The 144,179-nt window shown below is 43.5% G+C and overlaps 2 protein-coding genes across 5 annotated transcripts; both read right to left on the minus strand.

The window, feature by feature from the left end:
• Positions 1 to 7,354: 7,354 nt before the first annotated feature.
• Positions 7,355 to 44,690, minus strand: LOC138736343 (transmembrane protein 150A). Its single transcript, XM_069885697.1, has 7 exons — positions 44,335 to 44,690; positions 33,176 to 33,223; positions 30,034 to 30,105; positions 20,830 to 20,897; positions 19,326 to 19,456; positions 18,029 to 18,206; positions 7,355 to 8,826 (listed from the first exon to the last, which is right to left on the minus strand). The coding sequence occupies exons 1-7, from the start codon at positions 44,397 to 44,399 to the stop codon at positions 8,603 to 8,605; spliced, it is 786 nt and encodes a 261-aa protein (XP_069741798.1). The 5' UTR covers positions 44,400 to 44,690; the 3' UTR covers positions 7,355 to 8,602.
• A 9,284-nt stretch (positions 44,691 to 53,974) lies between these two features.
• On the minus strand, positions 53,975 to 103,126 carry LOC138736344 (transmembrane protein 150A). 4 transcript variants are annotated; one of them, XM_069885699.1, is made up of 8 exons: positions 102,983 to 103,126; positions 102,560 to 102,683; positions 92,202 to 92,249; positions 81,843 to 81,926; positions 80,621 to 80,721; positions 77,454 to 77,581; positions 56,594 to 56,771; positions 53,975 to 54,467 (listed from the first exon to the last, which is right to left on the minus strand). In XM_069885699.1, exons 2-8 carry the CDS (start codon positions 102,622 to 102,624, stop codon positions 54,223 to 54,225), a joined length of 849 nt encoding a protein of 282 aa, XP_069741800.1. In that variant the 5' UTR covers positions 102,625 to 102,683; positions 102,983 to 103,126; the 3' UTR covers positions 53,975 to 54,222. The 4 variants fall into 4 exon arrangements, with proteins under 4 accessions (XP_069741800.1, XP_069741801.1, XP_069741799.1 ...); XM_069885700.1 differs by having other exon boundaries at positions 80,654 to 80,721; positions 102,917 to 103,013; XM_069885698.1 differs by having other exon boundaries at positions 102,917 to 103,013.
• Between the last annotated feature and the right edge of the window lie 41,053 nt (positions 103,127 to 144,179).

The following is a 144,179-nucleotide window of genomic DNA, read 5'->3' on the forward strand; positions in this document are numbered from 1 at the left end:
TAAAGTCTACCATCTTTCAGCCCACTTTTCTAACTGGTCTATATTCCACTGCAAGCTTCGATAACCTTCACTGACCACAACACCGCTAATCTTCATATCATCTGCATACTTACTAATCCAATTTACCACACAGACATACATGTCAAAGGCCTTACTAAAATCCATATAGACAACATCCACAGCCTTCCCTTTGTCAACCTTCTTAGTAATTCCTCAAAAAACTCAGATTTGTCAGACATAATCTACCACGTACAAAACCATGCTGACTACTCCGAATCAATCCCCGTCTTTCCAAATAGTTGTATATACCATCTCGAAGACCACTTTCCATTAATTTACCCACCACTGATTACACAATTACCAGGTTTACTTTTGGATCCTTTTTTGAACAGCAGAACAAAATGAGCCACCCTCCAGTCCTCCGGCACTTTCCCTGTGACCAGTGACATTTTAAATATTTCTGTCACCATTTGTTCACTAACCTCCCACAGGGTCCTAGGGAATATTTTGCCAGGACCTGAAGATTTATCCACCTTGATTTTTTTTTAAATAAATAGCCAATACTACCTCCTCATTATTTTTTATATAATCCATGATCTCCCTACCATATTTTTTCACTTCATCTGGGTCAATATTCTTTTCCTGAGCTGCACATTTATCCTCCACAACTTCCTATTTCTACCCTCACTAGCACATGGCACAGGGAGAAATCCCAAGATGGCCACCCTTGAGGTCCTGCTTTTCAACTTCTTCTCTAACTCTATGTAATTCCTCTTCCCCACGTGGACTGCAACTTCTGGCTGCTCCCCCTCCAGAATACTGTGGACTCCGAGACATCCCTGACCCTGGCACCTGGGAGGCAATATACTAACCTGGAGCCAAGATCTCATCCAGCAAACATCCTATCTGCTCCCCTAACCAGTGAGTCCCCAACTACAAGAGCACCTCTCTCCCACACCCCCCCTTCCCTTCTGAGCCAAGGGTCCAGCCCCTGTGCCAGAGAACCATGACTTGTCCCCTGTCATCATCCACCCAAAAGTATCCAAAGTGGTGTACTTTCTGTTGAGGGAACAGCCACAGGGGGTACTCTGCACAGTCTGTCTTGTCCCTTTCCTCAATCACCCAGTGCCCTGACTGTTCAGAGTTTATAGGGGAGGCAGTCAATAATCCAGCTGAAACTCCCGCTGCTTAACCCAGTCTTCCATAAGTTGCAACTGATTTTTGCAGGTGTAGTCATCAGAAACATCTGTACTGTTCCTGACCTCCCACATCCTGCAATCAGAGCTCTCAACTGCCTCCATTACACAAAAAAAACTTGCCAAACCTTACTTCACTGGTTCACTACTTACTTCCTCTGCTTTGCCGGGCCCCTCTGCTTTGCCGGGCCCCTCTGCTTTGCCGGGCCCCTCTGCTTTGCCGGGCCCCTCTGCTTTGCCGGGCCCCTCTGCTTTGCCGGGCCCCTCTGCTTTGCCGGGCCCCTCTGCTTTGCCGGGCCCCTCTGCTTTGCCGGGCCCCTCTGCTTTGCCGGGCCCCTCTGCTTTGCCGGGCCCCTCTGCTTTGCCGGACCCCTCTGCTTTGCCGGGCCCCACTCCTTCCCTGATCTACTCATTGGGCTGTGCTTTTACCTCACCCTCCTTATATTGTCCCCCTAACCAATTAACCTAATTACTGTCTCCCACAAATCAACTCCCAGTTGGCTCTCTCTTTTTCCCATTATAGGGATAAGACCTCAATTGAAATTAAGTAGATAGCAGATAGAATTTGTTAAAATTGCATATACAGTGTCCAGAGAGAGTATTGCAGTAGCTTGGAAATCTGATTCGCACCTAAGTTTGGAACGAAGGAATGGGGAAATGTTCCCCTTGAGAAAATTACATGTGATTTAAGGGAAAAAAAATTATATATGTTTACAAATTTGCCGCCGGTGTCTACAAAAAAAATAGGATTATTATTTTTTTAATTTTTTTAGATTTCTTGCTTGCCTCTAAGACCTGTGTGGATCCCATTAATGATTCATATTTTCTTGGAACTGTAGGGGGTGGGGGGAGGAGCTGTTGGGGTATTTTCATCATAAATTTGATATATCTGTTTTTTGAAATATATTTGAATGCACGCATGGTTAAGAAACATAAATAAAATATTCAAAAAACATTGTCTGAATCATCATTTGTGGCAGGAATTTATTGATCGTTACTGGAGCCAGGACCGGCCTTTCATGTGAAGCAACACTTCGCTTGTCTATCAGCAGGACTTCATCAGGTACTCCCTTTACATTGGAGAGACTGGGCGTAAATTGGGAGATTGCTTCGCTGACCACCTTCGCTCCATCCGCACCAGTGACAGGCACCTCCCAGTAGCCGAGCATTTCAGCTCTGTGTCACACTCCCACACTCACTCGCTTGCCTGTCCCTAGCCTTATGTCCCAAGGTCACCCGCAAAGTGGAGGAGTAACACCTGATTTTCCATCTAGGCGCTCTCCAGCCAAGTGGCATTAACATCAACTTTTCCGGTTTCTGCTAACCTGCCCTCCTCTTCTCCCTCCACAATTCTCCTCCCTCCCTTCCCCCTCCTTTCAGCCATCCTCCCTGCTCCTCTTGATCACTGCTGTCTCCTCCCTCCCTCCCTTCTCCACCTATCATCTCCTGCCTTGTGACCACCCCCCAATCTTTCGTTCGGACACCTGCTGACATTTTTCCATTCCTCAATGAAGGGCTCAAGCCAGAAATGTGGGCTATGTATTTTTACCTTTGCTGTAAAAGAACACTGTTTGACCTGCTGAGTTTCTCCAGCATTGTGTTTTTACTTCAACTGCAGATTTTTGTGTTTTACTAGGTTCAGGTTCTTGTTCTTCATTGTCACCAAGTGATGGATGGGAAAGCATTGTGTGAGGGGAGAATGGCAAGCCAGTGCCACAGACAAGCACGATGGGTGGCACGGGCACGGTCAGAATAGGGGTTAGCGCAATGGTTAGCATAGGGGTTACAGCACCAGCAACTTGGGTTCGAATCCGCCATTCTCTGTGAGGAGTTCTCCCCGTGTCTGCCTGGGTTTTCCCCAGGTTCTCCAGCTTCCTCCCACCCTCCAAAATGTGTGGGGTTGTATGTCGATTGGGTGTAATTGGTCAGCACAGGTTTAAATGACCGGAATTGGCTTCTACCGTGCTATAAATAAAAAAGTTAAAATAAAATTAAATGAAAATAATATTGCTCAACGAATCATAATCCAGCAGAAATAAGCACAACTGATCAAAAACTTGAGAAGGAATGAATTGCTATTTTGGCTCTCTAACGATTCAAAGAAAGGGAATAAAGAACAGATTGGTCAGGATAGGACTATATAAAGCACTAGAATTTTACAATTCTGCCCAGTTCCTGCCATTGACAATATGGCAGCACTGGAGGCAGTGCAGAGATTGACAAGTAAATTAACAGCAACGTGAGTTTCATTACGATAGAAGATTGAGAGACGGCTGTTTTACGTGTGTGTGTGTGTGCGTGTGTGTGCGTGTGTGTGTGTGTTTAAGGGGCGGCACAGACTAAAATCATAAAATATTTTGTACAGGTCATCCTCAACTTATGACCGAAGAATTGGTCATAATTCAGATTGGATTCACATGCCTTAGAGAGGTATTACACCAATTTTTCCAAAAAAATTTCAAATGAACCTTTAACGAAGAATCTCAGCATATGCATAGTATTTAAAGAAAAATTTGGGCTGTATGTGTGGGTGACCTAACTCACATTGATCATAACTTGAGGACTACCTGTATGTTATGTATCTTTATCTTTGATACACTGTTTGAACTGTCGAGTTTCTCCATCACAGTGTCTGCAGTCTTTCTCGTGTTTTACACCAACTAAACTTGACTGCTTCACAGGGCAGGGGGCCCATAAACTTTGAGCAGACTTCTCAAGGGGGCCATAGGCCAAAAGAAAGACTGCAATAGACCACCTTAGGAGTAATCTTTAACAAATTCCCTACTTTCTGCCTTTTTTCCCCCTTGAGGATCCAGCTAATTCCCAAAACTAACATCATGCTTTCCAGTGGCATTTCAGTGGAGCATGTTTAATGACGGGCATTGAAACCGAGCATCAGTGAACTATTTCACCACAGAAAGCATTGTTGCAAGCCTGATCACGTTTAAGTGACAAGATAGAATTGACATTTCCAACCTTGTTTGACTTTGTTATCAGCTGGACCAAGTGATTGGCTTCTGCTCAAAATTGCCACCATTGTTATTTGCTCGCATATGTGACTCCGTATTGTTTCAGTGGCTACCGTGAAAGTTTATTACCACAGTAACTGTCACATCTCTCTTCACGCATCAGCAAATGGACTCAGAGCTGGTGTCTGTTTGGACCTGTGGACGTGGAAGCTTTAAATGGGTGTGTGGCAACACCTTTGCATGAAATTTGTGGTACAGGGAAATAAAATTAATCCATTTACATCATCAGTAATTGACATCATGCCATTGTAACATTCAAGTGTACAGAAATTGCATAATTGCTCTGATTACTAATGCCCCTGCCCTCCCCGCACCCCAATCACTCCTCTTGAGTGCAAGTGCAGTACCCATGCAGTGATTTGATACGTTGGACCACCAAATTGGCTCGCAGAGTGAAGCTGGAGGGGTATTTCTCTGAATGGAGGTCTGTGTGACCAGTGGTGTTCCACAAGGATCAGTGCTAGATCCATACATACAGGAGATGAGGCTGTTGATGGGGTCTGGAATTGAGGCCTGGGAAGACATGGAGAATGGGGCACCTTGGAATGGAATTTTGCAGTATGAGATATCATGGAACCATAGATCATTGCAGCACAGAAAACAGACCCTTCAGCCTTTCTGGCCTGTGCCAAATTTTTATTCCTGTCTTGTCCCACTGACCTGAATCTCATCCCTATCCCTCCCATCTATGTACCTGTCCAAAATTTTCTTAAATGTTAAAATTGAACCCACATTCACCACTCCAGCTGGAAGCTCGATCCACACTCTGACTTCTCTCTGAGTGAAAAAGTTCCCACTCATGTTTCCCCTAAACTTTTCCCTTTTCACATGTTCTCTTCTTTGTTAACCTCAGTGGTAAAAAGCCGACGCATTTGCTCCATCTATACCCTTCATAATTTTGTAAACCTCGATCAAATCTGCCCTCATTCTTCTAAGCTCCATGTAATAAAGTCCTAACCTGTTTACTCTTTCCCTGTAACACAATTCCTGAAGTCCAGGCAACATCCTAGTAAATCTTCTCTGCATTCTTTCTATCTTATTGATATCTTTCCTGTAGTTAGATGACCAAAACTGTACACACTTCAAATTTGATCTCACCAATGTCTTAAACAACATCAACATAACATCACAACACCTAGACTCAAAACTTTGAATGATAAAGGCCAATATGCCATAAGTTCTCTTTACAACCCTATCTACCTGTAATGCCACTTTCAAACAATTATGTATCTGTATTCCCAGACCCTTTAGTTCTACTGCATTCCTCAGTACCCTGTGATTTCCCGTGAATGTCCTACCTTGGTTTGTCCTTCCAAAATGCAACAGCTCATACGCGTTTGCATTAAATTCCATCTGCCATTTTGCAGCCCATTTTTCCAGCTGGTCCAAATACCTCTGCAAGCTTTGAAAACCTTCTTCACTGTCCACAACAATCTTAGTGCATCTGCAAACTTGCTGATCCAATTGACCACATTATCATCCAGATCATTGATATAGATGACAAACAACAATGGTCCTAGCACTGATCCCTGAGTCACACCACTAGTTACAGGCCTCCAGTCTGAGAAGCAATCATCCACTAGCACTCTGGCTTCTCCCGTATAGCCATGCTGAATCCATTTTACCACCTCACCATGAATATCGAGCATCTGAACTTTCCTAACATCCATGTGGGAACTTGTCAAAGGCCTTACTAAAGTCCATGTAGATGGCATCCACAGTCTTTCCTTCATCAACTTTCCTTAATCTCCTCAAATAATCCTACAGGACAGGTTAAACATGACTTACCACGCACAAAACCATGTTGACTATTCATAATCAGTCCCTGGCTATCCAAATACTTGTATATCTTGTATATTCTCTTCGAACACCTTCCAGTAATTTATCTACAATTGACGTCAGTCTCATTTCTCTGTTATATCAATGAGAGCTTCATCCATGGTATCCATTAAACAAGTGGATCAAGAAATGAGTGGGGTGGGGTCAAGGTGGTGCACAAACAAACATGTCCAAGACCCAGTGGCAGGGGAGGGTGGGGAGGGAGGAAGACTTTCTGGAAGACTTTCCTGTAAGGTAATAAATACTTAAGGCTAAATGGGGGAGCAGTGTGAGAGCCTATGACACTGCGGGGATCCAACTACAGAAATAAAGTTTCTGTAGCTGACTGCTTTTGTTAGATGATGTTTGACATCCCCCTCCATGGCTCCTGGCTCCCAGTAATGTATGCCCTATTCACAGAGAGCCAAGGGGGTGGAATTTGCAATAAGCAATGAACACGGCACAAAACATTACCTTTGTTGAAGCTTTTTGAAGTTGTTTGAGTAGTGGATATTGGCTAGTGCACCAGGCAAATTACTTGGTTTATTTTTGAATGGAACCATAGAACATTACAGCTCAGAAAAGGGCCATTCAGCCCATCTAGTCAATGCCAAAGTATTCTGCATAGCCCCCTTATTTCTATCCCCCTCTCCACCCTCAAGCACGTACCTATCCAAATTTTTTCTTAAATATTGAAATCAAGGCCACATTCACCACTTCAGCTGGCAGTTCATTCCACACTCTCACGAGTTCTACATGAAGGAAGTTCTCCCTAATGTACCCTTTAAACATTTAACTGTCCACCCATGTCCTCTAGTTTGAGACTCACCTGACCTCAGTGGAAAAAGCCTGTTCTGTCTATACCCATCAAATTTTGGACGCCTCTATCAAATCTCCCCTTATTCTCTGACATACCAGGGAATAAAGTCCTAACCTATTTAATCTTTCTTTGTAAATCAGCTCCTCCTATAAATCTTCTCTTTCAATCTTAAGAATAGTGGCAAAGGATCTTCACATTAACTCAAAGGGCCTGGATTAAGATTTCATCCAATAAATGAGAGCTCCAACTCCCTCTGTGCAGGCCAAATGGCATGGCACTTGAACTTTGAATGTGTGACTTGGAAGAGACAGTGTTAGCTACTGAGCCATAACGATTGATGCATTAGGGGTCAGGTGCATTTCTAATAACCAGATTTCCACGATCCCACATTCGAAAGTGAGGCTGACATTATTTAAGAATAAGTCGTAATCATTGACCGAACGAGGTCCATTGCAACATCTCACTACAAGAGACCAAACAGGCTGGCGTGGTTTGAAGTATTGGTGCTGAATTTATTTCTGGGAGTTTTGAAAGCTAAGCATGGAAGAGAATTACAAATGGCGCAGGACATATTTCATTTTCTGAGAACATACAATAAAATCCAAATAATTAAAAACAAACACAAGCAATGAAATCCAATTCAAACTCCCTCCAGTTGCCATCAGAGTTAAATATAACAGAGTACCTGAGATTTGGGCATTGGGAGTGGTGGAGACTCTGACTGTTGGTATAAACAGCATAAGGAATTATGCGATGAATTTTGATCCAGAATACGATGTGTGAAAAGGTGCTGGTAGCAGATTTAATCGAGCTATTGGTGCCGGGACGAATTGCCTCACTTGTTCAAAGTGCTGGCACATACATGCCAGATGGGCCATCACAAGTCTCCTTTGTATGGTTCTGTGGTAACATGATGGGGTGACCAATCATAGCTGCCATTGTCAGTATCAAAAATACATGTGACTAAAAGATATACCTCACCTTGAGGGAGTCTGTGCAGCAGAGAATGTATCAGTTAGGAAGGAGTAAATTGGGCTGGCAATTGGTGAAGCAGCAAGGCGGTGATGTGCCTGGGTAGGGTATACAAGAACCTCCGCGATTTTAGATAGTTCCTCCTTCAATGAGGTATTAATATCTCTCCAACCATTTTTTTTTTAAATAGCTGTTTAACTTGAGCCCAGAACTGAAGGACATTTCTCACATTGTAAATGGCCTCATCATTCCTAAAGTTTGTAGGAAGTTCTATAGATGGGAGCATTTCTCTGATAAATAAATGTCTTCCTTTAGCAGTCGTGGCTACTATCTTCCTATTCGAGGCAACAGCTGGGCTCAGCTGTCCCTTTGCTCCACAGCCCTCAACACCTTGACTGGGTTGGAACCACTTGAAGGTGCTGAATGGTTGACTGGTTGGAGACCCAGGAGCACCAAACACCCTTCCACCTCTTCCTTTTCATACCTTGATCGGGTTGTGGAATTTGGGTAGATGGGGGAAACGAGAGGACAAGGGCCGTGAAAAGGGCATCAGTTAAGACTATGTTTTTACTTTAATTACATTTAGGAGCTCAATATTGTTGAAAGACATTAGAGACAAAGACAGTTCCCATAGTCTTACACCATGGAGTGGATATTTGAAAGGGGAAGGCTATTGTGTGAATTCCAAAGCAGAAACAAATATTGACAATAGGTAATTGAAATAATATAGAAAATTAGGTGGTCTCGGAATTGCACAGCCCTGATTCTCATTTGTCGAACGTCGCCATATCTGTACCTCTGGGTTCTGACAGGATTGCAATTTTTTCATCGTCAGGTCGACTGATCAGGACGAGCAGAACTGAAGAGGTAATATAGTAAAATTCAAAGCTAAAGGTCATGATAAAACCATAGAAATTCGTGGTCAAGGTCCATTCACAAATAGCTCCTATGCGTTGCTTTGAGAGATCTGGATGGAAAAAAAGGGCTAAATCTGGAACAGATTTAAGGAAAAAAAATGCGGCATAAGCTCATTCATTATTAAAGCCTGGCCACGCACATGCTTCCCCGTGGAACCAATCTTCCATCTCCTTCACTCCTATCTCTTTCTGGATGCAGGGATCCAGCTCTGTGTGACATCCACATCATTGGATCCCATGGAAGGTTTGCCACCAAAACCAGGCCTTGAATAAAGGAGCTTGTCGATATACCCATCTTCAAATGTATCGCTGCAGCAAGTAACCATTTCAGTACATCTGAACGTTATGACAACAAACTCTCATAGTCAGCCTTTTTATTTTGACTCAGAGAGTTTGTGAAAATTTGCTTAACTAACCAAACCCTTGACCAGAATCAGATATTATGCAGGTACTCCCCGACTTACGACCACAATTGGGACCAAAAGCTCGGTCGTACCTCAAAATGGATGTAAGTCGGAATTTTGCCTGCGCGCGTGGAGTGCCGAAGCAAACTTTTTAATCAAATGTTCTATTTTGACAAACTATAACAGGGATACAGGGTATGCAGGAGCCAAAATGCCCACACTTACTTTGTTAGTCAATGCCCCGGGGTCCATAGGCTGGGCATGGCCGTCTTGATTCCTGTACACTTGTTTGAGTCTTCAGTTGGCGCATGCACGGTGGGTTCACATATTGGAGTTTGGTTGGCACATGCGCGAGAGTTAAGCGCCCTGACAATATTGAATTCGCACTGTTGACTCTCGCGCATAGACCAATACGCATAGACCAAGCCCAGTCTACGAACCCCGGGGCGCCGACTAACAAAGTTAGAACACACATTTTGGCTCTTACATGCCCTGTATCCCTGTTATAGTTTGTCAAATACAACATAAACCACATAAATTTTATATTCTTTCTTATACATATTTTTGAAAATGTGGTCGTTATGTGCAGATGGATGTAAGTCGCATAGGTCACAAGTCTGGGAGTACCAGACAGCTAGATAAGAAATAAGAGAAAGAATAAGGAGAAGCCAAGTAATTTCTCAAGACTACTTTTGTCATTTGAAAAGATCTGATTGATCTTCAACCCTGTCCATTTTACTGTCTGATTCCATATCCTCCGTATCCTGTCTCTAAAAATCAATCTCTCTCTCAATGGACTTGGAGTGATTCAGATAATTCCAGATATGGACATCAGTGGTTCTCAACCTTTATTTTTCCCCACTCACATACCACCTTAAGTAATCCCTTACTAACCACAGACCACTATAGGATGCCATAGGTATTCTGTGATTAGTGAGGAATTACCTGAGGTGGTAAATGAGTGGGAAAGGTTGACAACCACATGAAGACATATGGCCTTAGTTCTACACTGGACTCTAATCACAGGAAATCCCCTTTGGATCTCCCTTGTCAATCTTCTTAGATTCTTCCATATTGTTAATGAAATCATCACCCATTCTCCTTGGCTCCAATGGGAATGGACTTCGCGTTCTCATTCTCTCTTTAAAGATCGATCTCCTCATTCCAGGAATTAATTGAATTTTAACTTTTAATTTTTTTTAATTTAGACATAATTTAGAAGCTACGAGCCCAATTAACCTGGTACATTTTGAACAGTGGGAGGCACAGGGAGAACGTACAAAAGTCCTTACAGACAGCACCGGATTCAAACCCGCTACACTAACCGGCTGCCCCAGGCGAACCGTGCGACATTAAACATTGATCAATGTAATCAATCTACATGGCAAAGTAAGTAAATCTTAGAGAGGGGAACTACATGCAGTACTCCAAATGAAGTCTCAGCTCAACTCTACACATCCCTGGATACTAATCATAATCCTAATTGTCTGCTGGGTTTGTTCACTTCCTGCATCACATTAATCAGAGCATCGATCTCACTGTGCATTGACATTTTCTGGTTTCTCATTGCTGAATAATATTTTCCACCTTCTTTCATCACCAAAGACTGGATCATACGTTATCCAATATGTTCTTCCATTTGACACCATCTTGTCCACTCAGTTAACTTGTTGATATCATTATGTATATTCTGTGTTCTCTTCATCTCACATTTTCTTATCTAGCTGTCAGCCAAATAAATTCTGACTGATCGAAGACTCAGTAATGCTATTTGAAGCTTCAGCTAATGGTGGCATCAATGAAAAAGATCCATTTCTTCTCCTTCTCTGATTTCTGCCTTTCTACTAATCGACCATGCAGGCTAATACCATTCCATTGTCTTTTTGAACATAGCAACATTTTTCTTTGGCATCTTGTATGATTTTTTGTACCCAGCCGCTACGCTCCAGGAAATTATTCCCAATTTCCTGGAATGCATTCTGTGTAAAAAAGATCGGAACGGGAATAAAGGCACATTCCCATTCCGACATTTATCCACCTTGACCCTGAGTTATTTTTATGGATCGCCAGATCTGCAGGCGGTCCGTGAACAACGGGCTAATGAATAGGACATCTCACCTCCTTGAACACCACACTTTTGGTACTTTGGTATCCAGCTCTTTTATGTATTGCACTGTGATCACAGGGTCTGCAAACTTGCCTGTTTAACACAAGGTTTTGTTTATTTACATAGAATTTATGTGATTTTTTTTTCCATTCTGAAGTGTCTCCCAACCTTCCGGGAGTGGCCGTTCACACAGGAGCGACCAAAGCTCTGAATATCCGTATCACACCGCGAGCTTAGACAGAATATAGGAAGTGTGGTGTTCAAGGAGGCGAGATGTCCTATTCATTAGCCCGTTGTTCACGGACCGCCTGCAGATCTGGTGATCCATCAAAATAACTCGGGGTCGAGGAGGATAAATGTCGGAATGGGAATGAGCCCTTATTCCTAACCCTAACCCAATGTAGGCAATTTAAGAAGATTATCACTAACTCACAAAACCATCTCAGTACCTGCGTCTTTTAGCAGCCTGCAACACTGGCTCACGCCCATGAGACTTTTTTTTTCCCCTTGACCTCTTCATCTCTTCAGCGTTTTGTTTGGGAGATCTTAATTCCTGTTCTTTGTTTCGATTATAACGGAATGGCCACTGGTGTTGCTCGACCCGATGAGCTCCTCCAGCACATTGTGCCTCGCTAAAGGATGCTGTGTAACTTGGGAGAGACGCTTGCTGGAAAGAGTGTTCTAATGCTGCCTTCATCCTTCTGCAAAGGAGGGGAGAGGTGAAGGCCGCATTTTTCACTCTCAAAAAAAAATTAGTGGCAGCTAAATTAACCGAGTAGATGTTAGCCAACGTTTCGGGCCTGAGCCCTTCTTCAAGGCATAAGCAAAAATAAACAGGCAAGCTTGAATAAAAAAGATTGGTGGGGGGGTGGGAGCAGGGAGTGAGGGGCAGCCAGAGGAGCACAGGTGAGAAGTCATAGGTAGGTATAAATGGGAGGGCAGAACAGAAAATAAGGCTGAGAAGTGATAGAGGGAGAGGGACAGGAAGAGGGAGAAGGCAAGGAGTGAGGAGATAGAGGGATCGGGAAAGAGAGAGACTCAAAGTGGTGATACACCACTAGCCGACTGAAGGGAGGGGACCTGTGTACCTGCAGAAGAGCACTGGAGGACAAGGCAACACCTGGCCAGCTGTCACTCAGCTGACCTGAATGGACCAAGCCCCACCTGGTCAGCTGCTAATCACCCTCCGGGATTATAAGCCACATCTGGCCCTTCAAGGCCAGTCTCAGAGCTTGCATAGCATTCTCATAGCCAGCTCTGTGGAAGTTTATGTTGAACAAAGCCTGTAGAACAGACTTTACGTTTGTGTGTCCGCTTTCTGATCGATAGCGCAACACACTCAGGGGAGGGGTTTAATGGAAACTAAATGTCAATGTTAATGCTGTCTGGTTGGAGAATATCAACCTGTGCTTTGCCCCTTGCCCCTTCCCTGACCACCTTTTCATTCTTTGCTCAGACCTTGACAAAGGACTCAGGCCGGGAACGTTGGTTCCCCCCACCCCCCCCCCCATCGATGCTGTGTGACCTGTTGAGTTTCATCATCACCTATTGTACAACCCCAGCACTTTCAGACCTCCCTGTTTATCTATGTGAGTTATGAAGAGGATACAAAGAACCTTCAGATTGATATTGACTGATTATGCAAGGGGGCCAGGTGAAGTATCATTTAATGAATTATGAGGTTATTCAGGATGGTAAGATCAAGAAAACAAACTATTGTTCGAATGGAGAGAGACTCGTTGCTGTGCAAACAGGAAGTTAGCATGCAGGCACTGCCATTAATTAGGAAAGCAAAAGGAAATTTAGTTTTATTGCAAGAGGGATGCAATATAAATGTAGGAGAGTCTTGCTTGAATAGTACCAGTCAAAGGTAAGACCACACCTGGAGCACTCAGTAAGTATGACTGTAGGAATGCACAAGGCACGTAAGCAATTTCTGCTGATGGTGAATCTGTCGGCCTTGCAGCCAGCATAAAGAAATTTCATGTAATCCGGCACTGTTTCATTGCTATAACAATAAATTGAATCTTGATCTTGATCTCACTACAGTTTTATAAACAGTTCTTATTTAAGGAGATATTTATTTGTAGTGAAGGTCTATGAGATTATTTCCTAAAATGAAAAGATTGAGCAGCATGGTTTAGTGCAACACTGTTACAGCAATCAGGACCAGGTTCAAATCCCACACTGTCTGTAAGGAGTTTGTACGTTCTTCTAGCATCTGTGTGGGTTTTCCCCGGGGGCTCCTGTTTCCTCCCACCCTCCAAGACGTACCGGGGATTGTAGATTAACTGGGTGTAATTGGGTAGCACAGGCTCGTGGTCCGAAAGGGCCCATTACTAGATTCTGATTCAGATTTAGATTTATTGTCAGAGTAGATACATATACAGACCTGAGATCCCTTTTTCCTGCAGGTGCGGCAGAACTACCACTAATTGGTAGTACAGAAAAAACATGCAGTATGTACGTATGTCTAAATTACCTGAGGCCTAAAATCATTTGAGTTTGGAAGAATATTAGATGATCTTATTGAAATCTATAATATTATGAGGTGCCTTAATGAGGTGGACAATGAAAACTGTTCAGATTTTCCTGGTCTGGATATTTTGAAAGAAAAAATAGAGGATTTTGAGGTAGGAAGGGTTTAGTATATTTTTGGTAGCAATTATCCAATTGCACGAAAACCAACAAGGTCGGGTCAGATACAGCAATGAGCTCTCTGAACCCTTCTCCATTAACAATGGCGTGAAGCAAGGCTGTGTTCTCACACCAACCCTCTTTTCAATCTTCTTCAGCATGATGCTGAACCAAGCCATGAAAGACCCCAACAATGAAGACGCTGTTTACATCCGGTACCGCACGAATGGCAGTCTCTTCAATCTGAGGCGCCTGCAAGCTCACACCAAGACACAAGAGAAACTTGTCCGTGAAGTACTCTTTGCAGACGATGCCGCTTTAGTTGCCCATTCAGAGCCAGCTCTTCAGCGCTTGACGTCCTGCTTTGCGGAAACTGCCAAAATGTTTGGCCTGGAAGTCAGCCTGAAGAAAACTGAGGTCCTCCATCAGCCAGCTCCCCACCATGACTACCAGCCCCCCCACATCTCCATCGGGCACACAAAACTCAAAACGGTCAACCAGTTTACCTATCTCGGCTGCACCATTTCATCAGATGCAAGGATCGACAATGAGATAGACAACAGACTCGCCAAGGCAAATAGCGCCTTTGGAAGACTACACAAAAGAGTCTGGAAAAACAACTAACTGAAAAACCTCACAAAGATAAGCGTATACAGAGCCGTTGTCATACCCACACTCCTGTTCGGCTCCGAATCATGGGTCCTCTACCGGCATCACCTACGGCTCCTAGAACGCTTCCACCAGCGTTGTCTCCGCTCCATCCTCACATCCACTGGAGAGCTTTCATCCCTAACGTCGAAGTACTCGAGATGGCAGAGGTCGACAGCATCGAGTCCACGCTGCTGAAGATCCAGCTGCGCTGGGTGGGTCACGTCTCCAGAATGGAGGACCATCGCCTTCCCAAGATCGTGTTATATGGCGAGCTCTCCACTGGCCACCGTGACAGAGGTGCACCAAAGAAAAGGTACAAGGACTGCCTAAAGAAATCTCTTGGTGCCTGCCACATTGACCACCGCCAGTGGGCTGATATCGCCTCAAACCGTGCATCTTGGCGCCTCACAGTTTGGCGGGCAGCAACCTCCTTTGAAGAAGACCGCAGAGCCCACCTCACTGACAAAAGGCAAAGGAGGAAAAACCCAACACCCAACCCCAACCAACCAATTTTCCCCTGCAGCCGCTGCAACCGTGTCTGCCTGTCCCGCATCGGACTTGTCAGCCACAAACGAGCCTGCAGCTGACGTGGACTTTTACCCGCTTTCATCCCTAACGTCGAAGTACTCGAGATGGCAGAGGTCGACAGCATCGAGTCCACTCTGCTGAAGATCCAGCTGCGCTGGGTGGGTCACGTCTCCAGAATGGAGGACCATCGCCTTCCCAAGATCGTGTTATATGGCGAGCTCTCCACTAGCCACCGTGACAGAGGTGCACCAAAGAAAAGGTACAAGGACTGCCTAAAGAAATCTCTTGGTGCCTGCCACATTGACCACCGCCAGTGGGCTGATATCGCCTCAAACCATGCATCTTGGCGCCTCACAGTTTGGCGGGCAGCAACCTCCTTTGAAGAAGACCGCAGAGCCCACCTCACTGACAAAAGGCAAAGGAGGAAAAACCCAACACCCAACCCCAACCAACCAATTTTCCCCTGCAGCCGCTGCAACCGTGTCTGCCTGTCCCGCATCGGACTTGTCAGCCACAAACGAGCCTGCAGCTGACGTGGACTTTTACCCGCTTTCATCCCTAACATCGAAGTACTCGAGATGGCAGAGGTCGACAGCATCGAGTCCACGCTGCTGAAGATCCAGCTGCGCTGGGTGGGTCACGTCTCCAGAATGGAGGACCATCGCCTTCCCAAGATCGTGTTATATGGCGAGCTCTCCACTGGCCACCGTGACAGAGGTGCACCAAAGAAAAGGTACAAGGACTGCCTAAAGAAATCTCTTGGTGCCTGCCACATTGACCACCGCCAGTGGGCTGATATCTCCTCAAACCGTGCATCTTGGCGCCTCACAGTTTGGCGGGCAGCAACCTCCTTTGAAGAAGACCGCAGAGCCCACCTCACTGACAAAAGGCAAAGGAGGAAAAACCCAACACCCAACCCCAACCAACCATTTTTCCCCTGCAGCCGCTGCAACCGTGTCTGCCTGTCCCACATCGGACTTGTCAGCCACAAACGAGCCTGCAGCTGACGTGGACTTTTACCCCCTCCATAAATCTTCGTCCGCGAAGCCAAGCCAAAGAGAGAAGAAGATATAGGTCAGCACAACATCGAGGTTCTATATTTATTTTCTAAAGAGGTGAAAGGGAACTGATAGATAAACAGAAATGCAGGGGGAAATCAGCCGGTCTTGCAATGTCCATTCAAGGCAAAGATATATTACTGACGAGCCCTTCGTCAAGGTACAAGCAAAAAGCAGGCAGGCATCTTAGTTAAAGATGAGAGAGAAAGGAAGAAGATTTGGGGGCGGGGGGTGAAGGAGTCCAGACCAACAGCCAAAATGTGTTAATTGGATATGATAAGGGAAGGTGAGAATTGATTTTGGCTCCATTAAAGGAGACAGAGGGAAAAGAAACAAGAAAGAGAGAAACAGAACTAGAAGGAAGGAGATGGGGAAGAAGGTGGTTGGGGGGGTGGGGTGTGTGGTTCCTAATGGAAACTGGGGAAGTTGATATTAATGCCATGTGGTTGCATGGAGCCCAGATGGAAGATGAGGTGTTGTTTCTCCAATTTACAGGTGGTTTCAGTTTCCGTGCATAAGACCATGATCAGATATGTCAGCAAGAGAATGGAGAACTGAAATGGGTGGCCACAGGGAGATCCACAGTAACTTGTCTCAGTGAAATGCCCAATCAAGTTTTTTTTTAAAAAAGATGTTTCTCACCCTCTCACATTCCTTCGAAAGAGTTGCAGTTTTGAACTGTTTCACCCGGGGATATTTGTACATTTGCTGGAGTTTACTAATTCTGGCCTGGGAATAGTCTGGTCAATGCGATGAGCTTGCCTGGTACCTGGATGGTGTGTGCACTGTGAAACTCATAGGCTGATGCACTAGGTACAGACACAGAGTTGAACCCAATTAAGTGTTCAGCCAAAACTCATAGAAACGTAGAAACATAGAAAATAGGTGCAGGAGTAGGCCATTTGGCCCTTCAAGCCTACATCGCCATTCAATATGATCATGGCTGATCAGTACTCAGTTCCTGTGTTCTCCCCATACCCCCTGATCCCCTTAACCACAAGGGCCAAATCTAACCTACTCTTAAATATTGACAAGGAACCAGGCTCAACTACTTCCATTGGCAAAGAATTCCACAGATCCACCACCCTCTGAGAGAAGAAATTTTTCCTCATCTCAGTCCTAAAAAACGTCCCCCTGATCCTTAAACTGTGACCCCTGGTTCTGGACTTTCCCAGCATTGGAAACAATCTACCTGCGTCTAGTCTGTCTAAACTCTTAAGAATTTTATATGTTTCTATAAGATCCCCCCCTCAATCTTCTAAATTCCAGAGAGTACAAGCCTAGTCTATCCAACCTTTCTTCATATGCAACTCCTTCCATCTCTGGTATCATTCTAGTGAATCTTCTCTGCACCCCTTCCATGGTGAGGCTGTCCTTCCTCAGACCAAAACTGCACACAGTACTCCAGATGTGGTCTCACCAAGTCCTGTACAGATGGAGCAGGATCTCTGTACTCCTGTACTCAAATCCTCTTGCTATGAATGCCAACATACCATTCGCCTTTCTCACCACCTGCTGCACCCGCAGGCCCAATTTCAATATGCAGTCACTTCCTACCATGAGTCATCAGATAAGGTTCAAGAGCTCAGGATCAGTTTATTAGGCCTTCCAGCCTGTATGCGATGAAGCCAATTGATACAACCAATTGCACAGATCACAAGACTATTCCAGGAGGTTGGAAAAATTAAAATGGAGCTGGAACATTTTCTTGTAAAAACCAGAGATTTTGACTATTTGAATAGATTTTTCAAAGAACCACGACAACCACAATGGAGTCTAATGACCTTATTCAGTAAGATCCTACAATTCTGGGGGGAAATTTATCCCCTCTCACTCAGATTAAGGGCTGGAAATTATGGCTCATCTCGATAGCACTATCAAAGAAGGATACAGCAGATGGAAATGACCACTTGGACAATGGTCAGCGCTCCACGTAGCGGCACCAAGACGCATTCCTTGCCCGTAAAGCAAAGCCTGTATGTTAAAATCAACTGTAACAGGCAATAAAAGCAACCGCTGACAAAACAGAGGGAGGCTCCAAAGTAATGTAGCACCATAAGAAACAATGGCTGAAAAGGAATTAACACATTAATCATCCTTGACATTAATAGTTTAGTTTCACAATCACTAAATTGAAGTTATAATCTGAAGAAATTCCATCAATCTTATTCAATTTTACTCTTCAAACATAATAAGCACATGAAATAATCTCCATTGGCCTTTTCTTGTGTCTCCCATCCCTGATATTACCCAACATTCAACTCTCATATCTTTCAATCATACATATTTTTCAACACTTTTCACTTAGAATTTCCAATTTCCCCACATTAAAGTTCAACTTTATTGTCAAAGTACATGTGAGATACCATATACAACCCTGAGGTTTGTTTTGGATGCCCATTCCTTCCAGCTCCCACCTTTTTAAATCATGCCATCTATTCTTCCCTCCCTTCGATTCCAATTTGAAACATGTTTCAATTTGAAACATTTGAAACCCTGCTCTTCCATCTGTAAATATCTTTAAATTTTCATCTTTTTGTTTTTTTTAAAAAAAGCCATCCTTCCAGTTTTCTATCTTTTTTCAGTATGATTAACATTTAATTGTAGCTTCATTCTTCACAAATTCTACTTATTTTCCTTGAATTCTGCCATTTTAAGGTGATTGCGTTATTTCTAGATGGGAAGCAACTTTCAAATAAAAGGAACATTAAGGGCAATTTCAACTGGCAATGGGGTAAAGTAGCTTGGCCACCGATGGAATGGAGGTGTATATTAGATGGCCACGGTAATGGCACCATTTCACAAAATCATCGATGGGTGAAATGGCTCCTCATGGTGTAAAATTTTCTAAGCGTTTCTGATTGGTACAAATTGTTGACGTTAACAAACTATCTTAAAAATGGCAACTTTTTTTGCAAAAGTCTGCTTCATCGACCATTGAGTGAGAAGGGCTTCCTTTCATACATACCAACTTGAGCAGTCTCACTGATGGGAGACCCACATCTGATTGTAGCTTGACCCCATTTTACTCTAAGGTTATGAACCCCCAACCCCAGAGACAGTGTTCATTATTCACATTTAATTCATCGGGAAAACATTGTGACTAATGCATCAGGCATTTATACTGACGGTCTCAATCGCCACCCACAATAAAATATTTCTGATACATTTTATTCAGAAGCACTTACGTTGCAGTTTCCAGCAATGAAACCACCCAAGGAACCAAAGAAACCAACAATCATAGCAATCTTGCTCATGACAGCATCGTCCACTTTTCGCTCCACTATCTGAGCATGTCGAAAAATACATACAATAGCAACTGGAAGAATCAGACCAAAGACAGGTTATTTAAAAGGGTTGCTTTGCCTAACCTCAAGTTACCTTCGTGCGGACACATTCCTTCACACTTGTCAACAGTTGAAACCACAAAGATTATTATCACAGAACATTAATCCCATGTCCAAACAGACCCTTGTGAATGAAATTTAAATTAATTATATCATCTTCAGGCTTCATCTCATTTCAGTGATTTATGTATTCTACAGAGTCCAATTGGTTATTCCTCAGATAGAATAAATCAATCCATGTCTCATAATATCAGAATTATTTGTTTGCTTGAATTCAAATTCCATCGAGTTAAACGCCCTATTCCCTTACTGTTATATGCAACGATTTTTCCCCCCACACATTTTCCAGTGCATACTTCTAATTTACACCCACTGAGCTTCCATCTACCAGAGTAAATAAACTTTCCTTCTGCAAAAATTCTTCCAGAATTTTAGAATTGCTTCTGCTAATATTTTCCTTGGCCTTGCGCTCATTTGTGAAAATGTTTTCTGAAATTGCAGTGCCAGGTATTGCAAATGCAGAGTGAAAAGTTACACGGCCCCAACGTGCGCACTAATCGAATAGCGCAGTGGGCACCTGGTACTTTTATATTCACATGAATCAGGTGCATGAACAGGGTGAGAAAAACAATTTTAGGCCAATTGGTGTCACATTTTTGCTCATTTTTGGGGTGCAAGGCAAATTGGCAAAGGGAACCTTCATCCCACCCATCTACACCAACCAAGAGTGTTGTGTTAATCTCTCCCAGTCTAGAGGAATGGATCAATCTAAGATCTGGACTTCTCTGTTCTTGTTTTCTGGAGGACTGGGAATTTTTTCCCCCATTTATCATTAAACTTTAAATTAAAATTTAGGCATGCGGCACAGTAACGGGCCCTTCTGACCCACGAGCCAGTGCCCCTCAAATACACCAATTAACCTACAAGTCCCCCCATTTTGTTTTGAAGAGTGAGGGGGAAAACGGAGCACCTGCAGGAAATGCACGCACAGACAGAACGGGACTTGAACTCGGGTCACTGGCACGATGAGAGCACTGCACTAACTGCCATAAAGATAGGAAGATTATTAAAAGCTGGAATTATCCATCATTAATTCAGTTGATTCAGTGAGACAAACTAAGGAATGCCCATTAGTGCTGTAGCTCGATTGGACAGTGGATGCGAAGACAATTTTTTAAAAAATTTGGAACTTGAATGGCAACTACGATCATCCAGTGTTTCCCCGCATTCAGATTAATTACTTCATCAAAGACATTCTGAATCAAACAATACAGCATAAAATTTCCATTCAGTAACAATAGAAGAACTTCATTTGTGAAAAATCACTATTACACTATATACTCACATAAAACAGACACTGCATTGACCACTGCACTGTAGAGACAGCTTTCAGGAAGGTTCATGCCGCTGGTGCTTAAATCAAAAGTCAGGTATGAGAATGGAGACTGTGGACTGTGCACCTTAATATACAGCAAGGAAATATCTGAACAAGAATCACATGCTACGTGTGTGCGTGTGCGTGTGCGTGTGTTTGTGTGTGTGTGTGTGTGTGTGTGTGCGTGCGTGCAGGTGGGTGGGGGTGGGTGTGTGTGTGTGTGTGTGTGTGTGTGCGTGCGTGCGGGTGGGTGGGTGTGCGTGTGTGTGTGCGCGTGCGTGCGTGTGTGTGTGTATGTGTGTGTGTGTGTTTGTGTGTGTGTGTGCATGTGAGTGTGTGTGCGTGTGTGTGTGTGTGCATGCGTGCATGCGTGCGTGCGTGCGTGCGTGCGTGCGTGCGTGTGTTTGTGTGTGTGGGTGTGTGTGTGTGTGTGCGTGCGTGCGGGTGGGTGGGTGTGCGTATGTGTGTGTGTGCGTGTGTGTGTGTGCATGCATGTGTGTGTGTTTGTGTGTGTGTGTGCATGTGAGTGTGTGTGTGCATGTGAGTGTGTGTGCGTGTGCGTGTGCGTGTGTGTGCGTGTGCGTGCGGGTGGGTGGGTGTGCGTGTGTGTGTGTGTGTATTTTGGGTTCATTTATATATACACTGTTTTTTGGATCACTTTGTACATATGTCGTTTGCATGTCGGGTGTACTGTGTCTACACTATGGTCCAGAGAAACGGTGTTTTGTCAGGTTGTAGATCTATATTCAACCGGGTGACAATAAACTTGAACTTGAGAAATTATAAGTTTGGTCAGATCTAGTGCCGAGCGGACTGAATTTAAATTGCACATAAAAGAAGGTGTGTCTGTCAGTGGACGGTGCAATTGAACAAGAGGCCTTCTGCCACCTGGGAGAAGATTCTGCAGCCCTTATGTCAAGATTGGCCAACAGCTTTTTTCCCCCCAAACTCCCAGAATATTTGGGGATAGGGTATCATGGACTGTCACTGTATACGTCTTAATATTTTAACATCAATTCTAACTTATATCTATGTAAACATGCTCCGTGATCCTGGAGAAATTCTATCTCATCTTTACCATACGAGCATGGTATGAACGATAAATAAAGGTGACTTGACTTAATGGATATTACAAAAGAGGCAGGATTGGAAATCGTGCGATTTAATAAGTAGCTTTTTGTGGGAGAAAGTTTGAAGGTGGTTCATGCGGTTTGCTGATAGTACGTGAGCTGAGGATGTTTGGTTGACTGGAACAGTGCTAAAGGCCTCAGATTAATATAATCAAGCAATTATTTTTAACGTCAGACGTAGTTTTACTGCATCAATAATCTCCCACTGTGCTGTGTTTTCAATAATTAGGGAAAGGTTGTTGCTGGAGCAACTTGATTGAATAATTTCTAACTTGAACAATCCCCTTCAATTCATAATGGAGCTAATGTTTGAAAGTGACTGCCTGGTAAAAGACATGCAGGTGACACTTCTGGACACTGTAAACAACTGACTACATCTACTTCATATTAAAGCAGGCTTAAAATCTGCCTGAGGACATTATCTGCATGAACAAGGCTGCTTTTCACATGATTCAGACTCATGACACAGGTCTCTCAATAGCACATCAAAAAGGATCAGGTCTTGCTAGCCCCCGCCCTTATCTCCAGGGAATCACCCCTTGCATTCATTACAGTTTGTATTTGTGGGGTGGGAGGGGGGAAGGGAGAGACGGGGGTCAATTTTGCTTATTTGAAACACCCAGACTTCAGCTGCCAAGCCTGAGTGATGATAGAGTCTCCACTGACGTCTTGAGGGAAATGCATTCTCAAAGTGTTACTGAAAGCTTTAACAATCAGAAAAGTTTGCCCCTTGCCTGTGCAACTGAATGATTTTAACAGTTATAACATCTCTAATATTAAGACCATAAGATGTAGGAACAGTACCAGCCCATTTGGCCTGTCGAGTCTGCTCATCATGAGCTGACCCATTCTCCCACTCTGCTCTGCACCCTTGCCTTTTCCCCATTACCTTTTAAACTCTGACTATTCAGTTAGCTATGAAACTCTGCCTTAAATACACCCAATGACTTGTCCTCCACAGCCACCTATGCCAGCAAATTCACCACGCTCTGGTGAAATAAATTCCGCCACATCTCGGTTTTAAATGGGTGCCCTTCAATCCTGAAGTTGTGTCCTCCTGTCCTCGACTCCCCTACCATGGGAAATAACTTTGCCACATCTTCTCTGTCCAAGTTTTTCAACAGTAAGATAGCAAAACTCTACTAAATTTGAAATAATTAGAAGCATTTTATTTCTAAAATAAACATTTAAAATCACATAATTCAAGACAAGAAATGTAGCGAGCGTGCTAACTGAGTGGGAAAACGAGGCCAGCAGTCAGTGAGTTTTATTTCGACTAGCCCGTTGCCACTTTTAAGGCAGTCCAAAGCTCCCGCCCCCGCACGCCAGAATCTGAACTTCTACTGGAAAAGAAGGCTGCACGACTCCATCTTTTATGCGGCTGCTCCGATGGCACGTGCATAACCTACAGAGCCGGTTCGCCTGGCCATGAAACATGTGCGTTGCCACACCAGGATATTTTCTTGAAGTAGCCTGCCATTTGCTTTTTAATCCTTACTCGGTAATTCCCATTAAAAGTCACAGGATTTTGTTGTCTGGCTGAAGAGATAGAGCATCATTTACATTGAAAATATTATATTTCATCTCCTCAGCAAAATTATTGAAAAGCTGAGGTGCAAACACAAATTCCTCTCTGACGGATCCTCTTGCTCCCACACGGGTTCTGTACAATACCCAGTTCTCAATCCATGTCAGTACATCACCTCCAATTCTACATGCACTAACTTTGATAACCAATCTCAAATCAGTGACCTTAAACGCCATTCAGAATTCCCAATACATCACCTCCACCGGTCCTCCTTCATTTTACTTAGTCTCTATGTCCAAAATGTAACAAGGTTATATCAGCAGGAAGTTATCATTTATTGAACATATAGGTAGAGGTTTAGAACATTGGTTGGAGTCAATTCAGAGAACAGTTACACTCTCCCTCTTTCAGGAAGTTGCATTGGAAACAGTGGAATGGGTGAGTTGTCTTCATGGGAAAGTTTGGACAGGTTAACTTTATATCTGCAGGAGTTGAGAAGAGTGGAGACAAGACTTCATTGATCTTGAGGTGTCATGGTATTAGTGTGGAGTTAGTTGGTGCGAAAAGGTCAACTATTTAAGACAGCTGTGGGACATAATTGTTCCCATCAAAGAATTATGGGCATTCAGGACCCTCCCTGTGCATTTTGCTCATGTTTAAGGCATAAAAACATGTTGAAAAGTAAAAGATTATCAGATGGAGGCAGAAATGTGCAGTGAAGGTTACAATAAACAGAGCACATGCTTGAAGGACACAGTCACCTACTCCTATACATTAATATGTACATTGATGTCTTCTTTTTTCTTTGGCTTGGCTTCGCGGACGAAGATTTATGGAGGGGGTAAATGTCCACGTCAGCTGCAGGCTCGTTTGTGGCTGACAAGTCCGATGCGGGACAGGCAGACACGGTTGCAGCGGCTGCAGGGGAAAAATGGTTGGTTGGGGTTGGGTGTTGGGTTTTTCCTCCTTTGCCTTTTGTCAGTGAGGTGGGCTCTGCGGTCTTCTTCAAAGGAGGTTGCTGCCCGCCGAACTGTGAGGTGCCAAGATGCACGGTTTGAGGCGATATCAGCCCACTGGCGGTGGTCAATGTGGCAGGCACCAAGAGATTTCTTTAGGCAGTCCTTGTACCTTTTCTTTGGTGCACCTCTGTCACGATGGCCAGTGGAGAGCTCGCCATATAACACGATCTTGGGAAGGCGATGGTCCTCCATTCTGGAGACGTGACCCACCCAGCGCAGCTGGATCTTCAGCAGCGTGGACTCGATGCTGTCGACCTCTGCCATCTCGAGTACTTCGACGTTAGGGATGAAGGCGCTCCAATGGATGTTGAGGATGGAGCGGAGACAACGCTGGTGGAAGCGTTCTAGGAGCCGTAGGTGATGCCGGTAGAGGACCCATGATTCGGAGCCGAACAGGAGTGTGGGTATGAGAACGGCTCTGTATACGCTAATCTTTGTGAGGTTTTTCAGTTGGTTGTTTTTCCAGACTCTTTTGTGTAGTCTTCCAAAGGCGCTATTTGCCTTGGCGAGTCTGTTGTCTATCTCGTTGTCGATCCTTGCATCTGATGAAATGGTGCCCGATCCGGGCAGGAGCAAGGGGGAGGCGGCGGCCCCGGCCTCGATCGAGTGAGGTAGGCGGAGGCCCCGGTCCGGGCAGAGAGGTGGAGGCGGCGGCCCCAGGCCGGGCACAGGGAGAGCAGCGGCAGCCCCGGCCCCGGCCCCGGTCCGGGCAGAGGGTAGGCGGCGGCGGCCCCGATCCGGGCAGGAGCAAGGGGGAGGCGGTGGCCCCGGCCTCGGTCGAGTGACATTGATGTACAGTATTTATTAAAGGTCCCATTCAGGCTTTGGGCTTTTGGCAATGCAGTCGAAGGACTCATATCAGTCTGCAGGCTGCTGGACACTGAGTCATAGAAACTGGGAATCGGAAATGGGAATCGAGAGGGCGCTGAGGGCAGGAAGAGCTGCCAAAGGGCCTCGGGCGCTGAAGGCTTCCTGATTGTATTGAAGGTTTGGATCTGGAGCTTGGGTTGCCAATGGTTTGAACGAGAATCCACGGACACTCAGTGTCTCTGAAGGGACTCTCTTTTGCTTCTCTTTCTCTTATTGTTAGGGGCTCATAGCGGCTTTGTTCGACTCACGGAGGATGAAAGTTGAAGTATATCATGCATGTTACATTTTTATGTATTATTACATGACAATAAAAGGGACCTTGAAATGTGAAATTTTATTTTTACATCCGGGCTGCATAGTGTGTTTAACTTTTGAACGGAATGCATCATGAACTGATCACAATTCTTTGACATCATACGTGTGAGTGTGTGTGTATGTGTGTGTTTTCACAGGTGCATGTATGTGTGTGTGGGTATGCATGTATGTGTGTGTGGGTATGTGTGCGTCCATGTGTGCGCGCATGTGTGCAGGTGTGCGTACATGTGCGTGTGTGTTCACGGATGTGCCTGTATATGTGTGTATGTGTGCATGCGTGCGTGCACATTCACAGGTGAGGAAAGGGCGTATTCATTTTGGGCTTTTGTAAAATACTACAGGAACAAGTCCAGATGTCAACCCACCCAGCACTGCGCATTGGTTTGGATCAGTGCTCCACTCTCCTCCATACACAACTGTTAAGACTCCCTCTAAATCAAATATTTGTTTGTTGCCAAATTACTTTCATTATCTCCTGCTACTCCAGTTGTAGTTTAAACTCTTGTTTATTTGAGGCCCAAATAAAGATAGAATGAGCTGGAAATATTTTGTAGGTCAAGTCACTTCAAAGGAAAGAGAAACTGTTGATAATCAAATTGATAAAATTTCATCAAAATTGTGGAAGAATCATTAACCATATACATTACTTCTCTTTTTATGTTCAATCCCAATGGACTGGCTATGGAACAGCGACTCAGATTTGATTTGCAGTCATTTTTGCTTTTAACGTACAAGGAAGCTCCACACAAACTAATCTCAAAGCACTTAAGGCTACCAATGACACATGTAGAAACCATTATTTGAAATATGCCTCTCCCTTGCTAAAGGCACTTTCTCCACCTACATTGGTACTTGTTACAGTCATCAAAGTCACAGAAGGTTCAACACAAACTATAAGGCATTGGATTTGGAAACTGTTTTTCCCCATAATGTACATAAATGGTCTGCAGATTTTATGTACCTGGAAAAGTGTGTGTGTGTGTGTGTGTGTGTGTGTGTGTGTGTGTGTGTGTGTGTGTGTGTGTGTGTGTGTGTGTGTGTGTGTGTGTGTGTGTGTGTGTGTGTGTGTGTGTGTATTATACACATTCATTCATTCAAGTTCCACGTTTGTCTTATTTAAATTTCTTAAAGTTTAGGAAGAGGTAGGTTCTGGAAATACATGAACCATCAACCTTTAGTATTCTTATGTGTAAGATGGTTAACAGTTTGAGTGTGTAAAGCGCTAATCATACATTCTAATCAATAAAACTATAATCTACACTGTTTGTCCTAACAAATTCTACTGGGATAATTGATAGTTTTTCAAAATGCCTGGAACAGACTTTGAATGAACGCCAAAATTTTTACTTTCTAAGTGCTCTGAGGGGCTCTGGCAGGTCATTGAACTGGTGTACTGGAGAAAGTATACAGACCAACTAATCAATGGTCTGCTTTGCTTTGGAATCTCGAGTACTCAGGAATGGAGAGGGTTGTGGAAAGTGGCAAAACCTAGCCAAGTCCATCGTGGACTTCCTGTCCATTGGTCTACGTGAAGCTCTGCCTCAAGAAAGCAGCCAACGTGGATAATGCACCTTCAGACAGAAGGCCTGAGGGTCAGGGTCTCTACCATCAGGAACAGTTTTTTCCCCCCAAAAGCTATCAGGCTCTTGACCTGCCCAGAATAGTCCTAACCATAAACTTCTCCAGTACTGTCAAAAGATGGGTCTGCACCATTAAAAAATCACTTTTTTTATCCACTAACTGCAGCTGTGAATATTTATTTTAAAAAATACTTTGAAATAAGATCATAGGAGCAGAATTGTGCCATCCTGCCCATCGAATCTGCTCTTCCATTCAAATCAGGGCTGGTGTACTTTTCTTTCCTAATCAAGAACTGATCAGCCTCTGTTTTAAATCCACCTAATGATTTGGCCTCCACACCTGCACGTGGCAATAAAGTTCATCGGTTCACAACCGTCTGACTGTAGAAACCTCTCCTTGACTCTATTCCAAAGGGATGTCCTTTATTTCTGAGGCTGTGTCCTCTGGTCCTAAACTTTCCCACTACTGGAAATATCTTCTCCACGTCCACTCCATCCAACCCTTTCAATATTTGGAATGTTTTAATGAGATTCCATCCCCCCCCCCCCCCCCCCACCGCCCATCATCCTTCTAAACTCCAGTGAGTTCAGTCTTAGAGCCATCAAACGCTCCTGATTCATTAACCCTCTTGTCCCCGGGATCGTTTTCATCATCCTCTTCCTTATCCTCTCCAAGACCAGCATATGTGAAAACTGCTCCAACTGTGGTCTGGCCACTTCCTTGTAAAGCATCTGCATTACATTTTTGCCTTTCTATTTTCATCCTCTTGAAATGAATGCTTAACATGAATGCTTCTTACTACTGACTCATCTTGTAGTTGACCTTTAGGGAATCCTGCACCAGGACTACAAGCCTCCACTTTCTGAATTCTCTCCTCATTTAAAAAATAATCTGCTTCTTTATTCTTTCTTCCAAAGTGCATGACTGTACAGTTTCCTACACTGTATTCGTGCGAAACTCATAAGGGTCCCCTGCCATTTCTTTGCCCAATCTCCCAACTTATCCAAGTTCCTCAGCAGTCTTGCTAATTTCTCAACACTACCTGCCCATTTGTGAAAGAATACATTTTATGAATATACTTATAAAAGGTTAATGGATTTGGTGAGGATACAGTAGCTGCTTGTGCAATGGTGGGAAGATTGCCATCTGTGCCGTGGTGAGATAGTAGCTAACTTCACAAGAATGTCAATAAACCTTGGGTTCAATACATTTTGACTTTCCCAGACATTTGTAGATGTTACAGGGTTACATGCAAAGGGAAACACAAAATGCAAGAGCGTGAAACTCGTGCGAAACTCATAAGGGTCCCCTGCCCAAATTGTGTATAAATGAACGATGAACACTTCGATGGTTTGAGTGTGGGGTTCAGCGTAGAGAGCGAGCCCCTGGAACTCTTTCTTGAATCCCCTCACTCCCGCTAGCATTACAAAGAGTTAATAAAGAAGCTGTTGTACGTTTACATGGTTCTGCTGTTTGTTTTCTTATAGCACAGGGGCTGACTTTAACACATCCACCTACCCTTTGTATCATCTGCAAACTTGGCCACAAAGCCACCAGTTCTGTCAATCAAACCATTTATATACAGCATGAAAAGCAGCGGGCTAAACACCGACTCCTGCGGAATACCACCCGTCACCAGCGATCAGCCAGATAAAGCCCTATTTATTCCCCCATCTTTGCCTTCAGTCAGTTGGCCAATCTTCTCTCCATGGGACCACATTTCCCATAATACCATGGGCTCCTATTCTAGTATAGCAACCTTGTGTGCAGCACCTTGTCAAAGGCCTTCTGAGAATCCAAATGAATGACATTCACTGATTCTTTTTTGTCTATTCCACTTGTCACTTCCTCAAAGAATTCCCATCGATTTGTCGCCAAGATCTCCCCTGAAGGAAACCATGCTGATTTCAGCCTCTTTTGCCTTGTGTTTTCAAGTCCTCCCTAATAATTGTTGGACACGAGAGGCATCAGAATTTGAGTGCAAGTGAAAATTCAGCGGCAAAACATTTTTAGGTCAGTTGAGCTAACACAATGTGTCAGCGTCATTATGTGATTAAACATGCTAAATTCAATGAAAGTTAATGTTTCTCCAACGTCTTATGTGATACAGCAAATCTGAAATTATCTTTGTGTTCACCTTGAAGTTGTTGATCATAATCCCAGGGAATGAACCTTTTGAAAAATTTATTTAGACAGACAGCACGGTAACAGGCCATTTCGGTACATGAGCCCATGCCACCTAATTACACCCAATTAAGCCTCAACCCCAGCAACTTTTTTAATTGAAGGGTGGGCGGAAACTGGAAGACCCAGAGGAAACCTACACAGACATGGGGAGAAGTTACAAACTCCTCACAGACTGCATGGGATTCAAACCCCAGTCCCGATCGCTGGCGCTGTAACAGCCTTGCACTAACCGCTACGCCAACAGTCTAGAATCTTGCCAACCCACTGTAGTTCATCTTACTGGCCTATAATTTCCAGTCTTTTGCCTCTTTCCCTTCTTGAAAAGTGGAATAATATTTGCAATTTTTCAGGCCTTTGAACTATTCCCAGCTCTAGCGATTTCTGAAAGGTTGCTACTTATGCGCCCACAATTTCTTCAGCTACTTCTTTCAAAACCCTGGGGTGCAGTCTGGGCAACTTGGTCCTCCTTCGTCCCCTTCAGCTTCCCAAGAAACCTCTCCTTAGTAAGAGCAATTTTTAAAATCGTGTGAGAATCTCTTCTTACCTTACGAATGGCATATTTTGAATTGAACAGCATTTCACCAAGGTAGAAATGGAACAGGAGCGATTGTACACCCTGTATAAGAGACCAGGCAGAACTCAACAGATGATACAAAAGCAGTTCTAAGACAAAATTTTAGTTTCATTATTCTGGTTCAAATTTAATAAATATATTTTTAAACAGTTCAGTGTTAAATCTGGCATTAAATATTCCCACTCTAGTCCCCTTTGGTCTTGTTCATTACAATGGACTATTAAGAACATTATCAGACAATTCCATCTTCAATTAGCTCGTAGCTAATCTATACGTCAATTTTATTTAATCCAAACTAACTGTCACATTTCTCAGACATGGCAGATTGAATTGTCCCAAAACATATTACTCTTCAGAAGAATTCCCAATTGCTATTAGCCTTAAATAAATACATCTGATCCCACTTCTGAATAGTTTAACTCTAATTTTTATTGTGTCCACTTGAGTTCCCCAACAGATCCTTTATCGATTTAATCAAATCTACATTCAACATGGCATAAACCGAGCTTTTGCACCCATTCATTTCCCACTTCAATTAAGATCAGAATATTCTTCATGAAGAGTGATGTACAAGAATGAATGTAGAACAGTACGTTTCCGATTAACCAGAATGTTTGGGACTGGACCCATCTCGGTTAAACGGATTTTTCAGACATTCGGGAATTTTCTCCAAAGCAGCCCAGTAGCATCAGGAGAATACTTGTATTGGCTGTCGCCGATCCCCGACAGCTCCCCACCGCCCTCGCCAATCCTGTCCGGGAGCTCGGTCCCCGTTCCTGCCTGGGAGCCTGAGGTCTCACCTCACCTGTAAGCGGCAGGAGATTGTGCAGTGATGGTCCTCCAGCACAATTTCAGTGACCCCGCTGAAAGGGTATCTGACAGAGGGAGGGGCTCAGGCTGGCGAGCAGGGGGAGAGCGTGCAGCATTCATTTCAAATTCTGAGAATGCCACAATGCAATTTATCACGAAGTTGCAGTAACTCATGGCAAAAAAAATAACAATTTATAAATAAATAATCAGTGCTGACCTTTCCTTCAATGAGTAACTAGTGGATAAATGTCTCCTTTGTAAAACTGATTCCCTATGACCCCACTTGAGCGCAGTAAATTTCTTTTCAACTCAATTTTCAAATTGTGATGTCAGGTCTCGCCCCCAAAAAATTTTTGGATATTCAGAATTTCGGTTGATCAGTTTTCAGTTAATTGGAAACGTACAGTAATTTAGATTGGACCAAGGGCTTCACAGCTGAAGCTCCGCACTTTCCTTACAGCCCTCCATTTTATATTTTGGCCTTCATGAGCATTCAACGGTACACAGACCATTGTAAGATAACTTCTGAAAATCACTCAATTATTATGCTATGACAGTAAAACCTGTGTTCTCCATAATTCAGGCAACTGGTAAGCTGTGGAAATTCAGTATGCTACCAGAAACCCTGGCAAATTTCTACAGAGGTGTGGGAGAAAGTGTGCTGACTGGCTGCATCATGGTCTGGTCTGGGAACACCAATACCCTTGAGCGTAAAGCCCTGCAAAAGCTAATGGATGCGGCCTAGGACATCACCCTCCCCACTACTGAGTACATCTACAGGGAACGCTGCCATCGGAGACCGGCAGCAATCATCAAAGACCCTCACCACCCTGCTTTCGCTGCTGCCATCAGGAAAGAGGTGTAGGTGCCACAAGACTCACACCACCAGGTTCAGGAACAGTTGCTGCCCCTCCTCTATCAGACTCCTCAACAACAAACTCAATCAGAGACTCATTTCCTTGTGCACTTTATAGATTTTCTTTTGTTCTCTCTGTATTGCACAGTCAGTTTGTTTACATTTGTTTTCTTTTACTTGTTTAAACTGTGTACAGTTTTTTTGCACGACCAGTTAATGGTAATTCTGCCTCGCCCAAAGGAAAATGGAATCTCAGGGTTGTATGTGATGTCATGTATGTACTTTGACAATATATCTGAAGTCTCAAGCAACCGGCAAAAAAAATCACAGAATATAAATAGGTAAAAAATACAGATATTGGCGTGCATCCCCAATCACGCAACACTGAACTCATGCAACCAAAAAATTTGCTTATCTGGCATCTACCAATCCCCGTAGGTGCCGGATCTCAGAGGTTATACTGTATCTCTTTGGCTTGGCTTCGCGGACGAAGATTTATGGAGGGGGTAAATGTCCACGTCAGCTGCAGGCTCGTTTGTGGCTGACAAGTCCGATGCAGGACAGGCAGACACGGTTGCAGCGGTTGCAGGGGAAAATTGGTTGGTTGGGGTTGGGTGTTGGGTTTTTCCTCCTTTCTCTTTTGTCAGTGAGGTGGGCTCTGCAGTCTTCTTCAAAGGAGGTTGCTGCCCGCCAAACTGTGAGGTGCCAAGATGCACGGTTTGAGGCGATATCAGCCCACTGGCGGTGGTCAATGTGGCAGGCACCAAGAGATTTCTTTAGGCAGTCCTTGTACCTTTTCTTTGGTGCACCTCTGTCACGGTGGCCAGTGGAGAGCTCGCCATATAACACGATCTTGGGAAGGCGATGGTCCTCCATTCTGGAGACGTGACCCACCCAGCGCAGCTGGATCTTCAGCAGCGTGGACTCGATGCTGTCGACTTCTGCCATCTCGAGTACTTCGACATTAGGGATGAAAGCGCTCCAATGAATGTTGAGGATGGAGCGGAGACAACGCTGGTGGAAGCGTTCTAGGAGCCGTAGGTGATGCCGGTAGAGGACCCATGATTTGGAGCCGAACAGGAGTGTGGGTATGACAACGGCTCTGTATACGCTTATCTTTGTGAGGTTTTTCAGTTGGTTATTTTTCCAGACTCTTTTGTGTAGTCTTCCAAAGGCGCTATTTGCCTTGGCGAGTCTGTTGTCCATCTCGTTGTCGATCCTTGCATCTGATGAAATGGTGCAGCCGAGATAGGTAAACTGGTTGACCGTTTTGAGTTTTGTGTGCCCGATGGAGATGTGGGGGGGCTGGTATCAACAGTCCAAATGAGGTTATAAGCATTGTTTGTAGGGAGCCCTCACCTGAATTGGGGTGGCCATAGATAGGAAGGGTAGTACCATCATTTACTTTGACCACATTAGAACATTTTTTTTTAAATGGCAACTTACTGGTTGTATAATGGGCATATATGGCCATTCGCCAGGGCAAGACCATACCTGCAAAGAGAAACATAAACCATTAGTAATGCACTTGACAGCAATTAATCCTCCTGAACAATTCAGACATTATGATAGAGCCATAGAATATTTCATCACACAAACAGGCTCCTTCGGCCCTTCTGAACAATTCTTCTGCCTAGTCCCACTGATCTACACCCAGTCCATAGCCCTCTATACCTCCATCATCCATGTACCTGTCCAAATTTTGATTAAATGTAAATTCATCACTTCAGCTGGCAACTCGTTCCATACTTCCTCTGTGTGGTGACTTTCCCCTAAACTTTTCCCCTTTTACCCTTAACCCATGTCCTCTGGTTTGTATCTCACCTCAGTGGGAAAAAAGTCTACCTATATTTACTCTGTCTACCCCCCTCATAATTTTAAATACCTCTATCAATTCTCCCCTCATTCTTCTACAATTGAGGGAAAAGCAGTTCCTCCTCATCTCGGTCTTAAATTTACACCTCTGAATATTCAAGCTATATCCTCTATTTTTGGTCTCCCCGCCCCCCCCCCCCCCCACCAAAAGGAACAACTTACCTACCTCTAGTTTATCTATGCCTTTTAGATGTTTTTATAAGATCCCCTCTCATTCTTCTGAATTCCAGCGAGTACAGTCCCAGACGACTCAATCTCTCCTCATAGGCCAACCCTTTCATCCCTGGATACAACCTGGTGAACCTCCTCCGCATCACCTCCGAAGCCAGTACACTGTTCCTCAAGTAAGGAAACCAGAACTGCCTGCAGTACTCCAGTTGCGGTCTCAGCAGCACCTCGTACAGTTGCAGCATAATCTCCCTGCTTGTAAATTCAATCCCTCTTGTGGTGATACACCACTAGCCTACTGCAGGGGGTGATCTCTGTACCTGCAGGAAGACCACCGGAGGACAGACCACACTTGCCCGGCTGTCAATCAGCTGACCTGAATAGACCCAACTCCGCCCGGTCGCCTGTCAATCAACTGCCCGGGATATAATCCTGAGCCGGCCCCTCCCAAGCCACTCAGGGGTCACCAGTACAGCTACCACTGTAGCAGAGACTTTTAACTGAATAAAGCCTGTTGTACAGTCTTTCTTGAGTGTTGTGTCTGCTTACTGCTGCAGCCGTGGATCACACCTCTAACAACGAAGGCCATCTTGATAGCCTGCTGAACCTGCAAACCAACCTTACCTTACCTTCACCAACTTTGTCAGGATAAACAGCTTTACTTTCACAGTGGATGAGTGGAGATTTAAGGAAGGGTGTGATTTCCAACGCTTTGAAAAATAATCCATAAAGAATAGGAACCCACATTCCAAAATAGCTACATTACCTAACAGTAGTTCAAAAGATCACGAATTTTCTGCAAATTCAACAGTGCTATAAACTGGTGTGCCATTATGTTTGGCAAACACAAGCGGGTCAAATAAATCATGTTAAAAATCATTAAATCATTAAATTCAAATTGAAATCAGTCCCTCTGTGACACATTTTTGTCTGGTAACAGTTCCATGAAATGACATGGGATATTACGTCAAAAGTGGCTTATAAAAGGCATTCGTTGTTGCCGACCACGGTAATATCCCAGAATCCCTTCAGGAGCCAATTGGATGCTGAAATTGGATTATTTGTGGTTGTCTGCCATGAGTTGAATGACCTGCCTCATGATTTGTTACATTGAAATACAAAATGTCTCAATTTCAAGTTTGCCTGTAGCTATCTTCTCCCACTAATGCTTTCTGCAGTGTTTAACCAGCAAAAGGACATTGATCTATTACTGGTCGAGCTACGATGCAACAATCATGAACTCTTGTTAAAACACATTGTAAAATAAGCAACACAAAAGATATCTATTTTCACTTTGATACACAGCAATTAAAGGTCTAGATAAATATTTGTCTGGTTCTCCTTTACGAGCAAATGTTAAATTTAACATAATTTTTTTTCTTGTGCATAATTACTGAAGCATAAAATTAAAGATCAGGAAAATAATTGCTAACTCCCAACTTCTAATACTTGATCCATTATCTTGCACATCATAGCTCTTCAAATAGACTTAGGTGATGATAGCTTCTGCTTTCATCACCTCTCAGGCAGTGACTTCCAGATTCCTTGAGTTGAAAAAAGTTTAATGGTTATGACAATTTTAAATGATTTTTTAAATGTACACAGACAGCGCGGCAACAGCCCCTTGCATCCCACGAGCCCATGCCAGCCAGGTACACCAATTGACCTACAAACCCTGGGCATTTTTGAAGGGTGGGAGCACTCGGAGGGAACCCATGCAGACATGGGGAGGAGTAGAAACTCCTGAACAGGCAGCGGCAGATTCGAACCCGGGTCACTAGCGCCGAAACAGCCTTGCACTAACCCCAATGCTAACCAGGCCTTCCTGATTCCCCTAAAATCATGGATGTCTGTTAAAAAATCTGGTGCTGGTGCTTAGCAAAAGAAGGTGTAAGGTGCTCCTTCCGTCCGATCGCCTACAGGTCACCCTTGGGCAAGGTGCTTAGCCTCCCATTTGGGGTCACATGAAGCCAATGAATTGCAGATGGGTTTTACAAGCAGATTCTACAAATTGGAATTGACGGTTGTAAAACTAAAAACGTCTGGCAAATAAATCTGCTGATCAATGGCTAGGGTCACCCATCCAGTACAGACACTACTACTGAAGGAGGCAACCAGGGAATCACTTCAGTATAATCATCAATTCAACCTCGACTACAGTCTCAGCTCAAAGATGGAGCCTTCACTGAAGGAGAAAAGGCAACAATTACAATTCGGAGGGTCAGAGATGGATGGAGAGGCATGATCGCCCACGCCGAACAGCAAGGTACCTGAATGGATGAATGTTAAAAAAGAAACATATAGTCCCCAGTAAGAAATTTCTAGATATGGGAACACCAGTCAACCTTGCCTTTCAATTTTCAATCCAATTTCTCTTCTCCCTTGGAGCCATGAGATTTTACTTTTCGAGTCTGTAGTGGGATCCCAACGTGGGATCTCATTGAAATGCCTTGCCAAAAATCTATGTCAATTTTTTTTAAAAAGCGCTGCTGCTATTGAACCTCCTCATTCCTTCCTCAAAAGAAATGTAATCAGTAATCAAATTAAAACGTCCCTTAACGAATCTTGTCCCTGATGAATTTGTACTCATTTGTGCAGAAATAAGGACTTCCGTTCAGCAACTGGATCCTTCACCTTTGTACATGAGTGCAGAGCCACCGAGTGTCCATAAATTCACTTCCAGCACTTCTGCTGCTGCCATGGCTTGCCAGAGTCCAGTCCAAACCAATGGCCATCTCGTGGCTGCTGCCGATTATTGGGTGCCGCCGTCTTGGACGCAGACCCGCGGCTGCGGCATTTCAAAGACCATGAAGAGCTGACGGCAATCGACTGGGCAGAAGGACCCCGTGGAATGTTGCGTTTCCGCTCCCTTGATCCCCGTGGGCCCGCACCAGCGGCAGCGCTGCTGTGAAGACCAGTGAATAAGGCCGCACCATTGTTCAAATTCTTTATCTCGATTTTTCTGACCTCAACATTGCATTTCTAACAGAGTTCCCACGGGCACGGCTTCACACTGACAGGAAACTAATAAATCTTGATGAATTATGTCATTTCCCCCTGCTTCACTTTATTTCTTTATTACTCATTAAATTAAAAAATGTGTAATTCATTTTCTTTTAATTTGGACATACAACACATTTATAGCCCCTTCCAGACCCTGAGCCCGTGCCACCTAATTGACTCCCCTGCACGATTTTGAACGTCACTGAACATTTTTGAATGTCACGTCCAATCTTCACTTTTTTTTTCTCCCACTCACACCAATCTGTATTTTTCTCTTCTTCTTTCATGTAGAAGGGCTCATTTTTTCTTTAGGTTCCAGAGCTCACCGAAAACACCGGAGCCTCGCCACGAGGTGCCCAGAGTGAACCTCCACTGAGATCAAGCATCACCTGATATATTGCTTTCTGATGTTTTAATCACTTTAATTTGAATTCTATTTTCTCGATACCAATTTTAGATGCAGTGTCATGAATTTATCCGTACAGTTACATTGTCTGAAAAATTCTTGATTCTTTAGATGCAGCTCACACTCTTGCATCATGCTCTCCTCCATGTGGAACCGCCTCGTGGCTACTGAAATGGACTGGCTGGTCCTAATTAACTAATGGGCGGGATGGTTAGACCGCACGTTCTCCCCGTGTCTGTGTGGGTTCCCTCTGCAGGCTCTCTTCAAAACGTATGGTGGTCATAGGGTAATAGGAGGTGGAGCGGGCTCGTGGGCCATGCAGTCCCCCTGAATTTAAAATGTGATTGTCCTATGTTACCACTGCTCATTGTATTCAGATTGGGGAGAGGGACTGGAGGGACAGTGACCCAGCTTTCAATGTTTGGCTTGTGGAAGGTTAACTGGAGCCTAGAGCAATCAATAGTTCCATCGCATGGAAAGAATGACAATTCACAGTCAGGAGTAAAACAAGAAAGTCTGTTGAAGTTAAAACACAACGCTGGAATGTCCTTTATATCGCAAAGATAAAGATACATCCCCGATGTTTTGGACTGGAGCCCTTCATCCCATACCTTAATGAAACATTGATTATCTATCTTTATCTTTGCTACATAAAGTACTGTTTTTTTGGAATATCTTATTTAAATTTTTAAAGCCAAACATGCAATCAACAAAAAACAAGGAAAAATTGAATTCAGAGTAAAAATAATGAGTAATTCCCCCACCCCACCCATGAGACATTAATAAAGAAAGAAAGGAGTCCCAAAGAGAAGTGAAGAAGAAAGCGAGAAAAGGAAAGGAAAGGGAGAAATAGGGATTGTCGGGGAACCGTTGTCTACCCCACAAATTTCACATTTTCAAGATTTACCTGGCTCTCGAGGGAACGTTAGTATGGGCCTCGTGGGTGAGATGGGGCTCAATTAAAGATTTGCACCTACAAGTTGTAGATAGGACTACCACATCTTTTTTAAGAACATGTCGTACTTATTTCTTAAGTTATAGCTGATCTTCTCAAGGAGAACACAGCTATGCATTTCCACATTCCAATGGGCTAGACCGAGATGTGAATCAGACTTCCAAATAACTGCTTGACATTTCCTGGCCACTGCCAATGCGATTTTGACAAATATTATTTGATATTGAAACAACCTCATTTTAGGTCTTACAGGCAATATTTCCCAGTAGGAATAGCTCTGGGTTCAGTGGAAATTGAATACCCGGAATTTACTTGAAGAGTTCCCCAGATCTACTGAAGTTCCCTGTTTGACCTGCTGAGTTTCTCCAGTGTTATGTTTTTACATTGCGTTTTTAATTCATAGTCAATGCACCGAGTGCACAAGCACAATCGTTGCAGCAATGCTCAAATTGTTATTGCTCATCTGGTAGTTCTGCAAGACTAATCTTACCTCCGCTGCCCCACATGTCCTCAACACGCTCATCTTGCTTTCCATTAGGAAGCAAATAAACTCTTTTCAATAATAGATTGGATGATTCTTGGTCGTCAGACAAACGGCAATAGTTTTCTTTGGCCAGTCGACGACTTCAAAGAAAATAAGTCACGTTTGCTTGAAGGAAATGTGAACTCTCGGAGTTAGCAACTCCAGCTCAGACTGTTTTAACCAAAACAGGCCATCTCTACCTGGACAAAGAAGAAGGAGTCCTTAGAATGTACAACATTAAACATAACTTTACAATCTCAGAAAATTATTTGACTCAGTTAATCGAGAGAGGTCTTTTTAAAACCTAAGGACAGAATGGCCTTTCTAGTCTGTGCCAAACTATTATCCTGCCTAGTTCCACTGACCTGCACCCAATCTATAAACCTCCATACCCCTCCCGTCTATGCACCTGTTCAAAAATTTTCTTGAATGTTAAAAGTGAGCCTGCATTCACCACTTTAGCTGGATTTACAGTAATTGCTGCATTTAAAGCACAGCTATCCACAGAAAATCCAGAACTTTCCTTGATCATTCTTACTTTGCATATGTGCATGTTTGGAGACAGATTCAAGTCATCACTGGCATGTTCATTGAAGCATATGGGAGAACAGTCCTGACATGGGACAGCCATAAAACGTAGGTCGTCCCCCACTCTACTGACTATGATAGGACAGGATACTATCACCAATGTATATTTGTATATCTTTGCTCATAGTTGTTGTGATTGGCTGAGAGTCGTAAGACGCACTACATTGACTAAACCAAGATTACCGAGTGAAATAAGAAAATCTACCAACACTGTGATTGGACACGAAAGTGCTGGGGAAACACAGCAGTTCCCTCAGCATCTTACGGAGGCAAAGATGCTCCAAGCCTAAGCCCTTCATCAAGGTCTGAGCTAGAAGCAGGACGGTTCCTGAATAAAAGGCCATCCTGACAATATGACGAACTGGATAACATCCACAGTTGTTCTGTTTGTTACCAGAATTCAAATGTCAATGGGATGAGTTTGCAAGTGATTCCTGGAGGTTGTTTTCAGATCACGACTTTACAAAAACATTTTTTTTTAAGGAAGCGGCAAGTTCCTCATCTTCCAGGCCAACTTCCGTGCATAGATCTCACGGGACATCTTTGCTAAATCGTTCTGCCCACTTCAGAAATTCAATATTCCACAGGGTTGGTGTCCTTTGGCCTTTATTACATTCAAAACAAATACAAAAAAGTAAATGGCAGCTTTACTTTAGCTTGGAGAATCCTAATCCTAATATATCATATTCAAATGAGATGCCAACTAATCACCTTTTCTTGTTCTTTCCTAATATTCCAGATTTCTTATGTTCTGGGATCATACATTGACATAATTCTATAGTGGAGAGAATAGAGAGAACCAGGTTCTTTGGAGTTCACTTAACTACTGACTTATCGTGAACACACAACATCTCCTCACTTATCAGGAAGGCACAACAGCGACTGCATTTCCTGAGAAGACTGAGGCAGACAAGGCTACCGGCCACCGTCACGTCAACCTTCTATGGAGGGTGTCCTGGCCGGCTGCATCACAGCTGGTGCAGAAAAATGGATCGGACATCAATCCACAGTATAATGAGCGGCAGAGAGAATCAATGGAGTCTCTCTCCCTCCCCCCCCCCCCACCTTCCCTCCCCCCCATCAACCTAATCTACCAGGATTGTTGTCTGAAGAGGGCCCGAACAATCGTTAAGGACCCCTTCCACCCTGCACACAGCATCTTTCAGCTGCTCCTGTTGGGAAAGAGATACAGGAGGATCAGACCAGAACCACCAGGCTGAAAAACAGCTACTTACTGCTGAAGAACTGCTCGTATAAACCCGCCAAGACTCTTCATTTAACAATATCTATTTATGTTTAAATATGGACTGCATATAAATTGCTTGTAAATCGTGTGCTATGTGTGTGGTGATATGTAATTACACCACTAGGTCACCAGGATTCATCCCGGTGACCTTGTATATAAAGCAGTCCAGAGCTACAGCCTAGCCTTCCATGTTTGTCTTGCAGAGAGACAAGACCTCTTGGTGTACATATTAGTTTATTAAAGCTCTCTTATACTCATATTGCTTTTGTTGTTATTGTCAGTACAATGTGTTTGAATGTTTTTACACTGAGATCCAAAGATTGTTGTTTCGTCCAGTTGTATTTTACAAATGAAGGATAAACTTGAACTTATATCCTGCTGCACCTAAACTTCTACAGGAAGTCAGCTTGATGACAGTACATTCCTTTTCAACCCCTACAAACAATTTTTAAAGGGGCCCTGGTTATTGTAAATACATATCTGGCAGCCAGAACATTGTTTGATGAAATGCTAGGTGTTAAAAGTCTTTATGGTCGACATGCCAATGGATTCAAAAGCAAGTAAGCAGGTAAGTAGAGCATGAATCTGAGTTGCCAACATAATCAGTTCAAGTGTGAAACTCTCCGTTCCATTTTATTGGAAAGGATCACACATCACAATTTTCTCACTTTCAAAAGACGGAAATAGATACTGTAAACTCTATCTAGAGTGAAATGTAGAAGTCTGCAGATACTGTGACTGTAGGAAAAACACGGAGATGCTGGAGGACCTCAACAGATCTCGCAGCGTCCATAGGAGGTAAAGGTATCTAATGACATTTCTGGCCTGCATTTACTCTATACCAATGGTTTTCAAACTGCCTCCCTAAACTCACATTCCACCTTAGGTAATCCCTCTGCCACAAGTGCTCTGTGATTAGTAAGGGATTGCTTAAAGTGGGATGTGAGTGGGAAGGGAAGGTTGAGAATCACTGCTCTAGACGCAACTGTTACTGAAATATTTTGCTTGAGAAAAATTTCATAACTCCATTTCATTTGGAGTTATGAAACCGTCCACATAATGAGTCAATGAGGTACAGTTAAAACAGTGGTTTTCCACCTTTTTCTTCTCACCCACATACCGCCTTAAGCAATCCCTTACTATTCACAGAGCACTGATGGGATAGGGAATACTTAAAATGGTATGTGAGTTTAGGGGGACAGTTTGAAAACCACTGCTCTATACTCAACATCGAGACTGCAGCTCATTAAGCCATTGGACTTGTTTAAGAAATAACCCCCAAACATTGAGCTCTTGGGAAGATTTACTGTAAATACACACTTCAAAACCAAAACAACAAAACAAGCATCACACCCCCCCCCCCCCCAATCACATCTGAATGTTAAACATGATCACTTGTTTCCAGCCTTGCAATATGGCATGAATACCTCTCTAACATGAGGCTCAGACCAATTTTTTCATCCAAACTAAGGTTAATGTAACGCTGTTACAGCGCCAACGATCGAGACTTGGGCTTGAATCCCACGCTGTCCGTAAGGAGTTTGTTCTTCTCCCTGTGTCTGTGTGGGTTTTCCCCAGGGGCTCCAGTTTCCTCCCACCGTTCAAGACATGTAGGTTAATGGGGAGCAGGGGCTCATGAGCTGAAATGGCCTGTTACTGTGCTGCATGTCTAAATTTAAAAACTTACTGTTTTAAAATTAATTTTTAGAATTGGATGGAGGCGGTTTCCAGTATCATCAGGACCTGGCAAACTTAGACTGGAAGCAGCTACTTGCAGGTAAATCTTCACTCAGCAATTGGGAGACATTTAAATATGAGATAGTAAGAGTTCAGGGCCAACATGTTCCCATAAGGATAAAGAATAAGAACAGCAAATCCTTGAGGGTTTGATAAAGGCATGTGCTCAGTACATAGCCCTGAAAATTGGAGAGGTCTTTTCTAGAGGGTATGGGAAGGCTTTGCTTAAAAAATAAGTTTGAAGGGCAAAGAGAGGCCTCAAAATAAAAGACCATCAGATCCCAAAGCAGATGGCAAATTGCATCCATGAAGGGCTTGGTAATCGGAGACAGGGAAATGATGGTGGAAGAATATAGGCTTGTGATCAATGGTTTACCTTACGATTGGCGCTGAAATCCTTGCTGTTTATTAAATTCATTAACAGTTAAGAAGTGAAGTCAATAATTATGCTGGTGGACACAAAAATGAGAAAGGTAATCTTAAACTGTAGAATGATAATAATCAGCTGTTAGTTTGGACAGAGCCATAGCAGAAAGAATTTAAGCATGATAAATGTAAATGATGTATTTGCAGAGTCTTGTAAGAGAAGGGCATATTTTAAACTAGATTAAATTTTAAATTGGACATACAGCACAGTAACAAGCCCTTCTGGCCCACCAGCCCATTCTCCCAAATACAGCAATTAACCTACAATCCCCTTATGGGCGGGAGAAAACCAGAGCCCGGAGGAAATCCATGCAGACATGGGGAGAATGTACAAACTCCTTACAGATAGTACCGGATAGATCATGAATGGCAGGGGCCTTGGGTAAGTGGGCTGCATAAGAAGGGGTGGGGAGGGAGGGAGCTTGAAAACTTGGCTGAATGGTGCCCTCACAACAACCTCTCAATGTCAGCAAAACCAAGGAGGCAGTTGTACACTTTAGGAAGGAAAACCAGAGGTACACAATCCAGTGATCATTGGGGGGGGACCCAGGTCAAGTCAAGTTTTAATTCCTGTGGGTGACTATCTCCGAGGAACTTTCCTGGACCCATAAGGATGAAGAGTAAGAGCAACAAAGTCTAGCAAAGTTCTCGCTGCTGCCATCAGGAAAGAGGTGTAGGGGCCACAAGACTCGCACCACCAGGTTCAGGAAGAGCTGCTCTCCCTCCACCGTCAGACTCCTCAACGACAAACTCAATCAGACATTCACTTAAGGACTCTGGCTTTGCACATTATTTATGACTAAATACTTTTTCTGTATTTTGCACAATTTGTCTAAATTTCTTTCTTTATTTACTTTTATCTCTTTTGTATTTGTTGTCTTTTTTTGGAGTATAGTTTACACCACACAACAGGCCATTTTGGCCCATGAGTCCGTGCTACCCAATTTACACCCCATTAACCTACACCCCCGGTACGTGCTTGAACGGTGGAAGGAAACCGGTGAAAATCTGTGCAGACACGAGGAGAACGTACAAACTCCTTGCAGTCAGGGCAGGATTCGAACCCCAGTCTTGATCGCTGGCGCTGTAAAGGCATTGCCCTAACTGTGCCTATCTGACCCACTGGGAAAAAGTATCTCAGTATGTGACCTCATACATGTACTCTGACAATAAATCTGAACTTTGAACTTGGGAGTAATGATTTTAAAAATGGAGCTGGAGATCAGTGGTAAAGAAAGCACATGGCGTGCAGATTTCAATATTCAGTGGTCTCAGCCTTGTTTTCCCCCCATGCCACCTTACTAACCTATAGTAAAGGATAACCGTAGGTATTCTGGGCTTAGTAAGGGATTGCATGTGAATTACACCTTAATAAATGAGGTTTCAACATTCAGTTCAGCAGTAACAATGAACCTCAACTGCGACTCTAAAGTACGTGAATAGAAAGTTTGGTCATCTCGGAATACCTGATCTGGGTTCTTGGGATGTGAAATCACGGGCTTCGTTAAGAGGGATGAAGTTGAACGTAGACCTGAAGAAGGTTTCAAGTGTTTTGGGAAAGTTGCAGTCCAGAAAGTTTGGAGGGGGGTTGGGGGGGGGGGGGGGGGAGGAGGAGGGGGGAGAGAGAGAGAGAGAGAGAGTTTAAAGTAGCTTAAGATGAGAAATAATGTATCCTCACACTGTCCACGTCCCTGCGATGGATACAATGCTGGTCAACAGCGGCAGGAGCAGCCAGCAGCTCATGGTTGAGTCCAAGGGTTCAAGCCAGGTCCACCAGCAGCGGCTCCACTTGGTTACACCATCCCGAGGAAACCAGCGAGAGCGGGGCAGTGGAAACGCTCGCCGCCACAGCCGTGAGTTCCCAACCAGCTCCGGCCCGCGATGAATCACACACTGAGAGCGAGTTCACACCCCAACTGCAGCCGGCAGGAAGTTTGGAGGAAATTGCATCTGTTGTCAGCCGTCAAGCTCCCCCTCTCGTTGTCTCTCCTGCGGCGAGGGTGACATTTCGGCAGGTCTGATGCACGTCTTCAGGTCACCTGCAATGAACGTGTCTCACATTCCCATCAATGCTCGTTTGCATAAATCAAAGATCATTAATGATGTGTCAAGATTGGATGGTGTCGAAGACCTTTTCACTGCTGGCACGAAAATATTAAATCTACCCCACCTCTACCAAAATATTACAGGTGATTTGGTAACATCTTCTAAATAGTTCCATCATCTACTTAAAAACACTGCTGGAGAAACTCAGCAGGTCAAATAATGTCCTTTATCTTTGGCTTGGCTTCGCGGACGAAGATTTATGGAGGGGAAAAGTCCACGTCAGCTGCAGGCTCCTTTGTGGCTGACAAGTCAGGCAGGCACGGTTGCAGGGGTCGCAAGGGAAAATTGGTGGGTTGGGGTTGGGTGTTGGGTTTTTCCTCCTTTGTCTTTTGTCAGTGAGGTGGGCTCTGAGGTCTTCTTCCAAGGAGGTTGCTGCCCGCTGAACTGTGAGGCGCCAAGATGCACGGTTGGAGGTGATATCAGCCCACTGGCGGTGGTCAATGTGGCAGGCACCAAGAGCTTTCTTTAGGCAGTCCTTGTACTTCTTCTTTGGTGCACCTCTGTCTCGGTGGCCAGTGGAGAGATCGCCATATAACACGATCTGGGGGAGGCGATGATCCTCCATTCTGGAGATGTGACCTACCCAGCGCAGTTGGATCTTCAGCAGCGTGGATTCGATGCTGTCGGCCTCTGCCATCTCGAGTACTTCGATGTTGGAGATGAAGTCGCTCCAATGAATGTTGAAGATGGAGCGGAGACAACGGTGGTGGAAGCGTTCTAGAAGCCGTAGGTGATGCCGGTAGAGGACCCATGATTCGGAGCCGAACAGGAGTGTGGGTATGAGAACGGCTCTGTATACGCTAATCTTTCACCTCTTCATCAAGGTTTGAGGGAGCCCAAAATGTCAGTTATCTATCTTTATCTTTGCTGTATGAAGGACACGGTTTGATCTGCTGAGTTTCTCCAAGCCTTGTGTTATTACTTCAGAATCAGAATCAGGATTTAATGCCATGAGATTCGGTGTTTTGCCGCAGCATCACAGTTCACAGCCATCTTACAACATTACAATGAAAAAAAATAAAATAATCAGGAATTTGATGGCAGCGGGGATGAAGCTGTCCTTGTGGCGCTGAGCACTCATCTTTAGGCCCCTGTACCTTTTCCCCAATGGTAGCAAAGTGAAGAGTGCAAGGCCTGGGTGGTGGTGGGGGTGGGGGGGGGACTGCTTTCTTAAGACATCGCCTCATGTCAATGTCCTCGATGGTGCGGAGTCTTGTGCCTGCGATGCCGCAGGCTGAGTTAACAGCCCTCTGGAGTTTATTCTTGTCCTGACAGTTGGCGCCTCCGTACCAGGCAGTGATGCAACCAGCCAGTACGCTCTCCTCATAGATGTTTACGGGAGTATTCGGTGACGTACCGAACCTCCTCATGGAGATCACAGCGTCTGCAGACTTTTGTGTTTTCCTCCATCATCTAATTGTTGTCCCCTGTAGAAGCTCTTTCCAGTCATGGGGATAAATTTGACTTCTCCGGTTTCTGTTAGCTCACTCTATCCGTATCCCCATCCCCCTTTCCTCTTGCTTTCTCTCTCTCTCTCTCTCTCTCTCTCTCTCTCTCTCTCTCTTCCCTTTTCCCTCTACCTCATTCAGCCGAGTGGCGCCTCTCCCGCAAAGCTCCAGTCTGACACCAACACCATCACCCCCCCCCCCCACTCCAGTCTGCTGCCACCCTCCCGGCTCCAGTTCAACACCACTACCCATCCTCGCTCCAGTCCGATGCCACCATCCCCCCACCCTGCACCAGTCCGGCACTACCGAAAAATCAGAGCGGCCTGCCAGTCAACCACAGATTCACCATCTGGTTTGTGTCGTGGCACCATTTTTATGTGTCTGCTCCCCGTAACTTTAGAACCTGACTACGCCCCTGCCTCACCCAATCAATTCTCACCTTTCTCCTCTCCTGTCCTCCTACTCATGTCCAATTAACACCTTTTGTAGGTTGGTCTGTACTCTGATAGAGGGAACCAGTAGAACATTTGTATTTCCAGAAGCATTAGAAAAATTGTTGCGTAAAAGGCTAGTGTAGAGCTAAGAGCTCCTAGAATTCAAAGTGCTTTAGCATGGATTGAAGATTGGTTATCACACAACAGAGTTAAGGGTGAGAAAAACTGAATTTTTTTTTTCACGTGTAATGTAGAGTGCGTCGAAAGAACCAAAGACTTGTTGATCCAAACCAAGGCTTTTATTAACTAAAAGGCTGGAGCATGTCACACATAGATCGACCAGTCCAGAATGACCTGGTCTGGCTAGGAGCAATCCTTTAGGACCTGCCAGTAGGTGTGGCTACACTCTCAGCTAATCACAGTCATCCTACACTACAATCTGTACATATACACATTGGTGACAGAATCTGTACTATCACATGTGACAACTAGAATGTCTCCAACATAATTTCTTGCCAATCATTATTATTATTGGTCATCCTTCGGTTTGAAGAAGACACGTTGCTGTGCAGTTCATCTGTGGACACGAAGATGACTCTGCCGTCCCAGTCTGGAAGTGCAAAGTCTAGCACAATGGGGGCTCTGAAAGTCAGTTGTCGTAATAACCATGGCTGCTGCTCTGCGATGCCGTTCACGGCCTTCCACCAGTCTTTGGCAACGCCTGCCTTCAAAACTGGTGTACATTCCCTGTACAATTCTACAAGGTATCAGTGAACCTGCACCTGGAACATTGTGTAGGTTTGGTTTCCTTATTTAAGAAAACATATACGAGCATTGGAGGCAACCCAAAACAGAGTTAATTAGCTGATTTCTGGAACGAGAAGCTTGTCCCACCAGGAACAGGGATTCTGTCGAGGGAACATACAAGAATCCGACAGGGGAAAGATGTTTCTCCACTGCGTAGAGGGGCTCCAATATGGGGACTGTTCCAAGATGAGAGAGTGCACTGGAATTTCTCCTCATTTTTGGGAATTCTTAACCCCAGAGGGCTTAGGAGGCCAAATCGCTAGAGGCAGATATACTTTTGATGGATTGGGGAATTGAAAACCTAGAGAACCTGGCATAGTTGAAGACTAGGGGAGATCAGCCACGATCATGTTGAACGTTGCATCGAGCTTTGGGGATGGAGGGGTGGGGAGGAAGGTCACCTAGTCTGCATTCTCGTGTTCATGTACTATGGGAAGGCTGCACTGAGCCGTGTTGGGACAACATTATCTTTTCTTTCTTTGGCTTGGCTTCGCGGACGAAGATTTATGGAGAGGGTAAAAGTCCATGTCAGCTGCAGGCTCGATTGTGGCTGACAAGTCCGATGCGGGACAGGCAGACACGGTTGCAGCGGTTGCAGGGGAAAATTGGTTGGTTGGGGTTGGGTGTTGGGTTTTTCCTCCTTTGTCTTTTGTCAGTGAGGTGGGCTCCGCGGCCTTCTTCCAAGGAGGTTGCTGCCCGCCGAACTGTGAGGCGCCATGATGCACGGTTGGAGGTGATATCAGCCCACTGGCGGTGGTCAATGTGGCAGGCACCAAGAGATTTCTTTAGGCAGTCCTTGTACCTCTTCTTTGGTGCACCTCTGTCACGGTGGCCAGTGGAGAGCTCGCCATATAACACGATCTTGGGAAGGCGATGGTCCTCCATTCTGGAGACGTGACCCACCCAGCGCAGCTGGATCTTCAGCAGTGTGGACTTGATGCTGTCGGCCTCTGCCATCTCGAGTACTTCGATGTTAGGGATGAAGTCGCTCCAATGAATTTTGAGGATGGAGCGGAGACAACGCTGGTGGAAGCGTTCTAGGAGCCGTAGGTGATGCCGGTAGAGGACCCATGATTCGGAGCCAAACAGGAGTGTGGGTATGACAACGGCTCTGTATACGCTAATCTTTGTGAGGTTTTTCAGTTGGTTGTTTTTCCAGACTCTTTTGTGTAGTCTTCCAAAGGCGCTATTTGCCTTGGAGAGTCTGTTGTCAGATAGGTAAACTGGTTGACCGTTTTGAGTTTTGTGTGCCCGATGGAGATGTGGAGTCATGGTGGGGAGCTGGCTGATGGAGGACCTCCGTTTTCTTCAGGCTGACTTCCACGCCAAACATTTTGGCAGTTTCTGCAAAACAGGACGTCAAGCGCTGAAGAGCTGGCTCTGAATGGGCAACTAAAGCGGCATCGACTGCAAAGAGTAGTTCACGGACAAGTTTCTCTTGTCATTATACGGTTGAAGTTATTGTTGAACAGGATTCCATCAGCACCATCTAGAGGATATAATGCAGATTTGGAAATAACAAACGTGCTTTGTCTTGCTCCTGACTTTCTCCTCTCAATTAGTATTATCTGGTTTCCAATTCTCCATCTTATAGTCCTAGCTAATCTCTCAAGATCATACACATTTTATAATCACCATTAAATCCTCAACTTAACCAAGTGTAGGAGCAAGAATGACATACTTAATTAAATGTAACTTTTCTATGAACCAGGATGCATACCCAGGAAGCAGATCAGATTTCTGGATTTCAGATTTATTATCAGGAGTACATACATGACATTACGTACAACCCTGAGATTCCTTCTTCCTGCGGGCACAGCAGGATTGGTCGTGCAAAAAAAAAAACTGTACCTGACGTACCCATGTAAACGAATAAAGAAAAATAAACAAACTGCACGATACATGGAGGAAAAAAAAGTTAATGAAGTGCAAATGTAAGTGTTCTTAAACGAGTCCCTGATTGAGTTTGTTGTTGAGGGATCTGATGGTGGAGGGGTAGCAGCTGTTCCTGAACCTGTGAGGGCCTTGTGGCACTTTGACCTCTTTCCTGACCAGTGGTGGATTGACCATTAGGCTGAGTAGGCTTAAGCCTAGAGGACCAGAAGGGAGGGGGTCCCGAGTGTAAGGTAAAACATCATGAGATGGGAATGTGTAGGGAGTTACCCTGTACAGGGCAGTAACAAGAAGGGGAGGTGTCCTTGTACTCCTGTTAGGTAAAACATCATGAGATGGGAATGTACAGGGCTGTAACAAGATGTGAATGCATCCTTGTACTTACAAGATAAGAGAGACATTGATGGATTGAGAGGCAGGAAGCTAGCAGGGAAAGGATAGCAACAGTTTTAGTCATTGGACAAGTAATGATATGATGATGTTCTAAACATGTATCCAAGGGTATAAAAAATCACCATTTTGCTGATAACGGCAGAATGCATTCTCCGACTAACATGGTTGGTCGCAAGTGTTACAATCCGGTAATAAAGAACAAAGAACCCTGATTTCGACTCAGCCTGGTGTTTGTCTCACTCATTCATGAACAAAGCAGACCTAACACGAGACCAAAAGAAAATGGTGTAGATGCGAGTATTTTGGATGATATTCCAGTACTTCTGCATTTTTATCATATCTGGAATATTACAAATACTATGTTATTTTCTAAATTAGGCTGCAAACATATAAACTTTTAGAAGTTATGCTTTTAGGACTTCATACTACAGCCGCGAGATTGCATTCACCATGGCGACGTTATTGTGTCACGAGTTGGTGCTAACATGCACGTATACTGGTTAAAGACAGGGAGCGAATCCCATTGGAACATGACTGCTAGTATTGTGAAATCTATAAAATATGACGGCAAATGGAAACGTTACTTCAGGAAGTCCATGTTTTACCACCCCCTTACAAATGGCAAGAAAATCAGGGGAAGCTGGCTGTGCTATTCTCCAAGCACAGGTAAGGCATTCTGCCTTAACTGCAAACAGTTTTCAAGTGAAGACCATGCTTGATTACTCGACAATACCAGTCAGAACGTGATTACATGAAAACCCTTCTGGACAGGGTTGTTGCTACAATTAAATTTCTTGCTTATACACGTAGTTCATTACACCTAGTACAATGATACAAGTTATTTAACGTAACAACGTCACTTTATTCTATTCAATGTGGAGGGGGCAAGGTCAGGCGGAGCCTTACTAAAGCTCAACCTAGGGGCCCAGGTGTTAGTTAATCCACCAATGTTCCTGATGCTAGCAGCGAGAACAAAGCTTATGCTGGGCGGTGTGGATCCTTGATATTTGCTGCTGCTCTCCGACAGCAGTGTTCCCTGTAGATGTTCTCGATGGTGGGAGGGTCTTGCCTGTGATATCCTGGGCTGTGCCCATTACCTTTCGTAGGGCTTTACTCTCATGGATGATTAAGGTTGGAATTAGTGCTAAAAGGATTGATAGCATTAAATAGAGAAAGATGGATTACACCTAGTAAAATGAATTATGTTTTTTATATAGCCACTGTGTTCTGGGAAATTATTCCCAAATTCCTGGTACGCAGTCTGTGTAGAAAGATCAGAGCAGAAATTAGTGGCTCGTTCCCACTCTAAAATTTTACCTACGGTGCCTCTAGGCATTATTGCGGACCGCCTACCTGCAGGTGGTCCGCCACAATGGGCTAATGAGTACGACGTAATGGGCGACGTCGACCCACATCCAGCCTACGTTAAGTACTGCTCTGCAGTACGGATATAGTGATATCCGTACACAGGTCGTTCTGTGTGAACGGCCACTCCGGAAGGTAAGTACAAAATTGACAACAGAAAAATAGTGTTATTTATATGTAAAAAACATAAATGATAGAGAGAATCTTTCCTTGTGGGAGAATCTTACACCAGAGCCTACTGTTTAAACATAATATGTCGCTCACTTGAGATAAAGGTGAGCATTTTTTTCTCTGTCAAGGGGATTGACAAACTCTCTTCTTTAAAAGGTGGAGGACGTAGGGCCTTTTGAAATTTTTAAGATAAAGTTAGATGGAAAGGATTCTGTGCATGGATGGGAATGCAGTGCAGTGATTACAATTAAATCAGTCGTGATCTTATTAAATAATGGAGCAGGGTTGAGGGACAATGTGGAAATCTTCATCCTAACTCAGACGTTCATATGAAGTAGTGCCAGGATTTCCAGGCTGATTAACTGTCTGACGTTACGCCCCATTGTCATGGTTCCTCTACCCTCATAAAGGTGACTTAGAGTTGTGGAAAATTCTTCGGAAGCAGCCCTTCGGATTCAAGAAGATCCCGCGCCCACTCCAGTTTTTGGATTCTGATGCGGCCAATGTGGGACAAGTAGTAAGGTTCAGAAAGTGAAACGTTCCTGACACCTGACGCTGATCCCCCTGCTCTGTTACAAGAAAATTATCCTCTACTATTCTCTATACTTGTCTTTATAGAGTAATCTTGATCATTTCACCCACTATGCTAATGTTTGGATGCTCAGTATTCAAAATTGTAATAACATTGGGGCAGAAGGCTGTCCCACTGCTAGTGATTATCAAGGGAATTGCAGACTTGGACCCAAGGAATAGTTGTGGCCAGTGGAATCGCAGTGGATACAATGAAATAACCGTGGAAGGTGTTTTTAGAATGAATCAAACAGATTTACTCTTCATAACCCGCACAATGGGCACTGATGTCCTCATGCATTGACGTCACGTGGCCAGTTCGATGCCTTCTGGGAGTTGTAGCGCTGCTACATAGTCAAAAATTGTGCCAATGTCTACCCAAAGAACAGGTGTAGAATTTTCATCCCAAATATAATCGTCAGTACCTCTGCGAACAGATGGTCCTTTCCTGACCATCGTCCATACCTTGCCCGTGATGCTACAAAGAAAGTTCAGGCGATGACTTCATGCCCTGTCGTTACTGACCGTTGATTCATTGGCTTTCTGTGTAAATATAATCCCAAAACATGCTTCAGAAATATCTGTGAGAGGCATTTGGTGTCACAGGTTTCAGCAACCTCGAATTTCCTGCATGAAGCCAACATCTCTGTAAAAACCAAGGCAATAAATAGGAGCTGATGAAAAGGGAGGAATGGGAGGGGAATCTGCAATTCAAATCATTAACGCAGCTGATTGTCTCCACCGACTGGGCTTCTAATACAGGCCCCTGCCTGTTTTCAGCTCCTACCTTGAAGAAGCCTGAAACATCAGCAACGTATCTTTACCTCCTATGGACACTGCAAGACCGGCTAAGTACCCCCAGCATTTCTGTGTCTGTTTTACTCCCACTTTTATTAACGTCAGGGCAGAAGCCAATTACAGGCATTTCAACCTGTGCTGCCCAATTACACCCCAAAAGAAAACTGTGCAATTTGGAGGGTGGGAGAAAACCGGAGCACCCTGGAGGAAACCCATGCAGACAAACTCCTCAAAGACCGCGTTAGATTTTAATCTGCGCCCATGGCACTTAGCACTATGCCAGTGGTTTTCAAACTTTTTCTTTCCACACATAATCCCACTTTAAGTATTCCCTATGCCGTCAGTGCTCTGTGATTAGTGAGGGGTTGCTTAAGGTGAGTGGGAAGGGAAGGTTGAGAATCACTGCTCTAGACCCAATTGTTACTGATATTTTGCCTGAGAAAAATTGTCATTGATTCATTTCTTTTGGAGTTATGAAACCCTACACGTAACGAGTCCATTAGGGACGATTAAAACAGTGGTTTTCAACTTTTTTCTTTCCACTCACATACCACCTTAAACAATCCCCTACTAATCACAGGGCATCTATGGTATAGGGATTGCTTATAGTGGTATGTGAGTGGAAAGAAAAGGGTTGAAAACCACTGCACTCCACTAACTGTGCCGTGATTGAAGTGGCAAGATTTACTTTCGACAATCTGCAGCCTTCTTGATTTTTCCCGTGTCAAAGTTTGAACTTGAGCCCAGTCGTTACACATCTGTGCTTTAAAAGGACCATTACTCACCCTTCAACCACAAGTATGCGATCACTTGATGCATTTGACTACTTTGTTACTCTTGACAGCTTCTTTGACTTGTTATGGGTCCCAGGTTTACGCTGGAACAAGGTGAAGTCTGTGCAGAGTAAACACAGAGGAACCACAGCAAGTTCCAAAAAGTATGTCTGGTTTATTCAAGATTCCTCTCAGATTGCGCTCATGTGAGCCAATATAGTTACATATGCTTAGGCAATACTGAGGTAATTGATGGCGTCTTAAAAAAAGAGAGACGTGCAGCAGCAGGGAAGGTTATTAAAAATATTCTAAGCTAAAAGTTGAAGGCCTAACAACTGGAAGACAGAGGTGAAACTATGAATTCAGTGGATTTTGAGGTTCTGGATAAGGAGGAGATCATGATAAGGAATCAGTACTAAATGGAACGCCTTTTATCAAGTTATCTTTATAATTGAAATTTGAATGGTTCGCTGTCCATTTACAGATTGATCAGCGCTAGAAACACCTCAAAGTTAAAAATTCTTTCACATATTCAATCGCTGTCAAAAATATATAATTCATTTTGTTATAAAAATCAAACCTTTATTTAAAAACAACTTAAATTTCAGACAAATGTTTCAAAGATACCAATGGAAATGGACAAGCTTGGTCCCCTCAGGATGCCTTCAAGAATCTGCGATAATTTTAAACTGAATAGAAATGTTCGACAGGTACCCTGATCACGTGGGGTGGTGGTGGCTTGTGCTGCTTTAAGGCAAAGATAGAGATACAACAGAATAGATCAACCTGCCAGCTAACATTTTGAAGTCTAGATCATAGCCATTGCGTCTTGGGTGCAGTTGACGTGTGCACTGGACACTCTGCTGTTGTCTGATTTACAATGGGCCTTCTTGGCTTCTTTTGTCAGCATTTCAAGAAGGGTCTTCTCAGTAATAGAACCAAACTCCACGGCGAAAGTCCCATAAAAAATGAGGATAATGATGGTGAAGACCCACTCACAAATAGCTGCTGCATGCTGAAGATCTGACCTCTCCTGAATGAAGAAGACCCCAGCTTAATGACAGTATTAAGGAATTATACACTGAATAATGATGTTACCTTCATAATGAATTTCTACAATGCATTCTGTTGATTATTGGACCCTCTGGATTCAGGTCACTTTTAGCCTTTCTGGACTGGATTCATGGGTAAACTATAGTAGGAAAGACTAAAATTCAGTATGAACCAGCTGGTGGTTGGGTATAAAACAGGGTTGGCACCAAGGAGGTGCATCTGTGGGCATTGCCCCCACTGAAGCAAGGTGCTGTGCACCCCCCCGTACATTCGCAGCCAGCGCTCACAATCAGACCCACCCCCGCCCCCTCCAGCATCACTAGCATCTAGCTTGATGCACACTAGCAACCCTCCACCTGTTCCAGGCAGCATTCGTCAAGCATCACTAGTGGCTATGATGCTTAACACCATAAAAGCAGTGCTCTCGGCACCTACATTGGAGATGGGCGGATGATGGTAACAGCCCCCACCACCCCCAAGCGAGTTTATGAGTGTCGCACTGTGCCCCCTCCCAACATTCATTCTGGCACCGACGCTGATATAAAACCAGTCCCAGAAACCGGGGACACAGTATATGCACTTGTTGGTGTGGTGGTACACCACTGGCCTACTGAAGAGGGAAACCTCTGTACCTGCAGAAGAGCATAGGGACAAGACAACACATGACCGGCTGTCAATCAGCCGACCTGAATAGACCAAACACCACCCGGTCGGGTGTCAATCATCTTCCAGGATATAAGCCTGAGCCAGCCCTTCAAAGACTCTCTCAGAGTTTACAGCAGCTCTCCTCACAGCTGCCTCTGTGGAAGTTTATGATGAATAAAGCCTGTTGTACAGTCTTTTGGTTTTGTGTGTTCGCTTCTGACCAACAGCGCACCATAGTTGGTAATCCCTGAAACCGGGGATATGGAGTCCAAAGGGTTAAAATCACACTTCAGGGTATTTTGTGATCTGTTTGACATTTCAGAATATTGGGCAGGATTACGTTGACGTGAACATGTCACTGATTCAGTGGCTAAGGTCATGGCCCACAGGTCAGATACTAGAAATGGGCAAACAACCTTGCCGGCTACCTCACTCATAAGCTGGTGGCAAAAACAGTCATCAAGCTGCCTAAGGTTGAGGCTCTACCCCACAAACTGTCCTGAAGGGGTTTGACAGACTGGCTGAAGAAAAATTCCCCTCATCTCCGTTGTAAAGCTTTTAATTTGAAGTTGTGCCCGCTATCGGGTGTAATGCTGTGAGAGGGAATATCTTCAATGGGGCAAGGATACGTTATCAGAAAAATCCATCAGTACGTTTAATAGAAACAAAAAGTGCTGAAAATATTCAATAATTCTTGATGCATTCGTATCAGTATGAAAACACAACAAGGCATGAGATCTGAGGAAGGGGCAGAGCTGAAAGATGTTTCAACAGTCCTTATGTACTGATTCGTCTTCCTTCAACATGGGTGGGTGGGCAACCTTTTAATTTTTAATTTAGACATACAGGCCATGTCGGCCCACGAGTCCGTGTCGCCCTACATCCCTGGTACAAACTCGTGGGCCGAGATGGCCTGTATGTAAGATTTTTTTTGTGTAAAGATCAGGTAAAACAAAATTACATTGAATTGAGAGTCAGAACAGCCTGAAAATGAAGTGAGGCGATGTTTGTAAAAGGTCAAGAAAACATAAAATATTTGTGTAGTTTCAACTCGGTGGATTGTTGTGGTCTGGTATGTGAGTGACTAAGAATGTTGAAAGGTGTAGACGGAGTAGATATAGAAAGGTTGTTTCCCATGTGGGAGAATCTAGGACAAGAGGGCACCACTTCAGGATGAAAGGGCGCCTGGTTATAACAGAGATGCGGAGGAATTTCTTCAGCCAGAGGGTGGCAACATTTGTTGCCACAGACGGCTGTGGAGGTCAGGTCCTTGGGTGTATTTAAGGCAAGGATTAATAGGTTCTTGATTAGCCAGGGCATCAAAGGTTATGGGGAGAAGGCCGGGCAGTGGGAAAAATGGATCAGCTCGTGATTAAATTGCAGGACAGATGGGCTGAATAGCCTATTCTTGCTCCAAAGACATGGTGTTATGAATGTATCGCTGGTCATACTGATGAGCACTTGCTTCATGGAAAGGATACTAAGGACAAGGTTGATGAAGGCCACGATGGTGAGGAGAAAACGGCAGTGACCTATCCGATAGTCCAGTGGATTCTTTGCAATCTTGTAGGTGAGGGCAGACTGGAAACAGATGAACAACATACTGCTGGGAAATCCTACCCCAGCACCAACATAGTGTAGGATTTTGGCGTTGTCGACCTGTAGACAAAAGAAAAATGCAGCTGATAAATACACACCATTTTCTTTCACATTTCCTCATCGAAAGGTCACCTCTGCTGAAAGCAGCTCCTTCTCGCCAAACTGCACCGAAACATCCCTAGTTTCAAAACCACATAATCCAGGTGAGGATAAACTCACGGGGTTTAGTTTCAGCCAAAAGTAAATCAAAATTTGAAAAATTTTATTGAGGAGCGGCACGGTTAGAGCAATGCTACTCCAGCACCAGTGACCCAAGTTCGAATCCGGGTCTGCGTGGGTTTCCATCGGGAGCTTCGGTTTTCTCCCAACCTTCAAAACATTCAGGGTTTGTAGGTTAATTGGGTGGCACAGGCTCATGGGCCAGAGGGACTTGTTACCGTGCTGTATGTCTACATTTTAACGATACAAGTGAGATGTTTCACCACCAGCAGGAGCAACTGAATCAATATCAAGTGATGTCGCTTCATATTGCACAGTTATATATAAGCAGAAACACTATCTTATTTTAGGGGCACAGAAAAATCAACGTGCATTTATAGAGTGCCCCAAGACGCCTCCCTAAATTTTCAACTATCAGAGCAAATGGGTTTCTGAACTTGATGGCAGGGAACATCCAATTGCATGATACTTTTAACATGGCAGATTGAGCATTATTAAAGTGAATTCAGATGATGAAAAAGGTCAATTAGACAGAGGGGAAGAAAGGTAGAGAAGTTTGGATGCGAGAGTTAGGAAAGTGAAAATTCCTGGCCATATGACCCAGACAAAGCCATGCTGACTCTCCCTGGTCGATTCTCACCTTTCCTAGTGTAGATACATATGTCCCCTTCCCTAATACAAGCGTTAGACTCACCAGCTTCCATTTCCTAGTTTGTTCCTGTTGTCCTTTATTGGCTGGAATCCATCACCTCACCCATGAATATATCCGTCAGGGCCTTAATAATTTTCCCTCTTGCTTCCCATTAAAGCATAGGATTTATTCACCTTCATGCCCACTAGGATATCTAATACCTCCTCATTTGATATTGTCTTTATGTACAGGACAATTTTACTTTCCCAAATGAAATCTCCAACTATAATGATTTGCTCCTTAATGAACACAGATGTGGTGTTTGTCAGCTAAGGCATTGAGTACAACAGGCATGATGGCTGGCACACATGCAATGGGCTGAAGGGCCAGTTTCTACAATGTGCAACACTACAAGACTCAGTATTCATTTAAGACCATCCACATTCTCAAGTTCTAAGCATGTGCGGATTACCTATCGAGGTGGTTTGCAACCTTTTTCTCACCTTAAATAATCTCTATGCCATTGGTGCTCTGTGATTAGTAAGGGGTTACTTAATGTGGGATGCGAGTGGGAAGGGAAGGTTGAGAACTAATGCTCAAGACCAGATTATTACCGAAATATTTTGCTTGAGAAAAATTGTCCCATTTCCCTTTGGAGTTCTGAAACCGTGCACATAACGAGTCAATTAGGGACTATTAAAACAGTGCTTTTCAAACCTTTTTCTTTCTGCTCGCATACCACCTTAAGCAATCCCTTACTAATCATGGAGCACCTATGGCATAGGGATTAATTAAACTGGTATGCGAGCTGAAAGAAAAAGTTTGAAAACCAATAGCCTATTTGATCGTTAAGGAGTCACAGAAGCATATAACACGACAGTGCAGTAAAAGGCCATTCAGAACCATTATTCTGCCTAGACCCATTGACCTGCACCAAAACCATCAATATCCCTCCCATCCATTAACCTTTCTTTTACCCTTGCCCTTAATATAAAATGCCTTGAGATTTTCCTTAATCTTGTCCTCCAGTGATATTTTGTGACCCTTCTTGGTCCTCCTAAATTTCTTTTCAAAGTGATTCCACTTCACATTAAATATTCCTATTTTCAGCACCTGATACCTGCAATTTACTTAACTTTTATTTCTTTATCATAACACTGCGGTACAGTTGTTAACACCTTTACAGCGGGAGCAATCTGGACGGACCTGGGTTCGAATCCCACACTGTCTGTAAGGAGTTTGTATGTTCTCCCCGTGTCCACGTGTGTTTTCTCCGGGGGCTCAAGTTTCCTCACACCCTTCAAAATGCATCAGGGGTTTAGGTTAAATGGGTGTAAAGCGGGTGGCGTGGATTCGAAAACAAAATGGCCTTTTACCGTGCTATATGTCGCTCCATCCTCAACATCCATTGGAGCGCTTACACCCCTAACGTTGAAGTACTCGAGATGGCAGAGGTCGACAGCATCGAGTCCACGCTGCTGAAGATCCAGCTGCGCTGGATGGGTCACGTCTCCAGAATGGAGGACCATCGCCTTCCCAAGATCGTATTATATGGCGAGCTCTCCACTGGCCACCGTGACAGAGGTGCACCAAAGAAAAGGTACAAGGACTGCCTAAAGAAATCTCTTGGTGCCTGCCACATTGACCACCGCCAGTGGGCTGATAACGCCTCAAACCGTGCATCTTGGCGCCTCACAGTTTGGCGGGCAGCAACCTCCTTTGAAGAAGACCGCAGAGCCCACCTCACTGACAAAAGGCAAAGGAGGAAAAACCCAACACCCAACCCCAACCAACCAATTTTCCCTTGCAACCGCTGCAATCGTGTCTGCCTGTCCCGCATCGGACTTGTCAGCCACAAACGAGCCTGCAGCTGACGTGGACTTTTTACCCCCTCCATAAATCTTCGTCCGCGAAGCCAAGCCAAAGAAATGTCTAAACTAAAATTGAAAATTTGCTGTCTACACAGGGTCCTTTATATCCCTGGATGTGCCTTCCCAATCTTTCATCTCATTATTTCACTGATTTATTGGGTGTGAAGCTCAGTGTACATTTGCCAGATCGGCTTATCTGTGGAATCAGCATCTACCAGTTCAGTATTTTAATTTGCAAATCACTTTTATACGTTTTCATCACCAGCTTGAAACTTAGAAATTTTGTCAGTGTCAAAAAAATGTTCACCTACAGATGCTTCACTGCTGGAATTATTCCCTGAAATTAGTAGGAAAATCAACGAACTCTCAGAAACTTCTGGACGCATTTCAAAATATTCCACGCCCTGTAATTCTTCCATGCTAAGCTGTTCATCTTGTGGAAGCTGAAATCCCCTACTCTTCTCACCCTGGGGTCGAAGGCAGTGCACAAATGTACTGGAAACTCAGTAGGTCATGCAGCATCCATGATGTAAAGGGTTCAGGCCCGGGGCCTTTCGTCAGGTAATTAACTATTTCTATTCCTCTCACCCTATCCATCTCATGCCTCAGTGCAGACTCAGAGTGTCAAAGGATCTGCTTCTCTGCTGTAATCAGGAGATCACGACCCAGTCCTCATTGAGGGATTGGCAGTGGAGAGGCCCAAGAACTTCAAATTCCTGGGTATCAACATCTCTGAGGATCTGTCCTGGAGCCTCTGTGTTGTTGCAATCACGACGTAGGCTCACCAACAGCTATATTTTGTAAGGATTTTAAGGAGGTTCAGTACGTCACCGAAGACTCTCATAAACTTCTACAGGTGGAGAACATTCTGTCTGTTTGCATCACCGCCTGGTATGGAGGTGCCAACGCTCAGGACAAGAAAAAAACCCCAGAGGGTTGTTAACTGGCCTGGGACATCACAGGTACCCGACTTCACTCTATCGAGTACACCTTCGAGAGCTGACATCTCAAGAAAGCATCTGGTAAGCTCACAAAAACTCCACCACCCAGGCCATACCCTCTTCACTCTGCTACCATTGGGAAAAAGGTCCAGGAATCTGAAGACGAGCATCCAGCACCCCAAGGACAGCTTCTTCCCTGCTGCCATCAAACACTGCCTCACTTTGCCTGTGACTTTTTTTCTTGCACTATTTTTATTTATTTAGTAAAGTGGTTTATATAAATGTTTGCACTGTGACGCTGCCACAAAACAATGCGTTTCGTGGCACGTTCATGACAATAAATTCTGATTCCGAACTCTTCTCTGCTGCGATTCTACCTGCATGTTCTGTCACCCACTGGCTGTAAGGAGACTTGCAGTGTAAATCCGGCAGTGTTTGCCCCTTTTTTCATTTGTAATCTCTATCCAAAAGGCCTCATTTGAAGAGGACGCCCTCCCTTGTTGCTACAGCGACAGTCAATCAATATTGCGAAGCCTACTCCTTTTTTGATTCCTCCCCTCTAATGCCTCAGTCTTCTTGACCCTCGAATATTGAATTACCAATCCAGCCCTTCCTCCGACCATGTCTCTGTAGTTTTTTTTTAATTTAGACATACAACACGGTAGCAGACCATTTCGGCCTACGAGTTCTTACTGCCCAATTTACATCCATCTAACCTAAACCCCCTGGTACGTTTCAAACAGTGGGAGGAAACCAGAACCCCCGGAGAAAACATACCCCATTAACCTACAGCCCAGGTACGCTTTGAATGGTGGGAGCCCCTGGAGAAAGCCCATTTTATTTTTAAGAGGAACAATTAAACCAGTGAGACTATTTTTCATCCTCTCTGCCGGGAGGGACAAAAACAGGCAACTGATGAAGAGCATAGCATTACGTACTGGAAGGGGGTGGTGTAGGTTAATTGTAATTGGGCAGCACGAGCTCATGGGCTGGAAGGGCCTGTAACCGTGCTGTATGTCTAAATTAAATTCCAATGCTTTAACAGGAGAGGGCAGTGTAAACCATCAACCCAGCCTGATTCAAAGTGCTACAAATGTAAAGTTCACACCAAGGTCAGACCAACAGAAAATATGTTCTCAAAAGATAAAAAGTGAAACAAATATGATTTGTAATCTTCAAAAGGAATGCACAGAAATACAAGCTCGACAAACCTCAAAAACATAATGAGCACACAAGTAGATTTCACACAAACACCAAGAAATCTGACACCATTTGGGGAATGTGGATTAGTCAGGTTGAGGTTAAACAGGACCCTAAGCCTGCAGCTGACATGGACATTTACCCCCTCCCTAAATCTTCGTCCGCGAAGCCAAGCCAAAGAAGAGAAGAGTGACAGTGAAGATCACTGGAGTCTCCCTCCTCCCTCCCCCTTCCCTCCATCAACGTGATCGACCAGGATTGTTTTCTGAAGAGAGGCACAAAATCATTGTGGACCCCTTCCACCCTGCACACATCTTTCAGCTGCTCCTGTTGGGAAAGATACAGGAGGATCAGAGCCAGCACCACCAGGCTGAGGAACAGCTTCTTCCCACGGGCAGTGAGAATGATAAACAACCAAATGAACTGCTCACACTGACCATCCAAGACTCTCATTTGTATAAATCAATATTTATTTATTTGTATATTTGAATATCTGTCCTGCGTGTATATTGTCTGTCTGTATGTGTGTAATGTCTGGTTGTGTGTCTGTGTGTTTTGCACCGAGGACCGGAGAACACTGTTTCATCGGGTTGAACTTGTACAATCAGATGACAATAAACCTGACTTGACTAGCCAATATTTGAGACAGAGGATTCTGTGGTGAAATATTAGTTCAGATCATGTGCCTCGTCTAGAATTGACAAGAATTTAAAAACTAATTATTCTATACTTGCAGGATATGCAGGAAATAAAACACTCAGTTGTTGACTACATGGTTGAAGCAAAATACCCAAAAAAACTTCATGGTAACTCTGTTTCCTGCTGCCTGATCCTCGTTTGTCTGGAGGCCTGAGCACTGAGGCAGGCCTGGTGTTGCCATCCTGTTTCCTGCTGCCTGCCCCTTTGCCTGTCTAGAGGCCTGAGCACATGTTCTGTTTCCTGCTGCCTGCTCCTTGTATGTCTGGAGGTGAGGCTGATTTTCCTCTGCTGTCCCTTGCTTTCTCCTTTGGCTGGTGAGGAGCCATTCCCAAGGTTGCTTCGCTGCTTTGGGACCATATTGAACCGGGTTTGGCCACTTGTTTTTATTCTGTATGTACATTTGAACTTCCTATGACCTTAAAGGTTCAATTCAATGTGGTCATGACGTTCAGCATCAAATGTTACCACAATTATAGTCAACAGTCATGCAAGTCAGAGCAAGCTGGTCAAAAAACATTTTTGAATTCATGTAAAGGTTAAATTCAATGTGGTCATGACATTCAGCATCAAATGTTACTCCTACTGAACCTCCTTGGACATTTCTAGAGCGCTCATATTGATCTGCATGGAGAACAGACGAATAGACACAGACAGACATACGTGCATATTAGATGGATAGAACTTGAATATATTCTAATTATTGTCCTCAGAAGACCAGACATGGGTGGGGGAGGGGAGGGGAGGGGAGGGGTTATTTTAATACTGTGCATGTTCAATCCTGAATCCAACAGGACAATGAGTTCCTGAATTACAGCAGCTGCACTGGATTTCAGTGAATTTGAGTAAACTGCTGGCATCAAAGCATCTTTATCATGTGGTCACCTTCCCAAAAAACATTTTAAAATGTCACAATTCATTATGTATGAATATCTTCACACTTAATGCTCTTGAATGAGAATGGTAAATTTCACAATCATTTCAACATGATCAAATAAAATTTACATTTCATCTTTTGGTTTAATCTTTTGATCTCATCAAAACCGACACAATCTCCCTGACACCCTGTTCTCTGTTGTACAGCCAGCAGATATTCATTCCGCCCACATAATTTTCATTTTCATTTTCAATGGAAAAGGGGGGTGGGGGGAATAACATTTGCTTCCCAGCTATCATTGTTAACAAAGTTCTGTTTGGGAAAGCATTTTAGCGAGACAAACAGTAGTTAGCGATTAGCGCAATGTATTTGTTAAATTCCTCTGCCATCTCCTTGTTTCCGGTAATAATTTCACCCTTGCCCATTTTCAAAGGGCCAATTTTAGACCGAACCAATTTCTTCCTCTTCACATACTTAAAAAAGCTTTTGCTATCCTCTGCAATATTATCTGCTAATTTCCTCTCGTACTTCATTTTCCCGTCTCTTATGGCTTTCTTAGTTACCCTCTGATGTTCTTTGAAGGTTTCCCAATCCTCTAATTTCCCACTCCGCTTCGCTATCTTATAATTACTCCCTTTGGACTTGATAATGCACACAAAATTGTTAGGACCCCTTCCACCCCGCATACAGCTGCTCCCATCGGGATAGAGATACAGGAGGATCAGAGCCAGCACCACCGGGCTGAGGAACAGCTTCTTCCTGTGGGCAGTGAGAATGCTGAACGACCAAAGGAACTGCTCACACTGACCCTCCGAGATTCTAAAGCTATGTTAATGTATTTTTATACATGTACTGCATATATACCGTTTGTCTCTATATGTGTTTGCACGTTTTTGCACTTAGAACTGGAGAAGGTTGTTTCATCAGGTTGTACTTGTACAATTGGATGTTAATGAACTTGAACTGTTTTAAATGTGACACTGTACTCTCAACTTTTCTTTTATTGTTATGCCATTCCCCCATTTTTATTCTGGCACTATCTGTTATTGCTTGACTTGCCTGGATAGCATGCCAAAAAACATTTTTCAACCGTATCTCAGTACAATTGACAATGGACTACTCTATTCAATAGAGTGCGGCTGCTGGGAAACAGAATATAGCAAATGGTGGAAAACTAACGAGTCAGTATTTGTGGACAGAAAATTTTAGGTCACTGATCTTCACTCAGATTCATAAAGTCAGATCTTGTTGACAATCATGATTCACCTGCATTGACAAGTATCAACTTATCTTTGCCAATCTCAGTTTATTGCCTGAAACTATCCTGACAGTAAAATAAAACACTGAACAGCAGCAAATTGTTGAGCAATATGTGAACAGGAGAGCAGATTCAAACAAGGGAAAATAACTGTGCCAGATGACTAACAATTCTTCAAGGGTGAAAACTGATCAAAACCAATTTTAAAATAATAACAGTGCTCTTACAAAGTCAGCGACCCAGGTTCGAATCTCCTGCTGTCTGGAAGGATATTCCCCCTGTCTGCGTGGATTTCCTCTGGGTGCTCCGGTTTCCACCCAGGTCCCAAAGATGTACTGGGGTTAGCTAGTTAATTGGTCATGAGAAACACAAAAATCAAACTTACCTCACAACATGGGTGTCCTAAGATCGCTGGCAGACCTTGAAATCGGCGGAATTGGCAGTCTCCGTCAGGCCGTGGGGCCTTTAAACAGCTCCTGCAAGTTCAACACCACCACCGCGGGAATTTTAAACAGCCAGCCATCAGGCCATTTAAACTTTCCAGGAGTCGCAGACAGCAGACGTTCGGCACATTTAAACATTGCAGAGGATTTAAAGGCTCAGCGCGTGGACCATTTAAACACCGTGGGAACTAGCAGCAGTGGTCCCACGGGCCAGGTAAAGAAGACCCGACCACCTGAATGCAGAAGCAGGGGCTACAGGTCAAGCTCTACCGCCTCATACCATCCTCCTGGCCCACATACAGACCCCGGAAAACAAACATGATGAACTCCAAGTCAGACTTCAACATCAGAGAGACATCAGGGGGTGCTGCATGGTCTCCTTTACAGAAACATGGCTAAATGCAGACATTCCGGACATGGCGCTGCAGCCCAAGGGCTACCCCCTCCCGTTGCACTGACCGAACACTGGCTTCTGGAAAACCAGGGGGAAGCGGTGTTTGTGTCATCATCAATTCATCATGGTGCCCAGACATGACCATCATGTCCCAGTCCTGCTCCCCTAACCCGGGACATCTAGCAGCCAAGTGGCACCCATTCTACCTGTCCCCATCATCCTGGTCACATTCTGCTCCAAGTAATGTCAGGCTGGGCACTGGAGGGACTGAGCACTGTGATGCCTTCCTGATCACTCTGGGAGACTTCACTCAGGCCAACCTGAAGAATTCTCTGACAAACTACCACCAACACGTCACAAGCGAGACCAGGGGAACCAACACACTCAACCATTGCTCCGCCACCATGAAGAACGCCTATTGAGCCAGATCACAACCGCACTTCGGCAAGTCCAATCATTTAGTTGTACTTCCACTCCCGACGTACAAGCAGAGACCGAAGGCCACAGCACCAGTGGTGAAGACGGCAAAAGTATGGTTGAGGGAGGCAGAGGAGCATTTGCTTTGAATCAGTGGACTGGACCATGTCCAAGAACTCATCCATAGACTTGAATGAATATGCAACAGGTGTCACTGACTTCATCAAGACCTGCATGGATGAGTGTGGGCCCACACACACGTACCGGGCTGAGGTCAAGAACAAGGGTGTTTAAGGCTGGGGATCGAGATCTTTACAAGTCCAGGTATGACCTGCAGAAGGCCATATCTGAAGCAAAGTGGCAATTCCAAAGAAAGCTAGAGACAGAGACAGATACACACCAGTTATGGCAGGAAGCGTCGGCCATTACAGCATACAAAGCAAGGGCGAACACTATAGATGACTGTGATGCTTCACTACTGGATGAGCTGAACACCTTCTATGCCCATTTTGAGAAGAAGAACCAGACAGTTCTTACTAGTATCCCTGAAAAGGCTGAGGGCTCTGTGATATGTGTCTAAGAGGGTGAGATGAGAACATCATTCAAGAGGGTGAACCCTTGCAAGGCATCAGGCCATGATGGCAAACCTGGCAGGGCACTGGAAATCTGCACCAACCAACTAGCCGGAATGTTCACAGACATTTTCAACCTCTCATTGCTATAGTCAGAGGTTCCCACCAGCTTCAAAAGGGCATCAATCATCCTGGTGCCCAAGAAGAGTAGTGTGAGCTGCCTCAACGATTACTGCCCAATAGCACTAACTTCTACTGTGATGAAATGCTTTGAAAAGCTGGTCGTGGCCAGGATTAAGTTCTGGTCAAGAAGCTACAAACTGTTGGCCTCTGTACCCACCTCTGCAACTGGATCCTTGCCTTTCTCATCAGAAGACCAGTCAGTGGAAATGTCTCGTCCTCACTGATTATCAACACATGCACGTGCTTAGCCCACTTCTCTACTCGTTATACAGCCATGACTGTGTGGCCAGGCACAATTCCAATGCTACCTACAACAAGTTGTCGGGAGAATCACAAAGTTCACAGGAGGGAGATGGATCAGCTCGTTGAATGGTGTAATGACAACAACCTTGCATTCAATGTCAGCAAAACCAAGGAGATGATTATGGACTTCAGGGGAACATGACCCAGTCCTCATCAAGGGCTCAGTGGTGGAGCGTCAAGAACTTCAAATTCCGGGGTGTAAACATGTCTGAGGATCTGTCCTGGAGCCTCCAGATTGATGCAATCGCAGAGAAGGCTCGCCAGCGGTTATACTGTGTGAGGTGTCTGAGGCAGTTCAGTATGTCGCCGAAGACTCTCATAAACTTCTACAGGTGTACCAAGGGGAGAATTCTGGCTGGTTGCATCACTGCTTGGTACGGAGGTGCCAACTCTCAGGACAAGAATAAACTCCAGAGGGTTGTTAACTCGGCCTGCGACATCACAGGCACCAGACTCCACTCCATCGAGGACATCGACAGGAGGCGGCATCTTAAAAAAGCAGCCTCTGTCCTCAAAGACCCCCCCACCACCCAGGCTATTCCCTCTTCACTCTGCTACCATCAGGAAAAAGTACAGGAGCCTAAAGACGAGCACTCAGCGGAACAGGGACAGCTTCTTCCCCGCTGCCATCAGATTCCTGAATCATCAATGAACCACAGAGGAGGAGTCACGCGATGGAGTAGTGGCCGGACGGTGAACTCCAGCCCTCTCCAGAAAAGTCGGGAAAAACGAGAGAAAACACAAAGGCACAGAAATAAAAGTTACAGAAAAGTGAGTATAAAGGTGGAAAGAAGATGGCGACAAAAAAAGAAAAATCGAAAGCAACGGTAAGAAGAGAGGAAGAGAAGACAAAGGAAGAAAAAGGTGAAGGCCTTACCTGTCCGAAGAGGCCCGCTGCGGAGAGAGAAACCCGCTCCCTCAGGTCGGTAAATAATGGACTACAAAAATGGCTCGCAGAGCCGAGTAAAAGTGCGCAACCGCGCATGCGCGATACTTCGCGCATGCGCGATGCGAATGAAAAAAAACACACCGACGGGAGGGGGGACCAGCTGGGGAGTCGATCTCCACAGCCGGCAACGACAGCTGCAGAACACCTGCAGCAAGAAGAGACCACAGAAGACAACAGAAACAAGATAGAAGAGGAGGAAAGGGCAACAAAGAAACAACAGATGGCCAACCCAGAGGAAGAAGAAGAGGAAGAGTATGGTGAAATAGAAGAAGAAAAGAGAGGCAAGGTAAAGGATATACTTGCTCTTATTAGAGGATACATGGAATCATTTAAAGAATGGCAAACACAGGAATTTAAGGATTTAAGAAAAAGAATAAACAACACAGAAGAGAAAATAAATAAAATGGAGATGACCTTAACAGAAATGGGAAAGAAAATGGACAAGATGGAAGAGCGGGCAGTAGCAGCAGAAATGGAGGTAGAAGACTTAAAAAAGAAATTGGAGAAATCTAATAAAAAAACTAAAGAGACACAAGAACTACTAGCTCAAAAAATAGATACAATGGAAAACCATAACAGAAGAAATAACATAAAGATAGTGGGCCTTAAGGAAGATGAAGAAGGCAAGAATATGAGGGAGTTTATAAAAGAGTGGATCCCTAAGACCCTAGGATGTCCAGAACTACAGCAAGAATTGGAAATAGAAAGGGCACATAGAGTATTGGCCTCTAAACCACAACCACAACAAAAACCAAGATCGATTGTAGTAAAATTCCTAAGATATACTACAAGAGAAAAGGTACTGGAGAAGACAATGGAAAAAGTAAGAGAGGGCAACAAACCACTGGAGTATAAAGGGCAAAAAATCTTCATTTATCCAGATATAAGTTTTGAACTCCTAAAGAAGAGAAAAGAGTTCAATACAGCAAAGGCGATTTTATGGAAGAAAGGGTATAAATTCATACTAAAGCATCCAGCGGTATTGAAAATATTTATTCCAGGACAACAAAACAGACTATTCTCGGATCCAGAAGAAGCACGAAAATTTGCAGAACAATTACAAAAATAGACTGAGGGAGGAAGACGGGTAATGAGAGTTAAGATGATCACAATTGATATGTATGTGGGTAAAGACAAAAATAGACTGAGGGATGAAGACGGGTAATGAGAGTAAAAATGATCACGATTGATATGTATGCGGGTAAAGAGGTATAAGAGTGAATAGAGACAAGGAGCATACGTGAATGTATCTGTACTTAGAGGAAAATATAGATAGTATAGACAAGAATTAATAAGGGAAGGTAATGGAATAGAGAGAATAAGGAGGGAATTAAAAGAGTGACCTTTGTGACATATGAAAAGTGAAATCTTTTCTGGGGGAGGCGGGGTGGGGGGAAATAGCGGTCACTGCAAAATCAGTTGACGCTTGCGAGTGGATTCGCAAATCCAAATGGAGAGGGGAGATGTGGTTGTCCGACAAGGGATAAAGGACAACTCAGGAGGTGAATGGGAGATTGGGAATAAATAAGATAGAAATAGGAGAATAAGGAAAATGTTGGATGTTGTAGGAATGTTGTCTTATAAAGAGTTGAAAATAAGAAAACAGAAATGGAAAAGGAGGAAAGGTAATGATGGAAAAACGGAAAGAGAAGATAAACAAAATATAAAAGGGCTACGCTGAACTATATGTCTTTAAATATTAATGGAATACATAACCAAATTAAAAGGAATAAACTACCAAATTTAAATGAATAAATGTATTCCATTAGAAAAAATAACATATTGGTTAAGAAATAATATTGAAATATTCGAACAAGTAAAGGAGCCTTACATTAAATACAATAGCGAAAACCTACCGGGGACAAACATTATCTAAGTTGATGGAAGGAGAAGGAAAGAAAAGAATGGACTCAGTAGAATTTCTGGTGTAATTTTGTTGAATGACAACATTGTCTGACTGGATTAATGCAACCTAGATTGTATACCTAAAATGGATGAGAGGGGGGGTGGGGGGGTGGTTTGGGAGGAAAGGGGGGGGGGAGAAAAAGTCACTGTATATGTGTGAAAAAGAAATTGTGTATATCATGGCTAATGTGATTTATGGTGTGAAAAATAAAAAAAATTAAAAAAAAAAAAAAAAAAAAAAAATCAATGAACCACAGACACGGCCTCACTTTTCCTGCACTCTTATTGTTATTTTTATAGCATTTTGACGCTGCCGCAAAACACCGAATTTTATGACTTATTCATGACAATAAATTCTATTCAGATTCTGATTTTGCAGCAATACAGAACTCCTGAGCAATGGTGTCATGTGGATTCTGGAGGGTCATGTGACCTTGCTGTCTGGAACCTGATTGGAAGTCGCATTAAGTGCACACCTGACCATCGGCCCCTTTAAATCACTTACTGATTACCTAGGCCAGACTCCCCAGCTAACTGCACTTTAAAAGCCCACCATGTGCAACAGACCATCCTCTCTGCTCTTTGGTCCTGTCTATAAGCACTGACCCCTGACAGACTCAAACTGTGGACATTGCTGGAGGAGTGGTTGGTAAGGTGATCACTACACTGAGAGTGGGAACGTAGTAATGTGTGGGAATACTTAGCATGGAGCAGTACCCCAATGGAGCAGGGAACTGGGAGTGCATGTTGAAGTCCCTGTGTGCTAATCACCAAATATTAAAGAGAGAGAACACACTTTCACCCAGCCGCTGAGAAGCAGAAGATTTTTGGAAATTTTCCACTCCATTGGCAGTGTAAAAAATGTCGTCACAGAATTTATTTGATAAATTCCATTCTGTAAATTTTCCACCAAGACCCCTTCACATTTTTATGGAGCAGTGACAGTCTGATTTGACCACAGGCACTCATCAGAAACTGGTCCACCTCCCTTCAAACTCCACGACACAGGATTGCAGTGCCAAAGTGCTTCCTGAGTAAACGACCATCTGGAGGTTAGTAAGCAAAATTTTAATGGAATTTCTCTTTTATTTCTGTGTAAACGTCATAAGAGAGAGAGAGAGAGAGAGAGAGAGAGAGAGAGAGAGAGAAAGAGAGAGAGAGAGAGAGTGAGAGAGAGAGTAGGTGATGACTGGTATCAGAGATCACTGTATTGGCCTGGAAGTCAGCCTGAAGAAAACTGAGGTCCTCCATCAGCCAGCTCCCCACCATGACTACCAGCCCCCCCACATCTCCATCGGGCACACAAAACTCAAAACTCAAAACGGTCAAAACTATCTCGGCTGCACCATTTCATCAGATGCAAGGATCGACAATGAGATAGACAACAGACTCGCCAAGGCAAATAGCGCCTTTGGAAGACTACACAAAAGAGTCTGGAAAAACAACCAACTGAAAAACCTCACAAAGATAAGCGTATACAGAGCCGTTGTCATACCCACACTCCTGTTCGGCTCCGAATCATGGGTCCTCTACCGGCATCACCTACGGCTCCTAGAACGCTTCCACCAGCGTTGTCTCCGCTCCATCCTCAACATCCATTGGAGCGCTTTCATCCCTAACGTCGAAGTACTCGAGATGGCAGAGGTCAACAGCATCGAGTCCACGTTGCTGAAGATCCAGCTGCGCTGGGTGGGTCACATCTCCAGAATGGAGGACCATCGCCTTCCCAAGATCGTGTTATATGGCAAGCTCTCCACTGGCCACCGTGACAGAGGTGCACCAAAGAAAAGGTACAAGGACTGCCTAAAGAAATCTCTTGGTGCCTGCCACATTGACCACCGCCAGTGGGCTGATATCGCCTCAAACCGTGCATCTTGGCGCCTCACAGTTTGGCGGGCAGCAACCTCCTTTGAAGAAGAGCGCAGAGCCCACCTCTCTGACAAAAGGCAAAGGAGGAAAAACCCAACACCCAACCCCAACCAACCAATTTTCCCCTGCAGCCGCTGCAACCGTGTCTGCCTGTCCCGCATCGGACTTGTCAGCCACAAACGAGCCTGCAGCTGACGTGGACTTTTACCCCCTCCATAAATCTTCGTCCGCGAAGCCAAGCCAAAGAAGACATAACAATTACAGCACGGAAACAGGCCATTAGGCCCTTCTAGTCCGCACCGAACCAAACACCCCTTTCTAGTCCCACCTCCCTGCACAATGCCCATAACCCTCCATCTTCTTCTCATCCATATACCTGTCCAACCTTTTCTTAAATAATACAATTGACTCCGCCGCCACTATTTCTCCCGGAAGATCATTCCACACGGCTACCACTCTCTGAATAAAGAAGTTCCCCCTCATGTTACCTCTAAACCTCTGCCCCTTAATTCTTAACTCATGTCCTCTTGTTTTAATCTTTCCTCCTCTTAACGGAAATAGTCTATCCACATCCACTCTGTCTATCCCTTTCATAATCTTAAATACTTCTATCAAATCCCCTCTCAACCTTCTACGCTCCAAAGAATAAAGACCTAATCTGTCCAATCTCTCCCTATACTCTAGATGCTTAAACCCAGGTAACATTCTGGTAAACCTTCTCTGCACTCTCTCCACTCTGTTTATATCCTTCCTATAATTAGGCGACCAGAACTGCACACAGAAATCCACATTAGGCCGCACCAACGTCTTATACAATCTCAACATCACCTCCCAACTCCTATATTCCATGCAATGATTGATAAAGGCCATCATACTAAAAGCTTTCTTCACCACCCTATTCACGTGAGTTTCTACCTTCAGGGAACGATGTACCGTCACTCCTAAATCTTTCTGCTCTTCTGTATTCCTCAATGCTCTCCCATTTACCACATATGTCCTATTCTGATTCTTCTTACCAAAATGAAGCACCTCACACTTATCAGCATTAAATTCCATCTGCCATTTTTCAGCCCACTTTTCTAAGCAGCCCAAATCCCTCTGCAATCCTTGAAAACCTTCTTCATTATCCACTATTCCACCTATCTTAGTATCGTCTGCATATTTACTAATCCAATTCACCACCCCATCATCTAGATCATTAATGTATATAACGAACAACAATGGGCCCAATACAGATCCTTGAGGCACACCACTGGTCACCGACCTCCAACCTGACAGACAATTATCCACTACCACTCTCTGGCCTCTCCCTTTCAGGCAATGTTCAATCCATTTGACTATCTTAAAATTTATACCTAAAGACTGCACCTTCCTAACTAACCTTCCATGTGGTATTTGATGTGAATGTTTTTGTTGTTTTAGTTGTTTTGTGCCTTTCCTGTTATGATTTCCCCATGTGTGCAATATAGTTCAGCCTGTGTCTGGACTCACTTCTCTGTGAACCCACCACACCTGATTTATCATGTATTTGGTGATACATAATTACACCACTGGGTCACCAGGGGTCATCCCAGTGACCTTGTATATAAAGCAGTCCAGAACTACAGTCTAGTCTTCCAGATTCATCTTGCAGAGAGACAAGATCTCTTACTGTACATATTCATTTATTAAAGCTGTCTTATACTCGCACTGCTGGTGTGGTTATTGTCAGTACAATTTAATAAACTAATATGTACACAAAGAGGTCTTGTCTCTCTGCAAGACAAACCTGGAAGGCTAGACTGTAGCTCTGGACTGCTTTATATACAAAGTCACCGGGATGACGTCTGGTTACCCAGTGGTGTAATTACATATCACTGCAAAAACCTTTCCAGCTAACATTGGCCCATGCTGTATCGTTCCTTTGCAAGGGGATTGGAGAACGAAAGATCAAAAGAGAAAGTCTACGAATAAGCGCAAGTCATGAGAGCCTAAATGGTAAAAGTGACAAGCGAGCAAAGCACAAGGAAGGTGTAAAGGATCAATAATGGTCCTTTGACCTCAAATTATTTCTCTTTCTACAGACCTGGGTGTATCTTGCATTTTAATTTTATTACAGTCTAAAGGTACCATTAACAAGAGTAGCAGAATCATTGCCATTTCTGGCCACACAATTGCCAACTTGGGTGGATTTTTGTGTTGTTAACCACGCTTTAAATTGCTTTGATTGAAATGCTAATGGTGTTGTCACAATACCGACGAAGAGCAGGAAAGTGGACAAGGCAGAACTGATCTGTCTTCAGGAAGATGAAACAAGGCAGAGGAGAGGAGCAAATGCTGGAGCTGTGAGGTACAGTCACCACATTTGAGTGAGCATGGTATTGAAAGATGATATATTTCTCAATATCTCCAAGGAATTTGTATACATTGCAAAAGTGGAAAGTAACGCAGGATGTTTTTTCTATGTGCATGTGGTTCGTTGATCCTGAATACACAATAACAGCATTGTTCACCACCCTTGCTCAGGATGGCAGTGTTTACTGGCCTGAATTGGACAAGACGTCAACTTGGACCAGGTTCATTGCAAACCTTTTTCTTCCCCCCAATTTTTACTCAGTTGTTTCATTAATGTTCAAATGAAATAGACCAAACAGAACACTACAAATGGCAATTTTACCACAACAACAAGAAAAAATCAATAAGCCTGAGTTCATCCAGATCAAACAACCAGAATCGGGTTTTTATTTGCATCTATCAGGATATACAGTATTCAGCGGAAGGAAGATTCTGTAAGCTCCCTTGTACAAAGAGCTTGAAAATACATGATTAATGAAGAAAAATATCTCCCTCAACTTGAGCAATGTTTATAAGCTGCCTTTACAGTATTGACTGTTGCCCTTTAGAATTTTTAAAGCACGTGCTTACCTTCTTGACTTGTGAAAAGATTCCTTGTTTGTTGAAATCACTGAGAATTATGAGCAGAACATTGCAACTGCTTGTGACAGTATTACAGGCAATGACCTCGCTGGACTGGGCAGGCTGGCCCGCCTTCTGTCTCTGCAGCTCCTCCCCCGTAAGATCCCTAATAAAGGCCGATAGTCCTAGTCTCCTCCCTCCATACCTGCCTTGGACGTGAGCCAACAGCATGTAGCAGCACATCCGGGCCTTCTGATCAACAAAGCCTTGGACTACCTGCTTCGTGTCTGTGAGTGGTCATTGATCGTGCCACAAAATCATTGGTTCCCAAAAATGTTATTGCATTCCAGGGAAATTGCCCGTTAATGGGAGGAAGACATTCGAAAAGAACTCATATTTATTTGAACACATTTCAGGATCTCAGGACATCCCTGAATACTTTGCTAAGTTACTTTAGTGCTCTAACCTTGAGAGCTGACCCCATAATATTCTGATTTGGTGAAAATAATGTCAATTAAGACATTGCTGCTTATTTCCATTGCTGGGGAAGGAATTACAATTTTGTGGTTGTGCCATAAATAAAAATTAAGGATGACTTTTAAATCATGTTATTGATAACATTTAAATTTAGATTTAAATATAAATTTAGACATACAGCACGGTAACAGGCCCTTTTGGGCCGCAAGTCTGTGCCGCCCAATTACACCCAATTAACCTACACCCCTGGTATGATTTGAAGGGTGGGAGAAAATCAGAGCCCCCGGGAAAAATCCACACAGACACGGGGAGAATGTACAAATTCCCTATAGACAGCGCGAGATTTGAACCTGGTCTCAATTGCTGGCGCTGTAACACTGATTGGAAAAAAGGAACGTAACTCCTCTGTGGCCCCACCTTTGGATCATCTCTTTCCTTCATGGTTCAAAGGAATGTGTGATTAATAGTGCCTTAAGACTATAAAACATAGTAGAAATAACCTATTAAGCCCCGCCATTTAATCATGAGCTGATCCATTTTCCCACTGCCCAGCCTTTGATGCCCTGGCTAATCAAGAACCTCTGGCCTCCACAACCTTCTGTGGCAACAGATTCACCACCCTCTAGCTGTAGAAATTCCTCCGCATCTCTTTTCTGAGCGGAAACCCTGCAATCTGAAGTTGTGCCCTCTTGTCCTAGATTCTCCCAACCTTACTACATCTACTCTGTCCACGCCTTTCAACACTCTAAATGTTTCTACAAGATTCCCCCCCCACCACCCCCTCATTCTCCTAAATTCCACCTGCTACAATCAAAAGAATAGATGAATTTCTAGACCTGTATGAATCAAGGCACTGTTGTTCATTAATTCTGATACATACTCATTAACATTAAGCTGGAAAGCACAACGCAGTGAAATCCCTAAAGAACAAAGGAATAACTTATTAGTATCATTTATTTCTTGATGATGTTAATCAAAGGTGTATTTTGTTCTCAAATAATCTGCCCTTCCATTACTAGATATATCGATAAGTAAATCATTTGCATGCTTCAATAGTGATGTTTTCACATATTTCTAATAAGAGCAGAAATAGATACAGGTGCATGTGATTCGTTCTGGGTTGTGAGTCCAGGAAATAACCAGCAAAATCATTGCAACTCTGGTGCAATTTTCACCGTTCCGAAATGTGACTGAGCTCCATGTTAAATTCTAACTCGGTGTTGAAGGCAGACCCAATGTTAACATTTATGAAGATTTTGAACAGGCATGTGGATGGGAGAGATATGGAGGGCTGTGGACTGGGTACAGGTCAGTGGGACTAGGCCAGTGGTTCTCAACCTTTTACTTTCCACTCACATCCCACTTTAAGTGATCCCTATGCCATCGGTGCTCTGTGTGATGGAGATTCTAATTCCAGAATACGTCATACCTTTGGTCAATTAACTTCTAGATTTTGTTTTAAAACTTGGAGATAAAGCATGGTAACAGGCTCTTCCGACCCATGAGCTAGTGCCACACAAATACACCAATTAACCTACAAACCCCACAAGGTTTTGGAGGGCGGGAGGGGTGGGGAAAAACCAAGAGGAAACCCACATAGACACAGAGAGAACATGCAAACTCCTTACAGACAGTGCCAGATTTGAACCAGGGTCACTGTCACTGTAATAAAGACTCTGGCAACCATTCCATCCAGTTGTTCTCCCTGTTTCTTCTTGGTAGAGAAGCCAAGTGTTTCTTCAAGCGTTAGTTGTGCGGGTCCAGACATTGTGGACACTCTAAAGCTCCGGCAGATTTGAGAGTTGGCATGTTTTTGTGAGGATCTGTCTCCAAAGAGCTGGCATACGGAGTTAGTTTTTATGATGCCAATTTTCTCACAGCAGCGTTTCTGCTGAAGCCAGTGTTTCAAGGCCAGGTTAATGGAAATGAAAGAGTGAATTCGGTAGTGATCTTCCAACGTCATGATATGGCAGTATTTTTTGCCATATCCCATTCAAATGGCACAATAATCTAGCAAATGGCCATGCCTTAACTTGTGGTGTTGCCATCTGCTTGCTGTTGACAGAACATGTTATGACAAGACCACCCTGCAAACACTCTCTGAGACAGAGAGCTCCTTTGAAATTAGGTTTCCCTTCTTCCTCCTTGCCATCCACACAGAAGTTCTGTATTTACCTACCCTCTCTTGGAAATTACCTGTTTAAATCAGTTTATCTGGAGAATGCAGTCAGTACGCGGTCCACTGCCACTAGGTGTAAAATACTTGCCACATTTTTTACATATGTATAACCGAGACATCTTGAAAAATCATGTTTTAAACATAGAGCACTGTATGATAGGTCTTTCTGGCCCACAAGCCCATGCTGTTCAAGTACCCCCAATTGACAAGGAAACCCACGCAAACACAGTGAGAAACTACAAACTCCTTACAGACAGCACCAGATTCGAACCCGAGTCGCTGGCGCTGGAACAGCGTGGCGCTGACTGTGCCGCCACAATCAGTAAAATTATTTTGAATGTTGCAGTGCACCTTTGCAGTTATTCATTTCAATTTCTTTAAAAAGGGGAAAGATCAATTTCACCAAAGGGACAAACAGAGATGCAAGATTCACTTTTCCATCTAAGTTTTCTTCATGTTTTACCTGGAAGTTGCCCACAATAATGAGGCCTGCGGCACAGCTCCAGCAAGTGATCAACGCTGCTATGTTCAGTAAAGACCTCCGGTGTCTTTCCATTACCTGTGCATAGCGTAGTAAACCCAGCAACATCACTGAAACAAAAGGATATTGTGCCACATTGGCTTGTTGGTTTGTGACGCTTCAAATAACAAGGGCAAGATTAAATAACAACCTCTTGCCATCCTTCGGACTGACAACATACAGGGTTTACTCACCTATTAACAGCTCACAACAAGTGCAACATACAAACGTGGTGGGGAAACTCAGCAAGCATCCATAAGGAAGGGCAACCAATGTTTCGGACTTGGGCCCTTCATCAAGGTATAAGCAAATCAATTTTATCATTTAGGAGAAATTGGATAGGTGCATGGATGTGATGGAATTGGAGGATTATAGGCAAATTGCATTTAAATGGGACTAGAGGAGATCACTTAAATCAGTACGGACTAGAAGGGCCAAGATGGCCTGTTTCCGTACTGTAATTGTTATATGGTTATATGGTTATAAAACCAGGCAGGTGTTCTGAATAAAATGGTGGTGGGAGGGAGGCAGAGGAGAGGAGAGATGGGAGGAAGGGGCACTGGCTAACAGGATGTAGGTGAAAGGGTGGAAGAGAAGAAAAGCTGAAAGAGATAGGTGGCTCTGAGAGGAGAAGGCAGGGAAGAAGGAGAGGAGCTGGAGAAAAAGAGAAAGGGCTAGACTGGAAAGAGGGGTTTAACATAAATCAGAGGCCAATGTTAATGCCGTCTGGTTGGAGAACATCCAGGACAGAATATAATGCGTGGTTCCCCCCAATTTGCAGGTAGCCTCAGTTTGACAGCATGAGGCCATGGATAGACATGTTGGCGTGGGAAAGGGGTGAGCAATTTATAACAAGGACACTTCTTAAACACTTCTCAAGCTTTGATCTCTTGGCCTTTATTGGATAAATCCAGCTATACTTTTGCTTAATTTTCAGCACATACAACGCAAGATCTTCTTTCCTCAAATATATTCCTAGAGCGGCCGATATGGCCTGTTTCCATACTGTAATTGCTCTATGATTATATGTTCATCTTGCTGTTCTCCAATGCCAATAAGTCATCATTATTGTGGTGAGATACACAATACTTGGTTACTGACACAGTGTATATGTTTGGCTCATCTGTATGGCTGGCCCGCCTTCCCTCGGTGACCCCAACCCCTGGAATTCCCCAAATAAAGGCAGTTAAGCCAAGTCCCTCCCTCAGTGCAAGTCCCGGGATCGGGCCAGAACAGGAGCACAGTCCAAGTCTTATGGTATTAAAAGTTTGTCGACCTGCATCTCCAGCCTTTTGGCATCATCGATAGTTCATCAATTATCAAAACAATCTTCCAGGAATTTTTTTTTAATCTTTGAACTCTGCTAGGCAAGACTCTCATAGGAAAAAAATTGTGACAAGTTTTCTAGTCCTGTACTGACTCGCATAAGTGGTGTGGTAAGATTTTAAAAAATACAAAATAAAATTGGTCTTGAAATTACTGAAAAAAGAGGTGATATTAATAAGCCATGAACAAAAACTTTTAGATGTCTCGAAACATTTAAAAATGCTTCTTAGTTAAGTGAAACATTTTGAAATGCAGTAATTTCAAAATACAGTAAAATCTCCGTTATCCAGAATTCAAGCAACCGGCAAAAAAGAAAATCCCTGAAGGGGCTGAATTCTGGGGGTTTAACTGTACACCGAAACAGTGGCCAAGAGGATGACTATCTATGGAGATCAGTGACCTTCTTGGTCAACAAAAGATTGTGCATTGGGAGCAAGTCATAGGACTTCAGTATAATCCATTCGTCTGTGAGTCATGAGATATTGCATCTAAAGTCATACCGAATGTTCCTAAATATCTTCTGTGCTCTCTACAGGATTTTGAAAATGGATCTGCATTTTCAGAATTAGTTCATCACAGATCACTAGATCTGAAAATTGAGATGTTCAGAGAATCTAATGGATTGGGAAGACCAAAGATCGCTCAGGTCCATTCCTTCAACCACTGTTGAGCAATCAAAATAAAATTAACGGTGACTAATGAAGCAAATAAAAAACAGCGGCACGGTGGGTGTAGCAGTTGGAGCCACGCTGTGGCAGCGCCGGCGATCGGGGCCGGGGTTCAAATCCCGCCCTGCTTGTAATGAGTTTCCCCGTGTCTGTGTGGGTTTCCTCCAGTGGCTCCGGTTTCCTCACACCGTTCGAAACATACCGGGGGGCTTGTAGGTTAATTGAGTGTAAATTGGGCGGCATGGGCTCGTGGGCTGAAATGGCCCATTACTGTGCTGTATGCCTAAATCTAAAAAAAATTAAATTAAAATTTAAAAATCTAAATTCACTTTTCAACAATAATAGCTATCCAATGAATAAATTTAATTAATTAGTGAAATGTTCTTCTTCATTGTTTCTAGGTATTTTGATGATATTTTTCCATGGTGACGGTTCTGGAATGATAGAGGAATTGGGATACGATGAATATTAACAGGATTACTGTGAAAGGAGGATCCTGATTCTAACTAAAAGAACACTATCAAGGAGAAAGGTGTAGGTTAGCCATGAGAGATTGGGAAACTCTGTTTCATGGGTTGATAATGGATAGGCAATGGTAAGCATTTAAAGTTCACATGATTGTATTACATCAAGTATTCACTCCTGTCTGAAGCAAAAATAAAGCAGGAATCCATTGCCAACATCACAGCCACACGCACCACAATCACATGATCGCAAGCACATTCATGTCGAAGAGCTGCTTGTCACTCAGGAGCCATCCACAGTCTAGGAAAAGAAAGCTCAATGTCAGGATCGAAGGGCTTCGAGCAGCGAAGCAGAGGGACTTCTTCAGCCTGAGGGTGGCGAATCTAAGGAATTTATAGCCATGGGTGGTGGTGGAGCCCAGGTCACTGGGGGCATTTAAGACAGAGATTGATAGATTCTTGATTAGCCAGGGTTATGGGGAGAAGGGGCTGAGTGAGGAAAATGGATCAGCTTTTCATTCAGTGGTGGGGCCAGACTCGATGGGCTGAATGGCTTATTTCTGTTCCTATGTCTTATGGGTTAACAGTTCCATTTGACAAGAAAATGGTTTTCACATGGGAAATAAAATCAGAAAATGATACAGTCACTCACCCTGCTTCCGTTGTACTTTGGAGCAGAACTTACCCATAAAGGACCCAATGCTGCAGATCAAACTGAAAAGACAGCTCTCGGGAGGGAAGGTGCCGCACTTACTGTAAGGGGAGAGGAACGGTGAAATGGTTCTGAGCAAATCCAAACAAAAATAGGCTGTGTAAACTTTCAACTGAGCCGGTCATTGGTAATATACATGGGGATGTAGAGAATTATCAGAACCATATGAGATCTATAACATGATTTGAGGTGTGGCTCACATTGGTTTGTACGTCCTTGGCACGACAGTTGGAATTATCTGGCATCTGACCTTCCAGCGGCAGCAACCCTGGTTCGATTCTGGCGCAGTCTGTAAGGAGTTGGTGCGTTCTCCTCATTCCCGCGTGGGTTTCCTCCGGGTGCTCCTCCCACCCCTTCAAAAAACGTTGCAGATCAATTGGGTGGCACAGGCCTGTTACCGTGCTGTATGTCTAAAATGTAATCACTCCTACAGAAGTAGACTGAATGCCCAATCCTTCCTCACCATAAAGATTTGTTCAGCTGATACTTTATACCACCAGTCAAGTTGATAAATGAGAGATGTAAACAGAGTCTTTGAATAGAGAAGATTCTTTAACTGATTATCAGAAAACCTATTAAAAGTTTTTAAGAAGTGAATGGGGGAAAAAAAATCAACTACCATGGCCAAAAAAATTCTCTTGTGCAGCATTTACTGTGAAGCACAAGGTGATCTAAAATCTCTGTTTCAGATACCAAGCTTCACGTGGAGATCGAGATTTAGATGTACTTCCATATAATTATTTTTAGACATACAGCAATGGTAACAGGCACTTTTGGCCGACAAATCCATGCCACCCATTTGCACCCGAATAACCTACATACCCCCCCACCCCGGATATTTTGAAGGGAGGGAGGAAACCCACAAACACACAGACAGACAGCGCCGGATTTGAACTCGGATCATTGGCACTGTAACAGCGTTGCGCTAACCGTGCCGCCCCTTCTGGCCCACAGGCCTGCGCCACCCAATTACATCTAATTAAACTAAACCCTGCCCCCCCCCCGTATGTTTGGAAGGGTGGGAGGAAACTGGAGCACCCAGAGGAGACCCAGGTAGACAGTGCTGGATTCGAACCTGTCACAGGGTGGCCCTAACCACTGGATCGTCTTCTTCTCTGCTGTACGAACTGAAGGTTTAGAGTCACATTAGGTGTTATCTTACCTGACCAATGGGATGTTGTCTAATGTGCAGCATCTTTTCAATTCGTCTTGGGCAAAGTTTTCATTACATGAGTCATTGTAGGTCCTACAGTGAGAATCAAGAAATATCAAGGAGACCATCATTTCCAATTCACTTTCACACTGGTGCTGGTTACAGAAAGAAAATTCAGCAGGTCAAACTGTGTACTTTATATAACAAAGATAAAGATACATAACCAACGTTTCGGCCCTTCATCAGGATGGGTTTTCTCTGGGGACTCCAGCTTCCTCCATACCTGGGGTGTAGGTTAATGGGGTGTAAATTGGACAGTACGGACTCGTGGGCTGAAAAGGCCCGTTACTGGGCAGCATGTCTAAATTTTTAAATTTTAATTTAAAAATTCTTAGGCTCTTTATTTCTCCTTGAATGTTGTCATATGGTGAGAGTCTCAGCGTGGACTAGACGAAGGAGATGATCGTGGTCTTCAGGATGACCAGGAACTAATGCCCTCCACCACACCTCAACAGTGGGAGAGCACCAAGTTCCTTGACCAATGACCGATCGTGGATACCGAGCCTCTCCTCATTTGCCAGGAAGGCACCACAGCAACTACACTTCCTCAGAAAACTGAAGCGGGCAAGGCGACTGGCCACCGCCATGTTCACCGTCCACAGGGGCTCTATCGAGAGCATCCTAGATGCCTGCATCACAGTGTGGGTACGGTCGCTGCAAAGAAATGGATGGGATGTCAATCCTCTGGACCATAAGAGTGGCAGAGAGGATCAATGGAAATTTCCTCCACCCCCCACTTTCCCCCCCTATTGACAAGATCGTTGTCTGAAGAGGACCCCTTCCACCCCGCATACAGCCTCTTTCAGCTGCTCCCGTGGGGAAAGAGATACAGGGGTATCAGAGCCTGAACAGCTTCTTCCCACAGGCAGTGAGAATGTTGAAAGACCAAAGGAACTGCTCTCACTATCCATCCAAGATGCTCGTGTTCACGAAACTATATTTATTTACTTATATATATGAAAGCTTGTCCTGCATATGTATTGTTTGTGTGACTGCATACTTTGCACCAAGGACCAGAGGACACTTTTATCAGGTTGTACAGGTACACAATCCTTTATCCAGACATCTAAAATCAGGAAAGCTCCAAAAACCGGAATTTTTTTCCTAGAGCTGGTACAGCGGAGAGAGAGAGAGAGGGAGACAGCAGTGTGCCTCTGGTGGGCGAGGGGGGAGGAGAGAGAGACGGCAGCATGACTCGGGCGGATGAGGGGGGAGAGAGAGTCAGCAGCGTGACTCGAGCAGGCGAGGGGGGAGAGTGACGGCAGCACGACTCAGGTGGGCAAGGGGGAGGAGAGAGAGATGGCAGGCGACTCGGGCAGGCAGGAGGAGAGAGAGGCGGCAGCACGACTTAGGTGGGCGGGGGAAGAGAGAAATACGGCAGCACTACTCGGGCGAGCGGGGGGGGGGGAGAGAGACGACAGCGTGACTCGGGTGGGCGTGGGGGGGAGAGGGATGCCAGTGCTACTGGAAGGGGGTGGATACGGCAGCATAATTCAGGTGGGCTTAAATCTGGGGCAGCTGGCTTTTGTTCTGAAATCCGGAAAAATCTGAAATTTGGGTCACTGTCCCCAAGGGTTCCGGATAAAGGATTGTGTATCTGTACTTGTGAAATCGGATGACAATAAGCTTGCCTCCTTGAATCTGTGGAGAATTGCAAATTTAGCGGGGGAATCTGCCTGACCCCTGGGAATTCGTGAAGTGCCGGCGCAGGGTGGGAATGGAAGATAGGGTGGACCGAAGTGTGATCCTGTCATCGTGTTCGTGGAACTCTTGGAAGAAGCCAAACTATGAGTTCTGGGGTCGAAGGGGGGGGTCCATAGCCAAAAATAAAACAGGTGAGAATGGATGACTGGTCTTATCAATCACCACGGAAACCTTAGAACTGGAGTGAAAACATATCATTCTCAACATCCAAAAGAAGGAGATCATAATCAAAAGCATATGATTGACTGTCAGTCTGCAACAGAGCCTGGTATTTACCTCATGCAGAGGCGCGCTGCCTGCTACATGTGCCAGCACATCAAGAACATGGAAAAGGAAATTAAAAGGAAGAAACTACTAAATTTACTGAAAAAGGAAAAAATAGATATAGCATTTGTCCAAGAAACACATTTAACTGAATTGGAGCACAAGAAATTAAAGAGAGATTGGGTAGGACATGTAACAGCAGCATCGTATAATTCAAAAGCAAGAGGAGTGGCTATATTAATTAGCAAAAATGTGCCATTTAAAATAGAAGAGGAAATAATAGATCCAGCAGGGAGATATGTTATGATAAAATGTCAGATATATTCAGAGCTTTGGAATCTACTTAATATATATTCACCTAACGAAGAAGATCAAAAGTTTATGCAAGATATCTTTTTGAAGGTAGCTAATACGCAAGGGAACATACTAATAGGAGGGGATTTCAATCTGAATTTGGATCCAAATATGGATAAAACGGGGAAAAAAATTAACAGGAAGAACAAAGTAACCAAATTTATAATTAAATCAATGCAAGAAATGAAACTTGTGGACATATGGAGGAAACAAAACCCAAAAGAAAAGGAATACTCATACTACTCGACTAGACATAAAACATACTCAAGGATAGACCTATTCCTGTTATCAGCCCACATACAAGGGAGAGTTAGGAAAACGGAATATAAAGCTAGACTATTATCGGACCACTCACCCCTGTTATTGGCAATAGAGCTAGAAGACATCCCTCCAAGAATGTATAGATGGAGATTAAACCCCATGCTACTTAAAAGACAGGATTTTAGAGAATTTATTGAAAAACAATTAAAAATGTACTTTGAAGTAAATACGGAATCAGTGGAAGATAAGTTTATACTATGGGACGCAATGAAAGCATTCATTAGAGGGCAAATAATAAGTTATGCAACCAAGATGAAGAAGGACTATAATCAGGAAACAGAGCAGTTGGAAAGGGAAATAATAAACATAGAAAAAAAAAAATTAGCAATAAAGGAAGATACAACCAAAAGAAGAGAATTGGCGGATAAAAAAATAAAATATGAAACATTACAAACATATAAGGTGGAGAAGAATATAATGAAGACAAAACAGAAATATTATGAACTAGGGGAAAAAACACACAAAATCCTAGCATGGCAGCTTAAGACAGAGCAAACTAAGAAAACGGTATTGGCAACAAGGAAAAAAGACAAACAAATTACATATAATCCAAAAGAAATTAAGGAAAACTTCAGAGAATTCTATGAACAATTATACCGAACCGAAAACGAAGGGAAAGAAGGGAAAATAGATGAATTTTTGACTAAAATTGAACTACCAAAACTACAAATAGAGGAACAAAATAAATTAACAGAACCATTTGGAACAGTAGAAATACAAGAGATAATAAAAAAATTACCAAATAATAAGACACCAGGAGAGGATGGACTCCCAATAGAATTCTACAAAACATTTAAAGACCTAATAATACCGCCCCTCCTGGATGTAATCAACCAGATTGATGAGACACAAAACTTACCAGATTCATGTAAAACAGCAATAATTACAGTGATACTAAAACAAGGGAAAGATCCACTCTCACCAGCGTCATATAGACCAATATCTTTGCTAAACACAGATTATAAGATAATAGCTAAACTATTAGCGAACAGATTAGCAGAACAGGTACCGAAAATGGTAAATTTAGACCAAACTGGATTTATCAAAAAAAGACGCACAACAGACAATATTTGTAAATTTATTAACTTAATTCATGCAGTAGAAGGAAATAAAGCACCGGCAGTAGCAGTTGCTTTAGACGCAGAGAAGGCCTTCGACAGAGTAGAATGGAATTACTTGTTCAAAGTATTGCAAAAATTCAGTTTACCGGAGAAGTATATTAATTGGATTAAAGCATTATATAAGGGACCGTTAGCGAAAGTGACAGTAAATGGACATGTATCAAAGCAATTTAACTTAAGCAGGTCAACGCGGCAGGGATGCCCACTATCACCATTATTGTTTGCGCTAGCTATAGAACCACTAGCAGAATCGATAAGAAGAGATAATAATATAAAAGGAATAAAAATAAAAGACAGGGAATATAAAATCAGTCTGTTTGCGGATGATGTGATAGTGTACTTAACAGAACCAGAACTATCAATAAAAGAACTATATAAGAAATTGAAGGAATATGGAGAAGTGTCGGGATACAAGATAAACGTAAATAAAAGTGAAGCAATGCCTATGAATAACGCGGATTTCTCAAAATTTAAGGAGGAATCCCCATTCAGATGGCAAACGCAGGCAATAAGATACCTAGGTGTGCAAATAAACAAAAATCTAGGCCAATTATATAAACTCAATTACAATCCACTAATGAAAAAACTACAGGACGATTTAGAGCATTGGAAAGAGCTACCACTAACACTGATAGGAAGGATAAACTGTATTAAAATGAACATTTTTCCAAGGATACTATACTTATTTCAGGCATTGCCAATACAACTGACAGAAAAATTCTTCAAAGAGTTAAAGAAAATAATAAGGAGATTTTTATGGAGAGGGGGGAAACCGAGGATAGCACTAGACAAATTAACAGAATGGTATAAACAAGGAGGCTTACAATTGCCAAACTTCAAAAATTATTATAGAGCCGCACAATTAAGGTACCTATCAGATTTTTATCAAACAAGGGAAAAACCAGACTGGACGAGACTAGAATTAGATAAAATAGGGGAAAAGATACCTGAACACATATTATATAAATGGGACGAAAAATTGGTACAACATAGAACTTCTCCAGTATTACACCATCTCCTCAATATATGGAAGAAGATACATGTAGAAAGAAATAAAATAAATTACCAAATACCAAAACTAATATTGACGCAAAATAAGCTACTCCCTTTTACAATAGACAACCTTGCCTTTAGAAAATGGGAAAAAAAAGGGATTAAAAGAATAGAAAATTGTTTTTCAGGAAGTAGATTCTTATCCTTTGAACAAATGAGAGATAAGTACAATATAACGGGAGATACAGCGCTGGCATATTACCAACTGAGATCCTACTTGAAAGATAAATTAGGAAGCAACTTGAGTTTACCAGAGGGAAGTAACCTTGAATATGTGATTACAGATACAATGTTAATCAAAAGATTTATAAAAAATATGTATATTAAACTGCAAGAAAAGGAAAATGAGGAAACAAATGGTAAAACTAAACAAAAATGGGAACAAGATTTAAATATAAAGATAAAAAAGGAAACATGGGAGAAGTTATGCTCTGGAACGATGAGAAATACAATAAATACGAGGCTGCGTATGATACAATATAATTGGTTACACAGACTATACATTACACCGCAAAAGTTAAATAAATGGGACCCAACAGTATCTGATAGATGTTTTCGATGTAAAAAAGAAAGGGGAACAACAATTCATGCAATCTGGACATGTGAGAGAGTAGAAAAATTTTGGGATGATCTCAATCAGATATTAAATAAAATAACAGAAAACAATATACCAAAGAATCCAGAGATCTTTCTCCTAAGTAACATAAAAAATAAAGAATTTGGAATTGACTTGGAGGATGCACAAAAAAGATTTGTTAAGATAGCCCTAGCTGTAGCAAAAAAATGTATTATGTCAACCTGGAAATTGGAAGATAATTTGAAAATACAACAATGGTATATAGAAATGAATAAATGTATTCCATTAGAAAAAATAACATATAGTTTAAGAAATAATATTGAAATATTCGAACAAGTATGGGAGCCTTACATTAAATACAATAGCGAAAACCTACCGGGAACAAACATTACCTAAGTTGATGGAAGGAGAAGAGAAGAAAAAAATGGACTCAGTAGAATTTCTGGTGTATTTTTGTTGAATGACAACATTGTCTAACTGAATTAATGCAACCTAGATTGTATAACTAAAATGGATGAGAGGGGGGAGGGATGGGGGGGTGGCTTGGGAGGAGGGAGGGGGGAGGGAGAAAAAGTCACTGTAAATGTGTGGAAAAGAAAAAGTGTATATCATGGCTATTGTGATTTATGGTGTGAAAAATAAAAAATTAACAAGAAAAAAAAAAAAAAAAAAAAAAAAAAAAAAAAAAAAAAAGAACATGGAAAAGGTACCCAATCATTTTCTATTCAGCACGAGTTTCTGCAATGTAAATGCTTAAAAAAGGTCACACTCCCGAAAGTACAACTTTAACTGAAACCCCAATAAGGGGTTAAATTGCGGGCCAAAGGGAGCAGGTATTCTCCTGACGTTTTTACCTGGCCGTTGTTGGAACCCTTGACCCCAGGAGTTCCGTGAACCTGATGTCCCAATCACGCCTCGAGGTACCCATCTTCCATCCCCACCCTGCCCTACCATTTCACAAATTGCCAGGGAGAGGCAGATACACAACCCCCCCCCCCCCACCACCACCACCCCAGCAAAATTCCCAACAGCTCGTCCGTCTGCGAGATCCAAGGAGACAGAACCTAAAAACTTAGTTCTTTCTGGCCTTTCACCTGGTATCTTATTCCTTGCCCTGTCCGTCCACTGCACGTTGATCCAACCCCGAGATAATAGGAAATATGCTTTAGATTTTCTAACAGTAGGTTAGGATTTCAGATTCGTGAAAGAAACGTTTATGCAGGAAACTAGTTAGTGAGGACAGATTTAATAAACAGCTTGCTCGATGGAATAATGCTCTGAAAACATATAACATACAACCATATAACAATTACAGTACAGAAACAGGCCATCTCAGCCCTTCTAGTCCGCACCGATTTATGTGAAACTCCACTAATTCCACCTACCTGCTCCCTGCCCATAACCCTCCTACCCCCTCACATCATGTACTCATCCAACCTCCTCTTAAATGACAAAATTGACCCTGCTGCAACCACCTTCTTCCGGAAGGTCATTCCACTCAGCCAACCCTCTCTGAGTGAAGAAGCTTCCTCTCATGTTACTTCTAAAGTTTTGCCCCCTAACCCTTAACTCATGACCCCTTGCTCCAATCACCCCCACCCTCAGGGGAAAGAGCCTATTCACATTTACTCTGTCTATCCCCCTCATAATTTTAAATACCTCTATCAGATTCACCCCCCTCAACTTTCTACGCTCCAATGAATAAAGACCTAGTCTAATCAATCTTTCTCCAATTTCTAGATACTGCAACCCAGTCACCATTTTAGTAAATCTTCTCTCCACCCTCTCTACCTTATTGATATCGGGGAAATAATTTTCTATTGTGGGAAGCATAGAACAAGTAGGGGGAAGAACCTTGATTGACAGCCTGAGGAGACCAGCTGGGAAAATTGTTTTTTCCCATTGATGGGCCAGAAGGAGTAGATTTTCTCCCGGGATTCTACAAGAAAAACTTTGTACCTCAAGCTTCCACCATTTAGGGGGAAAGTTGGGAACCTCTTCCTCACATTGGGGAGGCCAAATTTGGAGTATTGCATGCAGTTCCAGCCGCCAAACTACAGGAAGGTCTCAGTAAGATTGAAAGAGTACAGAGAAGATTTACTAGGATGTTGCTGGGTCATCAGGAGTGGAGTTACAGGGAAAGATTTAATGGTTTAGTAGAAGAATGAGGGGAAATTTGATGAGGTTTAGAAAACTATGAAGGCATAGACACAGAGGAAATTGAGCTTTTTCCACTTAGATTAGGTGAAGATAACAGTTAGAAATGCTAAGCAGAAGGTGCCAATAGATTTTCACCTCCAGAAGTGATGTTGAAAGAGTGTTTAACAAGATCTGTGAGGGTGAAATATTTACATTCCGCACTTGATATGTGCAGACTTTGTCTTAACCTGCCCTATTTCAGAGCAAGCTGACCAATGCCAGGAATCAGCAAGTGATCCTGGCCAACAGTTTGGAGTGCCCTGGGCTAAAGTATCACTTTACAAAGACCAACCCAGGCTTAAAATCATATCACTGAATCACACGGCCCTGCCTGCCCAGCGCGCCTGTGTAGCTCTTTGAAATAACAATTCCATTAATTCCACTTCCTACTCTTTCTCAGTAGCCCTTTAAATGTTTCCTGTTCGTGTATCGAAGCAATTATCTTTGAAGTTGTTTTTGAATCAGCCTCCGTCATTCCTTAAGCCATAGTAAAACACGAAAGTCTGTGGACGCTGCAGTTGAAGTGAAAACGCAAGGCTGGAGGAACTCAGCAGATCAAGTGGTGCACTTTCTATGAGCAAAGATCACCAGGGTTTTGTGCTTGAGGGGTGGAACAGTGTCTGAACAAAATGGCGAGGGTGGTGGGTAGGGGGTAGGGAATGGGTGGATGAGGGAGGGAAGGCACGCCAGCAGGCAGGGGAGGGATGGCTCTGTGAATGGAGAGGGAAGGGGTGACGTTAGAGGAGAGAAGGGAAAGGGAAGAGAGGGAGAATGGAGAGTAGGTTAGCCATCTGGCTGGAGTATTGTGGCATATCATTACTCCGGATGGCATCCATATTGGTTTCTCTGGTTCTTGCTTACCCTCCTCCCCCCTTCCCTTTGTCTTCTTTTCTCCGGCTCTCCACCCCCTTCCCTCTCCATTCACCAATCCATCCCTCCTCAACCCTGCTCGCTGCTGTGCCCTCCCTCTCTATTGTCTGCCTGCGGGACTGAGTTCCTCCCCCCTCCACCATTTATTTCAAGGCGCCAGCTGGCATTTTCCGATACACCAAAAGCCCGAAACTTTGGTTAATTTTCTTTATTAAGTTCACTGTTTGACCCACTGAGTTTCTCCAGCTCTTTAAGCAGTGCATTCCACTTTCTCTTCATCTCTCTTCTTCTTTTACCCAGTCTCCTGAGCCTCAACCTCCAGCACCTGGACAGCGGAGAGCAGAGATTCAGCCCCCCACCCCCCCACCACCGTTGGCTTGGTGCAGGCTTTAAAGCATGGTGGTTTATTTTAAAATCCTGCAACCATGCAGTCTGAGCCCAAGATAGCGGTGCTTATGTTCAACGGCGGCCACGAGGGATTGCAGACGCCGGGGAAGCAGAGGACTGGCGCAGGGCACAGCAGAAACTGGAGGGACCACCCCTCGTTTGAGAAGGAGATGGCCCATGGGATGGTGTCCATGACAGCCGGGCTCTGAGGCTGGCTCTTTTTGAATCGAGTCGAGTGACCCCACGCGAGCTGCTGGCAACTGCGGTGAGGGCACTCATGCCAGGCTGCGGGCTTGAGACCAGCTGAAGGAGGACCGAGTATTGGAACTGGGATGCGAGATGGTGTTGAAGATGCCGAGGTCTTCCTAATCATGAGAGAGGCTTGGGTTGCCAATGGTTTCGGGTGTGTGGGTCTGCGGGAGTGCTGGAAGCAAATCCTCAGACACTTGGTGACTCCGGGGGGGAGAAACTCTCTTTCTCTGACGGTAAGCGGCGCCCCAGCAATTTCTGCTGATGGTGAATCTTTGTTGCCTTATGGTTCAACTAAAGGAAATTTTGGGCAATATCACATTTTCTGGTTTTTTTACCATGACAATAAAATAATCTTGAAAATATTTTGTCAAAATCTCTGAATTTTGAACTCTTCCGCTGTTAGATCTTTCACTACTCTCAACAGAACAATTCCAACTCGAAGTTATGAAATTGTGTCCTCACACCTTTTTCAATTGATGGTTTGAAATCACTACTAATGTATTGTTTGAATATTTTGCAATGTTATGAAACACAAGAGGTTGCCTTTATTATATTCTGCTCTCTACACGCAAAGTAGAACATAACTAGAAATCTATCCCATGAGGCACACAGTAAAAGATTTTATGGATGGCCCCAGGATTAACTGTTCATTCTTCTTTTCGTAAATCTATTAAAGGTCATGAATGGGACAAGACCAAGGGCAGTAACGTTTGGTGTAGTGGGGCTATTACACCCCAGTGACGGGGGTTCATATCCCATGCTGTCTGTAAGTTGTTTATACGTCTGTGTGGGTTTCCTTCCATGTTTCAAAGGCATATGGGGATAGTATGTTAATCGGTCACATGGGGTGTATTAAGGTGGTGTAGGGTCGTGGGCCCGAAGGGCTATGCTGTACACTCCACTTTACGAAAATTCACTTTCACAAAGAAACCCATGTTCACTTTTACCAAAGGATTTGAATGGGTTTTCACTTTTATAAAAATAGCCTCCAATAGTAGTGAATGGATCTTAGCTTTACACCTTTTCAGCTTACACACTGGTTTTGTAAAGCAGGGTACCTCTAAATAAAAATTAAAAATCCCAAGTCTCTTGGGGAAAGAGATGCTCTATAATGACACGTGATTAGAATATTCAAGACAGATTGACTTTGGAAAATTCAAAAGCATTATTACTCCAGTGTAGGGAAGTCAATCCCTGATTACTTACCAGTTATCCACGGGGCAAACGTGATGGTTCTGTACTGCCACTGCATATCTGGGTAAAAAAAATATCAAAAATCAGTTAATTAAATGATTAATCACTCAAACCAGTAGTTCAGAAATACCTGCTGAGGATTGATCTCAAGGGCAATGAGAATATTCCTGTTCACCTATCCACATTCAACCCATCAAACCATCATTCAGTTATTTACTAGACCTGCATTCTAACTTCTAACCCACCTTAGATCCATGATAGATATATATATAGATATCTACATACATACACACACACACAGACAGGGGAAAAAAATCAATCATTATTTGTATTTTTTTATTTTAATTTTTTTTCCAACCTGCAGATTCAACAGTTGGTTTTAGTGGATGGGAATGTGGAACAGGAGTTATGGGTTGTGAGTGAATGGGAAGAAAGAACATTTTAGATGTTCCCGCCCTTTATGCGGGGAACTGCTTCCTGAATGTCCTTACTTCAGGACGGTTTCGGACCCTGTCTGAATCAGGACTCTTTTTCATGGTTTGCCCATTAAAAAGATAAAAGCAATATGAACACCTGTATATGGCTTGTAGGGTTTTTAATGATAATCGTCTTTAAATGTGAGGTACTGAGCAGTTGTGACTGCGATTCAGTTAAGCAACAAAATCTAATCATTCTTCATATTGTATAAAATCAGTGCACAGCTCTATCAGAATACTTTCAGTACAAAACATTCTGTCCTAGAAAGAATGCCCTATCTGTAAGATATCACAATATCAATTCAGCTCAGTTGTAACACTTTGACTCAATGTCAAAACGCTGTAGGTTCAAAAACAATGTCAGAGCTCAGAGGCGAGAAAGGGCTGCATTATCATTTAGGGCTGGTTATTTATCTTATTGCTGTTTGTGGGGACAATGGCAAAGTAGTTGCCGCTTTTGCTAACTTTACCACAATTACCATACTTTAAAAGGAAAGAACAATGGAGAATGAAGGGACTTGGGATGTGCTGAAATATTCTACAGCCAATGAGTGCATTTCAAATCAAAATTGCTGTAATAACGTACTTCAATAATTAGCACATTGAGGTGTCCTAAGATGTGAAAGGTGCCAAGCTACAATGAAAACAAAATGACAGTGCTGTCGCTGGTGGGGACCGAGGGTGAATGGGAAGGGAGGCACAGCGCTGGTTTGAAGGCTTCAGCCACCCTGTCCTGAAGCTGGCGGTTCCGTAAAGACTTTAAACAGACCGTTAAAGGAGCCGACGGGGTTTGCAAAATCCAGCAACTGCGGAGCCTGGCGCCCAAGATGGCGGTGCCTGTGCTCAGCAGCGGCAGACTCCGGGGGAGCACCATGCCAGCGCAGGGTGCCAGAAATGGGGAGAACACCCCCTCCCTCCACCCCCCCCGTTAAAAATCCGATGAGGCAACCCATCAGGGCAGCGAGGGGTTCAGCGGCTGAAGGATCCACACAGGCTGAGGGCGACTTGCGGTCGGGAAACGCGCACGGAATCCTGGAAACGGCCTCTTGGGAACCAGTTATTGAACTGGGCTTCAAGAGGGTCTGGGAGCATTAAGGTCTCCCGATGGCCCTCGGTTGTTGAAGCCTTCCCGATCGTGTCGGAGGTTTGGATCTGGAGCTCGGATTGCCGATAAATCAAGCAGGAGTCTGGGTGGCTGCAGAGGCTGCTGGAGCACTGGAGGTGCGTCCACGGACACTCGGTTACTAGACACTCATTTGCTTTCTCTTTCTCTCTTACTGTAAGAAGTGCAAGGCTTCTAATGGTAACAGTTTGTCTGCCTTATGGGCAGGTGGAAGGCAATTTTGTGTAATATTACATGCTCTGTACTATTGTGTGACGATCATGGCTGGTGCCAAGGGGGGGTGGACCTCCATGGGCATTGCCTCCACCCACAGCGTTAGCGTCACTAGTCTCCACGTGATATAAGCAGCACGTTTGTCTGCTACGTCGGAGGGAGGGGTAAGTGCGATGGCGGTGCACAGAGGAGGTTCAAACCAGGTCAGCGTTACCGCCACTGAGCAGGTTTTCGAACATCAGATTGTGCCCCCTCCCCACTCCACGCAGTTACCCAAATGCACCACCCCCCCCCCCGCCCCGATTAGACGATCCAATGCCTACCCTGGTGACAATAAAGGAATCTCGATCTTGATCTAATGAAATTTCTATTTCAAGCCCAGCCTGGTTATTCACAGATTAAGAAGTTGTCACCATGTACAACTTCATGGTCTTGGAAACCTTCAGAAAGCTGGAGTGAAGCCGAGGAAATTTTTTTTTGAATCCGCCAAAACTGAAAATCTGAAGTGGAACAGAAAGGGCTGGAACTATCAGCAGATCAAACGATGCATGCATTCCCAAAAATACTGCCCGACCTGCTGAGTTCTGTAATCAGTTTCTGTTTTTATTCCAGGGACAATAAAATTCAGCTTTCCATGAAAACATTGGCATGCTAAATTCCTTTCCAGTTACCATAAAATCAATGAAACCAAAACAAGAAAAGTTGGCATTTACTCCTGTTGGAACTTGGAGCAGCGGTCCACTGCAGGAATGACTCATTGTCTTCAAATGTGATTGTCACGGTTTAACCATAACCATGTCATAGTTCGGACTAAGATCTAAACATGAAGAAACCTTATTTCTTGAGGGCAAATGTGATACTACAGCCATGTGTCAACTTACATCCAATCAAATAACGTCCGATCGATGTCAGGACCGACGTTAGCGGATGTTAAGCCACACATCACGCAGTCAACACGTGGCCTCAAAAGCCAAAGCAAAGCAGAGTATACACCTAACTTATTGAGTATGGGAGTTGGGATGTTGTTTAAGTCATTGGTGAGGCCAAATTTGGAATATTTTATGCAATAGGATATCGATAAGAATTTTTATTTTTTTTTTTTTTTTTCACACCATAAATCACATTAGCCATGATATACACTATTTCTTTTTCACACATATACAGTGACTTTTTCTCCCCCACCTCTTTCCTCCCAAACCACCCCCCCACCCCCCCCTCTCATCCATTTTAGGTATACAATCTAGGTTGCATTAAGCCAGTCAGACAATGTTGTCATTCAACAAAATTACACCAGAAATTCTACTGAGTCCATTCTTTTCTTTCCTTCTCCTTCCATCAACTTAGGTAATGTTTGTCCCCGATAGGTTTTCGCTATTGTATTTAATGTAAGGCTCCTATACTTGTTCGAATATTTCAATATTATTTCTTAACCTATATGTTATTTTTTCTAATGGAATACATTTATTCATTTAAATTTGGTAGTTTCTTCCTTTTAATTTGGTTATGTATTCCATTAATATTTAAAGACATATAGTTCAGCGTAGCCCTTTTATATTTTGTTTATCTTCTCTTTCCGTTTTTCCATCATTACCTTTCCTCCTTTTCCATTTCTGTTTTCTTATTTTCAACTCTTTATAAGACAACATTCCTACAACATCCAACATTTTCCTTATTCTCTTATTTCTATCTTATTTATCCCCAATCTCCCCTTCACCTCCTGAGTTGTCCTTTATCCCTTGTCGGACAACCACATCTCCCCTCTCCATTTGGATTTGCGAATCCACTCGCAAGCGTCAACTGATTTTGCAGTGACCGCTATTTCCCCCCACCCCGCCTCCCCCAGAAAAGATTTCACTTTTCATATGTCACAAAGGTCACTCTTTTAATTCCCTCCTTATTCTCTCTATTCCATTACCTTCCCTTATTAATTCTTGTCTATGCTATCTATATTTTCCTCTAAGTATAGATACATTCATGTATGCTCATTGTCTCTATTCACTCTTATACCTCTTTACCCGCATACATATCAATCGTGATCATTTTTACTCTCATTACCCGTCTTCATCCCTCAGTCTATTTTTGTCTTTACCCACATACATATCAATCGTGATCATTTTAACTCTCATTACCCGTCTTCCTCCCTCAGTCTATTTTTGTAATTGTTCTGCAAATTTTCGTGCTTCTTCTGGATCCGAGAATAGTCTGTTTTGTTGTCCTGGAATAAATATTTTCAATACCACTGGATGCTTTAGTATAAATTTATCCCTTTCTTCCATAAAATCGCCTTTGCTGTATTGAACTCTTTTCTCTTCTTTAGGAGTTCAAAACTTATATCTGGATAAATGAAGATTTTTTGCCCTTTATACTCCAGTGGTTTGTTGCCCTCTCTTACTTTTTCCATTGTCTTCTCCAGTACCTTTTCTCTTGTAGTATATCTTAGGAATTTTACTACAATAGATCTTGGTTTTTGTTGTGGTTGTGGTTTAGAGGCCAATACTCTATGTGCCCTTTCTATTTCCATTTCTTGCTGTAGTTCTGGACATCCTAGGGTCTTAGGGATCCACTCTTTTATAAACTCCCTCATATTCTTGCCTTCTTCATCTTCCTTAAGGCCCACTATCTTTATGTTATTTCTTCTGTTATGGTTTTCCATTGTATCTATTTTTTGAGCTAGTAGTTCTTGTGTCTCTTTAGTTTTTTTATTAGATTTCTCCAATTTCTTTTTTAAGTCTTCTACCTCCATTTCTGCTGCTACTGCCCGCTCTTCCATCTTGTCCATTTTCTTTCCCATTTCTGTTAAGGTCATCTCCATTTTATTTATTTTCTCTTCTGTGTTGTTTATTCTTTTTCTTAAATCCTTAAATTCCTGTGTTTGCCATTCTTTAAATGACTCCATGTATCCTTTAATAAGAGAAAGTATATCCTTTATCTTGCCTTTCTTTTCTTCTTCTATTTCCCTGTACTCTTCCTCTTCCTCTTCCTCTTCTTCTTCCTCTGGGTTGGCCATCTGTTGTTTCTTTGGTGCCCTTTCCTCCTCTTCTTTCTTGTTTCTATTGTCTTCTGTGGTCTCTTCTTGCTGCAGGTGTTCTGCAGCTGTCGTTGTCGGCTGTGGAGATCGACTCCCCAGCTGGTCCCCCCTCCCGTCGGTGTGTTTCTTTTCATTCGCATCGCGCATGCGCGAAGTATCGCGCATGCGCGGTTGCGCACTTTTACTCGGCTCTGCGAGCCATTTTTGTAGTCCATTATTTACCGACCTGAGGGAGCGGGTTTCTCTCTCCGCAGCGGGCCTCTTCGGACAGGTAAGGCCTTCACCTTTTTCTTCCTTTGTCTTCTCTTCCTCTCTTCTTACCGTTGCTTTCGATTTTTCTTTTTTTGTCGCCATCTTCTTTCCACCTTTATACTCACTTTTCTGTAACTTTTATTTCTGTGCCTTTGTGTTTTCCTTTGTTTTTCCCGACTTTTCTGGAGAGGGCTGGAGTTCACCGTCCGGCCACTACTCCATCACGTGACTCCTCAGGATATCGATAAGATTGAAAGAGCGCAAAGATTGACTAGGATGTTGCCGGGTCTTCAGAAGTTGAGTTACCATTGGAGCGAAGAAGAATGAGGTGGGGATTTGATAGAGGTTTACAAGATTTTGAGAGGTATAGAGAAAGTGGATCTGAATAGGCTTTTTACATTTGGATTGGAAGAGATAAATAGGAGAGGTCATAGTTTTAAGCTGAAGGGGGAAAAGTTTAGGGGGAACATTAGGGGGAAGTTGTTCGCTCAGAGGATGGTGTGAGTGTGGAATGACCTGGCATCTGATGTGGTGAATGTAGGCTGGGTCATGTGTTTTAAGGATAAATTGGATAGTACATGTACTGTAGAGACCCGGAGGGTTATAGAATGGGAGCAGGCCAGTAGGACTAGGGAAATGATGGCCAGCACAGACTAGAGGGGGAACATGGCCTGTTTTCAGTGATGTAGCGTATGGTTCTACAGTACATATGTGTTATTGTAATCTATATGTACAATATAGAGGTTTAGGTAAATAGGTATCATGGTATCTCATGTTGTACAGTATATTACAGTATAATAATTGACTTACACCCAAACCGATTTGCGGCCCCTCTTCCAGAACGTAACCTAGACGCAAGTCAATGCATGGCTGTATTTCCCTCACTGTGACCATGTGAGTTTCCCCAGGGGAAGGTAATCTGAAGGTATGAACTGAAGGAAGAGGTTAGAGAAACTAGGGTTTTCCTCCGGAGCGTCGCTGTTTGAGGAGGGGGGAGGGGGAGTTTTTAAATGTTATGAGAGGCAGAGATAGGGTAGGCAGCTGGAAGCAGTAAAAATGTCAAGCACAAGAGGAAATGCATTTAAGGTGAGAGGAGAAAAGTTGAAAGGACAAGTTGTCAAAACACAAAAATGCTATCAACGCAAATAAAAGTGAAGTGATGCCAATGAATAATGCGGATTTCACAAAGTGTAAGAAAGAATCACCATTTAAATGGCAAACACATGCAATCCAATACCTAGGTATTAGATTAGATAATAATCTAGGCCACCTATACAAATTAAATTATCACCATTAATGAAGAAATTACAAGATGACTTAGAACATTGGAAAGATTTACCACTAACACTGATAGGAAGGGTCTTTCTTTGGCTTGGCTTCGCGGACAAAGATTTATGGAGGGGGTAAAAGTCCACGTCAGCTGCAGGCTCGTTTGTGGCTGACAAGTCCGATGCGGGACAGGCAGACACGGTTGCAGCGGTTGCAGGGGAAAATTGGTTGGTTGGGGTTGGGTGTTGGGTTTTTCCTCCTTTGCCTTTTGTCAGTGAGGTGGGCTCTGCGGTCTTCTTCAAAGGAGGTTGCTGCCCGCCAAACTGTGAGGCGCCAAGATGCACGGTTGGAGGCGTTATCAGCCCACTGGCGGTGGTCAATGTGGCAGGCACCAAGAGATTTCTTTAGGCAGTCCTTGTACCTTTTCTTTGGTGCACCTCTGTCACGGTGGCCAGTGGAGAGCTCGCCATATAACACGATCTTGGGAAGGCGATGGTCCTCCATTCTGGAGACGTGACCCATCCAGCGCAGCTGGATCTTCAGCAGCGTGGACTCGATGCTGTCGACCTCTGCCATCTCGAGTACTTCGACGTTAGGGATGAAAGCGCTCCAATGGATGTTGAGGATGGAGCGGAGACAACGCTGGTGGAAGCGTTCTAGGAGCTGTAGGTGGTGCCGGTAGAGGACCCATGATTCGGAGCCAAACAGGAGTGTGGGTATGACAACGGCTCTGTATACGCTTATCTTTGTGAGGTTTTTCAGTTGGTTGTTTTTCCAGACTCATTTGTGTAGTCTTCCAAAGGCGCTATTTGCCTTGGCGAGTCTGTTGTCTATCTCATTGTCGATCCTTGCATCTGATGAAATGGTGCAGCCGAGATAGGAAGGGTAAATTGCATTTAAATGAATATCTTCCCAAGGATAAAATACCTATTTCAATCGTTACCAATTCTCTTAACAGAGAATTCAAGGGGCTAAAGAAAATAATAAGGAAATTCTTATGGAAAGGGAGGAAATCGAGGATAGCACTAGATAAATTAACAGAGTGGTACAAACAAGGGGGCTTACAGCTACCAAACTTTAAGAATTATTATAGAGCAGTACAATTAAGATACCTATCAGATTTTTATCAAACAAGGGAAAAACCAGATTGGACCAGATTAGAGCTAGATAAAATAGGGGAAAAGGTGCCTGAACATATACTATATAAGTGGGATGAAAAGCTGGTGCAACATAGAAGTTCACCAGTACTGCACCATCTGCTCAACATTTGGAAGAAGATTCACATAGAAAGGAAAAAAAAACAAATTATCAGCTACCAAAATTAATATTGACGCAAAATCAACTAATCCCTTTCACAATAGATAACCTTTCCTTTAGAGAATGGGAGAGAAAAGGGATCAAAAGAATAGAAAATTGTTTTTCGGGAAATAAATTATTATCTTTTGAACAAATTAAGTACAAATATGGTATAACTCATGGTACAATGTTTGCATACCACCAACAGAAAACCAACTTGAAGGACAAATTGGGAAGCAGGCTGAGGTTACCAGAAGGAAGCAGTTTTGAATATGTGATTACAGACACAATGATAATTAAAAGATTTATAACAAACATGTACATCAAACTGCAAGAGAAAGAGAACGATGAAATAAGCTGTAAACCCAAACAAAAGTGGGAACAAGATCTAAACATAAAGATAAAGAATGAAACATGGGAAAAGCTATGCTCCGGAACTATGAGAAATACAATAAACATGAGGTTACGCATGATACAATATAATTGGTTACACAGGCACCACGCCCCAAAAGTTAAATAAATGGGATCCAACAGTATCAGACAGATGTTTTCGCTGTAAGAAGGAAACGGGAACAACAGTACATGCAATTTGGGCATGTGAGAAAGTGGAAAAGCTTTGGGAAGATCTAAACCAGGTATTAAATAAAATCACAAAAAGCAACATACCAAAAAATCCAGAGATCTTTCTCCTAAGTAATATAAGTAAAGAACTTGGACTCGATTTGGATGAAGCACAAAAAAGATTTGTTATGATAGCCCTAGCTGTAGCAAAAAAATGTATAATGTCAACCTGGAAATCAGAAGATAGCCTGAGAATACAGCAATGGTACATAGAAATGAATAAATGTATTGCATTGGAAAAAATAACATATAATTTAAGAAATAACATCACAGTATTCGAACAAATTTGGGAACCGTACATGGAACACAACAGAGAAGTCCTACCGCGGACCTCCACCACCTAAAATGACAGAATTAGAAGAAGATGAAATGAACTGACCCAGTATGTGAAAGTAGATGACACAAATTTCTTGTTTATTTTCATTGTGTGATGACATTGTTTAATGGGTTTAATGTACCATATATGTTGAATGTTGAGTGAGTGGGGAGGGTGGTGGGAGAAGGAGGGAGGGAAGGGAGGGGGAAAAAGGGGAGAAAATGACCCTGTGTATATTCAAGAGGGAAATGTTTGTGTGTATTTTGGTCAGTATGGTTCATAGTGTGAAAAATAAAATAATTTTTTTAAAAAACACAAAAATGCTGGAGGAGCTCAGCAGCTCACACAGCGCCCAGAAGAGGTAAAGATAAATAGCGTGAGCCCTTCTCTTTCTCTGACTGTAAGAGGCACTTCATGTAGTTTCTGCCAATGGTGAATCTGTCTGCATCACTAAAGCAAATTCCATGTAATAATGCAATATTATTACACATCAATAAAGGGGCTGTGAATTAAAGCCGCAACATTACATCCCTGCTCTTATATTCTATTCCTCTCAAAATGAAGGCCACCATCGCATTTGCCTGGATGATGCAGGGACTGGCTGGCATCCTACAGCAATGAGGAAGCATACAGGAGGGAGGTAGATCAGCTTGTTCAATGCCGTAATGACAACAACCTTGCGCTCAATGTCAGTAAAACCATGGAGATCATTGTGGACTTCAGGAGGGAGTCAAGGGAACACAATCTGGTCCTCATTGAGAGCTCAGAAGTGGAGAGAGTCAAGAACAAATTCCTGGGTGTCAACAGCTCCGAGGATCTGTCCTGGAGCCTCCACATTGATGCAATCGCAAAGAAGGCTCGCCAGTGGCTATTCTTTGTGAGGTATCTGAGCAGATATGTCACCGAAGACTCTCATAAACTTCTACAGGGGGATCGAGGAGAGCATTCTGGCTGGCTGCATCACTATCTGGTACGGGGGCGCCAACTCTCAGCAAAGTATAAACTCCAGAGGGTTGTTAACTCGGCCTGCGACATCACAGGCACCAGACTCCACTCCATCGAGAACATGTTTAAAAAAAGCAGCCTCTATCCTCAAAGACCCCCACCCCCACTCTGCTACCATGGGGGGGGGGGGGGGTAAAGGTACAGGAGCCTAAAGATGAGCACTCAGTGGCAGCAGGACAGCTTCTTCCCCGCTCCCATCAGATTCCTGATTGGTCAAGACACTGCCCTACTTTTCGTGCACTTATATATATATATATATATATATATATATATATATATATATATTCATGTGTAAGATGGTTCATAATACGAATGTTTGCCCTGTGATGTCTGTTGCACAACCCCGAATTTCAGGACAATAAATTCTGGTTCAGTGGATCAGTGAAAATTAGGATTTAGTGAGTATTATTGAGAGTAAATGCTGAGGGTGGGCAGTGCTACCAAGAATGAGCCATGGACAAAGTGCTTCAGGGAGATTGCAAGCCCCCTCCTCCCCCCCCCCCCCCCCCCCCCCATTGTAAGTGGCTTCGGAAGGAATATGCAGAGTTGGCAGAGATAACAGAGATTTCAGCCCCAGCACAGACAAAATCGAGTCTGCCACGGATGGAAGAGGCAAACAAAAGTGCTGGAGCAACTCGGCAGGTCTGCAGACTTTCTGGTGTAAATAACAGCCGAGATGGGAACGGTGCACAGGGGAGAGGACACCGGACCAAGGGGGTGCAGGAGTCCAAGCCCATGCCCAATGGCGGAGCGAAGGTGGCAGATACTCACACGACCCACAGCGCAGTGATGGTGGAGACGGACAGGCTAACGGGAAGGATGACCCAGGCTGTCATTCCAGGAAGCGGACGGCGGCTGCGGGCTTTCTAGGCATCTGAACCAGCTCGGCCAGTCACTGCAACAGAGCAAGGATCAGTGAGGAATCGTCCGGTCCGCCTCAACTACGGGAGCAGCAACTCTCTCCGCACTTCCACAGACAGGTTGTTCCCACCCACCCCCACTTCCACGGCAGCAAGGGTTGGAGGCTCGGGGTCCATCCCGGGGAAGGTGCAGCCCCCCCTTGTCTCCCCACCCCCATTTACTGATCTCTCTTCCTCCCCCCCCCCCCCCCCCCTCTTTCTGCTGCACCTCGTATTGAGCACCAGACCGCCTGGGGCTTCAGCCACTCCGTGTCCCCTGCAAGTATAAATCCACCTTCGGCGCTAGAGGGCGGCGCTGAGATCGAGGCGGAGAGGGGTAGTCCTCAGTTCGAGGGAGAGAGTGGCTTGCAGAGGCGAGAGATGGCCAAGTAAAAGCAGGGCGAGCCACTGATACAGAGAGAGACATCTGCAAATCTGAAATAGAATGAAAGAGCATGCTTCTGAGCTCAAAGTAAAACTCATTGCTGGAGAAACTCAGCTGGCCAGTGTGCAGGTATCTGGAGCCGAAACGATGTATCAAGCACACTGTTTCAACAGCTGAGTTTCCCCAGCTTTGTGCTTTGATATTTCGGAGATGGTCAATGTGAAGTTAATAAAAGCCTTGGTTTGGATCAACGCCTTCTTTCGACACGCTCTCCAGTCGCATTTCCCAGATGGTCAATTTTAATGATTTAGAGATGATTAGTTTCGAAGAAGGTCAATTTAGAGAATACCCAGAATTTTACATTACACTGGCCAACAATTATTTTTAGCATGTTTACTCCTGAAAAGAAAATTGGGGATTCTGACAAACTTCAAACTGAACACAAGGTCGTTTCAGATTTGCTGTAAAACGAAGGAAGTTGGAGAAACATTTATTGAATTTAGCAAGTTTAATCCATCATGACACGTTGCGTTAGTTCAACTGACCTAAAAACGTTTTGCCACTGATTTTCATTTGTACTCGGCATCTGATGCCTGGTGTGAGTATCCAGCAATAGTCGACAGGTGTTGATGGATTCCAGTTGCCCTGATACCATTCTTGCGTGGTCGTCACACCCTGGTAAAACTGTGTTCATCACCAAGACCAGCAGGGAAGACGTCCAAGGGAGAATGCAGAAAATGAATGTTACACTTCATGGTTTTGTATGTTAAAAGTAAACTTAAAATATGACAGAAAAAAAATCGCAAAAAATAGGTTATATCTAGAAAACGGTACCTGATAGAAACATTTTAAGGTGATTTTATTTGTGATCAGCAGTGTTCAAAAGTGTTTGGGAAGCAAAATCTCTGTTGTTCAATGTTATTAGACTGTGCCAAGTCAGCTGCTATCAAGCAGGTTAATAGCACCAATCCTGAAATAAACAAAACTCCATTCCTGAGATGAGGGTGTGTGATGGGTTAAGCTTAACACAAAATTTATTAACAAATTAACAATAATAGGTTTACCTCAATAAACTTATCACCCCTGTTATATATAGAGAATTTAGGTTAAAATGGCTTAAGTTAAAATGTGATGATTAATCATAAAAAGGGAAGCCAGAACGGACAGGGAGCTTACTAGCAGCCAAGGACAAAGGTTCAGCTGGATATGTTTTTTTAAACATATCTTTCCATGGTCATAGTGAGAGACATGCAGGAGACAAAAGATTGATAAGAAGGGTGAGAAACAGAATTTAGTGTATGTAGAGTTCACAGCGTACGTAACGAACGTGATAATTAAAAATGCAGTTGTACTTAGAATGCTTTTGCAATACTAACCAATTAAAACAGTATTAATAAGAAGGGGAAGGGCAAACAACAAGGGTATAAAAATCAATGCACTGTATGTATCGGGGCTTAACTGGTGAGAAACCAGTTGAGTCCAACTCTGCAGACTTGTAAATAAAGCTTGTCTTGTCATCAGTTTTAAAGAGACTCATGTGTGAGAAGTTTTATTTCTGACAACCCCCCCCCCCCCCCCCACCCCGAACATAAGCCTTATGGCGATTCTACATTAACAACAAATGCATGTGGAAAAAAAAAACCCAGACCTTTACAGTTCAAGCTCAAAATGCCCCCAAACTTCCCAAAACAAAACCTCAACTCAGTCACGTCAAGTCCGTTAGTCAAAAAGCTTACAGAGTCTGGTCTCCGGGTGTGGGATTCTTAGTTTGGTTGCACGCTGGTCGTTGGGGGCATGGATTACTGCAGACTTACGACTTCCCTGAGTTTCAAATGTGGCAATGACCACCTTTGATTTCTTCACATGGGAATTTTCACCCAGTGACCTCTTCATTACTGCACGAGGTTCACACCTCCGAAGCCCACTTTTGGGTTAACAAATGACCTTCTGTCACAAAAGTCTTCGCCTCTAAACAACCCCCTCCCCCATTCTGGGTCATCAGGTGACTCCTGTCACACAAAGTCCTCCTCTTGGAAGGGCATTTAGGAAGCCCAGGTGGGTCACACACTCTGGGTATCAGAGTGCCGCCAACTGCTGTTAGGACAGCAGTGCTGGCACCGTAGACAAAGTAGCTGAGTCTCCTTTCTCCTAATGGGTGAGCAGATGGGTAGTCTAACTGACTGCCCTCCAACCAACCAACCAACTGCCAAACCCTTTCACAAACAGTGCGCTGGGCTCTTCAACTGCCCCAGTGTGTGCCTTCTGCTCACCCTATTGGTAGAGAGAGGTTGACAACAGCGGCCGTGCTCTGTGCAGGGCGCACCAGCTTCCAGCGTGTGGCTCTCGCACTTTTGACAGCTGTCAGTTTTTCCCAGCGTTACTTCCGCACTTCAAAGTTCCATTCTTTCCACTGTGGGCTCAGTCCTGTCCCTGGTCCAAAAGTAAAATTGTCCAGGGCCCATCACTATATAATATATACACACACAGATATACATATGCATTGGATTTAAGTCGTGAATTGCGCTTGACTTGGATTAAAGTGAGGAAGATTAAAGGTCGTCAGCCTAACTCTCTTGCCTCGGCCTATCTGGACCCAGGGGCAAGACATAGTCGAGACGGCGGGAGACAGGTCAGGATGCAATGGATGGCCATCAATGTTCTGTGTGTGTCTTACTGTGGCCACGATGCATCGCTGAGAATCGCCTTTCTGCCCGTTGAATCAGTAATGGTTTCTTCCACATAGTCCGCCGAATCCAGGCTTCACCCGCTAGGTAGACAGGCCCTGAGTGCTGTGGGTCCATGGCAGTTCTTACGGTGTGCTTGCAAGCCTCCCCGCCCATTGTGGGGTATTCTCATCCGCCTTTGTAGCCATTGAGAGATGTCTCCTCTTCCGTGTGCTCCGCCATTGGGATGAATACCTAGTGGTGTAGTAATGAGACCACCCCTTCACTTGTTTTCTCCCGCTAGTTGGGTGTGGCATGAGGAGCCAACAAGTGAAAGATTTAGGAGATGAGTGTCGTCCAGTGATGCCCACCATCCCCACCTTAGTGAGGTGCAGCTATCAGCACCAAAAGTACTCCCCCTCCTCGGAGCTCCCTCCACCCTATATTTTTTTTTTCTTTGGCTTGGCTTCGCGGACGAAGATTTATGGAGGGGTACGTCCACGTCTGCTGCAGGCTTGTTGGTGACTGACAAGTCCAAAGCGGGACAGGCAGGCACGGTTGCAGCGGTTGCAATGGAAAATTGGTTGGTTGGCGTTGGGTGTTGGGTTTTTCCTCCTTTGTCTTTTGTCAGTGAGGTGGGCTCTGCGGTCTTCTTCCAAGGAGGTTGCTGCCCGCCGAACTGTGAGGCGCCAAGATGCACGGTTGGAGGCGGTATCAGCCCACTGGCGGTGGTCAATGTGGCAGCCACCAAGAGATTTCTTTAAGCAGTCCTTGCACCTCTTCTTTGGTGCACCTCTGTCACGGTGGCCAGTGGAGAGCTCACCATAGAACATGATCTTGGGAAGGCGATGGTCCTCCATTCTGGAGACGTGACCCACCCAGCGCAGTTGGGTCTTCAGCAGCATGGATTCAATGCATGCGGACTCTGCCAGCTCGAGTACTTCGATGTTGGTGATGAAGTCATTCCAATGAATGTTGAGGATGGAGCAGAGACTGCGCTGGTGGAAGCGTTCTAGGAGCCGTAGATGATGCCGGTAGAGGAGCCATGATTCGGAGCCGAACAGGAGCGTGGGTCTGACAATGGCTCTGTACACGCTGATCTTTGTGTGTTTCTTCAGGTGGTTGTTTTTCCAGACTCTTTTGTGTAGGCGCTATTTGCCTTGGCGAGTCTGTTGTCTATCTCTTTGTCGATCCTTGCATCAGATGAAATGGTGCAGCTGAGGTAGGTAAACTGGTTGACCATTTTGAGTTCTGTGTGCCCGATAGAGATGTGGGGGGGCTGGTGGTCATGGTGGGGAGCTGGCTGATGGAGGACCTCAGTTTTCTTCAGGCTGACTTCCAGGCCAAACATTTTGGCAGTTTCCACAAAACAGGACGTCATGCACTGGAGAGCTGGCTCTGAATGGGCATCGCCTGCAAAATGTAGTTCACGGACAAGTTGCTCTTGTGTCTTGGTGTGAGCTTGCAGGCGCCTCAATCTGAGGCGCCTGCAAGCTCACACCCTATATACATACACAATATATATATAAAATGCACACATATATATATATATATATATATATATATAGATAAAATGCATAGAATAGAAATTTTAATTTTAAATGAATTTGAATGGCAGGCTTGTTAAAAAATAGATCCAGTAATATTTTAGAAAAGCAAGAAGAACATACAATGTAATGACAGGGTGGTGTAGAGAGAGATTAGATCGGTAAAATGACAATAAGATTATCGAGCACATTTAGCTTTCAGATTAGCAATAGAAAAGTAAAAGAAGTGGAGAGAGTAATTGATGAAAAATTCTTGAAAGTAGAGGATTAAGATTTGTTGGGGATATTAACTCTATATTTTGCCCTTGTTGTAACAAATCGTAGTGAACACATGAGAAACCCTTTATGTGAGAGAAAGTCTGAGAGATCGGCTGGGCCAAAATGATCTTGCACAAGCACTCTTGCACATACTTTTGTCACAGGAAAAAGACCAGATTTTTGCACAGAATGATGACTAAAAATTAGAGGGAATTAATTGACTAAACCATCCTCAGAAACATGTTGTGAAAGATAGCTGTGCAAGTTTAATCTTTCTCATCAGATCGTTCTCCTATTTTCCTTTTTATTTGAATATTTTGTTTTTGATTTTTTCAAAAATATACATAATAAAATTTTTAGTATCGGAATAAACTTTTTCCTACAAACAGTAAAAAATAAAAACAAAACAGTCCCTCCCTCCCTCTCCCTGTCAGAGCTTACATATCTTTTAAATATAGAAAATACAATTGGGGAAACCATGTTTACATGTGTATAATAGTTACATTTATCATCCTGTTTCCTTTTTATTACTGTATCTGGGTGCAGTGAACTTGGATTCACTGATAGGGTTTTATGCTGATGGCCCCCCACCCCCCCATCACTCACATATAACCTTGGTTTCGCGCCTAAACCATTCCAAAGATGACTGTGAAACTCTAACCATAGTTGTAAGCTGATAGAAGAGTTTGTTCTCCCTCCAGTCGTGAGAGCTTTTATTCAATCTACAACTTTATTAGCTTATTCCCTAAGGGATGGGAGTGCTACTCAAGCCAGGGATGTTGCTGATAGACCCTCTGTCTCCCCAATGTGGCTGAGGAGTTCACGTACTGGCTAGACAGCTTCCAGGCTGACCTGAACGTGTATGCAGTCATCAGGGACTGCTCTATGTAGGACGCCGCAATTAAGGCTTTAAAGGCTCAGTACCTGAAGTCACAAAACAAGGTCCTAGTGAGGCACCAGCTTGCTCTACGTCGCCAACAGCCAGGAGAGACCATTGATGACTACCTATTGGATCTGTGGATGCTTGCCAAAATGTGCAGGTACGAAGCGGCTACGGGCCACATTCATGAGGAAGAACAGATCCGAGACATTAGTCGCGTGGGTCCGCTCAAGGAACATGAGGCAGTGACTGCTCGAGCTGGGTAAGAAGGGCCTGGCTAGCCACATTGAACTGGCCAAGCTTGAGAATGATGTCCTCGAAGCCAGCGAGCTCGTTCACCAGGTGACCTCTTCCAAGAACCGGCTGCCGCTTCCCATGCTAGGTAGTGCTTTTTCTGTGGGAAGAGCTAGCATGCCTGATCTTGTTGCCCGGCTAAAGACAGTGTGTTCCAGCTATGGCAAGAAAGGGCATTGGGTGAAGGTTTTCCATGCGAGGGAAAGCCCAGGGAAGTCCACGCCCTGCACTGCTCCCAGATCCAATTCCAGCCACAAGCTATCTGCCCTAAATTTACGCAAACCCACTTGCTGCGCTATATGCTGATGGAGGGTGGCAGCGGCAGTGAGGAAACATCACGAAAAGGCTCGACAGCCATCTTGCCGTGACCCAAATTCAAACTCGGCGCCATCATCTTCAGAGATGGAAGGAGGGCGGCTATCTTGCTGCATCATGAGGTCAATGCCATCTTACACATGCAGGGCAACCCAAGACAGTGGGAGCTACTCGAGTGAGGAGTATGGAGTCCCTGGGATGGTTCTAGATCAGGACAGACCTCACCAGCTCAGCAACTCCATAGTGACTGTGAAGGTAAACGAACATTCCACTAAATGCCTAATAAACACAGGCTCTACTGAAAGCTTCATAGACTCACAGACTATGCAAGAACACAAACTAAAGATGTATCCATCCAATTATCACATATTCCTTCCATCTCATTCACATTCTACGTATATTCAACAACATTGTATAGTACATCTGTCGTTTGAAGTGGGGAGGGGGGGATTCTGTAAATTTTGCCTGTATATACTTGATGAATTGTGTTCTCCGGCATCTGGACTTCCTGCATCACCTTAAAAGCATGACCTTGGAGTATTCTTGTCCCCTCCCCCCTTAGCAGTTTGGAATGGAGGGGCTCTAAAATCAGAACCCACATGCAGCTTCTCCACACTAAATATCGACCCCCCCCCCTCCTCTCTTCACGAATCTGTCCTCGGACTGCAAACCTATTGCTACCAAGAGCAGGAGGTACAACACAGCAGATCAAGATTTCATACATTCTGAGACACAACGTCTGCTCGATGAAAGTATCATTGAACCTAGCACCAGCCCGTGGAGAGCGCGTGATTGTGGTAAAAGGGGAAAACAAGTCCAGGCTAGTAATTGACTATAGCCAAACTATTAATTGGTACACACTCCTGGACACATAACCCCTCCCTTGAATTTTGGATATGGTGAATGATATTGCGCAATATCAGGGCTATTCGAACATCGACCTGAAAGATGCCTATCACCAGCTGCCAATCCATTCCAAGGATTGCCCATATATGGAATTTGAGGCTAACCATCGTTTCTATCAATTCTGAAGGGTCCCTTTCAGTATCACTAACGGGGTTTCTATCTTCCAGAGGCAGATGGACAGAATGGTGGATGAGTGTGGGATGAAGGCTACCTTCCCCTACCTCGATAATATCATGTTGCCTCAAGTGCCCTGCAAGTCACGGAGATCATTCTCGCCACCCACAGACAGGACCTCGGGGGATCCGGTTCAGGAAGAAAGTGCATTCCCCTCTACCGTAGAGCCGGAGACCCAGCCCACCTCTCCTCCCTCACAAGGGGACTAGGAGACCCAAGAAGTCCAAGATCCCCCGGTGTTAAGGCGCTCCACCAGGATCTCCAGACCCCCGGACCACTTAACTTTTTTTTTCCAGAACCTATGTTCTCTGCATTCACAGACCCTAAATTCAACAAGAATTCACGGGTAGGGTGTGGTGATGATGGCTGTCCCCACCTCCCAACTCCACCCCCATCTGCTCACATATAATCTTGGTTTCCCGCATAAACCCAGAACCATTCCAAAGACCACTGTGAATCCCTATCCATAGTTATAAGCTAATAGAAGTGTTTGTATTCCCTCCCTATGTGGTCCAGGTATGGCTGTCAGATTTTTACAAAAGTGTCATATATGTTCTTGAAGTTACATGTGATTTTTTTTCCATAGGTCAACAGCTGTTCATTTCTGCAGTCCATAAGTAGAGGGGAGTCGGACTTCCAAATGATTGCGATACATTTTGTTTTGCTGCCACCAGTGCTATTTTTATAAAAGAGATTGGATATTTATTCAATGTGTTGCTTATTTCCATAAAAATTACCTGGTAGATATCACACCGGGGTCACCCATGGAGGCCACTCCTGTTATCCTGGTTAATGTCTTGCCAAAATGGCCTCACCTTCACGCACGACCACGTAGCATGTAAAAAAAGTTTTAGTCTCAGTCCCACATCTGAAACACATCTTTGATATTTCTGCTTTTGACCTGTGTAACTTTTATGGGGTAAGATATAATAGGTGTAAAAAAAAATGATACCGAACCAGTCCATATCTTGCATTTCTAATGGAGGCAGTTTTACACCAATCTGACCAGCTTCTTTCTGAAATCACCGCACCCAAGTCTGATTCCCATCTTTCTCTTGACCTCTGTAATCCTGGTTTTGCACTTTCACGCTGGAGAGCAGAGTACACTTTTGTTACACGTTTGGGTGTATTCCAGATCATTCGTTCCATTTCACTAATTTCAGGTGGGGTCAATGTTAATCCCCATCTTTCTCTTAGCAATAATCTAAGGTGGAGAAAACAGAAGAAAGTCCCATTGGCCACTCCGTATTTGTGTTTTAGTTGTTTGAAGGACATGAGTTCCTTCTGTGTTGCAGTCTTCAATATATCTTGGTCATACTATGAATTTAATATTCTATTGCCTATGAACATTCTCTTATTTTCCTTAAACGACTGGCATGCCCAGTAATGGGAGGACTCTAGATGGTGGTCCTTCCCCACAGCGCCCTCACGCTGGCTGCGCCGAGCATCAGTAAGCCCCTCAGCCTGTAAAGTGCCCGTCAGCAGCGTTCCCTCACTAGCAGCTCTGCGCGCTGAAAGACCCAACAGGTTTCGGGGCAGACCAAAATGCGCCTTTCACCGTCCGAGAGGATGGTCTTCCAGCAGTTCTGTATCTCTGACTCTCTATGTCATAATTACATCACCAAACTGATTTGCAGAGCTATTGATATGGAGGCACCAGCTTGAATCCTTTGATGAAGTAATTAATGTTTTTAAAGCCCACCATGTCTCCTGCACGGTCAGTGGCATTGAGCTTGGTTTTCTAATTTGGCTGTGGCTGCAAATACTCCTCAAGAGGGTGCTCTAACCAAACTATTGGCTGCAATTCTCCAATCTCCCAGCACGTATGTACCAACCAGCAGCCCTGATCCACCAGGTTTGAATGGTGACCTGCAAGCACTGTAACACTGCAAAAACGGAACACTCTGCAGGTCAGGCAGCATCTGCAGGGATTAAAACAAAAGGGTGAATGTTTCAGGCTGATGATTTTTTTTGATATGAGTTTGGCTGAATGGACATTGGCCTTAAATGTAGGATGTTGATAGTTAGCTGGTCGTTCCACAGGAAGAACTCTTCCCCCCTCAACCCTTAATTCCCCCACTATTCAATCTGTGGCTTCAAAACATCTACTGAGGCAGCATCTATTACGCAGTGAATTACACAGATTTACTACTCACTGGGTGAAGCAGCGCCTCTTCATTCATGTTTTAAACCCACCCACCCTAAATCTTGAAGCTATGTCCCTCTAGTTCTCATCTCACCTACCAAGTCAAGTCACCTTTATTTATCGTTCAGACCATGCTCGCACAGCAAAAACGAGATAGATTTTCACCAGGACCATGGAGCAGATTTACATCTTTCTTTCTTTGGCTTGGCTTCGCGGACGAAGATTTATGGAGGGGGTAAAAAGTCCACGTCAGCTGCAGGCTCGTTTGTGGCTGACAAGTCCGATGCGGGACAGGCAGACACGATTGCAGCGGTTGCAGGGGAAAATTGGTTGGTTGGGGTTGGGTGTTGGGTTTTTCCTCCTTTGCCTTTTGTCAGAGAGGTGGGCTCTGCGGTCTTCTTCAAAGGAGGTTGCTGCCCGCCAAACTGTGAGGCGCCAAGATGCACGGTTTGAGGCGTTATCAGCCCACTGGCGGTGGTCAATGTGGCAGGCACCAAGAGATTTCTTTAGGCAGTCCTTGTACCTTTTCTTTGGTGCACCTCTGTCACGGTGGCCAGTGGAGAGCTCGCCATATAACACGATCTTGGGAAGGCGATGGTCCTCCATTCTGGAGACGTGACCCATCCAGCGCAGTGAGAGGAAACTTCCAGGCAAACCTCAAAGCAAAGCTCGACGATGCAACCCGCCTCACGGACCCGTCCCCTGAAACCCTCTGGGATCAGTTGAAGATTTACATAAATATAAGTTAAACACATTAAAATATTATAATATTACGTAAAAGTCCACGGTCGGGAATTCAGGAGCCTGATGGCTTGGGACACAAGGGCCCGAGTGCTATGGTACTTCCTACCAGACGAACAGTTTACGAGAGGGGCGTGGGGAGTCCTTCACAATGTTTATTGCCTTTCACCTACATCGAGTGTAGTAGACGTCCTTCATGGTTGGAAGAGAGCCCCCAATGATCACTTCCACTGACTTCACTATCTTCTTCAGGGTCTTGCGGTCCAAGGTGGTACAGCTTCCAAACCAGGCGGTGATGCAGTTGCACAGGATGCTCTCGATACATCCTCAGTAGAATGTAGTGAGGATTGGGGGTGGGGGGTGGGTCCTGCTTCTATCTTATATATTCCTTTTATAATTTTGAGACAAATATAAATGTTTAGGTTGTGTCATATGAATATAAATATTTGCATAGTGATCTCAACCATTTCTATTTCAGCCTCACATTGTTATCTTTGACCTATCAATTCCATAACATCTCAATTGGATTATCTCTTAAATCTTCATCGTAAAAGATTAAAGGCAAATGAAATTTAAGTATTTAAGCCAATTAAAAGATTTGATAGACAAAAAGAAAGGAAGAAACAATTTCTCCAGGTCGGAGACTCCAGAACAGGGTGGTGTGTAGTTAAAATTATCTGGAGGGAATTGGTGCAAATATGGGGAGAATAAATAAGTAGTGTAAATGAGTCTTTGTTGGTCAGTGTGGATTTGATGGGCTGAAGGGTCTGTTTCCATGAGAAGACCATAAGACATAGGCCATTGAGCCCATTAATCCTTTTCCCCTCTCATTCCCACCAGTATGGCCTTCTCGTCATAACCATTGATGCCAACATAGCTCAGTGGTTAGAGCACTGGTAAACCAGGGGATGCGAGTTCACTTCTCGCTGGGGCCTCATTTCTGTGAGGGGCGCTGGACAAAGTGGGGGATCTCTGTCTTCCTTACGGTAGACAATGTTAAAGAACTACATTCTAAATATAGGATTACGTGACAATAATGGAACCTTTACCTTTACCCTTTATCAACCTCTGCCTTAAATACACCCAATGACCTAGCCCCCACACTACATGTGGCAAAATAATTCCACAGGTTTACCACCCTCCGGCTGAAGAGATTCCGTGATGCAAGGTAATAAATAGCTAAAAATTAGAGATGAACTGTTCAGGATTGATGTCTGTTAGCAGTTTTTGCACAAAGCTGTGGGAAAACGTGGAACCCTTGCTCCAAAGTGCTCTCAAAGCAATGGAGATACAGATAGAACATTACAGGCCCTTCAGTCCACAATGTTGTACCAACCCATGTAAACCTACTCCTCAACAACCTCATTTTTCATGTCCCATTGATAAAGAATAAGAATTAATAAATCTAATATGTTAAATAAAACAACCTCATTTTTCCCTCCCTCATACCCATATCCCTCTTTTTTGTTACATCCATGTGCCTACCAAAGATTTTTTGAACGTCCCTTTTATACCAGCCCCCACCACCATCCTCGACAATGCTTTCCAGATGGGATGGGTGGGGGTGTGTGGTGGTACACCACCAATCCACTGCAGGGGCTACCTCTGTACCTGCAGAAGAACGCAGGAGGACAGGGCAACACCTGGCCGGCTGTCAATCAGCTGACCTGAATGGACAAAGCCCCAACCAACTGGCTGTCAATCACCCTCCAGGATATAAGCTGGGTCCAGCCCTTCGAAGCCATTCTCCGATCTTGCACCAGCATTCTCACAGCCAGCTCTGTGAAGGTTTAAGTTGAATAAAGCCTGTAGTACAGACTTTATGTTTTGTGTGCTTGCTTCTGTTCGATACCACACCACAGAGGGGATGGCCATAGGTCTGATTACAGAATAGAAAATAAGATGTTTTATAAATCTAGGTTTAGCTCAAATTTTATTTAATTGATTGGTAGTAGAAGACTTATTCCTGTCAGTTTGTTATTATATTCTTTTTATAGTTTCCCCAGAGTTTACTGAAGAATGAGGGTAAACCAATAACTCAAAGTAAAAAAAATGAGCCCACATTGATGGACAATTTGAATATGTGCAGATTTCTTCTGGTGACAGAACTCCAGAGTGTGGAGATGTTAGAGGGAAGGGGACGTAGGAAGAGTGAATAACTGAATTTACTCAACACTATTTAACTACCCCACATCTCTCAAAGTTCCTGTGGTCAATAAATTACCTTTAAAGTGTGGTCAATATTGTCAGCCAAATAAAAGTAGTTGCCAATCATACAGGAAGAACAGTCCTATGAAAGAATAGAATTGATTGCTAATTCGACAGTTGTTCGAAGGGAAACCGTTGACCAGGACTTTGTGGAAAACACACTGGTCTTCAGAACATTTTACGGAATTATTAAGGTTTGGCTCAAGAGCCGTCGGTATTTTGGTTGAACCACTTTTGCGAGTGCCTTCTCGAGGATTTGGCCACCCACCCTACAGTTGAAGGGGGAAATCTGATTGGAGGAAAGGGAATGCAACACTTTGCTAAAACGTGAATCAGGAGGGCAAAACTCAGGATGGAGCTTAAATCCCACCTCTGCACCGGCAGTAAATTACAAATTGGCCCAGCCGTTGCTTTACAAAATCTCTGGCCGGCAGTTCTTTTCATAGAAAGTTCACAAAAGCATCTGGGTCGATTATAAAAGATGTGCCCAATTTAATCCAACCATGCAGCCCAGCAGGTCACCTCTTCCTACCTCCCCTGATCCACTAGAAGCACAGTTCCATCCAAGTCTAAGGGGATTTCTCTCTCTCTACCACCCTTTCATGCGGAGAATTTCAGACAATCCTTTGAGTGTTCCCCCCCTCCCCAATTCCCCTTTTAATCTTTCCATTAATGTTTAGCTCTTCACACCTGTGTTTTGAACCCTCTCCAAAGGGAATTGAATGCTCCAATTTGTTCCATCACAGCCACTGGTAATTTCATTTAAATTTCCCCTCGTCTGACTCTGCTCCAAATCTTTTGCAATTGTCCGACCCTAACAATCATAAACCTCTTCTGCATCCTTTCCCATATACCCACAGCTTTCTTATTACATAGTGGCCAGGTTAATCTGGTTGTGACCTAACCAGTATTGTGGGCAGTTTCAGCAAAATCCTCAATTCCCTTTCCTATTGCCTCAGTACGTCTATAGCCAAATATATTCCTTTAATCAGCTTACTTACCTGGCCAGCTACCTTTTAAGGCCCAGTTATTCGCCCCAAATACCTATCTTCCTTTACAGCAACACAACCTCGGAGAGGGATTTGAGTTGGCGCCTTGGATCCAATCGGTGAAAGTTCATGAAGGTAAGTTTTCAGATGTGAGGGCAGAGAATCTCCAACTTTACATTCGGATTTTTTGGCTTAATGAAAGGGCCTAAGGGTTACTTAAGGTGGAATGTGAGTTTTAAAAAAGGTTGCTCACCCCTGCTCTAGAAGTTCATCTGAGCAGTTATGAGCATGGGGAATGTTTTATCATTGATATACTCCCCGCAACTGGGTCCTTTGCCTGATCCTAATGCTGATGACTCTGTACAAGCTTTCAACAGCCTGTTAGAGTAGCTGACTGGAGTTCTATGGCCAAGGTGGCAGTGCCTGTGCTGGGCAGCAGACCGCAGAGGGTGGCAGACTCTGGGGAAGCAGCAAACTGGCACAAAGCAACTGGAATGGAAGGGCACCCGCCATTGAGGAGGACAGGAGACAACCCTACAGGATGGTGACAACGGCAGCAAGCCAGCGACGGGATCAATGGCTGAAGGACCCACACAGGCCAGGGGGCTGTTGATAACTTGCAGTCAATTGTCCCACACAGGCTGAGGGCTGGGTCGACGCAGTCAATCGACCCACACAGGCTGTGGGCTGCTGGAGACTGGCTCACGGAACCAGGATTCAAGAGGGAGCAAAAGGTTCCTGAAGGGCCTCAGATGTTGAAGGCTTCCTTAACATACCAGAGATTTGGATTTTGGAGCTCGGCCGCCATTGGATTGGACAGGAGTCTGCATGGCTGTGGGAGCACTGGTGACAAATCCACGGACACTGAAGCGACTCTCTTTTGCTTCTCTGTTAGTTCCGGGCAATCCTCATGGTGACTGTTTGTTGTACAATAAGGAAATTTTGTGTAATATTACATTTTACGTATTATTACATGACAATAAAATGAATCTTGAATAAAGGATGAATTAATTCTCTCGTGAAATAACTAGTGCTCTCAGCTTTGCTTACCTGATCACATGACTCTCCCTTTAATTGCTCGGCCCCATCTCAACATCACCAGCCTCCGATATCGCTTCCCACACCTCCAACCCTTGAACTATCCAAACACCATCATCCATCATGTGTTTCCAACCCTAACATTTGACCCACCTACAGTTCTCAAGCAAGGATAAAGTGGAATGCAAATTGATCAATATTAGGCTCTGCAGAAGACATTTATTCTGGCAAAAAAAAATTGTAATGAATTCTAATTAAGTTTGACTTTGATTCATGTTGAATCAGTACAAGATGGCAAATCCCGTGCATAAATGGAGAGGTCGGCAGTCTGGCAAATCACCCACAGAAGCAGGTGAAATAGTTCACTGAGAAAGTAACTTGTCAGTCAACAAACATTGGTGTTTGCCTCTGTTGGCCACAGAAGGATCAGTCCTTATTATGCAGAATTCAATTCTGCAGCAAGTACAAGTAAAGAAAATTAAATTAAAACACCAACAATAACAGCCATTAATTAGAGGAGAGACATTGGAACAGTCACAGATTGCAATGCATCCATCTAATCACTATTTTGACTACGAGCGAGCACTTGAGCAGGAGGAGGGGTGTACATTTGAAATGGGTCAAATACCAGAGTGGGAATCAAATACAGTAAAAACCTCGTTAGAACGTGGTAGTTGGGGTCCAAGATTTCATACCGTGTTACAGCCGAGTCGCGGAACAGATGCACATATGTCATGATTCAGGAAGCAGGAAAACAGAATACTGTGATTCAAGACCTTTAAGACCATTAAACTCCACATATTAGCCTGGCATCCTAATGTTTGGGGGTCCACAGACACCCGCGCTATAAGCGATTCCACAGATTAACGAATCACGTTCTAAAGAGGTTTCACTGTATTACCATAGCTAGTTTTATCAAAGATTTAGGACCAGTTGCTGTTTAAGTAGTTATATGGAATAGAATCAGGTAAATTACAATTTTCAGCTCGAGTCCAAATGTGCCGATGGGTAACTGGGAGTAGATCAGAGGTTCTCAACCTTTTTCTTTCCACTCACATGCCACTTTAAGTATTCCCTATCCCATTGGTTCTCTGTGATTAGTAAGGGATTGCTTAAGATGGTATGTGGGTGGGAAGCAAAAGTTTGAAAATCACTGTTTTAATCGTCCCTCGTTGACTCATGATGTGCACGGTTTCATAACTCCAAAGGAAATGGGCAAATGATGATTTTTCAAGCAAAATATTTCAGTAACAACTGGGTCTAGAGCTTTCCTTCCCACCTACATCCCACTTTAGAGTAATCCCTTACTAATCACAGAGCACTGATGGCATAGGGATTACTTAAAGTGGGATGTGAGTGGAAAGAAAAAGGTTGACAACCACTGGAGTAGACACTCAATCTGCCAGGTTTATTATCATCTAAAACCCCCCAGTATACGGGGAGTGGAAGCCACCGAATAAGTAAATTGTCCAGTTGCTTATGTTGCGTGATTGGTGAACTCAAGCCGGTTGCTTGACTTCTAAATAACGAAGATTTTACCGTACAGCCGTATGAAACAGTGTTTCTCTGGACCACACACAATGCACAGCACATAATAAGCATGTATATACAAAAAGATAACAATGAAAATAAATATATATAAATACTTTAGGATCATTTACTCGGTTACAGGATTCTGCTCATCAATCTCGTGGCCCATGGGAAGAAGCTATTGCCCAGCCTGGCAGCCCTGATTTTGATGCTCCTGTACCTTCTTTCTGGTGGTGAAGGGTCAAAAATACAGTGTTTGTGGAAGGAAATGGTTCTTAATAATCCTTTCAGAAAAGTGGCCATGTATTATTTAGTAAGAATAAATTAAAAGATATCATTAACTCCATAAAGAAAGATTAATCATCATGTTACATTCTCATCTCTATTCCACGAAGGGATTTAATTACACGTGATCAAGTATATGGTTCAAGAGCAATTAAATAGACACACTTCATCAGCGATGTATGAATATTAAAAATAATCTACACTGGATCAAGCACCATCAGCAGGTTTCTTGAAGTGCAAGCAGTAAAGGGGCCTCGAAGTTTTATCTTGCTTATCAGAAGTGCAAGGGTGTTTGTTTGTTACCGTTTATTAAACACTCCAGCAAAGACGTGCTCCATATATCTCCTATCAGTGTTCAAAATCAAGGAGGTAAGAGGAACTGGCCCAACAATCAATTCTAACCCATTTTATTAAGGCTCAGACGAACCTTTTAAGAATTTTTTTCCCCCAGCAGAAGTCATCAAACTAAGCTCCACGTTCTTCAAGTTCAAAAGCAGAGCCATACACTGCAATGCAAATGAAAACAGAGCATTTGTTCTTGCTAATATCTTATGTAGCCCCTCCATATAATGGCACACAAGACCGTTGTTTTTTTTTTCCTTACCTCCATCATTCTACATTGCTCCCAGTGATAAATGTGCAAAGCATTCCTCCTGCCTGTGGCCATCTTCCTATACAATCGACCAGGTGACTTAGTCAGAGGAGATCATTCCAATGAGAAGATCTGTAGATGGCCAGGTCTTGTTAGGGGATGGGAAAGTGAGGATTAATTCTCCATCCGTAATGGCACAACACACTAAAGTCATCATGAAGAAAGTACGTCAGCACCTCTGCTTCCTCAGGAGTTTACGGAGGCTTGATATGACATTGGAAACACTACAATGGGTATGTACCAGAGACAATGGGTATGTACCACAGACAATGGGTATGTACCAGAGACAATGGGTATGTACCACAGACAATGGGTATGTACCAGAGACAATGGGTATGTACCAGAGACAATGGGTGTGTACCAGAGACAATGGGTATGTACCACAGACAATGGGTATGTACCACAGACAATGGGTATGTACCAGAGACAATGGGTATGTACCACAGACAATGGGTATGTACCACAGACAATGGGTATGTACCACAGACAATGGGTGTGTACCAGAGACAATGGGTGTGTACCAGAGACAATGGGTATGTACCAGAGACAATGGGTATGTACCAGAGACAATGGGTATGTACCAGAGACAATGGGCATGTACCACAGACAATGGGTTATCATGCTGATAACCTTTGGGAGAGTCCTAGTAAAATCAGTTGATTGGTTCAGCTCACTCACAGCTACCATGTGGATTTTCTTTCGTTTGATGCACTGCACACTGACCACAAACTTTTATTATTAATAACATAACACTTCTTACTTAACTCTAACTTAATTTCACAATGCGTGTGTGTGTGTGTGTGTGTGTGTGTGTGTGTGTGTGTGTGTGTGTGTGTGTGTGTGTGTGTGTGTGTGTGTGTGTGTGTGTGTGTGTGTGTGTGTGCGCGTGTCGCGCACGCAGGCATAATGCTGAAAGCTTTTGTGTTGCAACTCAAAGTCTTTACTGCTGTTCAAAAGCAATTATGGAGTACAAGTGAAGGCATCAGATTTCTTTAAATTGTTGCTCAAAAGCAATTGTGAAGTATTAAGTCATCTGACCTTCTTAAAACATACAAAAAATCTTGTAGAGTTGTGTTCAGAGCAATGTTTCTTCATATGAGTGATTTTTCCTCTCTAAATCTGGGTGTTTCGGAATCTGTGTTCCACATGATGAATCTGTCCTCTTTTTCAAAGAGACAGTGAAGAGGCTATTTTCTTCCGCAATGATAACCTTCTATAAATGGCTATGTTTCAAATGCAAGATCAATTCTTCCTTTAACCATATAACCATATAACCATTTACGGAGCGGAAACAGGGCATGAGAGTCCGCACCGGTTCTCTGATTTTGTGCGCCTTCTTCAGGCATTGGTGATTCTTAATCAAAAGCGACCATTTCCATGGACGGTCCTCTTTATTTTAAAGAGACAGTCAGAAGCAGTCTTCCTCCTTCAAAGCCACTTATTCTGTTTTCTTCTTTGACTCAGAGTAACATGTAACAGTATCTGTATTTCAATCCTGTGTTACTCACAGGATGGCCAAACAACTACTTCTATTGTGTGTTACCTTTGGGATGGCCAGGCATCTTCTGGTTTCAAAATGCCTCTCGTTCAGTAAAATGTTTCTCCTCACATGGCACGTGCTATCATTTCTGTCTTTGAAGTTCATAATGCCTTCAAAAGTATGAATCATGGGCCAACGGACTCCGGCCTGTCTGTGAGCGTGTCGAAAGTTTCTCCCGAGCTAACACCTATTGTTTTTAGTTCCCATTGGTTGCAGTTTTAAATTAGCCTTTTCCAGCAAACTGGCTTCCAGCAGAGCAATGGCTCAACAGACATTTCGACTTTCAAAATGATTCATGTGTCAAAATGATTCAGTTTGTCCGTGTCCAAACCCACAAAAACTAACTTTACTGAGAAATATATATTTACAACTAAAGATTAATCATAATTCCGTCACTGGGTCATTGCTGAATCTATATGGGTAGAACTGAGGAATAGCAAGGGGTGGAAAACTTTAGTGGGGGTGGTATATAGGCCTCCAAATAGTAGTGTAGAGGTGAGGGAAGGCATTAAAAGAGAAATTAGAAAAGCGTGCAATAAGGGAACAGCTGTCATCATGGGAGACTTTAATTTGCATATAGATTGGACTAGTCAAATTGGTAAAAATACAGAGGAGGAGGAATTCCTTGAATGTTTACGGGACGGTTATCTAGACCAATATGTCGCGGAACCAACTCAGGAGCAGGCCATTTTATATTGGGTATTATGCAATGATAAGGGGCTAATCAGCAATCTTTTTGTGCAAGGCCCTTTGGGTCGGAGCGATCACAGTATGATCGAATTCTCACTCGACATGGAGAGTGATGAAATTAAAACCGAGACTAAGGTCCTGAATTTAAATAAAGGGAATTATGATGGTATGAGACGGGAGTTGAGTAAGATTGATTGGGTGGTGTTTATGGGGGAGTTGACTGTGGATAGACAATGGAAAGCATTCACAGATCTAATGGAGAAATTGCAAAAATCGTTTATACCGGTTTGGCATAAAAATAAACCAAAAAAGGTGACTCAACCGTGGATAACAAGGGAAATTAGAGACAGCATTGGGTCCAAAGAGAGAGCATATCAATTGGCCAAAAAAAGTACCGCAACCGAAGACTGGGAGCAGTTCAAGATGCACCATAGGAGGACAAAGGGATTAATCAAGAGAGCAAAAATAAATTACGAAAGTAAGCTTGCGGCAAATATAAAAACCGACTGCAAAAGCTTTTATAAATATGTCAAGAGGAAAAGATTGGTGAAATCCAGAGTAGGTCCTTTGCAGTCGGAATCAGGGGAATATATAATGGGGAATAAGGAAATGGTAGACCCATTAAAATCTTACTTTAGTTCTGTTTTTACAAGAGAGGATACAAATAACCTCCCAAGGATGTTGGGAAACATAGAGACTAATGCAAGGGAGGAACTGAAAGAAATCAATATCTCTAAGGACATGGTCTTGGGGAAATTGATGGGATTGAAGGCAGATAAATCCCAAGGGCCTGATAATCTACATCCTAGGGTACTCAAGGAAGTGGCCATTCAGATAGCAGATGCTTTAAGAATTATTTTCCAGAACTCGATAGACTCAGGATCAGTACCCATGGATTGGAGGGTAGCTAATGTTACCCCACTATTTAAAAAGGGGGGTAGAGAAAAAGCGGGGAATTATAGGCCGGTGAGCCTTACATCATTAGTGGGCAAAATGATGGAATCCATTATTAAGGATGTAATAACGGAGCATATGACTAGCAGAGAAGGGATTGGACGGAGTCAACATGGATTTACAAAAGGTAAATCGTGCTTGACAAATCTATTGGAATTCTTTGAGATGGTGACAGGTAAAATAGATGGGGGAGAGCCAGTGGATGTGGTGTACCTGGACTTCCAAAAGGCCTTCGATAAGGTCTCACATAAACGACTGGCTTCCAAAATCAAGGCTCATGGGATTGGGGGCAAAGTATTGATGTGGATTGAGAACTGGCTGGCAGGTAGAAGACAGAGAGTTGGGATAAATGGTTCATTTTCTGAGTGGCAGGCGGTGACCAGTGGGGTACCACAGGGATATGTACTGGGACCTCAGCTGTTCACAATTTACATTAATGATCTGGATGAGGGGATTGGATGTAATATCTCCAAATTTGCAGATGACACTAAGCTAGGAGGGGTTGTGTGCACGGAAGAGGGGGGTCAGGAAGCTCCAATGTGATTTGGATAAATTGAGGGACTGGGCAGATACATGGCAAATGCACTACAATGTGGATAAATGTGAGGTTATCCACTTTGGTAATACAAACCGGAGGGCAGATTACTATTTGAATGGCAATAGATTAAGAGATGGGGAAGTGCAGAGAGACCTAGGGGTACTTGTACATCAGTCTCTGAAGGCAAGCAAGCAGGTACAGCAGGCGGTTAAAAAGGCAAATGGTATGTTGGCCTTCATATCAAGAGGGTTTGAGTATAGGAACAAGGATACCTTACTGCAGCTGTACAGGGCCTTGGTGAGACCACACCTGGAGTATTGTGTGCAGTTTTGGTCACCTTATCTAAGGAAGGATGTTCTTGCAATGGAGGGAGTGCAAAGGCGATTCACCAGGCTGATACCTGGAATGGCAGGAATGACTTATGAGGAAAGATTCCGCAAATTGGGATTGTACTCACTGGAATTTAGAAGATTGAGAGGGGGTCTCATAGAGACATATAAAATTCTGGCAGGACTGGACAGAGTGGATGCAGATGGGATGTTTCCAATGATGGGAAAATCCAGAACCCGGGGCCATGGTTTGAGGATAATAGGCAAACCATTTAGGACCGAGATGAGGAGGAATTTCTTTACCCAGAGGGTGGTGAATCTGTGGAATTCATTGCCACAGAGAGCAGTAGAGGCAGGTTCATTAAATATATTTAAGAGGGAATTAGATCTATTTCTTCAGTATAAGGGTATTAAAGGTTACGGAGAGAATGCGGGGACGGGGGTACTGAACTTTAAGATCAGCCATGATCTTATTGAACGGCGGAGCAGACTCAAAGCATCGAATTACCTACTCCTGCTCCTATCTTCTATGTTTCTATGTTTCTATGTTTCAGCCTTGATGGTTCTTTTTTTTTTAATTTTTTATTTTTCACACTATAAACCATATTGACCAAGAGCCTTGATGGTTCTTGATGCAAATTTTTTCTCAGTAACTGCCTTGATTACACCCACTGCCTGACTAATGTCACGGATGGATGAGGACGGAGGGTGATGTTCAGAAAAGCTACCCTCTCATCATGGGTTCATTTGGAACCATATCAACAATGGTGGCATCTCCAAATTTTTACAAATTTGAGGCTCTCTTCCAACTTCTTGCCAGAAAAATATCCTCCTGCAGCTCATTGAAGCTGCAGGCAATCTGAGCAGTGTAAACATCAAATGGTTACTGTACCTTCTGTATCAACACATTTTAGGTAACTACTACATTACCGAGTGAAAAGCCTTAAAGGGTCAGATTGCATTCTTGTAATGATCAAAAATATTATCCCAGACACACTGAGAAATGCCAAAATAGATATGATGTCAAGCTTATTATTATGAACGAACAGTGAATCTGCATAAACAATACCATGGGAGACCTGAGTATGATTCCCAACTGAGACGTTATAATTTACAACATTTAATACATTTCGTTTATCTTGACGTGGTGATAAGATGGCACTGTAAATCACCAATGGAGGAAATCAGGGGAACACGAACCAGTCTTCATTGAAGCAGTCAGTAGTGGAGAGGGTCAAGAACTTCAAATTCCTGGGTGACAACATCTCTGAGGATCTCTCCTCGAGCTTTCCATGTCAATGCAATCATGAAGAAGGCCCGCCAGCATAGACTTTAAGAAACCTCTACAGGTGTTCTATGGAGAGCATTCTGCCTGGTTGCATCACTGCCTTGTGTAGAAGTGGCAATGCTCAGGGCAGGAAAAAAAAACTCCAGAGAGTTGTTAACAGCCTTCGACATCATGGGCACCAGACATCTACAAAGAAAAGCAGTGTCTTAAGAAACAGCCTCTATCTTCAAGGGCCCCCACCACCCAGGCCATGCCCTCTTCACACTGCTACCATCGGGAAAGGAGCCTGAAGACGAGCACTGAGCGGCACAAGGACAGCTTCTTCCCCTCTCCAACAGATTCCAGAATGAACAATGAACCATAGACACTACCTTACTTTGTCTCTACCTTTCACTATTTTAATTTATTTTGTAAGGTAGTTTATATAAATGTTTAAGATAGAAGAAATAATTTTCAAAGTTCCAGCACATTCTACTGATAACCCTCGAACAATTACCAATCTCGGTGTTTGCTCGACCCACCTGAAGTAAATGGGATGTAATTGTTGCACCAGAACAGTTTAGGACAATGCATGGCGGTGTTATTGGCACATTTTAGAATATCCCAACCACAGCTTTGGGTCAAATGCTGAATTCCTTTCTGTCAGTTTACAAAGCCAACATTTTAGCTGATCAGGTTTTACAAGGAGAGTCATTGCAGTGATTGCTACAATTTGCAGCTCGAAAGTTATTGAAGAAACTAAATATTGACAAAATTCCAAGTATCCAAACTTAATGTAGGTAACTAAGGTAAGGGAAAAGATTAGATTGATCTCTCTCTCTCTCTCCCTCTTTCTCTCTCTCTCTCTCTCACACACACACACACACACACACACACACACACACACACACACACACACACACACACACACACACACACACACACACACACACACACACACACACACACACACACACACACACACAGAACAGCACGGAAACAGGCCCTTTCAGCCATGCCAAACAAAATTCCCACCCAAGACTCTCTCAACTCAATCTGCCACAATTTGCAATTAAAAACATTAGGAGAAAAAGAGACTTTCTAATTCTCTGTCAGTTAGCTATCATAACTAGTAGAGCTGCCACAATGCAGCGCATTTAGTGATAGTCTCAAGACAATAAATTCTGAATCTGATGTTAATTGAATGCTGGCTGTGTTAAAGTGTTATCATTGAACAGAGTTACATTTGACGAGTACAGGTTTAAAGGCAGAACTCAGCAAATGCCTATCAGCAAATTGCAGAGATTGGCTTTATTTTGCCAATGATCCATTGTTCTCTTACACATAATGTTCTTTGGATATATTCTGTGTTACAAAATAAAAACATGATTGGAAGGGTCACAGTGATTGGAGCTGCTTAGCTCTCTAACCTGCTGGTGCTTCCCAGCGAAAGTTCATGTCCAAAGTGCAAGAAAGTTCCAACCAAAACCAATTAACATGCCAAGATAAGAAAATTGCTTTAGGCCTCCACAACCTTCTGTGAATAGATTACAAACTCAGAAAGCCAAGCAGGGAGAGGTGTGGAGACACCAATACCCCTGAGCATAAACCCCTGCAAAAGGCCGTGGACAGAGCCCAGGACAGCACAAGCAAAACCCTCCCCACCATTGAGAACATCCACAGGGAATGCTGCCGTTGGAGAGCAGCAGCAATCGTCAAGGATTCACACCACCCAGCACACACTCTGTTCTCGCTGCTGCCAACAGGACTCGTACCACCAGGTTCAAGAACAGCTGCTACCCCTCCACCATCAGACTCCTCAACAACAAACTCAATCAGGGACTCATTTAAGAACTTTTAATTTTGTACTTTATTGATTTTTTTTATTCTTTCTGCATTGTACAGTCAGTTTGAAAGCATTTCTTTATTTGTTTACATTTGTATATCAAGTACAGTTTTATTTGCACTAGTAACAAATGGCCTCACCTGCAGGAAAAAGAATCTCAAGGCTGTATGTTAAGTCATGTATGTACTCTGGCAGTAAATCTGAATCTGAGATTTAACACTAAGCAAAATAGCATTGAGTAAAGGTAAAATGATAAAGGGCCCATTATTGTCAGGTAATACTACATTTAGAATTAAAATACATGAAATTCTTTAACTTTTGTCTACCGTAAGGCAGACAGAGAGTCACCACTTTGTCCAGTGCCCCTCACAGAAACCTACAGCATCTGGTCTCCCCTCCAAGTACTGACCAGTGTTACGAGCCCAGAGGACCCCAAAACCCAGCAGCAACAGAAAGTCACCAAGACAAATTGTTACTTAAACAAAAGTTGCTTTTAATTATCTTTAAACATGAAAACAGGATCAAACTCTAACTTAGTACTATTAATCTAATTTAACTCCCTTCCCTCCCTTCTAATTCTAACCACACGTGTACGTTGTGTGTGTGTATGTATGTGTGTGTGTGTGTGTGTGTGTGTGTGTGTGTGTGTGTGTGTGTGTGTCTCCATTCACTGGTTGCAGGCAATTCTTATACTGTTCACAGAATTTAACATTTATGAATCTTCACCAGGCTTTGGTGCTTGAAAGGTAAATGGTTGCCGCTCAGGAAGGTTCTTGTTGGTTTTCAAAGAGAGATTTGTTGTTCACTGGACACAAACTGATTCCTTGTAATCAGGCACATCAGTGTCTTGCCGAAGAAACTTGCCCCATCAGGGTTTTCCAGATGATAACCTCTTTCTTTCAAGTGAAGCATTAGACAGCCAGTCCTCTCCTCTTATATTGACCACAAGAGCTTTGACCAGGCTGAACTAAGAACTCACAACCTGTCTTCAAAATGGGGTTTTTCCACAAGCTAGTCAGCTTGTCCTGTTCCAGTCCCAGCTGCTGCTGCTGAACTGTAGAACTGAATTCTCTCTCTCTCTCTCTCTCACTCTCCCGGAGAAAAGCCTGTTTGACTCCCCCTCTGTTTGAAAAACCACATGACCCCCTTAGAACAGCAAACTGCACTCAGACAGACTGCAACACTGAACCTAACCCTCTGAGTTCTTTCATCTGTGGCTTTTCAAAACAACAATCCATTAGTGAAGTCTCTATGGCACTCCTCAAAGATTTTGCAAAGGCCCTCGGAGCCGGACTGTCTGGCTTGAGCAGAGCTCCAGTACTTTAAATGAGATCTGTTTTGAAGTGTTTCTATGTGACCTTCACTTAAAAAAAAACCTTCCACAATTTATCTCCTTTAAAACATAGCTATATTCAATATAAAACACAACATAATCTGTCACACCAGTCCTAAGTCTGCTTAGCTTCTGAGATCAGACAATCTCAGGCATATACAGGCTTTTAGACTAAATCAGGATGTTGAATTAATAATGGAAAATATAAAAATCTAACCTCATTCTATGACTGTGGAGTATCACAACCATAGATTATACATCCTCAAAAACAGAGGTACACTTTCAAACTCATTGCACAATCATATTTAGAACACAATTAGCACCATAACTCTGTCTATCTGCAGATACCATCAGAAGATTTGCTCCATATTTTTCCTTATGTGGTTCAAGGTCTGGCTGATAATGATCCTGTGATGAGGCATGTAATATATTTTATTACATTAAAGGTGCAAAATAATTGTAAAATGTTATTGATGACGACAACCCATCAATGATTGAGGGGTCTGCTGAAGGCTCTGCCCCTAAATCAGTGGTTCTCAACCTTTGTCTTTCCACTCACACCCCACTTTAAGTAATCCCTCTGCCGTCGGTGTTCTGTGATTAGTAAAGGGATTGCTTAAGGTGGGATGTGAGTGGGAAGGGAAGATTGAGAACCACTGCTCGAGACCCAACTGTTACTGAAATATTTTGCTTGAGAAAAATTATCACTGGCCCATTTCCTTTGGAGTTATGAAACCGTGCACATAATGAGTCCATTAGGGATGATTAAAACAGTGGTTTTCAAACTTTTTCTTTCTACTCACATACCACCTTAAACAATCCCTTACTAATCACAGAGCACCTATGGCAGAGGGAATACTTAAAGTGGGATGTGAGTGGGAAGAAAAAGGTTGAGAACCACTGCTCTAAATGAACATTCCCCCTCTAAGGCCTCAACACAGTGTTGGATTTCCATGGGAACATCTGCAGGTTTCAACTCAAGCCACTGCAACTGGTGCCTGTACATTGATGGGAGGAACTGGGCGTTAAAAAAAGTCACATGAAACACTTTTAAAGCATGGTTAGTGTAGGGCAACACAGTTAGTGTAGCGGTCAACACAATACAGCACCAGCGGACATAGGTTCGAATCCAGCACTGACTGCTACATTCTCCTGGTGTCTGCATGGGCTTTCTCCGGTTTCCTCCCACCCCCCAAAAACCTATGGGTTTCGTAGGTTCATTGGTGCATTTGAGCAGCCGGAAGGGCCTGTTCCTTGAAATTAAAATATTAAATTAAGATGTTTTACCTTTTTTAAATTTGTGTGGTAATGATTAAACTTCTAATATTTAATTTTTTTTTAAATTTTCTCCAGGCTTGCAACATTCCACATTTGACAGCCAGTGAACTTGGGGCCCAGTCTCATCATCGGCACAGCTGCCCACATGCACAAAAGGAAACCTTTCATTGCCCTGAGCTTTGCCAGTGAGCTGGGAATTTGTTTCCAATGGGAAACTGCACTGGAAGGAATTATGTGCCCAGAGTATGAATGCACAGTATTAAATATGTGCAAGGCATATGAATAAAGTCTATATTTCGAGAAGAAAAACATCTTTCGGGTGCAAGCCACAGGGGAGCAGAAGATCTGGTCCATCATGATTCAGAACTTGGACAAAGAACTATGATGGTAGCCCATAAAAACATAAGAAATAGGAGCAGACAGGAGTCAGCCGTCCGACCAGTCGAGCCTGCACTGCCATTCAATGAGATCATGGCTGATCTGATGATTGACTCATCACCACCATATCCCTTAATCCCCCTACTATGTAGGAATCTATCCAACCATGTCTGAAATATATTTATTAAGGTCATCTCCACTGCTTCAATGGGCAGCAAATTCCACAGATTCACCACCCTCTGGGAAAAGCAGTTCCTCCTCATCTCGGTCCTAAATCTACTACCTTGAATCTTGAGGCTTTGTCCCCTAGTTCTGCTCTCCCCCCACCAATAGAAACATCCTACCTACCTCAATCTTATCTATGCCTTTCATAATTTTACACGTTTCTACAAGATCCCCTCTCATTCTTCTAAAATCCAGCAAGCACAGTCCCAGACGACTCAGTCTCTCCTCATAGGCCAACCCCCTCATCTCTGAATCGACCTGGTGAACCTCCTCTGCACCGCCTCCAAAGCTAGTACATCCTCTAGTAAGAAGACCAGAACTGCCCACTGTACTCCAGATGCAGCCTCACCAGTACCTTGCACAGTTGTAGCATAACCTCCCTGCTCTTAAATTCAATCCCTCTAGCAATGAAGGCCAACATTCCATTTGCCTTCTTGATCGCCTGCTGCATCTGCAAACCAACCTTTGGCAATTCATATACAAACACTCCCAAATCCTTCTGCACGGCAGCAAGCTGCAGTCGCTTTCCATTTAAATAATATTCTTCTTGCAAAATAGATAACCTCACATTTGTGAATATTGTTTTCCATCTGCTAGATCCTTGCCCACACTGACGTCACTAGTGGGGTGCAGGGTGGGGACGGGACGTGCACCGCACCGGGTGATACCATCTGAGTGGGCTGACACAAAAATGACTCTCTATAAAATTTTTGTGCAGTTAAAAGTTACCTAACCTAACCCTAACAAAAATATTGTTGTAAGCCCAACTTACAGTATCAACATTCCTACAAGACAAAAATTCAATGCCAATTTACTTCTTGAACCTTCTAATGTGCTCCACTCACAGTCCCCACCCCACGCTCAGCGCCACTGCCACCGGACATACAAGGAGCCCAGACCTGTTCCTTCTACACTCAGTACAGTCACCCTCCTTCCTCGTCTTTGTGCTCACTCACAACTTATACAATGCCATATAAAACATGGTGGCCACCAAGGCCCGCTCTCGCGAGACCTCCTTGTCGCCATAGGTGTTATTTTGTATAGATATGCCCCTGGGGTGGAGGTCCATGATGGGAGGGGTGACACCATGAGTTACCTGTGACAGTTTATGTTATATTTTATAATGTATATAGATATGTTTTATAGGAGATAAATTGTGGCTGGTTTTTTTAAGTGTAGGTCATATACAAACACTTCAAAACAGATCTCATTTAAAATGCCAGAACTCTGCTCAAGCCAGACAGTCCAAGCTCTGAGTGCCTTTGCACAAACCTTGAAGAATGCCTATAAGGACTTCACAAGTAGGTGTTAATTGGACATACTGTGGATTATTGTTTTGGAAAGCCACAGATGAACGAACTCAGAAGATTAGGTCCGGAACCGCATTCTGTATGAGTGCAGTTTGCTGTTCTAAGAGGGTCATGTGGTTTTCTCTGAGAGAGAGAGAGAGAGAGAGAGAGAGAGAGAGAGAGAGGGGGGGGAGAGAGAGAGAGAGAGAGAGAGAGAGAGAGAGAATATTCAGTTCTATAATTCAGTAGCAGTAGCTGGGACTGGAACAGAACAAGCTGGCAAGCTTGTGGAAAAACCCTATTTTGAAGACAGGTTGTGAGTGTTTAGTTCAGCCTGGTCAATGCCCTTGTGGTCCATACAAGAAGAGAGGACTGGCTGCATAATGTTTCACTTAAAACAAGGAACTCTGTGGTGACCTGAAAGAAAGAGGTTATCATCTGGAAAACCCTGATGGGGCAAGTTCCTTTGGCAAGACACTGAAGTGGCTGATCTGAAGGAATCAGTTGTGGGTGTCCAACAAGCAACAAATCTCTCTCTGAGAACTGTCAAGAACCTTCCTGAGCGGTAACTATTTACCTTTCGAGCACCAAAGCCTGGTGAATTTCATAAATGTTAAATTCTGTGCGCAGTTTAAGAATTGCCTGCAATCAGTGAACTTGAAGGAGTGAGAAGTGAGATTGGACTGTGAACCAAATAACTTTTCTGAACTTACACACATATTACATACAGGTGCGCTTAGAATTAGAAGGGGGGTAAAGTTAGGTTAAGTTAATAGTAATAAGTTAATGTTTGATCCTGTTTTCATGTTGAAAGATAATTAAAAGCAACTTTTGTTTAAGTGACCATTTGTCTTGGTGAATTTCTATTGCTCCTGGGTTTTAGGGTCCTCTGGCCTCATAACATACCGCACTGGATGAAACCAACCCCAGTGATGCCCACTCACTCAACCTATCTATCTATATCTTTCTGCAGTCTCTCCATATCCTCTGTACAATTTGGTATTGCACTCAATTTAGTGATGTCAGCAAACTTAGATACACTACCCTGTGCCCTCTTCCAGATTGTTTATGTGTGAACAGTTGAGGACCCAGCACCAACCCCTGCAGCAGCCCACTCACCCCTGATTGCCAACCAGAAAAACAATCCTGCACCCCAACTCTCTGCTTTCCATTGCTTGACCATATTCATGCTAATACATCACCCCCTCCCCCCCAATTCGATTCATCCTTTTCATGTCTCATGTGGCACCTTATCCATAACCTTCTGGAAATCCACGTAAACAACATCTATCTGACCATGGTCATTATATCCTCGAAGAACTCCAGTAAGTTAGTCAAACTGGACCTTCCTCTGCTGAATCCATCCTGCATCTGTCTGATGGATCCGTTTTGCTCCAGATGCCTCACTATTTTTTCTTTAATGAGAACTTCAAGCATTTCCCCAACTACTTGAGAAAGCTCAATAAGTGGAGTACATCTTAGGAAGTGAATTCCAGAGCTGGAGTAATGTTGAAGCAATAGAAACGGGGTGGTGCTGAATCCAAGGATCGGTGGAACTTTGGAGTCCTGAGAAGATAGTCGGGCTGGTGGAGTTGGCTGAGTGAAAAAGGAAAGAGATGTGGAAACCATTTATTAATCTGGCAATGCAATGTGTAAACTATGGACTTCTGCATCAGTATATTTGAGAAAGCTCCAATCTATCTCACTCGAAAGCACTTGATGATGTGTTGGTTGAGATTCTAAAGCACAAAGATCAAAGGTAGCTGTTTTAACAGAATGCAGCAACAACAAATCAGAGTTCAAAGTTCTGATTTATTGTCAGAGTACGCACTTGATATCACATGCGACCCTGAGATTCTTTTTTCTTTTTGCGGTTGGTGTGGAGGTTAGCGCAATGCCTTTACAGCGCCAGCGATCAGGACTGGACTGGGGTTCGACTCCAGCATTGTCTGGAAGAAATTTGTATGTTCTCCCCGTGTCTGCGTGGGTTTTCACTGGGGGCTCCGTTCAAAAGTTACCGGGGGTATAGGTTAATGGGATGCAAATTGGGCGGCCCAGACTCGAGGGTTGAAATGGTCTGTTACCGTGCTGTATGTCTAAGTTTAACATTTAAATTTATTTAAAAATGTAACCATCCTCTATTGTTACAGAAACATAGGGCTGTCATGATAATGAATATGCATGATATGTATTAATCTGACCGGAAGTCAGATGGTATGCACTGGAGGTGGAAGGTGGAGGATGATGAAATAAGGGAAGCAGGAAAATAAAGACATTGAGATGTTCAACTGGTAAAGCATGTGGTGATGGTGTTATTAATTTCACATTTCGGGCCACAAATGTGACATTGGCGACGAGGATAAACATTTTGGATTTTAAATATAATAAACATTTTGGATTTTGAATCGGTGGCTTTGAGCTGGAAGGTTTTCTTCATGGCAGTCACAGGAGCTGAATTTCTAGCACTTCGAGGTGCTCCTCATTTTGACCCGACGGGTGATGCAAGCACTGTGAGTGTGAAGTGGAAGGCATGGCTGGAAGAATTTGAAGCCTACGCCGACAGTCGTGGCCTATTTCTCGATAGCAGTAAGGCGGAACAGAAAGCGCAGCGGAGGGCGTTACTTCTCTTCACTGCAGGACCCGCAGTTTGGGAAACTTTTAAGATGCTTTCGAATACTGGAAGGAAGGAGGAATACCAGAAAGCCGTAGATGCATTGAATGCACACTATGTGGTGACACCGAATGCTACATTTCAACGCCATTTGTTTCGCAAAACAAAACAAGAAGATGGAGAAACTGTTGCCCAGTAAGTGACGAGATTGCGACAACTGGCTGTGGGATGCAATTACGTGGTAGCTGATTTGGACAACCAGTTATTGGATCAAGTTGTGCAGCCACTGGGGGCGTGGCAAGATGGCGTAGGGAGCGGACGTGCATTCCCGGTCTCCCCCAGGCAGTTATATAAATACCCGTTTTAAGAATATTTCTTTTCTGTTAAAAGTCTTTGTTTTGTTTATCAATTGTTTTTAGTTTAAAATGGCAACAAAGATTAAGGAAAATAGAGTTCAAATACAGAACAAAACTACACTCTCCAACTTTGGAAGAAACTCGGCCTACTTGCCCAGACAGAACCACGGAGTCAAGGCTGGAATTTTCTTAAGAACGGAGCTCATTAATTGGACTGTCGGATAAGCTGGCCTTGGACACCCCTCTGAAAGATGTTTAAAATGGCAACAAAGATTAAGGAAAATAGAGTTCAAATACAGAACAAAACTACACTCTCCAACTTTGGAAGAAACTCGGCCTACTTGCCCAGACAGAACCACGGAGCCAAGGCTGGAATTTTCTTAAGAACGGAGCTCATTAATTGGACTGTCGGATAAGCTGGCCTTGGACACCCCTCTGAAAGATGGTGATGAATATTGATTTGAAATGTTTTATGAAGATAAATTGCAGTAATTGGCATTGGTTGCCCGTGAGTTTTAAAAATCCAGATAACATTAAAGTTTATTAGTGATTTTTTTTGGATGGAATATCAGAAGGATGAATTTATTATCTATAAATACAGAACAAAATTACATTCTTTGACTTTGGAAGAAATTTGACCTATTTGCCCAGACAGAGCCGGAGTTGGTGCTGGAATTTTCTCAAGAACAGAACTTATTAAAGTTGATTTCGGACAACAAGATCAGTTTAATATTGAGAAAATTGGAAAAAACGGAAACTTTATTATTAAATTTGGAAATTCAGTAGAAAGAAACTATGAACAAGATTGATGATTTATAAAATTAAAGTCGAAGGAGCAATGTCCAAGAAGAGTTAAAAATTTTGAATAAGTTTTTCTTGAAAATAAACAATAATTTCAACTTAACATTGAGAAGATTGACAAAGTGGAAAATTTGGTATTAAATTGGGAAACACAGAAGAAAGAACTTATGAATAACATTGATGCTTTAGAAGATCAAGACCAAAGGAATTATGTTCAAGAAAATTTTAAAAGATTTGAAAAAAACTTTTTTTGAAAGTAAGCTACAAATTCAACTTGAGACTGAGAAGAATGGAAGATTCGGTGTTGAACTGAGATGTTCAGAGGTGTTTTAATTCAGTGGATGAAATTCAGGAAGACTTGAAAAAAAAATTTTTTTTTTAAACTTTTATTGATTGTAAACAATGTTTAACTCAGTGTTGGGAGGGTGGAAAGGGTGCAAAATTTAATATCAAGTTTGGATTTTCAAAAAAAAGAGTTTATGAATAAGATTGGTTAAATTGATGGACCGGGGTTTTATGGATATAAGAAATGATGATTTTTCGGTTTCTACGTCTATTTTGTCTGCCTGGGGGGGGGGGGGGAGGGAGGGGGTGGTACTTCTGCTCCCGAAAGTCATTTGCCACTTGTGGTTTATACCACACCCATTTGGGTTTTTGGGAATTAGCCACCACAAGGTGGTTTCCTAAGGGGTTAGGGGAGGTGAGGGGGGTGAAAATTTGAAAATTATTTAGTATCTATTATGCAATATTATACTAAGTCAATTTGAAATGAATGTATGGAGATACTATAAATAAATTTCGAAAAAAAAAGTTGTGCAGCACTGCAGATCAGACAAACTCAGAAGGCGACTCCTGGAAAAAGGGGGTGAGTTGAAACTTACCAATGCTTTAACAATGGCTGCTGCATTAGAGGCTGTTGAGGGGCAATTTCATACCATGAAACTGAAAGACAACTCAAGCCAGCCCAGTAAAGACAAAGTTGGTCAACAAGTACATAGGTTCTCGCATAGCCATAGCCAGCCAAGAAATATGCCGACACATGACTTGGAGTGTTACAGATGTGGAAACAGAGGTCATTTTGGAAAAGACCCATGCTGCCCAGCAAAAGGCAAAGTTTGTAGAAAGTGTGGAGGTAAGGACCACTTTGCAAAGGAGTGCAAAAGCAAGTCAAATGCAAACCAGAATGGGAAGAGTACAGCTTCTAAGGGCAAAGGTTGGGGGAAAGGAAAGTATCCTGGAAAGAAAGGCACTATTCGCCATAAAGAAGGTGACCCAGAAAGTGACGATGATGATGACAACCAGGATGGGCAGAAATACTATCAGTTTACATTAAATGATGTACATCATGAGAAGGTCCCAGTGATAATTGGTGGTGTGACAGTTCCGGTCATTGTAGACTCAGGCAGTGACAGTAATGTAATTGACCGACATTTATGGGAGAAATTGAAAAGAAAAAAGATCATTTGTACATCAAAGAAGTGTTCAAAGAAACTGTATCCATACACAGCAACCAAGCCATTGCAGACCATTGGATGTTTCACTGCGACTGTTGAAGCTGGTGACAAGTACACCGAAGGAGAGTTTGTTGTCATAGACGAGAGGGGAGAACCATTGCTGAGTAGACGCACGGCGCAAGACCTGGCAATACTTCATATTGGAGCTCGTGCCAATTCAGTTCAGTCATACGAGGATATGAAGCAAGAATTCCCCACAGTTTTCCAGGGAGTAGGAAAGCTGAAAGGTCGACAACTAAAGCTAGCAGTGGACAAAACGGTAAACCCAAGGTGCAACCAGTGCGCAGAACTCCATTTGGACTTCGTGGGAAAGTCGAGGCCAAAATCAAAGAGTTAATCGAGCAAGACATTAGTGAACCTGTAGAACATTCAACACAATGGGTCAGCCCAGTAGTGGTCGTGCCCAAACCAAATGGTGACATAAGATTCTGTGTTGATATGAGGATGGCCAATGAAGCTATAATTCGAGAACGACACCCCATACCAACAGTGGAGGAAATACTTCAAGAGTTAACTACCAGTCAGGTGTTCTCAAAAATTGATTTAAAATGGGGCTATCATCAATTAGAGCTGGACCCAGAATCCAGGGACGTGACAACATTTGTGACTCACAAGAGACTATTGTTCGGCATCAATGCAGCTCCTGAGATCTACCAGTACGAAATCCATCGAGTGATTCAAGGCATTCCTGGAGTTGCCAACATTTCTGATGATATCATAATCCATGCAGCTACAAAGGAAGAGCATGACAGATGGTTGAGGCGTGTGCTATCCAGACTACAGAGGGCAGGCCTTACTGTGAATGGAGACAAGTGCCAGTTTGGTGTCTCAGAGATGGACTTCGTGGGACACAGTTTTTCACGGGAAGGACTGAACCCAGCTGATGCCAAGGTGAAAGCTGTTGCAGATGCACGTGAACCCCAGAATGCAACAGAGATGAGGAGCTTCTTGGGATTGGTTAATTATTGCGCAAAGTTCATCCCTAACTTTGCTACACTGGCAGAACCACTGAGGAAACTAACCAGGAAAGGTGTACCATTCCATTTTGGCTCTGAGCAGAAGGAAGCATTCACAGCTCTGAAACAAAGTTTGACGAATGCCAATACTCTTGGGTATTATGATCCGGCTGCACCAACCAAAGTCATAGCGGATGCTAGTCCTGTTGGTTTAGCAGCCGTGTTGGTCCAGATGCGTGATGTGTGACCAAGAATCAGCAGATCTTTGACAGATGTGGAAAGGAGATATTCTCAGACAGAGAAAGAAGCACTTGGACTTGTATGGGCCTGTGAGAGATTCCATGCATATTTGTATGGCATTGAATTTGAACTCATCATGGATCATAAACCATTGGAGGTGATCTATGCCCCCAGGTCCAAACCGTGTGCCAGGATAGAACGATGGGTGCTCAGACTCCAACCGTACAAGTATAGAGTAGTTCACATTGCCGGGAAAGCAAACATTGCTGATCCGCTGTCCAGATTGTTGAAAGATGGATGTCCACAATCCAAGTCAGAATTGGGGACAGAAGCAGAGAGCTTTGTACGCTTCGTAGCTATTCAGTCGACACCGGAAGCTATGACAATGAGGGAAGTCGAGAGAGAGTCCAAACATGACCCAGAACTCATGGAAGTTAGAGAATATATCCAAAGTGGACAATGGGACAAGTGCATTCACAAGGCATATATTCCCATTAGAGACGAACTGTGTTGCATTGGGCAGTGTGTATTGAGGGGGTGTAGATTGGTGATACCACAGAGGTTGAGACCGAAGATCATATCATTAGCTCATGAAGGACACCTAGGTATTGTTGGTACCAAGCAAAACCTCAGGAGTAAAGTATGGTGGCCAGGTTGTGATAAAGATGCAGAGAAATTCGTCAAAATCTGCCATGGGTATCAACTCACAAGTAGGAGTAATCCTCCAGAGCCGATCTAGAGTACGCAACTCCCGACAGGACCGTGGATCAATGTAGCTGTTGATTTTCTCGGACCTTTACCAACTGGCGAGTCAATCATGGTAGTGGTGGACTACTACAGCAGATACTATGAGTACTCTGTGATGAGGTCAACGACCACTGAAAAAACAATACAAGCATTGGCAGAGATCTTCGCGAGATATGGATTGCCTGTTACACTATACTCTGACAATGGTCCACAGTTCATTTCAGAGACATTTGCTGAATACATGAGGACCACAGGTATCCACCATCATAAAGTAACTCCTAAATGGCCGCAAGCCAATGGAGAAGTAGAGAGACAAAATCAGTCCATCAAAAAATGACTACGGATCACTCATGCAGAAGAACAGAACTAGAGAGAAGCATTGCTATCCTATGTAGCTGTCTATCGGGCAACGCCTCATGCAACCACAGGAAAAAGTCCAGCAGAAGTACTTTTTGGGAGGAAAATCCACACAAAAATGCCCGAAATAAAGGAAATCAGGGACGACCAGGAGATGAGGGACCACGATGCTGAAAAGAAGGGAGCAGCAAAGCTGGATGCAGACTCGAGGCGCGGGGCCAAGTACTCAGACATCATGCCTGGAGATAATGTTCTTGTGAGGCAAGAGAGTGGTGGTAAGCTGGACACACCTTATTACCATCAACCCTACACTGTTGTATCCAGAAGCAGCAGTATGGTGACAGTCAAGTCTCCAGCTGGAGTCCTGTACAAAAGAAATGTGTCTGGTGTAAAAAAGTACCAATCCAGAGCGACACCGAGTGAAGTGGTTGGAAGTCCAATACGAGATGCTCAACCTAAGGGACCAGATGATGTTCCAGAGGTAGTTACCAGCATTCCCGATGAAGTGGCCAGAGTGCCAGAAACACCAGAGGAGTGTTTCCGGTGCTGAGGGTGAACAACCAAGTTGCGACAGTAGCATTGCAGGAAGGCTGAGACGGGAAAGGAAATCACCTAAGCGATATGAAGATTTTGTGCCATATTTCTAATCGTGCCCGCATTATCACGAAAGTGAAAGTTTGTGATAGTTGGAATGAGTTTCAATGAAGCGCAGTAATGTTACTCACCAAGGAAGAGAAATGATAATGGGAACATTTGGACAGTGTTTTGATCAATACATCATAAAGTACATGTATGAGTGCTGTATGAGTTGCATTTTGTTTAGTCGACTATTTGCTAAATGAAAAAAAAACAAAAGTATTGGAATTCAAACATGTAAGGTGTATAAAATTTAAATGTTTACATTTTGCATATGAGGTGAGCATTGTATTAGTATAATTACAGAAAAACAGTTGAGCTATTATATTACATTTGGTTATAACATGTTTATGTTACATTTTGTGAAGAGGGAATTTGAAGTTGTTTTTGTTTTGAATTTGAAGTTGTTTTGTTGGTTCAAAAGGCAGAAAAATGTTATTGATAGTGTTAAAGTGTTTACATTTAAACATAAAGATATAAAGTTTATTTCTGGTGAAAGGAGGGATGTCATGATAATCTCTTCTCTTTGGCTTGGCTTCGCGGACGAAGATTTATGGAGGGGTAATGTTCACGTCAGCTGCAGGCTCGTTTGTGGCTGACCAGTCCGATGCGGGACAGGCAGACACGGTTGCAGCGGTTGCAAGGGAAAATTGGTTTGTTGGGGTTGGGTGTTGGGTTTTTCCTCCTTTGCCTTTTGACAGTGAGGTGGGCTCTGCGGTCTTCTTCAAAGGTGGTTGCTGCCCGCCGAGCTGTGAGGCGCCAAGATGCACGGTTTGAGGCGATATCAGCCCACTGGCGATGGCCAATATGGCAGGCACCAAGAGCTTTCTTTGGTGCACCTCTGTCTCGGTGGCCAGTGGAGAGCTCGCCATATAGCACGATCTTGGGAAGGCGATGGTCCTCCATTCTGGAGACGTGACCTACCCAGCGCAGTTTGATCTTCAGCAGCGTGGATTCGATGCTGTTGGCCTCTGCCATCTCGAGTACTTCGAGGTTGGAGATGAAGTCGCTCCAATGAATGTTGAGGATGGAGCGGAGACAACGCTGGTGGAAGCGTTCTAGGAGCCGTAGGTGATGCCGGTAAAGGACCCATGATTCAGAGCTGAACAGGAGTGTGGGTATGACAACGGCTCTGTATACGCTAATCTTTGTGAGGTTTTTCAGTTGGTTGTTTTTCCAGACTCTTTTGTGTAGTCTTCCAAAGGCGCTATTTGCTTTGGCGAGTCTGTTGTCATGATAATGAAGATGCATGATATGTATTAACCTGACCGGAAGTCAGATGGTATGCACTGGAGGTGGAAGGTGCAGGATGATGAAATAAGGGAACCAGGAAAATAAAGACACTGAGATGTTCAACTGGTAAAGCATGTGGTGATGGTGTTATTAATTTCACATTTCGGGCCACAAATGTGACAAGGGCCAGAAAATATTTTCCTCCTGTTTTCTTTTATTAACTTTAACGTCGTCAGTAAAGCTCCCGTGGGTTGAAGGAAAGGGTTGGAAGTCTCTCCTTGAGTACAATGTCTGAGTCAGTAGCAGTATCCTGGAATGGCTTTGAGGCTCTGAAGCTGAGAGGGTCCATCCCCTGGACAACCAGGAGCAAAGCACCCCCCAGATAGGCAAGGCTTAAGGTTGCCATACAATAGATCACAGATGTCAGTGAAGCCAAGGATTTCAGTTTGATTGTGGGCCATTTAGGGTTTTGTTTCAGGGGAAGCAAGGCTTGTAAAACCTGGCTGTTCTGTGTCTTTGCTCAGTGAAGCTCTCACTGGAGGTGAATATTGGTTGCTGCACTGCCGTTGCTAGCGTCTGGAAGAGTTCTGAGAAAAAAAGCTGCCATCGTGTACAAAATTCCTTTTGAAAAGTCAGAATTTCCTGCAAAACACTCAGAAATAAGCACAATATTGCTGTACTCGAGTTTATTTTCCACTGCACCACAGGGTTTTTTTTAACATGTTAATAGGCTATTCTAGTTTAGATTAAGCAGCGGTCTCATTTTAAAAAAACCTCATTAAAAAAGTAGACGAAGCTTATGTTGATAGTCCTAGGAGTACTTTGCTAACAGCGACTTCTGCCTTTTGCTTTCATCACAGAATTTTCTCATTTGTATTTGAGATTGTAATTTAGACAGCAAATCTTCATGATCTGTGCATGTTACCAGAGTGCAGAGAGGAGTGGAGAAGGAACCGTGCTTATGGGAAGAGAGAAAATTCACTCAGTCGCAAGTTCTGGCCGTTTAAAACTGAGGCGCGCAGAAATTCTTTTCTCACTGGGCCTGGTGGAGCTCCTGAAATCTCCGGTCCAGTGGGTGTTGGAAGCTTAGTGCCAGCGACCAGGTTCGAATCCTCCACTGTCTGTAAGGAGTTTGTACCTTCTCCCCATGACCTGCGAGGGTTTTCCCCGGTTGCTTCCCACCCTCTGAAAAACTACGGGTTGGTAGGTTAATTGGATGGCTAAAGTTTTAATGGGTGGAATTGGCTGTAAATAAACTTTTTAAAAATTATTTAAAGTGGAGGTGGGTTAATATCTCATAGTTCAAGGAATAGAGGGGTTTGGAGAAATGGCCAAGAGTTAATGCCAGGATACAACAGCCATGATCATGTTAAACGATGAGGCAGATTTCAAGGGCCTGATGGCTGACATCTCTGTGTAATTGCATGTTCCCCTCTTGACCTTGATGGGCATCCAATGGTTCTTCAACTCCATTCCCCAATGCAGAGTTCCAGCTGCAACCCACCACATAATCTCCAATGTCCAATGCTGTTTTCAGCCCACACAATGCTGATCCCTGATCCACTGTTCTGAATTCATCCTGGATCCTTCCCTCAAGCCCAAGCCTCACTCCCAGATATTGGATCAGAAGTCCAGCACTCTCTAGTTAGCATCTGGACAATCTTGGGAGCCAGCCAACGGGAGAGGAAGACCTGATGCCATTTTCCTGAATGCATCACTACCGGACAGTGGAATAATAACTAAAAGTGGTGCAAGCCTGAAACATTTATACTGCTTATACATACGCCCCTCTGTAAGTGTGTTCTAACTAAAATCATATAGAAGATTTAAAACAATTTATTTTTCTTCTTATAACTTTGTAACTTCATTTTGATGGATTCCCTGAATTATTTCTTAGTAGCCACTAAAAGTGCAATAAACAATTACAGGACTTGTATAAAAACCACCTGCTGGCCTCACTTGTCATAATATTATAGATTTAAGGAAATGAACTGCTAACTTGCATGAAGTTTCCAGTGAACAGCAACTACTGCACCTCCTGGCACACTTCCAGTTACAAGACTTCGCACAAAATCGTTATGGTAATTGATGTTCGTATTTGGTTAGGTTAAATAAAAACTACTGGCGCAGAGTCTGTGTCAAGTAAAGAATGTTGTTAATCTCGAAATTATTTGTGATTTGATAAAAAAATATTTGTGTGATTTCCCTGGTTTAAAACAGAAGAAATAACATTCAAAGTTCCAGCACATTTTACTGATAATACTGAAAATCCTCGAACAATTAACAAAGATATCTCAGTGTTTGATCGACCCATCTGAAGTAAATGGGATGTAATAGTTGCACCAGAACAATTTAGGAGAATGAGTGGGGCAGTGTATGCATGGCGATGTTATTGGCATATTTTAGAATAGCCTTAACTCAAATGCTGAATTCCTTCCTGTCAGTTTACAAAGCCAAAGTTTTAGCTGATCAGGTTCAATGAGAAGAGCCGTTGCAGTGATTGTTACAATTTGCAGTTCAAAGGTCAGTGAAGGAAGTAAATGATGACAAAATTCAAACTTAACATAGGTAACTAAGGTAGGAACAAAGATCAATTATCTCTCTCTCTCACGCACATTCTCTTTCTTTCTCGATCTCTCACACTCTCTCTTTCATACACATATAGCCACTTTCAGGTGGCCAGAAAACCCGAATGTAAAGCCACCTAAAATACCTGAATGCGGCTATCGGGAGGCCACCTGAAAGCGGAGAACCCGTCCCCGAGGAGCACTTACTCAACCCACCTCGGGGAGATATATTCTCTGCTTCTGAGCGCTCCCCCTAGGCACTGAAAACAGCAAGGCAAACTTTCAGGTGCCTAGCAGTGGGGGGGGGGGGCTGTTGACAGTCACTTGGCGACCCAACTTTCTGCGCCTGACAGCCTCCCTCCCCGCTGCCGACAGCCCCCCTCCCTGGGACGTTAGGGCTGGAGCATCCGGCGCAGGACTACATGACTCATACAGGACAGAAACAGACTCTTCGACCCATCTTTCCCATGCCAGCCAAAATTCCCACTCAAGACTGTCTCAACACAATCGGCAACAATGTTCTCTTAAAAATAATAAGAGCAAGAGATTTTCCTTTCTAATTGTCCATCATTTAGCCATCATAACTAATAAATTATAGAAAAGCCTTGACTGTTACATAATTAATCTTTTCAATGTCTGTAATGACTCCTTGATGGCTTAATAAAATTTATTATATCAATATCCGTTAAAGAATAATTCCAGTGTCTACTAGAATTACACATCTTAGTTACATTTGGGACTTCCTACCTCTTTGGTTCATTTTATTTTTCTAACTGAAACAGATCAATGTGATTCA

Source organism: Narcine bancroftii, chromosome 6, assembly GCF_036971445.1.
Source record: "Narcine bancroftii isolate sNarBan1 chromosome 6, sNarBan1.hap1, whole genome shotgun sequence".
Classification (NCBI taxonomy): Eukaryota; Metazoa; Chordata; class Chondrichthyes; order Torpediniformes; family Narcinidae; genus Narcine; species Narcine bancroftii.

Bases quoted from the DNA above. Each gene is read 5' to 3' on its own strand.
- LOC138736344 (XM_069885699.1), bottom strand. From the start codon at position 102,624: ATGACAGCCTGGGTCATCCTTCCCGTTAGCCTGTCCGTCTCCACCATC. The intron at 81,927-92,201 runs GTAAGTAATCAG...TTCTCACTGTAG, and splicing joins GTTTGCCCCGTGGATAACTG to GACCTACAATGACTCATGTA. The intron at 80,722-81,842 runs GTAAGATAACAC...CTCCCCTTACAG, and splicing joins GACAACATCCCATTGGTCAG to TAAGTGCGGCACCTTCCCTC.
- LOC138736343 (XM_069885697.1), bottom strand. From the start codon at position 44,399: ATGAGCTGCTGGCTGCTCCTGCCGCTGTTGACCAGCATTGTATCCATC. The intron at 33,224-44,334 runs GTGAGGATACAT...TTCTCTTTGCAG, and splicing joins ATCGCAGGGACGTGGACAGT to GTATGGTCTTGCCCTGGCGA. The intron at 18,207-19,325 runs GTAAGTGCTTCT...ATTCCTTTTCAG, and splicing joins TCATTGCTGGAAACTGCAAC to CCATTGTTTCTTATGGTGCT.